At 40.3% G+C, this 122,386-nt stretch overlaps 6 protein-coding genes across 20 annotated transcripts; 1 reads left to right on the forward strand and 5 right to left on the reverse strand.

The window, feature by feature from the left end:
* Positions 1-586: 586 nt before the first annotated feature.
* On the reverse strand, positions 587-26,119 carry CASP2 (caspase 2). Its single transcript, XM_090149428.1, has 11 exons — positions 26,042-26,119; positions 25,681-25,831; positions 15,993-16,160; positions 13,699-13,774; positions 12,161-12,249; positions 10,694-10,870; positions 7,879-8,007; positions 7,344-7,434; positions 3,812-3,961; positions 3,609-3,718; positions 587-2,555 (listed from the first exon to the last, which is right to left on the reverse strand). Exons 1-11 carry the CDS (start codon positions 26,089-26,091, stop codon positions 2,421-2,423), a joined length of 1,326 nt encoding a protein of 441 aa, XP_090005554.1. The 5' UTR covers positions 26,092-26,119; the 3' UTR covers positions 587-2,420.
* Positions 26,100-82,290, forward strand: LOC116239947 (rap1 GTPase-activating protein 1-like). Of its 15 annotated transcripts, XR_016470626.1 has the most exons (23): positions 26,128-26,205; positions 33,537-33,622; positions 34,036-34,155; positions 46,312-46,405; positions 46,881-46,916; positions 49,889-49,936; positions 50,590-50,628; positions 50,733-50,918; positions 60,699-60,802; positions 62,411-62,489; positions 62,798-62,851; positions 62,936-63,019; positions 63,272-63,372; positions 64,615-64,744; positions 64,976-65,131; positions 69,147-69,218; positions 69,402-69,488; positions 70,112-70,246; positions 71,839-71,985; positions 73,204-73,307; positions 75,715-75,831; positions 79,316-79,382; positions 79,507-80,535. XR_016470626.1 is itself a non-coding variant. In XM_090149373.1 (22 exons), the coding sequence occupies exons 3-22, from the start codon at positions 34,076-34,078 to the stop codon at positions 81,846-81,848; spliced, it is 1,866 nt and encodes a 621-aa protein (XP_090005499.1). In that variant the 5' UTR covers positions 26,128-26,205; positions 33,537-33,622; positions 34,036-34,075; the 3' UTR covers positions 81,849-82,290. The 15 variants fall into 15 exon arrangements, 12 of the variants coding, with proteins under 12 accessions (XP_090005542.1, XP_090005538.1, XP_090005506.1 ...); XM_090149373.1 differs by lacking the exons at positions 79,316-79,382; positions 79,507-80,535 and adding an exon at positions 81,836-82,290; XM_090149382.1 differs by lacking the exons at positions 79,316-79,382; positions 79,507-80,535 and adding an exon at positions 81,836-82,290 and having other exon boundaries at positions 75,718-75,831.
* Positions 27,279-32,157, reverse strand: TMEM139 (transmembrane protein 139). The gene is made up of 3 exons (XM_031610264.2): positions 31,483-32,157; positions 30,294-30,602; positions 27,279-28,956 (listed from the first exon to the last, which is right to left on the reverse strand). The coding sequence occupies exons 2-3, from the start codon at positions 30,539-30,541 to the stop codon at positions 28,548-28,550; spliced, it is 657 nt and encodes a 218-aa protein (XP_031466124.1). The 5' UTR covers positions 30,542-30,602; positions 31,483-32,157; the 3' UTR covers positions 27,279-28,547.
* Positions 82,291-85,591: 3,301 nt separating the features above from the next.
* Positions 85,592-96,039, reverse strand: GSTK1 (glutathione S-transferase kappa 1). Its single transcript, XM_031610309.2, has 8 exons — positions 95,853-96,039; positions 95,350-95,431; positions 94,490-94,618; positions 92,715-92,815; positions 91,723-91,758; positions 89,772-89,888; positions 89,181-89,274; positions 85,592-87,979 (listed from the first exon to the last, which is right to left on the reverse strand). Exons 1-8 carry the CDS (start codon positions 95,916-95,918, stop codon positions 87,930-87,932), a joined length of 675 nt encoding a protein of 224 aa, XP_031466169.1. The 5' UTR covers positions 95,919-96,039; the 3' UTR covers positions 85,592-87,929.
* A 12,205-nt stretch (positions 96,040-108,244) lies between these two features.
* LOC116240012 (antigen WC1.1-like) lies at positions 108,245-113,119 on the reverse strand (the record flags this gene model as incomplete). The annotated part of the gene is made up of 4 exons (XM_090149438.1): positions 108,245-108,280; positions 108,475-108,937; positions 109,669-109,983; positions 112,729-113,119. Coding segments are annotated over 3 exons (945 nt in total), but the record flags the coding sequence as incomplete, so codon positions are not given.
* Positions 113,120-113,219: 100 nt separating this feature from the next.
* LOC149919771 (scavenger receptor cysteine-rich domain-containing protein SCART1-like) lies at positions 113,220-115,618 on the reverse strand. Its single transcript, XM_090139837.1, has 4 exons — positions 115,542-115,618; positions 114,513-114,824; positions 113,881-114,069; positions 113,220-113,260 (listed from the first exon to the last, which is right to left on the reverse strand). The coding sequence occupies exons 1-4, from the start codon at positions 115,549-115,551 to the stop codon at positions 113,220-113,222; spliced, it is 552 nt and encodes a 183-aa protein (XP_089995963.1). The 5' UTR covers positions 115,552-115,618.
* Between the last annotated feature and the right edge of the window lie 6,768 nt (positions 115,619-122,386).

Raw genomic sequence — 122,386 nt, forward strand, 5'->3', positions numbered from 1 at the left:
GAACACTACTACTAGAATTCTTGTACCAGCACTAGGTGCTATTGAAAAATCAGTATACTGTTTCCATGAAAAGAGATATCACAGCTGAGAGTAAAAGAACAGCTTCTAATGGATCTGAATACTGGGGTTTATTCTGGAAGTAATGAGAACAGAACTTTTATTTTCTTATTTCACACACGCATTGGCTTCTACCCTGCATTACATAGGTACATTACCTAGACCTTAACTCCCAGAAGTGATCTCACTGCTGATGTCTAAAGGTGGGCCAGCTGCACAGCTGCTTGTAGTAACCTGTCTTGGACACAACAGGTCAAGGTCTCTTGTAATATTTTCCATGTACCAATCTGATTCCCCTGATCTTCCCCCACTTTTATCATCTTTCTTCGTTGTATCTTCATCTCCTTTCTGAGTCCTTCCCCCCACAGGCAGCCCATACTAGTTCCAGCTAGCAAGCAGCAGGATTTTGCCTAAGAGTTCAAAAGTGCTTCAGGGAGGTATTACCTAAAGAAATTATGCAAAATTGTCCACATAGAAGTTCTATTTCTACACAGATGTATAATCCTCCAAATGGATGATACTGCACAGATTAATCAAACAAGAATTCTTTATTTTGACACCTCCAGGCAGTAAAATACAAGTATATAAAAAGTAAATACCAGAGTGGCAGTGATAATGCAAGTTGATGTAATCCTACTGAAATCTAATCTTTCAGAGCAGACTACTTCATCAATCTACACATCTGTAAAATATTGCACCATTTCAAAGAGGGAGCACTGGGGTAGGAAGTGTTTGTACTCCAGGGAGGTACAAAAACCCCTACAGTGGTTTCTTCAGAGTAAGGCAACAATTGGCAGGAATGTTTTTTGTTTTATTTATCACATGCTGTGTGTTAGATAAGTGCAAGATGTATTTTAATGCTGCACCTTTGTCAGCTGGAGAAAACACAGCCTTAATTTTCCTGTGCACAACAATAGAAAAGCACATACCTAATTTTCCAGCCTCCCTCCACATCCCTTTGTGCTTCCTATTCATAATTCTATCCTGGAAGAAAGATAAAAAAAACAAACGCACTTACACATTAAGAGTACTATGCCACCTTATTGCTGTAGAGTGAAGAAGACAGGAACTCCAGCACACAGACTGTAGCCCATACACAACCTAGTATACCAGAATTTAGGCTACCACAGAAGAGAACAATGCCCATCTCCCTGCACCACATCACAGGGAGTAACTGCAACTTGGAAGAGGCAAGTATGAAGAGAATACACATGAAATTTCCAAACAATGTGATGGATTATGCTACAACATTACTGATCGATCAGTCAAAATGACATTTGGCAAACAATATTAGATGAACAGACAGCTTTAAGTGATCATGGCTGAAGAAAGAAAACTCACCACATATCAGAGTAATAATGTGAAACTCTTCTCTTTTAAATGAAAGAGAAACAGACTGCCAGTGAAAAATAATCCAAGTGGCATGCTTGGACTATAAAGAACTGCTTTGAATATTTTCATTAAACAGAAGATATAGGAGTCCTTTCTACAAGCTTGCAGGATTTCAGGGATCCAGTTATACAGTGCAACTTCTTGAGAAGTTGGTGAAGTGTCTGAATACTGTGCCTGTCTGTTGTGACACACAGATACTAGAGCAAACAGAATATCAAAAGTAATGTTCTATACAGTTGTTCACTTCTAGACTAAGGGGAGCTAATCCAGAATTTCCTGATTCAAAACTGTTTCAGGTGCATTTAAACGACAATCACTGATCTGTGTGAGAAACACTGAATTTCCATTTGTTTTTCTAATAACCTGGGATGTCTTGCAGCTCTCTTCAAAACTTGGCTACAGAAAAAAATGCGCAAAAATGGACTTCAAGTGATCAAGATTGACTGCAAATGTCAACCACTTAAAATAATATCCTGTTTTAGAGAGCAGGATTCTCCTTCCCTGTGCACAGGATCGGACATGCATGAAGAACTGGGCAAGAAGAACTTTAAAAAAAATAAAAGCATAAAATAAGTAGCATTTTATGGATCATCTTCCTCTCAGAAAGGCATATCTCTTCCAAAATTTGTATGGATAGCTATTTCTCTTTTCACATTCACATTTCTAAGAAATGTCCTTATGCCTCCTTCCAAAGGATATTCCCACTTTTTTCCAGTTATAGTGCTGATCTCTTTTCACCAACATCCATACATACAAAATAAATCAGATATTAGTATTTTAACCCCTGAATTGAATCAGATTATGATGAGCTGCCACCTTATTTTAGTAAAAGATATCAAGAACTGGACCGGCTAAACATGAAAGAGCATTCCTTGCTTTGCATCTGATGTCACGCCTGTGAGAATAGAAAAGTACACATCCATACTCAGTTCAGCTTTGGCAGTATCCCTCTTCCAGTGGAGCTGGTAGGGTTATTTTCCTGGCACATAACCAGGAAACAGGTACAGGTCCCGACACAGTGTACTACAGTATTCTGACATTTCCTTGCAGCGGTGGAATTCTGTGCCTGGGGCATAACCTTCTCGTTGCTTGATTTGTCTATTCACCTAAATGTAAGATTAAAAAAGTAAAATGATTGAAAGGGTTAAGAAGACAAAGTGTCATTGCTTTTCTTACTTAAAAATTATTGTTTATCTTATTAATTAATCACCAGTATACTGCCTTTCTAAACTACAGGAGGGATAAAGAACTAAGGTGCAGCTCTAGTTACTGTGAGCACACTGCAGTCTTCACTCTCATTTCCTTAATTTTCCCCCTATATGAGTACAAATGCTTGTGCTGTTCCGTACTGAGCCAGTTCAGGCCAAATCCACCTGAAAAAATAAACTATTTCTATACTAGAAAAGTGATGCTTGGCAAATTAGATTAATCTCCTAAATTCACAACGTGGCCAACACAAGCGCAATGGAAGGAGCCAAAGAAACCTAGCATTTTGTCATGGTTTTATGGCTTTTGGTTATTGGTATTCCACATCATAACATCATGTAGTCCACTTCAAGTTAAAGTGTTAATGCTCCAGTTCCAGATACTTGCCCCAGAAGAGAAGAACTACATTCCCCAGAAGACTGTTCGCTGTGCTCTCCTCCCTGCTGCTCAACCAGACTGTGCATCTCAGCTCAGTGTTACAGTGAGGCCTATCCACCTTTTGGACACTCTCATTATATTTGATTTATTAGCTTCAATTCTAATTATATTATATTATAGTGCGTTATCTTGCATTCTGATACCATATTTAGTAAATAAGTTTGCTTCTCCTCAGATCATTGCCACTGTTTTTAATTATTTTAGGGTCCCCTATTTCCCTTTTCCAGAGGCATGGATTTGGTAAAATCCCTCCACCCTGCTAGTCATGGAACTGGGGTGAACCAGCCCGTAAACCTTTGACACTTTCTTACTTCTATTAATTTACTGTGGAACTGTACACAATTATCCATCTCTAAGTATATCTATTTATCTATCTAAATGAGGAAAGAAGTAATAATCTTGCTAAAAATAGGGCAACAACATTTGCTTAAAGAGTATATTAATCCTAGCAACTTGAAATTGAAGGCTCTTCAGAAACCAGGCAAGTGTGTGAAAGGAAAGACATTACAGCTGACCTTCACCAACATGTCGGCCACATGAGTGTCTTGGGAGTCCTCTGCAAACACAGTGGTGAGTGCCTCAATATACCAGGATCCACGCTTGGTGTTGCGCATGGCTGCAGTGCCTGAGAAGAAAGAGTATGCATAATAAAGTTCCAGAGGAAGATGGACATACAGAAACTCTTAAGACCCTAAGAATTAGTGCTTCCTTCCAGTACCTTTCAAACATGCATATCCACAGATCATATCGGAGCACGTAGGCAGACGCAGCTTGAGATTTTCTTCCTTGTTTGCATCACTCTCCTCACAGCCTGGGGAATCTGACCGCTCTTTGCCATCTCTTTGATCCACCCCTCGGTCTGTCTCATCTGGTGATTAGTGCAGCAATAAGTAAGAGAGGGAGAAAAAAAAATATTATCCTGAATTACTGTTTTCCTTACTTTCGAGCTCCAGTCAGCAATGCCACAACTGTTGTCAAGATGACAGCTTCTGCATAAGCTGTTAGCTTTTGTAGCTTTTTAAAAAACTCATCTGAAAGCTCTTTTGTACAAACTAATACAAATACCAGCGATTGCTGAACATGCTCAACATAATATGATGGCTAGTTACCTGCTGATTGAGAACTATAATTTTAGTTGCTATGGTCTAATTCCAAGAAAATATTGACCAAATACTTCACCTTCAAAATTCTGACTATAATACCACTTACTTCAATCAAAATCATTGTACATGCAATGGAAAAATAATTTCATCCCAAACACTAGAGAGAGAGATCTATAGTAGATGGAGATTTAGTTTAATACCTGGAGAATATTTAACATCCTTTCCAGAATTCAATAGTATGTACTGTGATGATTCTAGATAGCCTCAATTTGTTGTTTAAATGATAAAGGTTTTCCATTGTAATCTACACTAATAACAGTGGCAGTAACACTGACAGTCCAGTTATGCTGCAATAAAAATAAACCTTTTTTACAGGCTTTCTACATAATTTTGCCCTTTTGTTCTTCTACTATATGATAAAAATCTACTATTCTACTTCCTAACAGCATGGATCAGATTCTGGTTTTAGGAAGCCCAAGTATTCACTTCAGTGGCCTTCCTTTTATGATGGCAGTAGGTCTCTGTTGCTATGTTGTGCCTAAGAAATGTACTTGGATTTCTAATCTTTTAACAGGCAGCAGAATCGGTTGCATATTGTACAGGAGATGGACAGTTCATAAGGCAACAAGATGGGTTCTTCTCCTCAGAAATGAAAGCAACAGCAGGAGGAATGTGATTGTCTAACAGGTTATGTATCCTATGATTCCATACTATAGTTCAAAATTTAATGAGTACTCCCATTATGTTCCTTCTTCCTCTCTTAAAGGTAGGAATTTTTAACCACTCTTTTTCCCCTCTTGCCTTTTATCACACTTCTCCAAACCCTTTTAGTTCTCTGTCATGTTAAAACTTTAGACTACTGCTCACAGTGTATGTTACTTCAGAGAAGATGCGTGTAATTTTATAGTCAAGGTATATTATTCACACTATCACAGCGTATCAAGTCAAAGTTTTTTTGATTAAAGATTCAGAATTAGATGTCTTCCTCATGCATTTGTCTTCAAACACCATCCCTGTCAACAATGTAACTAAAAATGTAAAGCATTAACCCTGTCAAGGTATTACTTTGCATATCCAAGCTCTAATTTGTGTCATCAATAACTGCCATCCAAATCCTTAGAATTTCCCTGAAGCTCCTAGACCTTTTCTCAATCAATTTTAATAACTGTTAACTGCACATTTGTCAGTGTTTACAGCAGTTCTTCTCTTTGCTGAATCAACTCCTGTATTAAACACAGATACTAAATTTCTTTAAAGCCCCATTTTATGACATGGTGAAATCTGACAAGCTGTCTTTTCCCACTGCTTTCTGTCACTATTGCCTTTTGATCTTTAAGTGGACTACTTCAATTCTTAAGCAGACACATGCCAAAGATCCTTTGGAAATGAAGTAGACCACATACATTCTTCATATCTAAAGATTTAAAAAATTTAAAACGTGTCAATTATAGAGAAAAGACTTATTACATAAACTTAATGAAAAAGAGTAACCTATGCACTTCTCACTTAACTTTGGCTGGTTCAGCTAACTTGCATGGTTACATAGAGACACTGACTACTAATCTAAAGTTGTCTACACCACTTATACAGCCTTTTAAATATATATATTTAAAAAGCAGTATTGGCTAACCTTTGAACACCAGTATGAAAAGGTACACATTTTTATTGACTGCTCAGTTGATTCATAACTTGCATTCCCTTCTAACTAGTAATTAAGCTTTACAAGCCAGATTAAAAAGGCATATTTAGTTAAAGGAAGATTTTTTTTTCCCTTTAAGTTGTTCAAGTCTCAATCCTTTGCCTATTGTAATATCCCACTTCTACAGCATCCCCATAGCAACTCTTCCTCACTCTTTCCCTCCTGAAACCCTCCTGGAATGAAGGACAAACACAGATGTTAACTTGAACAGACACATTATGGTAATATTACAGTCAGATAAACCTTATTACTTAATTAGGTCAACAGTCAATTCTGGCTTATTAAACTCATTTTCATGCTGTTACTAGTCTGCATGTTTGTATTTGTTGAAGAATATTTAAAGGTTCAATAACATAAAGAATATAATCACATTAAATTCATACTGGTAAAGATGCATATTACAGTATTCCCAAATGCTTAAAGGATCAAATATTTGTGACACCCACAATGCTTTATGTAGACTTTACACTTTTTGCTGTTAGGATTAAACATGAGTAGGTAACAGGTGAATGAAACATGTTCTTGGTTATAGGACAAACTATAAACCAGCTAAAATTGGGAAAAATAGACGAAACAAAGGCAAGGAGCAAAAGAAAAGTAGGGGAAAAAGGATACATGCTAGAAAACAGAACTTCTCTATCAGAAAAGAAAAAAAACAAAAGCTATCCAAGACAAAACTTCTCTTTGGAGTACTCCTAACTTCACAGTTATCTGTGAAAGTCCATATGAAAGAAGACATTTGGTCAATTGCATATCTTAAGGGTAGGTTGTTATAGATATGGTTAGTTACGATAGGAGGAAAAATGAATAGCAGAACTAAGAAGAAAATGATAAGAACACATAGATTGAAAAAATAACAAGTTTATAAGAATTAAATGAGTTTGATAGTTGCATGTGAAAAAGGTTGAAAATAGGAGACTGATTAAAGAAAAAGAAAACAAAGAACAAATAGCAGCTCACTCTGATAGCTCATGAGACACCAGAAAAAACAACATATCCAGGATCAAGGGAGAGACATGGACTCAGGCAAGACTTGAATGCTAGTGTACCGCTTCATGCTGTGCTGTAATTTGATGCACCATAAGCCCCTTTCCCCCCATTGCAGGTATAACAAGAGGAAGTCTTAATATATGAGTTATATAACTCATATATTAAATAACTCATATATAATAATATATATTATATATGAATATATAGAGCTTTACGTCTCTGAGGTGCTCTGTGGTCTGCAAGTCAATGCACACACCTCATGCAGAACAGAAGACACTTACAGAGCAACAGATGCAGTGGCAGCAGCAGGGCAGAGGGAGGTGAATATGGATCCCACTTACACCTGAGAGAAGCAAAGAGGAGAGTTGACAGCAAGTTGAATGTGAGGGTGTGTACGTGTGTAAAATGAGCCTTAATGGGATGACAAATCACGGTGTATTTAGTATTTAGGCACTCACCTCCCCGGCAGGCCTGAATAAAGAACATTTTGGGCTTATTCTGGAGATTGGGGCAGTTTGCATTATCAAAGAGCCTGAAAGCCTCCTGCAACTGAGAGAAGAAAAAAAATAATCCAAATATTCTTTACTGCAGACCACTGTTAGCCAGTCCCACACTCACTTTGCTTCCTCATATTTTGGTTATTACCTCACTACTCTTTCTCCTTTATTTTCCGAATTCACCATGTTACAAACATCCTCCCACCTCCCCACTCTGGGCTCCTGTTAGTTTGAGGTCACGTGCTCTACCTGGTATGTGTATATGAAGAGAGAATGGAGTAACAACTTCTCATCTAACAAATATTTATGTCATTCCTTATCTTATAGACTTCTCATAGCTATCGCTGCCATTTTCTTTACACAAGCTCTTATTTTTGCTTTTTGTTTAAAAAGAGTAAATCCTCAGTCTCCCCATCCCCTTCTGTTTTTTTTTCCCTCTTTCCATTTTCACTTTCCAAGATGTAACCTACAACACATCAGGACACAGTAAATATACCTGTAGGAGTTTGCCATCAGTTCCATAAACCCCACCCTCTACACCGTGGGAAAGTAAAGCTACAATACAGGAATCCACATCCTGATGGTCTGGCAGCTTAGAAAATCTCTCCAATGCACGCTCCATTTCCTGTAAGAGAGAAAAATTATTTCATGCTTCTCAGAATTACATGGGGAAAATGGGTTAATGTCCAGGGAAAAATACTGATCACAGAATGGCTTAGGTTTTCCTAAGCTATGGCTCTCCTATTACAGAATAAACCCTACATACATATGCAGGACAAAAGATTTCTGTTCCATAATATAGGGAAAAATATACTTACTCTTCTATGTATCATTCAGTCTTAAGTATAAGATTGTTTAGCAGGGATCACTTGGACTTTGCTGCACTGATACCTACTGTTCGCAGAAAAAGAAGGACTGATGAGAGATGTGGAGGTCAGGAGCTGTCTTGGGCAGAACAACCATGAAATGGTAAAGTTCTCTATTCTCGGTGAAGTCATGAGGAGGGACAGCAAACTGCTACCTTAGAATTCTAGAAGGCAGACTTTGAACTACTCAGGACACTTTTAGGGAGCGTCCTTTGGGATTCAGTCCTGAAGAATAAAAGGGCCCAGGAAGGCTGGACACCCCTGAAGAAAGAAGTCTTAAAGGTGCAGGAGCAGGCTGTCCCCCATGCCCTAAGATGAGCTGGTGGGGAAGAAGACCAGTGTGGATGAACAGGGAACTTTTTTTGAGGCTCCAGGAGAAAAAAAGTCTACCTCTTTTGGAAGAAGGGACAGACAGCTTAGGGAAGAGTACAAAGAAACTGTTATGATATGTAGGGAGAAAATCAGAAATGCAAAACCTCAGCTTGAATTCAACCTGGGCGCCATAGTAAAAGAGAACAAAAAACTCTTTTTTACAAGTAGAAGAGGAGGGCTAAGGACAATCTCCATCCTTTACATTTGTCTTTAAAAGTCAGACTGATTAGTTTTGGGGAACTTTACCCCCTGACCAGGAAGTCTGGGATAGGGAGCAGTATTGAACACCTCACTTCAGGTGGAAACATTTAAAGATCTGCTACTCCACCTGGACTGTCACAAGTCCATGGGGTAGATGGGATTCACCCAAAGGTGCTGAAGGAGCTGGTGGTTGAGATTGCCATGCTGCTTTCCATCATCCATCAGCATTCCTGGTCAACTAGAAAGGTCCCAGAGGATTGGAGGCTTGCGAATGTGACTCCTCTCTACAAGAAAGGTCATAAGGAGGATGCAGGAAACTACAGATCTGTCAACCTGACGTTGATGCCAGGGAAGGTTACAGAAGAGATCATCTTGAGAGATCACATGGCATGTGTAGGACTGTTTGAGAAGCAGGTCTAGCCAGCATGGGTTCACAAAAGGCAGGACCTGCTCGACAAACCTGATCTCCTTCTACAATCTCGTGACCTGCCTGGTGGGGGAGGGAATAGCTATTGACATCATCTCCTTAGACTTCAGCAAAGCTTTTGATGCTGTCTCCCACAGTTTTGTCCTGGAGAAGCTGGCAATCTATGGCTTGGACAGGAACACTCTTTGCTGGGTGAAGAACTGGCTGGATGGCCAGGCCAGGTGGGTGGTGAATGTAGTTAAATCTAGCTGGTGACTGGTTGGTCATGAGTGGTGCTCCTCAGAGGTTAGTACTGGAGTCTGTCCTGCTAATGTCTTTATTGATGACCTAGATGAGGAGACTGAGTGCTCGCTCAGAAAGGCTGCAGATGACACTAATTGAGAGGAAGTGTTGTTCTGACTGGGGATAGGAAGGCCCTACAGAGTGATCTGGACAGGCTGGATAGCTGGGCTGAGGCCATTGGGATGCACTTCAACAAGACCAATGCCAGATCCTGCACTTTGGCCATAACAACCCCAAGTAATGCTACAGGCAGAATGGCTGGAAGACTATGTGGAAGAAATGGGCCTGGGGGTGTTGGCCAGTGCTCAGCTAATCACAAGCCAGCAGTGTAGCACGAGCCAGATAGCTAAGAAGGCCAATGGCATCCTAGTTTTTATCAGAAATAGTGCTGCCAGCAGGAGCAGGGAAGTGATTGTTCCCTGGTACGCAGCTCTGGTGTGGTTGCACCTTGAGTACTGTGTTCAGTTTTGAGCCCCTCACTACAAGAAAGACACTGAGGCCCAGGTGCATGTCCTGAAAAGGGCAGTGAAGCTGGTGAGGGGTCTGGAGCACAAGTCTTCTGAGAGTGGCTTAGGGAACTGGGACTGTTTACTCTGAAGGACACTTGGGAAAGACCTTACAGCTCTCTACCTGAAAGGAGGTTATGGTAAAGTGAGGATAGGCATATTCTCCCCTGAAATTAGCAATAGGACGAGAAGCAATGGACTCAAGTTGTTCCAGGGAGGTTCAGGTTGGATATTAGGAAAAAGTTCTTCTTGAAAGAGCAGTCAGGCACTGGAATTGGCTGGCCAGGGAGCTGGTGGAGTCACCACACCTGGAGATGTTTAGATATTGTACTAAGGAACATGGTTTAGTGGAGAAATATTGGTGGTAGGTGGACAGTTGGACTTGATGATCCTGGAGGTCTCTTCCAACCTTGGTGATTATACGATTCTGTGACTTCTTCCATATTGGTCAATGGTGGGGGACACAGCAAATATTGGAGTTGGTATATATGGATTTAACAAAGCAGACAGCAACTGCTGCTTTACAGAGGTTTTATACTAACACTGGAGTCCGGCTGGGATACTGAAGCACTTCAACAGATGCTTACACTAGTAAGCATCACAGCTATGAACTCAGCCATACTGGTTCTAAAGTAGTAGTAGTAGGATCTCCCTTACCTCTGCACTTTGATCATGAAAGACAGTCACTTGATATCCAAGATGCTTGAAAAGCAGCTCTAGGGAAGCACAGTCCACATCTCCACCTGAACGATATTCCAAGTCCTTTTCACTGCTGAAATGGATATTGCTGAGAATAAGTGCTAAGCCTCGGGGCTCTGATATCAGTTTGTATGCCTGAGAAGAAGATTTAAAATTGGTATATTTAGACTATGTAAGGAAATAATAGTCTATGTATAACACCAATTCCCATATACCAACTTAATTACTAATGATATGTAGGATTTCTAGTTTGAGAAGGCACAAAAACAATAGAGGTAAAAGAAGTATTGGTTTGTTGTTTTTTTTTTTTTAATATAGCAAATATTTATATTCCAAAAGGTCTCAAAGGCAACTGTTTCTGCAAGATCCCACAACTAATGATCCTACAACAATATTAATAAGATGTTGTAATAGCTTGCCTTATTTCCTGTTTTATAAGGAAAACAGATTAAGCATTTCAAATTGTGAGTTAGCTCTTGCTAATGCTTTTCGCCTTCCACACATACCCCCACAGGGCCAAACAAGTTTCACCAAAGGCCCTAGGAAAACATTAAGCAAAATTTAGCTTACATTTCCTATTTGTGGTTGGGAACAAGAAGAGATGTAAAACAGCCTGTGAGTGAGTGCAACTGTAGCAGCAGGCAGCAATAAATCACCGATCTTCAAAGTAGCGTGGATGACAAGAGAAGTTAATAGGGAAAAAAACTAATTTAAGAAGGGTGTCTTCAAAACCACCTTGCCCCTTCCACTCTACAAACTAATAATAAATTGGTAATAACATCCCTGTGAATTAGAAGTGAAATTTAATACTGAAGAAGCATATCAAATATGGTGTAACCAGACACAGATATAAAAAGAAATTAAGCCAGACTCATGCTGATGTTGGCAAATTAGGTCTCCCCAACAGTTACAAAAAAACAAACAAACAAACCATGAAAAATATGTTTTACTGAACAGAGCGCCTGTTACAGAAGAGTTAAGTGTTAAGAGTTAAGCTGTAGTGTAATCCTACTAACATGTCTGCACTATCACAAAAAATTATTTGTTTTCCTTAAGCCTACATCACCACACCCTATGCTTTACAAATGGAACAAACAGAAAAATAATTATGACTATCTATATAACCTCCGAAGATAAATAAAAGGATTAGAAATTCAGGTTCTTCTGCCCACTACTGCACAGAATCCTGATCTTATTTCTGCACCTAAGGAGACTTTTCTTGATACAGCAGAAAATTAAAAGAGCCAGGACTGTGACTGTGTGCTGAAAAATAGTTCTAATATTGTACAGTTATTTAGAGTCACACATAAACACACCATAACACTAACATGTACCCATAACGAAGTATGTGTTTTTACTCAGCTGTAGTGTGCATCAGCTGATATATCTAAATATTTCACCTTTGAAGGAGATTTCACAACTTACTAAGTGCTGGTGATCATGATAGAACTCTGGAGTGCAGTGCTTCACTGGAGGAATCGAAGGACCATCTCCACTGTCCAAAGAATGTTCCACTGAATTTGTGCAAAAGAAAAATATAAATAATAACAAAAATTCTAGCTACAAGCCCTCTGTATTAAGGTAGTAATTTGCAAATTCAGAAGTATGTGGTCTAAGGCATATTCACGTCTTATACAACTCGTATGTCTGAACATTTTGCTTGATCAATGACATCACACATACAGTGAAAAAACAAATACAAAAAATACACTTTTCCAATATATTTCTAATTGGCAACAGATTTTATATTCTGTCTTTTTTGTAGATTAACCTAAGGCCTAGCAAATTTAGTTTTACTGAGTATAAGAACAGAATTTATATTGAAAATTAGAGCAGTGCTTTTCTGTCTTTTTGCACAGTATCTCAACCATTCTCCAGTTAAGCTGATGAACTATTACTAGAAACATTCAAATAAAGTAGTGCTTTTCCTTTCATAAAAGATTTCCATTCTCACTGGATACAGCTGGAGATCTCATTTTATGCTCAACTGGTGCATTAGTGATGAAACTAGATAGTTTTAACTTCCGTAAAGTGCAATGCTCTTATTGTGTTGTTGATCTGTCTCTGAACAACTCTTATTTCTTGTCAGCAGCAGACAAGGGGAATGAGAATCAATTAATTAACATTAAGAGATGCTCAATCCCTTGTCCTGAAGAAACTGAGTTAATAGATCAATTAAAAAGCTCATTGTCTCTTTTCAAATACTTTTTAGCATTCTGAGCATTTCTCCCAGCTGGAGAAACACATGCTCTCTAAAAAAACCTATAACCTTCATACCTAAAACAACATCCAACAAACCAACAACTAAAAAGGTTTTCAAACCTATACATTTGATCTTTAACACCAGACAGAGCTCTTAGTAGTAAGGAGCACAACACTAAAGTTGTGGTTAAGGTTAAGTGAGTACTGTCCAGGTGTTACCAGAGGTAACATGAAATCTAACAAGGAGATTCATTCCAACAACCAGCTCCCTAACCTAAATCACGAATGCCTGCTGAAGTAAAGTTGATTTGCTGAATTCAATGGAAGATACAGCTATCCATTTCAGTTGACATTACATAGATAATGCCTCGTACTTGAAATCATTTGTTAAGAAAAAAGTTTAAGTTGGAATACTGCCAATTATTAGTATCCTTCCACAGTTCTAGTTCACTTGCACTCTATTGTACACCTTAAACAAAGAAGAAATTCTTTTTAAGCAATGAAATCTCCTACATGAATATATGAAGCTAGCTAATTAGGTTTTTCTCTTCCACTATGCTACTTAAATGTCATTTTCTAGACTAATTCTGCCTCTTTTGTCTGATCATAATACAGTCAGTTCATTCTCATGTTTGTATTCTTAGGATGAGCTAAGTGGTGTCAGCTTATTTCTAAAATTGAGATAACAGAGCATTAGGAAATTAGAGGAAACCAACCAGACAGTTGATAATCAAGTTTTCATGATGTATTGTGTGACTCACCAATCAAACGTGGTCTCTTTGAATTACATGATTCACTCAGAGGAAGTGGAAGATCTGATCCATGACGCTGTTCAAGCTACAAGACATTCAATAAATCCATAAAAAATTGGCAAAAGATACCTCTTTTTTTTCTTTACAGAACAAGGCTGTAGGTATCATGGACAATGACACAGATATTTACATGCAATACATGACATACTGTAATATGTAGGTCACTCCAAAGTAATGCCTCCTATTTGTTTCCATGGAAACTACAAAAGATACAAAGAGCACAAAAACACTTCTTGATAAATTCTCAGCTACAAAATACTACTTTTCAACATAGCCACCACCACTAGCTATGCACTTTCACCAGTGATGAACAAGAGTCTGCATGCTGTGATTCTAAAATTCTGCACCAGTGGAGCTGACCCACTGTTTTACAGTGCTACGATTGTGTTGTTGCTGAAACGCACCACCCATCGTCTCACTGTGCTCACATCTACTGTTTTGTCTCCATAAACATTCAGCAAGTGTTGATGAATGTCAGTGGGTGTCATTTTTTCCACACTGAGGAATTCAATTCTTCAATGCTTCATACACACTTTCATGTCAACATGCCATTTTGTCAGACTGCCACTCTGCTTCCATCTGTTGCATGGCAAAAAAAATGTAATGGAATATTTGTGGACTGCCATCAGCCTCTGTCGTTGTGGGACATCATAATAAAATAGGAGGCATTATTTTTGCAGCAACCCTGCACTGAGAATACAGAATTTTTATTAAATTCTTCCTTCTATCTAATGTTAACAATTGCAGATACTGAGTAGCTTTCTACTCAGAGAACACTAAGTTACAAGATTTTAGAAAAAATACATATTTTTGCAGCTTTTACATTCTTGATGATACATCAGAGAGTGTTAGAGGTAGGAAAAGCCCATGAACATCACGGAATTCAACAAGAAGTGCAAAATACTGCATGTGGGGAGGAATAATAATCTCATTTGCCAGGAGCTGACTGTATGGAAAGCAGCTTTGAAGAAAATGTCTTAGGGACCCTGGTAGATACCAAACTGAACATGTGCCTGCAGTGTGCCTTTATGGAAAAGAAAGATAATGGTATCTTGGGCTGCGTTATGTGCCTTGCCAGCAGATTAGATTAAATGAGGTGAACCTTCCCTTCTACTTAGGTCCAGTGAGGCCACACCTGGAGTACAGTATCCAGTTCAGGGCATTCCAGTAAAAGAGAGTGGCATACTAGAAAGAGCCTAAATAAGGGCTTCAAATATGACTAAGGTAGTTGAGCACCTCTTGTATGAGGAAATGCTGAGAAAACTGGGACTGCTTAGCCTGGAATACAGAGGTCTGGGGGACTTTCCCAATGAGCACAAACACTGAAGGGAGACGCTCCTTTCAGTGATGCTCAGTGTCATAGTTTTAAGATTTTTGTCAGTGGTATTCCACATCACAACATCATGCAAAGCACTGGGAGTTGAAGAGTTAATGCTCCAGTTCCTTTCTGGGTACCTGGTTCTCAGAAAAGAACTACATACCCCAGAGGACTTTGCGATTCTGTTTTCCAGAGGGAAAAACTGCTTGCAAGTCACGAGACTACTCTCCCTTTTACTGCTTGTCTCAGCAATGCATGCTTCCTAGCCACCTCACCCTCAGCTTTACAGTAGGGGCTTTGGTTTTGGACATCCTCTCTCTCATTTATTTGGTTTATTAGCTTCAATCCCAATTAACTTGTATTTCCACTATTATAATTAGTAAATCAACTTCCCTCCTAAGATCGTTGTCCTCCCCCACCCCTTTTTGGGTCCTCCTGTTTTGGCCACAGACAGATCTAGAGATTACTCAGTAACACTCAGGCAAGAGAAGAGGTAATGCACACAAACTAGAACACAAGAGATTTTGTCTGAACACCTAGACATAATTGTGTGGGTAACTGAGTGCTGGCAGAGGTTGCCAACAGAGGCTGTAGAGTCCCCATACTTAGAAATAATTTAAAAAAGAGCCTAGACATGGTCCTGGGAAACCTGTTCAAAATGGCCCTGCTTGAGAAAGGGGTTGGACCAGATGACTTCCAGAGGTCCCCTGCCACCCTTAACCATTCTCCACTTTTCTGTAAAAATTCTCTTCATCCCAAATTCATTTTGTTCTTTTACCCTAAGACTACTGAAGGTTTCAACTTGCAACTAAATACCATCCTTTCCTTTCTAATAATTTTTTTTCTAAGCATATGAAAAACATGTATCTGTGCCCAAAGCCAATCCCTAATGCAGTCCATGTTTTATTTTTAAAAAATGTTGTACCCTTGCAATTCCATGTCTCAAGCTGGATTCTGTCTTCAAGATTGTTTCCGCCAGGTGCTGCTGTTTGGTTTCTTGTAGAGCTTCACAGAAGGCTGAAAAGGCATTAGGGCCTCTCTTGGGCAACAAATTAAGGAATTCCACATTTTGGCTGAAGCTTCCAGACTTGGCCTAGACACAAAGAAGAAACAAAATTCACACTCTAGGTATTACCCCAACACAATTTATTTTCAGTTAAGTTTCAGAACAACTCAATCTTTTTCCTTCATGTAAATGTTCCATTACCATATTTAGCTGTGTTAGATCACATTTAAATGGCTTTCTCTAGTTGATTTCACTGCCACCCTTCTGTTCCTACCAGCTCAAGGGAGAGAGTATATGACAACACAGCAAGCCAACAATTCACACATTATCATAGACAGTAATACACCCTCTTCTCTCTAATCTCCTACTTCCAGTTACTATCTGAATAGTACCTACTTACCCTCACCAAACACACAAAGGCCAGAATCCATTTTCACTACTGCTCGATGTATTAAGTGTCTCATGTACTAACACACAAAGTCCTTGGAAAGTATCATGGAAAACACTTATTTCCTGTAGTGAATTCCAAAAAGATACCATGTGTGTATAATGTGTTTCATTTGTGCCAATGAAGCCTAGCAATAAATTAGAAAAGGAAACAACTAAAAATCAAATTTTTGTTTCCGTAAAACAGTCATAGGACATTTGCAAACAAACTGCCTAATTTGCAAAAGCCTCACATACTAAGATATTAGGTACTGAAAATAAGTCTTACAAGTCCCATGGAATTCATTTTACTTTTTTTTTGAATTGCCACTTCAATCCAAGATTTCTTCTATGAAATGGTTGGTGAGTTACATAGAACAAAGTACTAACACTACTTTAGCAATCACAGGGGAAAAAGAAGCCTCAAGTCACATGTGTATATAGTCTGATACAGAAGATTTTCACACCATCATCTCTCCATTAACAAAATAAATCCTGTTTGTTCTTAAAAGTACTTTGGCTTTTGTCTCATTACACTGTTTGAAATGAGAATGCAAATCTTTTTGATCCAATGCTTATGAACCTATTCTGAAATTTCAAGCTATGTTCATTCATGATTGGCTAACAGCATTTAGTTTTCTATCAACAATGTCCCTTGGCTTCAGATTCCTGTCATTTTTCTTATTTAATAAAATCCTTACTAAAATCTAGATTTGCTGAAGTAAAAATGTCATTCTCTTTTAGCCTCCTGTTATAAATGTCTTACTCCTTTTGAGGATGCAAGCGTTCTTTCCTGATCCCACAGAAACTACTCCTTTCTGAACACCATTTTAATAGAAATGCATACAATACTTCCTCCTGTGCCTTTCAGGTATGAAAATACTTGTCCCTCTACCCTAGTAACAGTTCTCTGTCAATCTACAGAAGATAACCAGTTGCATTCATGTATATTTTGAAAGCCCAATCAATTTTATTTTACCTAATAAGGTAAATTGACTACTGATATTCTGAAGTGCCTATTGTTTTTTTCCTTTCTAGCAGACCTGCAGCAGTTTAGGCCTACCTCAAGATGATTAATTTTCTTCATCTTACGTCTTCATAGTTTATGATTTTGAGGCATATATCCTAAATAAGAACACAAGCTAACCTCAAGAATTGGATATTAAGTTAAATTGAAAAGTTAGGAACATTTCATAACATTTGTGTTCTGCAGTTTGTACGTACAATAGTCAGCTTTCAGTTGACTTCTTCCTGAGCACCTTAAACACCCAAAGTGCTGTAATCCCACAGGTAACTTCCACAACAGCACTGCTGTTATTTACGTTATGCTAAATAATGTTCAGCACACATTCAGAAATAAAGCTTTCATATAATAGACATCTTCCATTTTATTTTCTAATACATCCTAAATTCATTTTTGCATCTTCAGTCGAACTTGATAATCTATGTAACACGAAGATTTGCATGATAAACTCTGATTTCAATTCTTCTGTCAAAATCCCAGTGCATAGGTCATATTAGTGAATCAAAATATATATGCAGAATCTGATCTGCAGAATATCTTACACCTTTGACAAACATCCTAATCAAAGTGATATCTTCACTACTGTGTAGTAATCAACCCAAAGCCTTTAAGTATCTCTAACTGCAGTGTTCAAACTGCTGCAGTGGGCTGCGTGCAGGCTGCACCAGCCAATTCTGCAGCAGCCACCTGCCCCGTGCCATTACGGCAGTGGCTCTTCCCTATCAGTGGCTCTTCCCTGTCAAGCAGCCCAGCCCCAGGTGCACATCCATTGCTCAGCAACAGCCAAATATCTGTGTGCAACTGGCACTGTCTGGGTTGAAACCAGGGCATGGGAACCAGGGCACACTGCAGTGCTAACTCAAGTTATGGCAAATAATTATATGTAGTTTGGAACATGAGTCAAACAGTATTGTGACCAGAGAAAAATATGCAGCCCTGCTTTCAATGTTGATAAAGGAACAGGTTCCAAGATTACAGAAAAAAATCACCATTTTAAAAATATACTTGCAACTCTATTTTCAGTTGGCACAAATACATTACCTGTGAATTTACAAATGGAATATACAGAGTTGCAATCAGACATTCAACTCAAAAATTTGATCATATCTATTCACTAGATTTTTATTAGCCCTGTCTTACCAGAGAAAAAATCTCTCTCACTTCACAATCGTATGTTATTCATGCCATTGTTTTTTGGGGATATACATTTGTGAACAAGTATTTTCAAGGATGAAGAGTAAAATTTCAAGAAAAATCTTGGACAAACATCTTGCGAACTCACTAGGAATTACAGCCACTACCATCAAATCAGACACTGATGCAGAAGTTACACAAAAACAAGGTAAAATACCCTACTAGTTTTGCTTTGTTTCTTTGTTAATGTTTTAGTAAATAAATAAATAAATAAAATTTTGTTACTTACATAAACTAAAACTATCTTTTATATATGGTGCAAGACAGTTCCTCTTCACTCAATACAGCCAAGGCAAGACAAAATATTGGCCACCCATGATCTCCATGATCTTCCAGTTTGCAGTTACAGTACAGAGTGTTCAACTTGTTTTAAAAGCAAAACAAAGCCCTAGCTATCGTATCTGCAATTTTGAAGGTCTACACTGGAGCTCTGGAGGAACATCTGATGCTCTATCAAGAAGGAATTAATGAAGGACATCAGATTTAATCTTAAAAATAGCACCTCATATCGTTTAGTATCTTTCAGAATGAACCAATTTAATTACTGTCAGTTTTTTACTGTCTCTTCTTCACAGAATCACAGAATCACTAAGGTTGGAAAAGACCTATAAGATCATCCAGTCCAACCATCCACCTATCACCAATGGTTCTCGCTAAACCATATCCCTCAACACAACATCCAAACGTTCCTTGAACACCTCCAGGGAAGGGGACTCCACCACCTCCCTGGGCAGCCCATTCCAGTGTCTTTGGACATCAAAGACAGTTGTTCATATTAATTCTTCTCCAGTGTTCAGCTATGGACTCTCTGCTTACTCTTCACATTCCATGTGAGCTCTTCATCTGTCTCAAACTCCTCTGTCTTCAGTTGCTCTTCCTAAAACATCCTACAATCCCATCTTTCTCTTAATTATTACAAATAAGTTTCAGGACTTGTCTAGCACCTCACACTCCTATGGCTGGAGTACCAGAACGGAAGGACATCTTCTTTAGGAAGTACAGGCAGGGAAGATGAGAGGAAGTGTTGCCCTCTATCAGGGTCCAGATGCTGTGCATGACACTGGGCCTTGGGATGGATGAGAAGCCAATTGAGAGTTTATGGCTCAGGATTAAAAGGAAAGCAGGGATAGGTGATATTATAACTGGGGGATGCTACAGGTGAAGAACAAGATGAACAAGTAGATGATACCCTCTATAGACAGACAGGAGCAGTCTGACATTCACAAGCCCTAGTCCTCACAGGGAACTTCCACCACCCCGATATCTTTCGAAAGGACAACATAGCATAATCGATATAGACAACAAGGCATAAGCAATCCTCCTGGGATACACTGATGACAACTTCCTTCTCCAAGTGATAGAGGAACAATGAGGGCAGGTGCACACTGGACCTTGTTCTCACCAACAAGGAGGAGGTGTGGAACACAAAGTTCAAGGGCAGCCTTGGCTGCAGTCACCATGAAATGCTGAAGTTCAAGATCCTTAGAGAACTGAGGAGGCTACACAGCAAACTTGAAACTCTAGACTTCAGGAGAGAAGATTTTTGTCTCTAAGGGACTTCCTTTGTAGAAAATCATGGGATAAGGCCCTTCAGGGAATAGAGGTTCAAGAAAGCTGGCTAATATTTAAGGATTACCTCCTCCAAACTCAAGAGTGACGCACCCCAACAAAGAGGAAGGCAGGTAAAAATAACAGGAGGCCTGTATGGAGGAACCAGAAGTTCCCAATCAAACTCAAAAAGGAAGCCTAGAGAAGGCAGAAACAATAACAGGTAGCCTTGGCTGAAAACACAAAGGTCCATGGGACATAACAAGACACATCTGATGGTTCTGAGCAAACTGGCAGATGAAGTTGCTAAGCCACTATCCATCATATCTGAGAAACTGTAGCTGTGTGTTGAAGTTTGCAGTGACTGGAAAAGGGGAAACATAATCCCCCATTATAAAAGGGAAAGAAGGAAGACCCAGTGACAGGCCAATCAGTCCCACCTCTGTGTCCAGCAAGATCATGGAGCAGATCCTCCTAGAAACTATGCTAAGTCACATAGAAAACAAAGGGGTGACTGGTGACACCCAACATAGCTTCACTAAGGGCAAACCAAGCCTGACATATCTGGTAGCTTTCTACAGTGGGATTACAGCGTTGATAAATGAACGAAGAGGAACTGAGGTCATATACCTGGATTTCTGCAAGGCATCTGACCTTGCTCAGCACAACATCTTGTCTCTAAATTGGAGAGATGTGGATTAAACTGATAGGTCACTTAGTAGTTAAGAAATTAGTTGGAAAGTCACACTCAAGTGCCCATGGGGAGACCAGTGACAAATGGTATTCACCAGGGAATGGTACTGAGACTGGCACTATTTAACATCCTTGTTGGTGACAAAAACAGTGGGATTAAGTGCACCCTCAGAAAGCCTGTGGATGATGCCAAGCTGAGTTGTACAGCTGGTTCTCTAGAGAGAGGGGATGCCATTTAGAGAGACCTTGACAGACTTGAGTGGTGAGCCCACACAAACCTTGTGAAGTTCAACAAGACCAAATGCAGGGTTCTGCATCTGGGCCAAGACAATCCTGAACATGAATACAGGCTGAAAAATGTCTGGATTGAGAGCTGCCCTGCAAAGAAGGACTTAAGTATACCGCTGGATGAAAAACTGAATACAAGCTTGCAACATGTGTTTGCAACCCAGAAAGTTAATCATACCCTGGGCTTTATTGAAAGAAGTGTAGCTAGAAGGCTGAGGGAGGTGATTCTCCTCCTTTACTCCACTCTCATGAGATCACACCTGCAATACTGTGTTCAGCTCTGGGGAGCCCAGCATGAGAAAGACATGGACCTGTTAGTGTGGGCCTGGAGGAGAGCCATAAAGAAGATCAGAGGACTAGTGCACCCCCAGTATGACGACAAGCCGAGAGTTGAGTTGTTCAGCTTGAAGAAGGCCCCAGGGAAACTCTACAGAGGCCTTCCACTACCTAAAGGGAACCTACAGGAATAATGGGGAGGGATTCTTTATCAGGGGGAGTAGTGTTTGGACAAGGGGCAATGGTTTTAAACTAGAAGTAGGAAGATTTAAATTATAACTTAGGAGGAAATTTTTTGCTCTGAGGGTAGTGAGGCACTGGAACTGGCTGCCCAAAGAAACTATGGCAACCCCTTTCCTGGATGTGTCCAAGGCCTGGCTGGGTAGGGCTTCAAATAACCTGGTCTAGTGGAAGATGTCCCTACAGAGGGTTAGAACTAGATAGTCTTTAAAGGTCGCTTCCAATGTCTGATTCTAAATCTCATGCCTCCTCCATCTCCTCAGACCCCTGGTTTTATTTCACTTCATTTAGATTACAAAAGTCAGCTCAAGTGATGTACTCTACTACAGAACCAATTTGTTTACTCTCTCATTTAATTTAAATAAAAACCCACACACGACTAGAGCAATTGTTATTTGATTTTAAACATAATTATTTATGCAGATCTTTTTCATTCTTTGAGTGGCAGGAAAGGGATACACAGAAACCAGACAGTTACAAACCCAGGAAAACCTATGCTCTATCATCAGACACAAGGGCATTCCTCTCCTGGTATTTCCAGTAAGTTACAAAATTGTCAGTATTATAATACGTTTTCAAGAATTATAGAATGGCTTGGGTTGGAGGGGACTTTAAAGATTATCTAGTTTGAATCACTTGCCATGGACAGGATTGGCACCCACTAAATCAGGCTAAACCAGGGTCCCATCCAACCTGGTCTTGAACACCCCCAGGAAAGACGGACCCACAGCTTCTCTGGGCATTCTGTTCCAATACCTCACAACCCTCTGAGTGAAAAATGTCCTCTCAATATTTAATCCAAACCTCCTTTATTTTAGTTTAAAACCATTCCCCTTCGTTCTACCACTATCAGACAGTGTGAAAAGTCAGTCTCCTTCCTGCTTATAAGCTAGCTCCCTTTAAGTACTGGAAAACCACAATGAGGTCTCCACAGAGCCTCCTCTTCTCTGAGCTGAAGAAGTCCAGCTCCTTCAGCCTTTCTTCATAGGAAAGGTTCTCCACCTGTCTTGATCATTTCTTTAGCTCTCCTCTGGACCCACTCCAACAGCTCCACATCTTTCTTGTGTTGAAGTCTCCTAACCTGGATGTGGTAATGGAATGTGGGTAGAGCAGAAGGGGATAATCACCTCCCTCCCACTGCTGACCACCTCTCTTTTGATGCAGCCCAGGGCTGCAAATGCATGCTGTTGACTGTTATCAAACTTTCTGCCCACTAAATCCTTTTAAGTCCTTTGCTGCAGGGCTGCTCTCAATAAGTTCTTCCCCAACTTCTGTATACACATCTGAGATCTCCCTGACTTAAGTGCAACACGTTGCACTTGGCCTTGTTGAATCTCATTAGTTCACACTGCCTCACTCTTCAAGCTTGTCCAGGCACCTCTGGATGGCATCCCATCCTTCTGTTGTGGCAACTGCACCACTCAGCATAGTGTCATCAACAAAGTTGCTGAGGGTACACTCAATCTCACTGTCTATGTGACTGATAAAGATACTTTACAGCACTAGAGAAGTCTACTTAACAGTGTACTTAAGTCCTTTACTTACATTTGAGTCAGAGAGAGGAAGACTATTGCAAATTCACAGAAGCAGATGTGCTTATTGACTTAAAAGATCTTTTATTTTAATGAACATTATTTTTTATCTATTGTATTAGGAGTATTATTCTGCAAGCACTCCCCTCATTTCTACACTTCTAGTGCAGTACATATTTCACAGTACTACTGGTTTCACTTGTGAATACATTCCTCATGTCCCTGTCACATTTCTGTTTTCACTGTGATTACCAACCCAATATCCTGTAACAGTAGTTCAAGACACTTTGTTCTTTTGCTCAGGTTGCTGCTTCTATTCACAGCTAAACTCTCACATTTGCTTAGAAAGTGTACTATTTACCTAACTTTTTCATTCTAATTTCCTTCTTGTTGATTATCCATTACTAAGTATTGATGCAGCTTCTTTTACTCAGATATATCTGTAAGGGAAGATTCCCCTCCTCTCAGTCTCAATTTAAGATTTATTCGATACAGTGGTATTTTCTAAAAGATTACTGTATTTGGTATTAACCTACCTTTGAGAAAATTTATTATTTTCTTCCTCTCCTCTGCTTCTACCTCAAGGTCAGCAACTGACTATTTCTACTCACCACTCATACTTCTTTAGTTCTTGCATCACTCTCCACTTTCAACTTACTATCTTTGTTTTCTTTCACTAGGGATTGGAGATACTTAGGACAAGAATGCCTGCACCTGTCATGACTTGCCATGTTATCTTATGTTATCTTTTGACACACACTCAGTCAAAAATCATCAAAAAGTTATTTTTTCATTCCTTTCAAAAACTTGTTAGTGTCAGATTCATGCCATCTGCTCTTGAATCAACCAAAAGAATTCTCATTCTGCTTTTCAGAATCTGTTCTTCAGGCACGACCCTCAATCTTACATCACAAATAGTGTATCAAGTACTTACATTAGCATTAAGATGCATGCCTTCAGTCATTTCTTATACAGTTTGCTCTCTCTTTGAAGACCTATTGCTCCAGCCTGCACTGTTTTCAGTGTGCTACAGTATGTCTATGGCCAATCCAAAACTTCTTCCAATTACCTTTCCCTTACAGAGAAATCTTGACAAACTCAAGAGCTGGACAATCACCAATCACATGAAGTTTAAGAAGAGCAAGTGCTGGATTCAGTACTGGAACAAGGCAATCGCAGATTTATATACAAACCAGAGGATGAAAGGCTGAGCACAGTCCTCCAGAGAAGCATCTGGAAGTTCTGCCTGATGGCAAGTTGAGTCTGTGTCAGCATTATACCCTGACAGCCTGAAGGCCAAACATATCCTGGGGTGCATCAGGCCCAGCACTGCCAGCTGGGCAAGGTAAGAGATTGTCCCACTCTGTTCTGCATGGCCTCACCTCCAGCACTGTGTGCCATAATGTAAGAAGGAGATAGTATTAAAGAATCCAAAGGAGGGCTGAAAGATGGTGAAGGGTCTGGAGGGCAAGATGTATGAGGAACAGCTGAGTCCCCTTGATTTGTTTAGCCTTCAGAGAAGAGGAGGCTGAGGAGAGGCCTCATGACAGCCTACAGCTCCACACAAGGGGAGATGAGGGGCAGGCCTGATCTTTGTTCTTTGGTGACAGTGACAGGAACCAAGAGAACAGCATTGAGCTGCATCAAGGATAAGCAGTTTGGAGATTAGGATAAGGTTCTTCACCAGAGGGTAGCCGGGCCCTGGAACAGGCTCCCCAGGGCTGTGGGTATGGTCCCAAGCTGCTGGAGTTCAAGAAGTGTTTGGACACTCAAACACAGGGTTCAAATTTTGGGTTTTCCTGTGTGGAGACAGAAGTTGAATTTCATGATCCTTGAGGGGCCCTTTCAACTATGATTATAGTACGTGCTGCTCAGCATAAGTAAGAAAAACTTGTGAGAAGTATTTGTCATTCGATAGTCTTAGATCATACAACATACAAAAACACATGAAATACAAATTCTTTAAGCGAAAGATGCACAGGTGCCAAAGCAAGCTAGTTTATAACACATTTATTTATACACTCCCACAGAATTCTTTGGGAAATTGTTTTTTTTTCCTGTTTTTACAAATGGAAAAAAGAGAGACAAATTATCTCCTAGGGAGAAAAACTCACCTGGCTCACGAAAAGCAGCCTGTCATAGCTACAGGCCAGCATACAAGGCAGTGATTTACTAAATCAGATAAAACCCATACGGCCAAAAGCAGCTTCCAGTTCACCTGCAAGCTGCAAAAAAGACCCATGCCACTGCACGTGCTGTCCAAACACAATGACAGCAGGCACGCAGGTAAGAAATACATGAATTTAACTATACTGCCGGTGCCAAGAATGACACTGAGCTTAGGCAGAAATAAAGCTAACAGTGCAGCCGAATTTAATTTGCATACCTGTATCATTTCCACCATCTCAATGGTGATGATGTCCTTCTCTATCATGTGCTCCATCAACTCTTTTAAAACCAGCTCTCTCGCCAGCATCACCCGGTTCTTCTTTAGAGCTTCCTGGTGGTATCGCTGCATACCGCACGCTCCCAGCATCCTGGTAAAAGAGCGGGGACCAAAACCCAACTCCGTGACAAGAGCCGAGCTTAACCGGCCCAGCTTTCCGCTCGGGGGGGAAAGGCACCGTCGGATAACAGGCGGAAAAGGCCCTCCACCGTCGATTCCCAAGGCCGCATAGGACACGGCACCAAGCACCGCGTTCTTCCGCTACCACCGCCGGACGGAACGCCGCCGCTCTCTCGCTCACCTCCCGAACCGTCTTCCCCGCGGCCCTGCGGCTTCCGCCTTTACGCGCATGCTCAGCGCGGAACTCCAGGACTGATAGGCGCGCGGAGCGACATGACTTCCCGCCCTTTCCTGCCTCGGCGTGGCGGCGGGGAAAGAGGGCGGTTCGACCTTTAGAGGTGGAAGGTGCGTTTTTCCGTTTCGCGCGCGGAAGCTTTACAGAAGCTGGAAAGCTTTAATCGCCGTTATGGATTAAGAAAGCAAAATCTTAGTGATACCGTAACTAATGACATTTTTTGTCTTCCTTTTGGCTAGTTTTTGTGTGTGCTGGTCAGCTGAAATTCTGAGTCCTAGCAGTTTGAGTCCTGGGCTGCTCTGTTTAGGCCGTGAAAGTTTCCATTCCCGTGTAGTATAACTGCTCTTTATTGTGGTTTGTACCTTTATACACACAGCAAACAAAGGAACTGCTCAGAAAGGACCTGGGGGAACTGGTGGATGAAAAACTGAACGTGAGCCAACTGTGATCTTGCAGCTCAGAAAGCAAATGGTGTCCTGGGCTCCATCAGAAGAGGGGGGGGCCAGCAGGGAGTGGGAGGTGTCTGTCCCTCTCTACTCTGCCCTTTGTGAGGCCCCACCTGAATGGAGTGCTGTGTAAAGGGTAGATAACAGCAGGAAATGGTTTTAAGTTGAAGGAGGGAAGATTTAGGTTGGATGTCAGGGAGAAGTTCTTTACAGAGAGAGTGGTGAGGTACTGGAACAGCTGCCCAGAGAGGTTGTGGATGCCCCATCCATGGAGGTGTTCAAGGCCAGGTTGGATGGGGCCCTGGGCAGCCTGGTCTAGCATTAAATGGGGAGGTTGGTGGCCCTGCATGTGGCAGCAGGTTGGAGATTCATGGTCCTTGAGATCCCTTCCAATCCAGGCCACTTGGTGATTATGTAATGACCCATCATAAACATGCAAGAAATGGTAGGCTTTAAAAAAATGTCACCACATCTCTACCAGCAAACTTGCCTCTCGTATTACTGTTACAATATAGGTATCATAGCTGCTTCATCTCTACAGGTAATGAAGTGACTTAGCTTCCTCATTACAAAGACTCTCCTTGGTTCAGAGATACAGTTCTGTTCTCTAAACAAATTGCAGGGCAGGGGTAAACACCAACAAACACGAGCAAGCTTAATAATATTGTTACAATTAGTATCAATGCCAGTAGATATTTCTGATGTATTCCTGTTTATTTATAAACAAACATACAACTTTTTTTTTTTTTCCTTTCAACTATAAAGAATCAAGCAATAAGAAATAATTTATTTGCTTTTAGCTTATGATATGAGTGAAAAATGATGTAGTTGTAGGAAACAATGCTATGATGATGGTTATTCTCAATCATAAGGAGATTTGGATGACCATTTTTCTCTGTTTTTGAAAAACTTCGACATTCATCAGATCTCAATGTCTCTTTGCATACTGCAAACCACTTTAGTGCTGCAGATCCTAATAGTTTAACTGGCCCATTTAAAAACACTTTTTAGCACCGCTAATTGAGAGAGCTCAAACCTGACTCAAAAGGAGAGCTGTCTTGGTGAAGGCCATCTGTGCTTTGTGGTTCCTATTTGTAAGTGCTCTCTGCTGCAGTCACAGCCTTGACGGAGAGGCTGGTCCTTTCCAGGTTCTGGAAAGAACCTCAATGCATGAGGTTGTTACAATGAACTTGAGTTGTTGACCTTTTTACATTGATGTGTGCCATGAAGACAATGAAGTATCTTGAGCAGTCTGTTTGAGCCTGCACTGTAACATAAATAAACTCTCCTGTAGAACTGTAAAAATTGGTGCTCCAGACAGAGGGTATCTATATGTTCTCCCTCTCTCAGAGGGAGAAAAAAATGCTATTGTCTTCCTCCAGTCAAATCTGGAGGCTGTGTAGGATAAGAACTTTCTGAACATCATGTGTAAAATTGTAATGCCATTCCTGCTGTGAGCTTTTCAACCTCAAGCTGGTTAGCAGAGAAGTGGTAGGTGCTAGGTTTCAAATGAGCACAGCCACCCTCTTCTTAGTCACAGTACAACTAAAGCAGAGGTGGGAGTGCAGCAGAGGGGTGGCAGCAAACAGCACGGAAAATAAATGTGTGTTGTACCAACACTCTTATAATCATGGAACTGCAGTCTCAGTCTCTTAGTAAGAAATGCAAGTTGGCTGATGATCGCAATGCTCTGTGATACTGCTGTTTGAAATGCTTCTGATCCTCTCCTTTCCAATACAGGTTGTCTTTCTTTACGATTCACTTTCTTTCCCACAAAAGGTGCATCTCCAGTTTGAGTTGCTGCTGTCTATCACACAACGTTCTTCTCAGTGGCTTTGTTTATCTTGTGCCAAGATGAGGCACCGTGGTATTGCAGTGAGTTATATTCTGTGCAAAAGGGCTCTAGTGAAATAGATGCTAGTTCAGCTTTGCTTCAAAGAATGGAAAGACAAACTTAATATATCAAGGTGAATGTCTGGTCCTGCATTCATAGAAAGTGGAATTAATCATAATATGGAGGGCTGGAAAGCGTCTTCAAAGACCTCATCATTGATGGCACTCTCATAAGCAGGTGGTGGAGTGAGTGGTTCCAGTGGCTCATACCTATCTGCATTACCTTTCATTGCATTGGTGTCTGAAACAAAGCACTGCTGGCTTGGAGGCAGAACCAGTTGCAAGTGCATCCTGGGGTCTCTGTCTGTCTCGGAGATGCTCCTTGTGTTTGATGCCACTGAGACCCCAGGAATTACCACCGCAGTCTCTCCTTGGGCAGTTGATTCAATAACGACATTATAAGGAGGCGGTTCGCTCAGTGGTGAGGGCACTGAGCCTGGATTGGATGCTATTGTCCATATTGCTGGCACTGACATAGTCATCACCTCCTCATATGTAGGTGCTTCATAGGCAGCATTTATCCTATGCACAGAAGCAGAATGTCAGTTACTGTGGTCATTCATTTTAATTTTAATGCAGAGACATGTAGGTGGATAACACAGAATAGGGACCATGCTTCAATCAGTAGGTAGGACTGGGGCAGGATATCTCCTGTGGTATTACTGTATGTGATATTCTGCTATTGCACTTACTCACTATCCTGCCAGCTTAATGTCTTGCCTCCTGGTCTATTTGGCTCATTTGACCATTTTCCCACTGTCACCAGAAAAATTAAAAAAAAAAAACCCAACACCATTCAGTTCAGTATATTAGGCTTATCTTGATATCCACTTATTTAAAATGTATTACTAAGAATTGCTAATTACTAATTATTTATCTGAATAAAACAGAACCATGCTTTGTTTTTTTTTAATCTCTGTTGTAATACATTACCTCAATGTTCATAAATATTTAAGAAGATAGGTTCTTAAATAAGTTAAGACAAACATAAGTATTTTCACTCAATTTAAGAGAGGTCTGAAGAAAAAATGTCTGCAGAGAAAAGTGCTACTTTAGAAACTTTTTATCTTTTAGGTTGTATTTTTAAATAAGTAGGTAGGAGTTTTCTTCTAGTATGTTTTAAAGCTAGCAAAGCCAAAGATTCTTTCTCATATACTTTCTAAAAATAAACATGTAAGGACATTCCTGCACTCCTACAATACCCTGTATCTGATAACTGTAAGCAACTTATGGAGCTGGGTAATGATTGTCTGGATTATATGGCCAAGGAAGCAAATATACAGATAAACTGTTCAGCCACAGTAGGTGAATTGGGATAAAATTAATCATACTGAGTAACCTGCAAAAGAAGCCAAAAAGATGTGGAAGTATTCCGAGCCTCTCAAAGTCTGGGCCTACTAATGTCAAATGTTTTTTTTAAGACTGGAAACACACCCAGTTACAGGTTCTTTTTTAAAAGTTTACCAAGAATAGTTGCTCTAGAGATAAGGTTTAGAGAACTAAATCCACCTGAGATTCAGTATTACCTTGGCATTTTTTTCTTTTTCCTTGTCTGACTCATTGTTTGGCAGGACTCAGTTACTCAATGGAAGTTAAAACTGAGCCTGTTTTTTTAACCTTCATAATCTTGGAAATTGTTCGTAGATCATTATGAAGGGGGAAGAAAATAATATTGGACAAGATAAAAGAGATCTGTGGCACAGGTACTTGCAACCTGTGCTATATTAATACAGGAAAACCCTTTTGTCTTTTGGAATGTTTTTTTTTGTGTTTAATTTCCTAGGGGAAGGCTGGCAAAACAATACGTAAAATGGCCATCTTGAGGAGAGATAGTTAAAGTAAGAAGAAATAGTGCTTACCCCTCTTGGCTTTGACTGTTTGGAGGTAATTCATTTGTGTCATGTCGATGCTGATTCTTCAGGTAACACTCAACAAACACACACAGCAAATATCCAGTCAGGCACACTCCACCTACCCCTAGGAAGAAGTAGCCTACTGGATTAATGTTGGATGAAATGGCAAGCATGGTGACACCAATGAGAAGAGCAGCAGTGAAAAGAAGCAGCAGGGCTTGACGGATGTTCTTCCAGTGTGCTTCTAACCACATGGTATAGTGGATGGTGGTAGTAGGTGTTTGATAACAGATTAGGAGTTAAGGGGATAGACATCTGTGGAAGATTTTAAAAAGATAAGAATAAGCCACGAGTCTTTTTCAGCTTGAAACATGAGCGTGCAAACATGTTATCAGTATCATGACCAAAACACCATATATACACAAGTTCAGTCCATCAGGAGAACATGCAGCTATAGATATGCATAGTAAGCCTGGGAGATCTAAGCATAAATACATACTAGTGTAAATGTACTAGAGTATTTTATGAGAATGCTTCTTGAATTAATAGGAATGCTTGGACTTGCAGTTGCAAGACATAAAAGGCATAAATAGACCATCAGCACTTACTGGCAGGCTTATCTAAAATGTTATAGTTACCTATTCCAGAAGTCTAGGATGAAAACTTGAGGCTGTGCACTTTGCATAAAAGTGATAGACAAGTTTTATTCTAGCACATTAGTGAACATTCAGATACTAGTTCAGATCATGATAAAAAATGTATCCATATTAACGGAGCTCTCTACCCCAGTAAATTGTGTTCTATGTAGCATTATAAACTTCTGTGTAGCATTTTAGAATAATATCACATTAGGTTCTAGATGAAGCTGCTGTTTTTGCAAAATGCAGACATTTTAGTATAAGCCTGACTCTTCAATTCTTTTCTTTGATGTGCTTTTTGCACCACTCTATTCCTAAACACCAGTGCCCTTCCTGTCCTTAGTTCCAAACCCCGTTTCTCTGAAAAATAAAGCAGTTGCTCTGTACAATCAATGCGGAGCAAATACCAGGAATGTATGGTGTTCAAAAAATATTATGATTAATAAGTCATCTTGCATGTGTTTACACTAACATATATCCTACATATAAGCACATTCTTTCCAAACAGATTACTTTCTTGCTACCTTTTCTACTGTCATCTTTAAGAACACACTTACCTGAGGGAGGATTTGGTAGGCTGTAGCAGTCATGTTTTAACTTCTCTCTTCATCACAAGGGAATGTATGCAAGCTCTTCTGTCCCTGTTCCTTCCCCTTCTGTCCTTAGGACAGAACAGCAATAAAAACTCTCCCTTCCTCCTTCTGAGTTTTTCTTTAGGGAGATGAGGAAGATTTATGTTGAAAGTAAAAGCTGGAAGCTGGTGGACATTGGAAGGTACATATCATAGGAAGATTGTACGAGTTTTGTATAGGAACATAGAACCTCACTTTTCCAGATTCTGACTCAAAAACAATTTCTAGCTGATCACATACCTTCTACTCTTTTCCAGCCCTTCCAGATCTGTCCCACAAAAGCAGGAAATTCATTAGAAAAGAGGGCGGAGTGAACAGTGGGGGAGTGCTTACCTGTGTTTGGTCTGCTGTACTTTCATGAGAGAAACTCTGCCCTGAAATCTACATTCTCTACATGCAGCAGCAGGATCTTGGATCTCTGCCTCACAAAGCAGGAAGGACAGCAGGCCCAACCCACGTCACATGTCCCATATATAAATCTATTTACAAGTCCTGTAAAATGTAAATCTGTACATTTTTATATCCTAATTGAGCGCTGCATGTGAGATATTGTTTTATGACCTCTTTGATTTTACAAATGAAAGGAAAAAAAGGGTATAGGTTATTATGGTTATTACTTCACAGAAGGCTAGGTTAAAATCCTTTTTACTCCCAGGATATATCTGGGAATGGGGAATACTCATACTTACCAGAGCAGGTTCTGAATTACTTCTTGAAGTCTGTTATCATGTATACCTTAATTGTATGTCTGAAAAGCATTGGTAGTTTTCAAATACTAAATATAAATTACCTGTATGAGCTGACTGGTTTATCTGTAATATGAGTATGCTCTACTACTGATTGCTTATTAATTAATATTCATTGTTGGTCCTCCCAGTTCAAGAGGCAAATTGAACAGTTGGGTGTGAACTGTCAGGAAGATGATTTGAGTGTTGGAGAGCTCATCAGCTTAAGAAAGGTTAAGGAACTGAGTTTTATAGCCTAGAAAATAGGAAGCTTGGACGGGTTGGGAGTGTCTATTCAATGTTTACCAATACTTTGTAGGTAGTTGCAGAGAGGATGATGGTACTTGTCACAAGGATGAATGTTACAGGCAAGAGGCAATAGGGAAGAGGAGGAGTGTCTTCTGGATGTGAGAAAGAAAGTTTTCAATCTGAGAACAATTAAATGTTGCTGTTACTTGCCCAGGGAAGTGGTTGAATCATCTTGGCTGGAAGACTCACCTAAGTTCAAGGCCTTGCTTTCCGAGGGAGCTTGAGCCAGTGATCTTCCCTTCCAGCCTGGACTTGTTTATGTTTCTAAGTTTCTGATATTCTTTTCTCTTATAATTTGCATTTTGGTCGCTGACAGATAAAGGATTTTCAGCTCTCTCTGTTACCCATTCTTAACTTTTGAGAAAATTTCAGTGAAGATGCAAGGCTTAACAACCACACGAAGAGTAAGAAGTCAGGCTTCTGGTGTATGCGTGTCATTTTGCAAGATTATCATCTACATGGGAAAAACAGTTTCTTATAACTTTTTCTGTTTGCCTAATGGTGAGAACACCTTAACTGCTTATAAGGATTGGACATAATTGTTTTCGCAGTTTCTCTGTACAGAAAGCATGAATGAGTGGAATCTGATACCTGATCACTGACAACAACCTCTTTCTAACCAGGCAGCTTATAGGCTGGTAGTTGTAAAATTGTTCCTTGGAGAAAAATGATTTAAATTCTACCAGGTTGAGGACGAAATTAAAACACACTTCAAGAATGGCTAAACATTCTACTTGCTGAGCTATTAATAAAAAAGCCAGAAGAATTATTTTTAAAGAAAACATTTCCACTTTTTAAAGCAATGAGTTAAAGTGTGATTTGATGAGGCAGCTGAATAAAACTAGGTTACTAGGTTTTTTTTCCTCATTATTTATTTATTTATTTATATTATTTATTAGGTCATTTCTGTGGAAGATTGTAGCCCTTTCTCCTTTTGCCTTCCAGCTGTCAAAGCATGTCCTCCTTGCAGATATTCTAGCACCCAGCTGACCCTTTGCTGAGCCAGTTCTGCTGTCTAAGCTTTCCAAAAGGTATTTATGTTTTTCCAGAGTGTATTGTTTGCCTGTTTAGTGGACTGAATCTGATAAGCAAAGGATCATCTATCTAACTGGTAGATGCCCGTTCAAGGGAAGAAGTGCAAATGCATACGTGGAGTGGTGAAAGGGAAGGATAGGAGAGCAGAAATCTGTTCTAGGTCTGCAGTGTGTGCCATTTGGTCAGTCCAGCCCAAAACACTGAAGTAGAAGGAAGTTCTTTATTTGACTGAGTTAACACCAAAGCCCTGCAGAAAGCTGTAGAATCTAAGACTCACCTTGTCCTCAGCAAAACCTATTAATTATTTCAGGGGTTGGTAGCTCAGATCGAAGCCTTTAGGTAACTTCCAGCTCCAGTGTGGGCACTGAATATTGTTGAATCCTAATTTGAATTACTTATCCTTCTACAGTCTTCCTTCTGCAGAGAGCTCAGACACTGCAACCTTCAGCATGATCTGCTGCTGGGAGGAAGCATGTAGAAGCAGCTTTGGGGCAGGACCTTTTTGCGAAGTTATGAGAAAGTTACAAAGGTGAAAAAATCTTCATTATTCGATAGACAGCTACTTGTGATTGGAAATGTTCGATTTGTGGATAGGTAAAAAATAGTTTTTGCTGAAAATATTTGGAGTAATTTTGATTGGTGCGCCATCTTTTGAAGTATTTATAGACATAGTTATGAAATACCGTTGTGAAAAATGCTAAAAATGCTAAAATACCTGCTAAATGTAGGTATTTCTGTTACATTAGTTGTTACTTTTATTATTTCAGTTTATTTTGAGAGGTAACTTCTGTATCTGTACCTGTGGAATTTTATGGATAGTAGGCTGAATATCTAGGAATGATTTTATGCATTTGTAAAAAAAAATATCTGTGTAATGCATCTGTGAGTTAGTTAGTTCAACATTTCTATCAGTGTGATACAGACTGCTTTGTGAATCTAACACTACAAAGCCATGTGATCTTCTATGAACTAACAATATAATTTCTGGCAACACAGTGCTTCTTTTTGATGCCCTTTTGCATTTCACATTAACTTTTGAAATTTCTGTTTATCTGCCTTTTTGATTCTCTCATCAGTCTAGCTCAGACTGCCATACCTTACAGTATTTCAGTGTCTGTAATGAAGAAAAATCAATCATGTAGCCCATGAAGAAGTTCATGGCGATGCCAAGATTTAGAGAAGCCAAATTGGCTTGGAAAAGTCTTGAGAACTATTGCTATACAGTGTTTATGAAACAAGGCATAGAAGTCAAGTAGGGTGAACAAGGACATTTATACTGCCACCATAAACAATCTCCCTTTCATGTGCATTAGAGATACTTGTTAAAGAAAACTTTATATTCTCTATTGTTCAAGCGTGCTTTGGGAGATCAGATGGCATATTTCTTTAGTTAAGACCACAGAGTTTGTTCTTCAGTCATTCTACCAGTATCTCATTGTTGATCTTTGCTCATCATTCATTCTCTAAGAAGCACTTCACCTTTCACCTTTCCCCTGTTTCATCTCACTATCTATTCTACCTCCTGCTCAGACTGCTACTAATTAACTTAGTACCTGCAGTAACCTCTCTTATCAGGCAGGTATGCAGAGAAGCTTGTTTTATTCCCAAGGGCTTGTGACGTAGATACCATGGCACCATTAATCTCTCTGTAATCACCAAGTCTGTATCTTTTTCCTGAAGCAATATCTGAGATTCTGCGCAAGTACTGGGAACAAAGTGGTACTGAACCACCTTTGCCTACCTTGTCTACTTTTTCCTTTGACCTTCAGGTTCTGCTTAGTCACCTTTGTGAATCATGACTTCAGTTTTTCTGTTGAGACTTCTCCATGTCAGGAGAATGTATCTGTGGGACAGCCCTGACCTATGATGGGTGTGTTTCTGGTCACTCTCATATCTTGAGTACTAGGAAACAAAACCCTGACAAAGTCACACACTTGTGTTTGGATGTTCAAAAATGTGTATGATTTTGACAATTGCAGTTATACTTGAATGTTCCTGGCAGAATGAGCATTTGTTTCTTGAGAATTGGCAGATTATTTCTGTCTTCCTGCTTATTACAGTTCTTATCAAACAAAGGGTGAAATTCATTGTCACCATGGTCACTGTACGGTTTTAGTGGGCATGGCTGTCTTCTACCTGCAATGACTTCTTTCTATCAGTCAGGATAGAGATGTAAAGAAGAGCTGATATTGTGAGGGGAGCTTCTGCTGCTGCTGCTACTAGTTCCTCATCTGTCTCAGGGGTACCTGAAAATCTTAAATTTGCAGAGAATAAGTCAGAGAACTTAGTGTGCTGTGCAGGACTAGAAGATTTCTCTTTTCTGAAAGAGAGGAGTTGCATAAGAATTTTCAGGGCTGCCTACACCTTTAAAATTTCTATGTGTTTGAAATTAATGAAGAAGTCCCTCGTTTTCTGCTGTGAGAATGGTGGAAAAGTAACAAACATTTATCAAGGTTGTGATATTTCATTTTATCTCCTAAGACATCTGAAATTCATTTATGTCACATTTTTTATCTTTTTCCCTGAAAAAAAAAAAACCCAACCAAATAAACCCCAAAGAATATGAACTTCCTCTTTTTTTAAAAAAAAAAAAAAAGTTTATTTTATTTTATTTTTTTAATCTTTATTCTGCAGCCTCCATATGCCAGCAGCTTTAAACCTGAGATTTCATTAGCACTGGTAAAAATTTCTGCATCTGCTTTTGTTTAATGACAGAACCCAACCTGGTCTTCACTGTTTACTTTGTGGTGGAGGACTTTGTAGGATCTTTGTGCATGCAGTAGTTCTATTGCTGAAAGATGTTACTACATGTAAGATGTGAGTTGTCAGTATGCACTACTAGCTAGAATCTAAGAGTGTCTTCACCTTTTGTGCTATCTGAGAGCTCCAAACTTGGATCACAAAGAGGAGGAAAGAACATTACTGTGACTAAAGGCAAGGAGGAAAGATGTCAGTTAAAATCTGTCTTCTGGAATACTGAGAAAGACTGAAGTGGAATACCCAGTGTGAAAAGTAGTGAGAAAAAAGAAATAGTTTAAATGAAATTAGGAAATCAATTGAGAATAGTTAAAAGAACACAAGAAGATCACAGAATTACAGAATTGTAGGTGTTGGAAGGGGCCTCTGCAGATCATCAAGTCCAAGCTGCCTGCCAAAGCAGGGTCCCTACAGCAGGCTGCACAGGTGGGTGTCCAGACAGGTCTTGAATATCTCCAGAGAAGGAGACTCCACAACCTCCCTGGGCAGCCTGTTCCAGTGCTCTGTCACCCTCACTATGAAGAAGTTTCTTTGCATATTGGTGCAGAACTTCCTATGCTCTGGTTAATGGCTATTTCCCCACAGACCACTGAAAAGAGGTTGGCCATGTCCCTTTCTCTCCCGCACTCGAGATATTTATAAACATTAATAAGATCCTCTCTCGGTCTTCTTTTCTGAAAGCTGAACAAACCCAGGTCACCCAGTCTTTCCTCATAGGGGAGATGCTCCAGGCCCTTTATCATCTTTGTGGCCTTCTGCTGGACTTTCTCCAGGAGATCCCTGACTTTTTTTGTACCAGGGAGCCCAGAATCAGACACAGTATTCCAGGTGAGGCTTGATCAGGCCAGAGTAGAGGAGAAGGATCACCTCCCTTGGCCTGCTGGCCATGATCCTTTTAATGCACCCCAGGATCTCATTGGCCTTCTTGGCCACCAGAACACGCTGCCAGGTCCTTCTCATGTACTGACTTACTACAATTTATTAAGTGATGCGGGAAATAAGAGAGAATAAAGCTTCTACAGGCTGAGCAGCTTTATTATAGAACAGTGTTTGCCTTCCTTTTCTGCAAACATAAAGCCAAAGCAGATTATATGCAGTGAGAAAACTTAACGTAGTTGCTGCATGGTTCTTATGCCTTTGTCTGCTTCCTTGCTCCTAGTCTTATATTCTTGCTGCTTATGTTGCCAGTACGTAAGGTTGCCTTTCCAACATGCTCTGAATTGCTAAAAGGCAAAAAGCTAATCAAGTAAAAATAAAAAAGTGTGTGTTTTTTTTTTCCCATTGGATTAGGAGAACATGCAGAATACACTAATACAGCCAAAAGAGAGGACAAAGGCTAACAAATCAAGCGAGGAAGGCCAGAGAGAAGTAAGTTGTTGAGAAAAGAAATAAGAAAGAAAACAAATTCATAAAATATGTTTCAGTAAAGGCTGCTTTTGCTTCATTAGATATTCTTTATTCATAGCAACACTGGTTGTTTCATCACTTGCTTTAGCACTAATTTTCACCATGTTTTTCTCCAGCCGTGCTATAGAGGCAGCAGACCTGAGAGAGAGGAAGCTGGAAGCTTTGTTTTTTCTGCCTCTGGAAAAAATGGTTGTTACATTTCAGATTCACTTGTGCATTCACATGTCAGTGTAAGGGCATTTTCTTTATTACATCATTAAAGTAAGTAGACACCTGAGCTGAAAAGAATTTGGCTTTTATTTTGACATGGTTCAGCAAGATGTGAATTGTCAGTTTACTTGGTGGTAAGTGCAGGTTTTATCCAGCTCTGACATAAATTTTCTTTCCTAATGGATGTTGCAAAATTAGCAAGAGTACATCATAATTTCTGGTTTGTGCCATGACCATACTCTACAGTACTGTAGTTTGTATGGCATCTGAATTGTTATCCTGTGAAAACATTTTCACGTTTTCTTCTGGTAGGTCAAACAAGAGATGTAGGATCTAACTGAAAGTATGTTTCTAAGTGAAACAAAAGCAAAATGGATTTAATTGGAATCAAATTTCTAGTTCTGACAAACATCTTGGATGTGACTAAGCACATATGTTCCTTGCAGTCTCTTGGATAACAAATATTCTTAGGATGGGGACTGATTCTTATTTTATGCCTTGAGAATAGTGTCAAGACCAAGCTGTCATATGGCCTCTCAATGAAAAAGGAAGAATAAAAATATATGACTAAGCCACATAATTTCATAAAGCATCGAGTGCTGATGATGTAAGAAACCAGCACCATGTAAATCCCCCCTGCTGAATACATTTAAAAGTGAACTTCTGTACCTCAAGGTGTATTCCATGTTGGATTTCCCTGATATTTTTAAGGCACAGTAATTTGCAGCTGTTTCCAGCCAGCTCACGCACTGCAGTGGGTTGTACTGGTCACACAAATAAGCAGTTGCTCACACTTTTAAAGGGCCAGTTGCATCTTCCTCTTGTCCCAGAAACCTGCCAAAAGGTGGGGTTTCCTGCTTGGGAAGGGGGTTCTGGTCTGGCAGTGTCATGCCTTTAGGGATTCTGCAGCTTGAGGGGCCTGGCAGAGGTTGCTCCCTTCTACCCGTGGTTCTTCTGACTTCTTTAACCACTTTCACCCCTGTCAGAAAATAAAAAGTTCCCTCAAAGCTTCAGAGTTTCAGGCTTTTAGGAGATGTTTGCCAGCTGGTTCAGATTACCTGTGTAGATGAAAACTGGGAGCTGCATTATCCATAATTCTGAAAGGAAAAAAAAAGACCCTTAATTGTCAGATGACCTTTCTGTCTAGAAGAGAAAGTTCTAGCTCATACTGCATCCCTCCAGGCCTGACCTCTCTTCCTCCCCATCCAGTGTATCTTTCTAGCAGTCCTTCTGACAATTTGGAAGCTTGAAGGTACATGCATAGCACAAGAAGTTCAGATATGCACCCTGTCATTCTGTTTGGATTAGGCTGCTTATTCCCCAAACGTGAATACCATTTCATAGAATCATAGAATAGCTTGGGCTGGAAAGGACCTTTAAAGGTCATTTAGTTCTAATGCTCCTGCCATGGACAGGATTGTCACTCACTGGATCAGGCTGTCCAGGGCTCCATGCAACCTGACCTTGAATGCCTCTGGGGATGGGGCATCCATAGCTTCTCTGGGCAGCCTGTTCCACTGTTCCACCACCCTCTGAGAGAAAAGTTTCCTCCTAACATCTAATCAAAATCTCCACTCTTAGTTTAAACCATTCCCCTCTGTCCTATTACTATCTTCTTGTGTAAAAAGTCAGTCTTCTGTTTATAAGCTCACTTCAGATAGAGGAATGCCACAATGAGGTCTCCCTGGAGCCTTCTCCAAACTAAACAACAAGCCCAACTGCCCCAACTTTTCTTCATGGAAGAGGTTCTATGGCCCTCTGATCATCTTTGTGGCCTTCCCCTCTACCTGCTCCAACATGTTTCTGGTGTTGTAGACCGCATACCTGGATGCAGTAGTCTACCTAGGGGCCTCACAAGGGCAAAGCAAAAGGGGACAATCACCTCCCTCTCTCTGCTGGCCATGCCTCTTTTGATGCATCCCAGGATACAATTGGTCTTCTGGGCTGCAAGTCCATACCATTGGCTCATGTCCAGCTAAATTTCATTGCTGCAAACTGTTTAACTTGTTGACCTGACCAAGACAAGGATCATTCAGTCTATCCTCACTCTATAGACTTGCCTCTGCTGTAAAAAAAAAAAACTGTCAGTCCTGTTTTAACGTGATCCTGGCAATCCTTTCTCATTTCAGCCTTAATTCCACGTGCAATTTGCTGATACTGTCTTTTTATATCCACATGGTACTGCTTTTGAGGAACTTGTCTGATAGTCTAAAGAAAATTATTATTTATTAAGATAATTAAACTGAGTTATGAAGTTAGTTGTGTAATAAAGCATGGGAGCTAAGTCCTTTCTTTTAGATATGATTATTAAAAATATAATGCACTACTCTTGGCAAAATATGGACTTATGATTCATATCTTTTGTTTTCAATCTCCTTATCCTGTAGTTGAGCAGCAGATATATCTTCAGGACAAGGAATTCCTGGATGCCACTAACTTTCTCTGATTTTGAGAGATCTCTCATATGTGCCAAGAAAAATTACCTGCTGAATTATTAATAAATTTGATAACTTCTGGTAGAAACTGATGATGAAGAACTTCAACTTGATTCTAACTTGATACACCCAATAACTGCTGTTATTCTTAAGAAAATGAGCACAAAATTAGCTTCCTATGCGAAAAAAAACTCACTGATTTTTACAGGGCATTACTGTGGGTCTGGTGTTAGAAGTGCAGGGTGCAGTATGTGGGTTCACAGAGCTGTCCATGCTCCACCTAGGCAGTTTGGTCCCTTCGTCTAGGACCAATCCTCTCAGCTTCAGTGAGCAGCTGTACTTAGGTCTGCCTGTTCTGTCTTCAGTGATCTCTCATTTCAACTATGACAGCAGCAACCTGCTCAGTCTCCATTCATTTGCAGGTGGGGGCGGTGTAAGAGAAAGCAAGGGAGGGAGGGAGGGAGGGAGGAAGAGAGAGGGAGGATGCTGCAACCTATGTGAATAATTTATAGTGCAAGGAAAGGAGAGTTTACGTGGGAGCAGCTGGGTTCCCTGTCTCCATCCGCTTGCCAGCTGGGGATGAGAGAACCTTGCTCAGGTAGGGGATGAACAGCTTAGCTGCTTTTATTCTCTTCTTGCATATGATACCAATTAAATATATTTTGCATCTAGAAGGAATGGGTGTAAAAACAGCTGGAGGGGGGTAGTTTCAGATCTCTGTTGCTTGCTGTGCATTGTGTAATGGATGGATCTTGAGGCAGTTTAAGCCCCAGGAGGGAGAGCGTCTGCTTTTTAAACATTTAGGCATTGTGCTGTACCGCATTGTGCAGCGGGAGAGAGGCAAAGGGGAGGGAGGAGATAGGGAGAGCAGTTGTGCATGTAGGAAATTATATAAACTGAAGAAATGGAGGGGCATGAAAGAGGGTCTGTCAAGACTCAAAGAGATTCCGCTCTCGTTTTGTCAGCCTTTGGCATAGAATGATGAATCCAATCCTGGGTTGTGGGAGGTGCTGTCTGTTTATATCGAGTATGCTATTTAGAAGCTGTGCACATACATCTGTGAAAACATCTGGTGTGAAAACATATGTGTTTCTGTCTATGAACTTGAGATGACTGAATGTAATATTGTAGTAATAAATACAGGAAGAAAAAAAACAGAGTTTCTGCTCTGTATAGTTTACTATTGAAGAATATGCTGGTACTGCGTAGCTTCTGTGGAGCTTTTAATGTTCCTAGAATGACTCACATAATTGATAAAACTGCAGAGATCAGGTTCGATGTTACAGCTAATCCAGACTTTTCCTATGTGAGCAGGATGAAATGCTAGTGCAGTTATAAAAAAAGTCTGTTAATAAAAATGAGGAAAATATGTAGCAAAAGCTGTAGACGCTGGTTATTGAAATACGTATATTAACATACAAACAAAAAAACCCACATCAAAATTATAGAACGCAGAATGACTCATGCAAATTAGATAAATATATGTATTATGAGACTATAAATATGCAGAATTCGTGTAAGAATGCAACTATCAGTATGAACTGAGTCTACTTAATACAACTAAAAGCTTCTATTAGGTGATGCAGTTGTATCAGCTGCATAAACAGCAACAATTGTTAGCTTGATTGTAAGTTGAGGAATAGAAAGGGGTAAGAGGGCTTGTGATTTGCTTACACGTGAAAATGATTTATTCATGTGATTATTATTAAAGGATGCTCCTTAGAACAGCAATTAAAGCATATAATAACTGCTGATTTGCTCCCGGATTTTGAGGGCTCTGTACACAACTGCAGTTGTACAGGATATCAGGTAAACCTGTGAGGTAGTTAAGTGAAAACTGAGCCTAGAGTATTCAGCGTGTGAACAAAGTTAGTTTTAAGCTTCTGAAGGATGTCAGAAAGACCTGGGCCTCTCTGTGTACTTTGCTTTCACCATATCTAGTCTTGCTGTTGCTGCTGCTAGTGGCTATCAGGGAGGGCAGTAGTTAGTACTGGCAGCCTACACATGGAACTTATGTTTTCATCCTCAGTTTTTATTAGGAGCAGCAATCTAACCATGCCACAAGTAAATGTAGATTCTGTAAATACAGAATCTGTAAATACAGATTCTTGTATTTCTGGGGTTTCTGACTCTCAGATTTGAGCTCCGCCAGAGTGAATTGCTTACACATTACAGCATCCAGTTATTTCATATGAAGAATAATGTCAAATCTCTGTATTACTTGATACACATCAGCTCCTAAGACCAAAGGCTGGTGAGGTTGATATCCTGTTAGTGTTCCCTTGAAGCAAATAGGAAGTTGTGGAGGATTTTCATGTTGCTCACTTTTTCCACTGTATACAAAAAGGAACTTTGTGAATAGAACTTACCCTGCGGAAGAGTTGAATAAGGGATTCTTCAGGTGTCCCTGTTTAATACTGCTTGTTTTACAGTCTCTAACAACCTGGAGTCAGCCTCTTGGATTCAGCTGCCCTACAAGGGAGATATGGATCCCCTAGAAAGGTGGAATCTAGGTAGAATGATTTTCCACAGCAAAGGAAAGGCAGGAACCATCACTCCATCCTCTGTTTTCTTCTCTTTCTCCTTGCCTCCTCCTTCTTTTCTGTCTCTCTATGCCATGTCCATCTTCCCAGGAGCTTCCTGCCCCACGGCTGGGGCCTCGTCCCAGCTGTGAGGCGCTCTTTGCTGTCTCTCCTTTGAAGCCTGGCTTGGGAAGTCAAGGCAGGGAGGGAGCCCGTGCCCTTTTCCGTGCTGAGGTGGGAGGAGAGGAAGCTCCCGAGGAGGACGGAGGGGAGCTGCCTTAACCGTTGCGGCATGTTTTCCCGAAAGCACGCTTCTCCCGTCGGAGCCGACGGAGGGTACGTAGGACGGGCACTGAGGGCTCTGCCTCGGGCGGTTTGCACGGCGCCTTGCAGCCTGGGGACGGGGCGGGGGAACAGCTGAGAGGAGCTCGGGGTGTGAGGCTGGAATGGGCCCCTGCCCCGCCGTGGCTGTTTTGCAGTGGGAGCGGGTAGAAGAGCTCTTCTGAGGCGACCGAAAAGGAAGGGAGCTGATGAGGCGAGAAGTGCGTGTCGTGATCTGAGCTGGGAAGTGCAGGTTCGAAGCGAGCCCTTCTGTGAGCCGGGTGTGCGACTGCTATGGTGCCCTCGTGCCTGATGTCCTGTTGTGGCCCAGGGAAGGTGAGAGGGGGTTGGCCAAGGTGCTCCTGTTCATGAAAGGAAGCAGGGTGAGACTTTACTGCATAGATGAAAGGCTTTATTAAACACACTGAAGCCAATTTTTGTTTCTTTCAGAACAAATAATAGCATAGAATTTGTTGTTGATCTGGCTTAGCTATAATAGGTAGAAATTATTTTTGTAGATCTGTATGGGGATCCCAGGACTGAAATAGCAGGGGATGCTGCAAGACAGGAGCAAAGGGCATTAGCAGAGCTGTGTGTGTGGAGGTAGTAGCTTAGAAGTCTGCAGAGGTTCTGCTTGCACCATTTCAGAATTGAGAGTCCTTAGCAGTGGAATAGAATCAACGAGTCATTTGAGTTAGAAGAGACCTTTAAAAGTCATCTACTGTAACTCCCTTGCAATGAACACGGATGTCTACAGATCAGGTTACTCAGAGCCCTGTCCAACCTGACTTTGAATGTCTCCAGGGATGGGACATCCATCCACTGCTTCTCTGGGCAGTCAGTTCCAGTGCTTTACTACCCCTGTTGTAAAAAACTTTTTTCCTTATGTCCAGTTTGTATCTCCCCTTTTTGAGTTTGAAGCCCCAGCCCTCTCAGCATGTCCTTGTAGGGTAGGTGTTCCATCCTTTCATTTTGTGGCCCTCCTCTGGACATGCTCCAACAGGCCCGTGTTTGTCCTATACTGAGGGCTCCACATCTAGATACAGCACTCCAGGTGAGGTCTCATCAGCATAATACAGAGGGGCCAGATCACCTCCCTTGACCTGCTGACCACGGTTTTTTTGATGCAGCCCATGATATGGTTGGCTTTTGGAATACAAGGGCACATTACTGGCTCATGTCCAGTTTGCCATCCATCAGTACCCCAAAAACCTTTTTCAGCAGAGCTGTGCTGTCCCTTTCATGCCCCTAGTTGTATTGATACTTGGGATTACCGTGACCCAAGTGGAAGGCCTACTCTGAGTTTAGATACTTCCTTGAAATGTATGCATTGGTTGTTGTCACTAATAAAATCCTGTTCTAGTCTTCAGTCTATTCCATAGCCTCTGCTTCCCCTTCCTGCCTTTTCATAAAATTGAAGTTTCAGCAAAAATGCATTTCAATGTATATATTGTGTACTTATTTGCTCTCCCAACCTGCAGAATTTTCTTCTTTTTCAGAAACAGTGTTCTGCTGTCTGATAGTGGTATTTGTGCTTTATAATTACATATTCTGGAGACTACAGTGCAAGTAATTTATTCTCAATGTCCAAAATGTACTTGAACATTCAGGCGATAGTAACAATAGCCCTGAAGTTTTGAGATATTCTTTGAAAGGTAACATCAATTCTAAATCATTCTTGTGGATTTTTAAAGTTCCTCCATAAATTCCTGGGATATTTGGAGAATTGATAGCATCTCTAAGTGTATGGTAAGGCCTGTGATCGTGGCATCCACTTCATTTTGTCATTAGAACTGTGCAAGGATTGAATGGTAAGGAAGAGTTGCTCTGAGTAATGCTTCAGTCAGCCCAAAATATGGAGGTGAATTTGTGGCAGGAGAACAGAAGCAGGACTAACCTCACTGACCTCATACAAAATCTGCCAAATTTCTATGTTACAGATACATAATTTACTCATTACTGAATGATTCAGGAATCAAAACAGTGCCATGCAAAAGAAAAACACTATAGCATCTAGCAAGGCTCCTTGGCATCCATTTGTGTATAAGATCTACTGTTAGATTTCTCTGGACATGACTGGTTTCTGAAAATGAGAAATTTTCAGATTTAGCTCTTATTTTTTAGGTATTACAGAACAGAGCCTTCAGTTTTCCAAAACAAGTAATGAAAATGTTACATATACTGCCTTGGACATGTATTTTGTTAGTCCCAGGTACACTCTAACTGTATGAGTAGAAGTGATAAATAAAGCACATGCATATGTAATATTAATATTTAATACATTTGTCATCTAACTAACACCTTACAGTATTTATTTGAGTACATTGAGGCTAACTTCTCAGTCTTTCCTCCCATATGAATTTAATCTTTAGATGTATAACATAGCTCTCTCATTTTGGTGTTAGGAAAAAAATGCGGGATGGAAGGTTTGCATTACTCTGTATAGATCAAGACTATATATGAGTACATGACACAAGTAGCCTTCCAAAATATATTGTCAGAGAATTGTCAGAGAATTGATGAGCATAAAGATACTTGGAGCTTGTAATGAGAGCATAACTTCGTAATTACATAAAGAAGTAGTTCTTACATACAGTAGGGAGTACAGACGCTTGGTTCAAGGCAAGAGTCTTTGCCACTTCCAGATACTGATCTCTTAACAGTAGTAAGGATCATGCATCTAAGACTTGGGGAATAACAATTCATGATCATGATGCAATTCATGATGTGATTACATAACAAACATTTCTGTGATTGAGTTACAAAGTGCTTTGGTCTTGTATTGCATTAGAAACCTAGGGTTTGTTTCCAGCCACATCTGTGCTAACTTCAGTTTGCCTTTTTTTGCTGATTTATTCAGGAACTTTGCAGATTATAAGTAAACTGACAGGGAATGATAGCATCTCCTAGACAAGAAATGGTCTGGAAAGAAGCTAAAAACAGCAGAAGGCAAGGAAAGCGTCACTGGCAAGTGCTTGTGTCTTGTGTTTGACAAGACTTAGAAGTTTTTATTTTTCCTTTTGTCTCTCGCAGGAGGTCTGAGGAGGGAGTATGCTGTGTCAGTAATGTTATAGACTCTCCTATCCAAAGCATTCCATCTACTCTTGCTTTTGCTGCTCCCAACAAGGTAAAGGCAGTTTACATTCCTTTGTCTCAGGGTTGGAATGTGCATTGGACTGCTGAGCAGAAGAAATGACAGAAGGCAAGCTTGTGTGCATGCTTGTGTTACACCTATAATTGTCCACTTCTGTATAAAAATCCTAAACTTGTTTGTTTAATCACTTTTTATTGTATATTGCATATTGTATCAGGCTTGTAGCTTAACCCATTCACAAATATGAATTCCTGACTCCTGTACTATCAGGTTGCAGGTCAAACTTTTGCAACGTAAGCTGAAAACTATTTAGAGTTGTATTGTCCTTGCTATCAGTAAAGGAAGAAAGATTCCTTCTTGTCTTCAGTAAGAAAATAAATAGTTTTTGTATGTAAACATGGAAAGAGATGCTGGGTTAGTATCTGTTTTACCACAGAAGATAACCTTAACTTTTGCAAGTGTTAAATTATTTTCTCTGTTGTCCTTTTTTTTTTTTCTTTCCCTACAGACTGTGGACTTGTTTGAGATGATTGAAAAAATGCAGGTAATGAGAAATTATTCTGTCAGACTTCGAACACTTTTTTTTTTAGCCAAAGAAATCATCTGCTGCTCTTTGTCTTGTCATTTCAATCCCAACAACCTTCAATTTAGACTTGAAGAATATCTGGTTTTCTAGGTCCAAGCTTCTATATGAAGTCTCAAAACTGTTTTCCTGTGTTCCATTTCTAGAACTTGCATGAGCTATACACAAATTGTTCTATTCTTTTCAGAATTATGATTTTGAGAGAAAATTGAAGTTGCATAAAGGGATTTCTGGCACAGTCTTCAAAATCTTCAAGAAACTTTCTGCTGGGTAGCAGATGCTAATGATAGGTGATTAATAGGACATCTACATGTATTAACGTAACTGCAGTTAGCAAGGTCAGCTTTAACTTGCAGAAGCAAGGAAGACTCAGGCTTAATTCTTTTATTAAAAAATGTGCGTCCAGATGTATACACTACAATGTTAAATGAAAAAATAAAAGGGAAAAACATCTTTCCTCTGCCAAATGAAGAGATAGTATAATAATAATAGCTTATATATCTAGCAACTGAATTTTTAAAGCTTTTTTTTTTTTTTCAGATTGTATGTTCTCAGAGCATCCTTACAGACTGACAATATTCTATTTGATTGATACCATTTCTTTATAATACTATGGTTAACTTTGATCTAATGTAACACATAGGATGATACTTAAATCCTGTCTTTTATTTTGTACTAAAATAAGGTTTTGTGCTATACAACCTGAGCTACATTGGATCTTTGCTTTGCTCTAGAGGAGTAATTGTTCAGAGGAGCTCCTTTAACTATAGGCAGTCTAGCATGGAACGTGCTGGCATGTTCTTTCTCTTCTCTCTGCAGAAACTTTAATACTTATAGCATCTCAAGATGTTTTCCCTCAGGCTGAGATAGTGGTCATCCACTAGGACCTCCTTTGAAACTGGAAACCTTTTGCAGTTATCAGATCTGCCAAAAATGCCAGAGAAGAGAGACCTTGCAACACTGCAGTTTCCCAGACTCCATTTCCACATGCAAAAATCCCCCAGAGCATAGAGAGCTTGTCCCCATACTTTCCACAGTTTGTTCCAGAAAACTGGGGCTGCCTTGCATTTCTGTGTCTCTCATGTCTCAACCTTATTTTGACAGAACATAGTCTTTTCTTGCCCCAAAATTCTGTTCCAGAGACACCTACTTCAGAACCTAGCCTTCCTCCTGAGTCTCAGCCCAGTACGCTGACAAATAAAACTCCAAATCACATTAACTGAACACCCGTTTGCACTTCATGTACTCCATGTACACTTTCACAACCTGCCCAAATACAAAATGGCTATTACTACCTCCATAAAAGGTAAAGTTTACATCAGCCCTATTCCATTTTGATTTCACAACTCACCAGGTCATCTTTCTTTCTTTCTTTCTTTCTTTCTTTCTTTCTTTCTTTCTTTCTTTCTTTCTTTCTTTCTTTCTTTCTTTCTTTCTTTCTTTCTTTCTTTTTTAAACCTAGGTCTTTGTTTGTTTGTTTGTTTGTTTTTGTTTGTTTGTTTTAATGTATAATGGATATCTTCTTCTTTCAGAAATAGCAAAGGAAAAGAAAAAGAAGCATCCTGATCATTATTAATACTCAGTATTGCTGTTGCTCAGTGTTAACGCTGTTGCTCTACTGGCAGGTCTTTTCACTTTGTAGGACTGGAACGCTGTCCTCAAACTTTTGCCCTTAAGTATCTTACATTTTCACTGTATGTAAAGTAGAAAAGTTATTTCAGATTTATATATTTCTATCAGATACATTTACAAGATTGTTTCACTGTTAAATGCTCACATAGATGTAGCTGTTATGAATGAGATCCTTCTTATTGTCAGAATGAAGTCAGGAGCTGCTTATCTTGTCCATTGACCATTACATTAAGCTGCCATTGAAGGTGTATAAAAACAAAGTCACAGCATCATGTATGGGAGTTAGAGGATACTGATGTCAGTATTAATTATTAATTCTCACATACATTGTATCAGCTACAATCCTGATCTTTGGCTTCCTATCTCTCTGTGCAAATTATGCACCTTGTCTCTCTGTACTGATGCCTATTTGGACTATTATCAGCATAGGTTCCCATGTCTTTTTGACTTCTTTTGTTCTCAACCTCTGCTTAGTCAGCACTGAGGGTTCTCATGACTAACGTTTCTGTTACTGTGTGTTTCTGCTGCAGAAGTGTGTTGGAAGTGAGCAAACTCTTGCCATAGTGAGAAGGCAGAGAATGAAATAGCCTTCAGTAAGAAAGGCATCTACTGACAGAGGAAGAAACAAGGCATCCAGTTGTATATGCCCAGTTAATGTTGCACAAGTAGAGGAGATAAGCAGGACTGTGCCATAAAGCTCTTTGCACTAATCAGATGTAAGCATGGAAAGTGACTCTTATTTTCTCTTTTGCCTCCAAGAGATAGATTTATTCCATTATGTGAATGGAAGAAAGGCATATAAACTTTCCAAAGTCTTGCTTAATCCTAAAAAAATTTGTTACTTCTCTTAAACTTTCTCTGAACTTTTTTGCTCTGCCTGACAATATGGTATCTTCACGGGAAAGGGAAGTCTAAAACTGCGAGAAAAAGTCTGAAATACTATTCTTTCATTTTCTATCAATAAATCTTTGTTTGTTTATTGTTTGAATAAGAAGTAGAGTAGCTTAAAGAGACTAGAAAAATCTATAACAGAATCCCTTTGGGATAATTATTTTGATTTCTGCCAGCTTTCTGCTTTTAAAGAACTGTAAGGCTTTTCAGTTTTAATGCCAAATTAGGAATAGCCTGGCCAAGTTCCATCTTCATTCTTCCTGCTTATTCCAAACTTCTGAATTTGCTTAAAACAGAAGATTATAAAGAACAAAAATATACAAGTTGAGAATACAGAGAAGAATGCAGAGGGTAAATGAAACAAACATGTTAAAACACAGGATTCACTGTCCATGTCTTTCTGTTTCCAGGGGAGTCGTCTGGATGAACAAAGATGTTCCCTTCCAGCTCCTCTCAAGGTCAGGCTCAATCATTGTTGCCTCCTAAGTTACTGGTAATGACAGATGATTGTTGACCAGTCTTGTACTGCGTTTTTAGTCTGGAGTGAATAGGGAGCTTAAAAACACTCATTTTAATTAACTGTGGGAGGTGTTACTGTGTATATGAAAGACAGTATTTTCCTTTTTCTGATTTAAGTTATTCAATAAGTGTTTAATATTATTAAAAATCCTAGTTTTAACAAAATAATTGATTAAATTTTTTCAATTTAAGAACTGTAATAATATTTATGAAAACACAATGCATTTATTTCAATTGTCTGCTTGAAGACTGATGCTACAAGAAAGCTGATGTGCTTTACTCAATTTTGGGCCAATGAAAATAGATTTTTATCCTTAAATTCTCAACTTTTCTTCTCAATTTTTCCTCTGTTCTAGCTCAAGCATGTTAACTTTAAAATTAGCTTTTATGGCTTTTTGTTCTCAAAGTTCTATATTGCAATGCTGAAACCTGGGAAAGAAAGTCCAACTTAGAATTCTAAAATAAAACTCTAACAGTGGACTAGAGCAGAGCAGAAGCTAAAGACACAGCTTGTGCTATCATGAGAGGAAAAGAATTTAAAAGATCTCCCACACTTTTACTAATTTTTGCTAACATTCTCTTCTGATTTCAGACAGAAGAAGAGTATATTCCTTACCCCAGCATCCATGAGGTGAGTCTGTACTACTCTTCTCTGATTTTCCCTTGAACTTGCAGCCTACTGGCCTTTTCAGCTATTGACCTTTCAGCTTTCATGTTCTCTGTCCTTCCAAATAGGTATTACAGAAAGGGTGGCCATATCCTCTCATTATCTTACCCCAGTTTGGGGGCTACTGGATTGAAGGGACAAGCCACAACCTCTCCAGTCCAACTCTGTCTGATGTACCCTTTCCCTGGAGTGTTAAAGTGAAACTGGAGAGTGACCCCACAGCCAAGCTGTACCGCAAGCATTTCCTAGGGAAGGTAAGGGTAGTCTTCAGATCCCTCTTTGACCTGCTAGACATAAGACTGAACTGTATGTCAGGCTTTTCCTGGTGGACTTAGAAATAACTGCACAGACACTCGGTATCCCTTGAACTAAGTAAATGAAATTCATACAACTGCATGGCCAGCAGTGTGTTAAGTTGATCCTGCCCCTTGTGACCTATGCATCTTCCTTGTGTTAACAGAAGTGAAAGATTTGTACCAAAAAATACTTACATTTGGTTAAGAAGCTTCATTGAGGCTCAGGGACAGAAGAGACAGTGAGAGAAAAAATGTGAAATAGTATTGGAAATGTATGTGGCATGAGTTTTAGAGGTGACTTCTGCACTAAGAGCACAAGTCCATTGACAGTGAGCAAAGTGGTCCATTTTTCTCAAAATAGATAAGTAAATGAGTATGATGACCAGACATTTCTTGTTGGTACTGGCAGTTTTAGGGAACTAATTGATTCCCAGAGTGGATTGCAGGGTGATTTTAACTACCAAGACAAGGGAACAAAACCATGGTCTTTTCTGAGAGACAGTTCATAAGGGAATAAGAAAGCCAACCATGTACACTCACACTGTATCTTATTCAGTGATCTGTCTGTGTGACTGCTTAGTAAGTTTAAAATGGAGAAAAGGAGCTTTGCACAGTGCTGGGGACTTGTTCTGCAGTAGTCTGACTTGCCTGAATGATCTTGTGTAGTATGCAACTAGAAGCTGTTGTTAATATTATTTATTAGTAAAGCACCCTTTTTGGAGACTTTCTGTCCAGATCTGCTGTACAACATAATGGACATGTCCCATGACATTCTGGAATCCTTCAGTTTGCCAACTGTAATTATTTTTCTGTCATGATAAATTTAAGGTTCTCCTTGAAGGTTTCTGATTTCAGCTGTAATGAAAGATAAAGTGGTTTTCAGTACAATTGTAGAATTCACTGCTGACCTGATATCATAGAATCATAGAAAGCTGAGGTTGAAAGGGGCCTCTGCAGGTCATCTGGTCCATCCCTCTGCTCAAGCAGCACAGTATCATCATTGTTTCTTCTAAGTAGGAATGGGGCAGAGTGTATCCTCAGCAAGTATGCAGATGACACAAAATGAGGGAGTGATGAATTCACCAGTGGGGTATGTTGCCATCCAGAGGGACCTCAACAGGAGAGGTGAGCTGACAAGAATCTCATGAAGGCCAGCGAAGAGATATGCGGAGTCCTGCACCTGGAAAGGTACAACCCCTGGCATCAGGACATACTATAAGTTACCTAGATAGAAAGCAGCTCTGCAGAAAAGGACCAGTGGGTCCTGGTGGTCATCAAGTGTAAATGCTTGCTGTTAAGAAGGTTAACAGTATCCAGAGCTACATTAAAAAAAGTGTTGCCAGCGGGTGACGAGAAGATTCCCTTCCTCTCCAGTCATCACTGTTGAGGCCATGTATGAAGTACTGTTGTCTAGTGCTGGGTCTCCCAGTATAAGAGAGGAATGGACATACTGGAAGGAGTCCTATGTCAGGCCATAAAAATGGTTAAGGAACTGGAGTCTCCCTCCTGTGAGGAAAATCTCAGAAAGCTAAGACTGTTCAGCCTGGAGAAGGCTTGGGGGTATCTTAACAATCAATCTTTATAGTATAATGGACTATAAAGGGAGGGTGCAAAGAAGACAGCGCCTGTTTTTTTTTCAGTGGTGCCCAATGCCAGGACAAGAGGCAGTGGGCTCTAACTGCAACACAAGAAATTCTGTCTAAACATCTGGAAGCACTTTTTTTTATATGTGGGTGACAGAGCACTGACCCAAGTTGTTCAGAGATGTTGTGGAATCTTCTCTTCGGAGAATTTCAAAAGCCACTTGAACATGATCCTGAAGAACCTGCTCTGGGTGAATCAGCTTGAGTAGGAGTTGGACCAGGTAGACTCAGAAGTCCTTGCCAACCTCAGCTATACTGTGAAGTGAATATGAAGGAGTTCCCTTTCCGTCAAACTCCGTATGTTTGCAAAGTGCCCGACCATCAGTGATTAAGTACTAAATAAAGACTCCTCTCTCCATTCTTCTGAAGTGCCCAGGTTTTGTTCTTTGATTTAATTGACATGAGTATGCGTCTATATCCCATTAGGCTTGTAAGCTGGTGAGCAAGTATGTATCAGAGAAGAAGGTGAAAAAGACTCTTGTCACAGAATACTCTATCCATGGGTAGAAAACTTCACCCATATCATAGGCATGCTGGGTTTATTTAAGTTATGCATAAAAACATGACAGTTCCCATGATTTAAAAGGCTTTGGTAAGGAGAAACAGAGTTTTTCCACAAGGGATGTATTTTGTCAGTTCAAAGTTGCTTGCTTTTCTTACTGATGACGTGGAAAGGTTATTTCTGAAAGGTAAACAAATGTCTCTTGCAAGCTTGAATAACCTTGAGCAATTCTTAGCTCAGGAGTTTATAAGCATGATGGGAAAGGCAAAGACAGTGGTTTAGGGAATATTTAGGCAACACTGGAGATTGGAGTATATACAGTAGAGTCATAGAATGGCTTGGGAAGGAACCCTAAATATCATCTAACTCCCCTGTTATGGGTGGGGTTGCTGCCCACCAGATCAAGATGCGCCATCCAACCTGTCTTGAACACCTCCAGAGATGGGCAGTCCACAAGTTCTCTGAGCAACCTGCTCCAGCGTCTCACCACTCTCTGAGTAAAAAATTTCATCTGAATCATTAATTTAAATATCCCTCTTTTAGTTTAAAGCCATTCCCCTTTGTTCTGTCATTATCAGACCATGTAAAAAGTTGGTCTCTGGCCTGTGTATATGCTCCCATCAGGTACTGGAATGTGAGATCTTCCTGGGGCCTTCTTTTTCTCAGGATGACCAAGCACAGTTTTCTCAACCTTTCCTGATAGGACAGGTGCTGCAGTCCTCAGATCATCCTTGTGGCCTTCCTCTGGACCTGCTCCAACAGCTCCTGAATGCAGTAGAGCAGAGGGGGATAATCACCTCCTCACCCTGCTGGGATACAGTTGACCTTCTGTGCTCTGAGTGCACACTGCTGGCTCATGTACAACTTTTTGTCCACAAGGACACCCAAGCCCTTCTTCACAGGTCTGCTCCCAGTGAGTTCTTTTGCCGGTCTGAGATTGCCCTTACCCAAGTCAAACCCAACACCTTACACTTGGCCTTGTTCAGTCTCAATAGGTTCTCATAGGCCCACTTTCCAGGTCCCTCTGGATGGTGTCACCTCCTTCTATTGTATCCACTGTACCACTCAGCTAGGTGTCATCAGCAGACTCACTGAGGGTATACTCAATATCACTATCCAGGTGATAAAGAAGTTGAAGAGCACCTGTCCCTAGATGGACCTCTGGGGGACATAACTTGTCACTGGTCTCCACTTGGACATAGGTTTAATGATCACAACCATCTGGCTGTGACCTTCAACCAATTCTTTATCCATCAAATAGTCCACCTTTCAAATTCATCTCTTTCCAATTTATAGATAAGGATATGGTGTAGAACCATATCAAAGGCAGAAGTCCAAGTAGATTATATCATTTGCCCTTCCTTTGTCCATCAATACTGTCACTCCATCATAGAAGGCCACCAGGCTGATCATGCATGATAACATGCCCTTATGCTGTCCTGAATGCATGTGCCTTAATGTAGCTTCCAGGAGGATCTATTCCGTGATCTTCACAGGTGCAGATGTGAGACTGACAGGCCTATAGTTCCCCAGGTCTTTCTTTCTCCCTTTCTTTAGAATGAGAGTGATATTTCTCTTTCTTCTGCCACCAGGACTTTACCAACAGCCATGACTTTTCAAATATGACGGAGAATGGCTCGGCAACTACATCGGTCAGTTTCTTTACAACCCTGGGATGCATGTTGTCAGGCCTCATAGAATTGCACACATCGATCAGTCTCACAGTGGTCTTGAGCTTGCTGTATGCTTATAGCGATAGGGATTTTAGTCCTTCGCCTGAAGACTGAGGAACTCAAGAGACATGGGAAGTCAAACTAGCAGTGAAGACTGAGGCAAAGAACTTGTTGAGTACCTCAGCCTTCTCCATGTCTGTTGCAGGCAGTTCTACCTTCTCATTTAATAGAGGAAGTACACTCTTCTTTGCCTTTCTCTTTGACCAATATATATGTAGAATCTCCTGTTATTTTTCACATCTCTCGATAAGTTCAGTTGATCTGCACCTTGGCTTTCGTGATTCCATCTCTGCATGTCTGGATAGAATCCCTATATTTTTCCCAGGCCATTCATCCCCGTTTCTACTGCCTGTACATTTCCATCTTTTCCCTTAATTTGACCAGCAGGTTCTTACTCAGCCATGTCAGTTTCCCATATCTTCTGCTATATTTCTTATGCTGCGAGATGGAGAGCTCTTGTTCTTGGTGTTCTTAGTGCTCTTCAAGCTGTCCTTAGAGAAGTACCACCCTTGTTCTGTTCTTATGTCCCTAAGGACAGTTTTCCAGAGGATCTCATCCAATAATTCCTTAAACAGACGGAATTTTTATCTTCTGAAGCTCAAGATTCTGACCCTGCTCCTGACCAGGCCCATATTCCTTGAGATCACTAACTCAACCACAGCATGGTTGCTGTAGTCCAGATTGTCTCCTATCAAAACCTCTTTAATGATCTCCTCTGTATTGGTGAGAACCAGGTCCAATAATGCTTCACCTCTTGTTGGTCTGTCCAGGTATTGGACAGACTATGAAGCTATCCTCAGCAGACTCCAAGAGCCTCCTGGATTGTTTGCAGCCTGCCGTGTTGCTTTTCCAGCAGACAGCTGGATGACTGAAATCCCCCATCAGGCTGAGAGGTTGTGAGCACAAAATCCCTTGTAAATGGTGCAAGAAAGCCCCATCAACAGGCTCCTCTTGATCAGGCAGCATGTAGTACACCCTGAGCACCAGATGTCCTTTATTGGTCTAGTCCCTAATTTTAACCTATGTGTTCTCAACCTGAATGTGGCTGTTTCTCAGAGACAGCTCTTCATGGTCTATCCACTTCTTAACATACAGGGCAACTCCTTTGCCCCTCCTGCCCTTTCTATCTCTTCCAAAAAGCTTGTAGGCCTCAATCATACTATTCCAGTTGTGTAATTCACCCCATCTTGTTTCTGTGGTAGCAATCAGGTCAGAGTTTTGTAATTGCATCATAGTATTCTGGCTTTATCAGAACTGGTAGCCTCTTACTGATGTCCCACGTTCAGACCCCCAGTAGACAGCAGAGCTATCTCAAGAGATTATCTGGACAGCAATTGGGATCCTCAGTACATCTCAGTGAGAAAACCCTATGACAAGCATAAAACAACAGTCTGTATGCACGTTTATGTTATGGGTACACATACGGTAAGTCACTGAAACAGACTTTTTTTTTTTAATTAAAATTTTTAATTAAAAACACAAAGCAAACAAACAAACAAACAAAAACCCAACATACTACAGATGCTGTGAAACAACCACACAAAAAAGTGCTAAGACATTTCAGCCATTACTGAGCTCTAATTCTGTGCTTCTTGGTCTGCTCTTTATATGATGAGAAGTTCGGTAAGGTTCATTTTACAGATAGGAGGAAAGGTATAAAACCTCGTGCACAGTACTGTGGGAATTACTAAATGTCTACCTTGTTTTTAAAGATTATCATGAAGAGAATTATCTGGAAGCCAGGAAGGGTTTAATAAGGGCGTATGTTGAAAATGCCCATCAGGATCTTAGAGTGCAGTTTCACAAGCACTTCAAACTGGCAGTACTGGTGAAAAATCATTCTTGCCTTGTGTTCATATCTGGTCAGATATTTCTCTATTATACTGTACTTTGTACTGATTTAAAGTATTGTTACTGCTGTACTATGTTCAACATAGTTCCTATGTTGAGGAACTTACTCAAAATTAGCTTCCCAACTAGTGAAAAGAAGTTAGTGAAATTTTAGCTGAGCAGAGAGGAAAGATGTGGAAACTGTTTGATACACTTAAGCAGTCAAAGGCCATTTTTATAACTAGGTGTAACTGTAACAATCTTTTGTTATTTTAAGGCTTCTGTAATATTGTTTCATTACTGCAAGTCTATCTTTTTAGTAAGCACTCTCTGACTTCTTAAGACTGCAAGCCTTCTCCTATTCAGGACCATTTCCTTCTGGCATGCAAATGCATGTATTTAGCAGCCTTCTACTGTTTTCTTAACATGAAAAGATGACATCAACCCAAGATATAGATATCTTTTTCTTTCCAGATTTCTCCAAGTAGAGATGGAGGGAAGGCCTAAACAGAGACAACCTGATAAGGTATTATTTTTGTACCTGTCCAGCTGTAGTGATTCTATATTCTGCAGTTGACAGTAGCAATATCTTCTAGGTTCTTGTTATCATTTGACTGGCAAACACCTTGCACTCTTCCAGCCAGAGAGCTCACAGGAATAATGATCTTGTTTACCCTGTGATATAAGTTTATTAGTTATCTTTTGTTGTTGACATGTTTGGAGGTTGAGGTAGTTTTGTCTTTTTGTCACATCACATAATCATTGTGCCACCAAAGCTGCTTTTCCTCCTTCTTCAGGGATGAAATCATCCCAGTATTTTACCAGATGACCAGAAGTTGCAAAGTTTTTTGAAGTAAGCTTTTTAAAATTCTCATTTCTCTTAGGGAAAAATTAATGGACCCATTTTGAATCCTGTAATGGTTTTTTAGTATTCTCTGGATTCATATACTCCTACAGTTAGAAGAACTGATGAAGCAGACCATGTCTTGGGGAAGTCTTCTTTTCCTTTCCTCTTGTTTGTTCACCTGTGGTACAATTCTTGTTAATGACAAAATAATTCTGTTTCATCAAAAAGAATCCCAAATGGCTAAGAACATGGCAGATATCTTAATAACTGAATAACTTCTCAGGCAAACTGCCAACATTCTTTGTGTCTTCTATTTTCCCTTGGCCTTATGGAAGACATTAACTGCTTTTGCAGAGTCCAGACTTAAATGTTATAGAAACTACTTCAGTGACTGACCAGATTTGTACCTACCTATACAAATATACATAGGTCATCTCAGCTTTGGGTTATTTTGTCACCATTGAGTTGCAACCTTCAATATTATGCATAAAGCATTTTGATAGTTCATCTCTAACTTTGTGACAGCTAAAAATAAATGTTGTTGTGTGTTGAAGGACTTTGATTTTGCTGTCTGCTGCCTAAGTGTTTTTACAGAGAAAAAAAATTGCAGAAGGATAAAAGTCACAAGGAGGAAGCTAGAGTTTTTGTTCATACTTTTGACTTAGGCATACACTCAAAATCAGGGTAGGCATCCACAATGGCTTTGGTAACAATTCAATTATTTTGAGACCTTCATTAATGCTAGTGCTTGTTACTGTGGAAAAGATTGCACCCCATTGTGCAGCTCTGTCTGGTTATGGTCAGCTGAATAGCTAATAGCCTGGTTCCCATAGCAACTGAGATCCTAATATGTCAGGCCTGCTGAGGTCTGGCCCTGAATTCTCATAAAAAAAAATTTGGTTTTCTAGTCTTTGCAGCTCATTCTGATTTCTGGCTGCAGCTAACTTCAGACTTCTGTTTATATTCTTTTTTTTATGTCTTCTGGTCCTGAATTTTGTCAGTATTGTGCCATCTTTTCCTTAATGGCTTGTCTTGGGCATACACTCTAGCATCTGATTTCTTTGATTTATGGACTTCCCTGATGTTAGTCTTCATCTTAATCATTTGAACATGCTCTTGTTTTGTTCCTTGAATCTTTGTTTTGTGTGTGTGTGTGTCAAGGAGGAAGTGAGGGCAATGATATCACTGATACTTTCAAAAAGTTCAGTAGTTTCATTTTCACATCCAGGATCAGGGGAGTAACTGTAGTCTTAATTAGTCCTTTTTTTTCAAAGATGGAACCGATTGATGCCTGTTTACTACCAGATGCATACATTCATGTAGATATCAGAGTATATAACTAATATATCACTGTCGTTTATTTCACAGCTAGTCAGTACTATTACTAATATAAAAATTTGTTTTGATTTTTTCCACAGCAAAAGAAGATCTCACAGCTGTATTTGGAGAGGTTGCAATCCAACAGATACAGAACAGACTTTCTGTATTTTCTAGGCAGAAGGCTAAAGAAGGAGCTATCAGACTAGCCAGGTGTACAGCAACTCATTTTGATCAAATTTGCTCCCATTGAGTTCTTATTAATTAGTTGTGTCCAGAGTAGTCCTTTCATAGAACACCTTCCTGATCATGGAAGTTCTGACTGTACAACTGACACTTAACTGACTGTCTCAGTGCATAAAATTTCTGTGTTGTGTGCAAGTTTGTATTTACACAGTACTTCCTGTGATGCAACCCCTGAATCTTTCAATCCTGATTACTGACTGCACAATACCTAGCTGTCTTCTCAGGTTGCCAGTGACTCCTTTACTTAATTTGAGATTTCTCCTGATTTCCATGGCCCAAGGCATAAGGAAGCACTGATAATTCTGCCCATTGTAGTGTATCTGAGATGATTTTTGTTTGGGATTTCTTTATTTAGTTTTATTATGTTTTATTTATTATTACTTTGAGGAGGACTCTCACCTTACCTTCTAGCCTAGAAATACCACTTTAATCTCACCATATCCTTCTGGGTTGGAGACTTAATTTTGGAATGTAGTACTACTACCACTTTCAACAGAAGTTCTCATTAGCAGGGAAAGATTATGATACTGTTCTGATTAAATGCAAAGATAATTGGATCTCCTGCATAACATTCTCATTGATCTCTCTGTCCTACTTGCACCTCAGACACAATAACTTATGACCATTTGTTGAAATGTTAATTCAGTCTCTTTACTTGATCAGAATTTTTCAGAGTCATAGAACCATAGAATCCTTAGAGTTGGAAGGGATCTTTAAAGACCATTTAGTCCAACTCCTCTGCAATGAACAGGGACATGCAGAGCTTAATCAGGTTGCCCAGGGACCAATCCATATGTAGTAGCCAACTCCAGAACTGTCTACTGAATGGTTTTCCTGATGATTAACCTCTGCTAGGAAGATGAGAAAGATCTAAGTATTTCTGGATGATTCCACCTATACAGAATTCTATTTCTACTAGAGATTTCCATTCATTTCACTTGTCTGTAGATTTTAACCTCTTTTGATACAACCAGGCCTATGGCCATATACCTGGAAGAAATATATGGCTGCAGTCACTTCTATATAGACCTTGTAAAAATGTTTGCATTACTGTCCAATGCTAGATGGAAGAAGCTGAATTACATTCTGTTTGAGGTATACTCCACTGAAGTTGAAGCAATGCTAGTGTTAGTTAGTTTTAGAACATCCTCCACCTGCAAAGTAGTTTCGTGGAATTCTGGCTGCATCCTCACTGAGCTGTACATGCTTGTAGAGAACAATGATAGGGTATGTTGTATTTGGTGTGTTGATCCTGCCATTACTGCTTGTATGGAAAATTTCCATAACTACATCCAGGTATGCTTACTGTTATGCAGAGTGTGAGTGGGTATGGGGAAAAATCTATTAAATATAGGAACTTATTTACAAGAAACTGGAGTCCTTCAAAATCTGATGTTGAATGTTCTCATTCTACTTCTGAGAAGTATTGTTCTGGTAGTGGATGAACTTTTATACTCATGCACTGATTACCAAGGAGGCTGCAAGGCGAGCATTAGCATGTCTTCGAGCATGCCACTTAAAGAAAAAACAAGCCAGTCCTGAGTTTACAGGTCGTAAAAACTTTGGTATACTTTCTGGGAAGCATGTTGGGAATAATGCGTTTTGAATTCCTGTTTTCAGGAGCACCAGAACTTTTATTCCAGTGATGTGTCCTTGGGCTACTTGATACTTTCTGTGAAGTATGAACAGTCTGAGAAACAGGAAAATCTACGCTTGTTGCTGAGGTAACAGTGTCTTCTGTAGTAGTATGTGTTACTGTGATGTGTCTCTCATCTTATGTTGAACTTTCTCTGCATAGATATGGGTGTGAATCTCATGTCTTTCTCTTAGAGAAGCTTGTAAAGAGACCTTTGAGCCTTCATTTCTTGCCTTCCTCTGACTTTCTCCTAGCAATTTTCTTCAGAAAGCTGAAGCATTTGCGGGCACATCCTTACAATTCTTCTGAGAAAAATATTTGTTCCTCCTTCAAAAAGAAACTTCTGTTAATTCTGTTTACTCAGAGATGTGAGCACTATCGAGGGGGGGGAATGTGCCTTTCCCCGTTGAAGGCAGACTAGCTCAGGCCTATCTTTGGGCTTTGTACTTGAGACTAAATCCCACTTGAAGGTGAGCTAGGACATCCCTTAACTTCCCAGGACAGCCTCTGATGTGCCAGTGTGCCCCCCTTTAAGCCCAGAGAACTGCTGAATAAACTAGAGGAAGAATAGAGATGGATCTTGTGTAGGTGAGAAATATGCAGCAGAAAAGCTATTTCCTACTCTGTTGACTGAGGCTACTTCTGGTAGGCAATATGCTACTTAAACTGACATACCATTGCTGCTTGACATCTCTCATTCAGTACCGAGGGAAAACGTGGGTAGGAATCAGCTACAAGACTGCCACTGTCACCATTATGTGTGGAGAACACTTCGGAGTACTAGGCAAAGCAAGAATCTTCCAGGGGAAAAATTAAGAGCATTCTTACAAGCTGAACCAAGGAATGTTTATCTGAGCCTAGAAACCTTCCTACACTGAAAAAACTGGTGAAGGATATTTACTTCTCTGTTAAGATATCCTACTATATGCAGCACCTTTGCCCAATAACTTGCCTGTATTGGTGGAAGAGGTCTCTGACAGCCAAATCTTACTTCTTCTCTAGAAAGACACCTCTTTTTTAATATATATATGGAAAAAGGAAGCTTTTGTATGTTAAATAGCATCTAATTCCAACCCCCTGCTGTTGACAAGGACACCTCTCACAAGATCAGATTGCTCAGGACCCCATCCAATCTGGCCTTGAACACCTCCAGAGATCAGACATCCACAATTTCTCTGGCAAGTCTATGCCAGTGTCACAAGAATTTCCTCCATATGTATGATCTAAATCTTGATTCTTTCAGTCTGAAGCCGTTACTTCTTGTAACACTACAGGTCTTGGAGAAGAGTCTTTAAATGTTCTTCATATATGCCCCCTTTAAGTACTGGAAGGTCACAATGTGATTTTTCTGGAGCCTTTGTTTCTCTAAGCTGAACAACTCCAAGCCTCTCATCCTGTCTTCATAGGACAGGTGCTCCAGCCTTCTGATCATTTTCATGGCTCACCTCTGGACTTGCTCTGACAGGCCCATGTCTTTCTTATGCCTGCCTGTTTTGTCTTTCCCTGCTTCTCACAAGTGATGAGTAGTAAGTACCCCTCTTTTTTCAGCAATTTTATGCATTAAGCTTAAAATGATTCCTCTGCAATTAACTGTTTTAAGAAGAATCAGAAGTAATGGCTACTGTTTGTTTAAAGAGCTAGTGTTGCATGTGCCTCTTTCAACATTCACTTTAATGTGGTTTTTATTTTATTTCAGGACACGAACTGGTACCAAACATGATCTGATCCCTATTTCCTGTCTGAATGAGTTTCCCAATGCTGTCCAGATGGCAAAGGTGAGATTCTTGCTTGCCTTCTCACTCTTACACCATGAGTCTGTCTCTTTTTAATTCTCATCCTTCTAGTTGCTTTCACATTACTGTCCTCCCACTTATCTCTTTTCTACTTTTTCACACCAGTACTTTCATACACTTCCCCTTTCACTCTTCCATTTAGCTCCTCTTCTCCCTTTTCTAATGTTACCTTGGATTTTTCTCTTGAAAGGACTCTTGTCAGATAACTATGAGTGTTCATGTTGTCGTGCTTGCAGCAAGCTAGAGCACATGATAATCACACTTTTGTTTCCCTCTCTGTCTCTCAACAGCTACTGTGTGAAGATGTGAATGTTGAACGCTTCTTTCCTGTCCTCTATCCCAAGGTATAAATTTCTGATTCTATGTACCTTTTAATCAAGAGCTGGCTAATTAAGTGCAATTTATAATTTATATTTTCATTTTCACAGGCTTCACAGCTTATTGTAGCATTTGATGAACATGTTATAAGCAATAACTTCAAATTTGGGGTAATCTACCAGAAACCTGGACAGGTAAGGTCATTCAGATCCTACCATCCTTAAGACAAAACAGAAAGAGTCAGTTCTCTTCGCTTAAATGTAATAACAAGGTCTGCAGTGTGGATAGTATGGTATACTGGAAAATAGAGACTTCTTAAACAGAAAGGACACAATCTTGCCTTATAATGACTGATTTGTTTCCTTTGTGCAGGTCCTCAAAGCTGATTGAACTGTTTTTTTGCCTAATCTTTGTACTGTTTTTGCTTTTCTCTTTTCCTTTTGAAGACAACTGAAGAAGAAGTCTTCAGTAACACGGAAGAGAGTCTGGGTTTCCTGGAGTTCTTAGATTTCCTTGGTGACAAGATTCAGCTGCAGGATTTCCGTGGGTGTGTAACAAGCATGTTTTGAAAGTCAGGATGGGTTAGGGAACACAGAAGGTTCAGTGATTTGATCTCTGATGGGAGAAATATCTCTTAACCTGCAACTTGGCCAGACTGAAGGCTTTAAACAAGGATTGATGGGAGAGGGAGATTCCATCAGGAAAACTGGGGTCAAGCTAAAGGAATGGTAAGTCATCATCAGAGACTGGCAAGGCTGATAGCAGCATCTGCCACTCCAAAGGGCACTTCAGGTTCAGGAGCTCATTGGAAATGCTTGTATCCTAATGCATGCAGTTTGAGGAAATGGGAGCTTTGATCCATTCCCTGAGTAATGTTATTATTGGTATTAGTGAGACGCGGTGGGAAGAGTCCTAAGTATGGAGTGCTGGGATGGAGGGTGGAGAAGCCCAACATGCTTTTGTCAACTATCCTGCCTGGTAATTTGTTGGAGTTTAGGCCTCAGCTAAAAATTTTCATTTAGGGATCTTGGAGTATTTCAACACGTCACCCACGATCATCAAAGAAAATATTTATTTTGACTGTATAAATGCAAGCTTGTTTTGCAATCACAGGGAGAAAAGAAGGTTGCGGGGTGACCTAATTGCAGTCTTTCAGTGCATCAGGGGTGCCTGTAAACAGGAGGGTAGTCAACTCTTGGAAAGGGTAGATAACAGCAGGACAAGGGGAATGGTTTTAAGTTGAAGGAGGGAGGTTGGGGAAGTTCTTTACTATGAGATGCCGGAACAGGCTGCTCAGAGAGGTTGTGTATGCCCTATCCCTGGAGGTGTTCAAGGCCAGGTTGGATGGGGCCCTGGGCAGCCTAATCTAGTATTAAATGGGGAGGTTGATGGCCCTGCCTGTGGCAGGGGGGATTGGAAATTCATGATCCTTGAGATTCCTTCTAACCCAGGCCATTCTGTGATTCTGTGGCTCTGCCAGAGCTACTTTCTCTAGTTCTAAAATATGGATTGTGTTTCTCAGAAGAATGCTAAACAATGTAGATCCTTTGAGGATCCCTGGTTTAGCTTCACAGCTTTTAGCAAGAAAGGTTGCTCATTGGTAGAAACATTTTGCAGCTTTGATTACTATGTTTGTTTTTGGAAGATGAGGTACTACACTTTGATGATTTCTTTAAAGTTACCTTTGATATTATTGATGCATAAGCTAGTGTTACTGATATCTTCTTTATTCTCTCCACTTTTTTATCTGTGTCCTGCCCAACCTACTATGTGGTGTGGATTTATTCAGGTTCCGGGGAGGTTTGGATGTCATTAGAGGTCAAACAGGCACCGAATCAGTTTATACAAATTTCCGGGGCAAAGAGATCATGTTTCATGTATCTACAAAACTGCCCTTCGCAGAAGGAGATTCCCAACAGGTATTTGTGAAGAGAACTAAGGAATTCAAGAGTGTGGGTAAGGGGGGAGGGGTATTTATTGAGGAGCTAATTAAGGAGAACACCTAACTGCATGATATTGGGAAGTATGACAGGAGAAATGGTAAAAGTGGTGATGGGGTTTCTACTAGAGAAGATGGACTGGTGTTTTAGGCCCTGTTGTACTATTCTACTCTTTTTCACCTTCATGTTTTTTTACTTTTTACTCTCCAGCTTCAGCGGAAGCGTCACATTGGGAATGACATTGTAGCCATCATCTTCCAGGATGAAAGCACACCTTTTGTGCCTGATATGATTGCTTCTAATTTCCTACATGCATACGTGGTAGTTCAGCTCACTCACAGCAGTTGTGGAGAGACCCTCTACAAGGTAAATGGAGCCAGCAGATTCTTCTGTGGTGATGTACTGACTTCGATCCTTGAAGCAAAAACCTGTTCTTGGGCTTTTGGGAGAGGTACAGGTTTGGTCAGCTGTCCTCCAAACAGCTTTGCTTGCTTTGTCAGTAAATGGTAACTACATTCTCAGTGAATAGCTTTCTTTCCCCTTTACCTACACTTTGATCTCTGACTAGGAGTCTCCTTCCTGCTATACTATTCTCTGTTCTGTAGATTTGTGGAGGTCCTCTCTTTTTAATATGATTTCTACTATAAGTAATCTGTGCTCCTGTTTATTGAGTATTCAGATTTAATAAAAATATCGATAAGCTGGAGAAGGCTAAGAGCTAAGACTGAGAATCAAGATTCTGGAACACAAATATTTTACTGAACAGAGTCCAGGAATACTTATTATTTCTACCCAGTGAATAGAATGTAAAAAAAAAAAAAAAAGATTTGATTGATTTTTAAGTATGTATACATGAAACTATGTACTTGCATGTTTTCCAGTGTAGCTGGCATATTTATAAAGCTTAACACTTGGGATTTAATGCAAGACAAATCCAGATAAGTTTTATATTCAGATAAAATTTCAGATAAAATATCAAAGAGCACAAGGAGCAAGTGATCACATTTTGGGTGATCTCTTTCTTGCATTCAAAGAAAGAGATTTTCTTGCATTATCAAGAAAAGCTCATTCACCTAACTTTGTGTGATGCTTAGTAACAGGTCATATAGCACAGAGCTTGCTTGTCCTGAAACTGTATGTCACGTAGAGCCGGCTGGCCTATTCTGTGGACTTCTAACCAGCTGCATCTGCTTTTGTGGATCCTGGAACCAATGCCCATCTGAAAGTGAAGTGCTATATCTTAAGGTCTTGCATTTGACAGGAGCCCTACTAGAAAAAAATTCTGTATCCACAGCCTCTTGCCAGAACAATTTATTGCATGTCTATCTCTATCTATTGCATGGATATCTTTGTGACTTTAAATTCAACTTTCAATCATGATGAGAGTTCAGAGTACATATTATTTTGCATTCTGTGATGGATTTGCCTTTATAGAAACATTTTAATCAAAGTGCTGTGTCTCATTTTACGTAAAAATTCTAATTTGGTGATAATGATTTCTTAAACCTTTTAGGTCTACAAAAGCAGCGAGAATGTCAAAATTGTAACAGGATTTCCATCTCATTTTCCACAAAAAGAATGGTAGTGGTGAAATAACAGCCAAATTTTTTTGTTTTGGACATCTAAGTCTGTCATGACAAAATAGCTGCCTGATGATCAGAGGCTCAAGGTTCTAATTCTCTTGCTGTCCATCTTACAGGGCACATAAATTCATTGGATTTTTTTAATGAAAAAAGCTGGGGAAGCTTGTCGTTCATCTTTCTCTTCCCAGTATTGTTTTTGCCTACATGCAATGGCATTATTTTTGTCAGAGTAGTAAGGTTGCCTATATTACTTCATTTAAAAAAAACTAAATCACCCCAGCCATGACTCTGGGGCCAGTGCAATTTTATATAAGGGCTTTTCCAAAGGAATTTTAAATAATTCTTTCTTGAGAGGCTCTACTGTCTAATGCTTAAATTTGAATTTTGATGATATTTGTTTGAATCAGTTTTTACAAACAGAAAATTAAGAATGCAAAGCAGGATTTTAGTCTGTTGGAAGGGAGAGGGAGGCCTTGTAACTAGGACAGCTGGCCTATAGTGTGAGAAATCTGAGCTAAATTTAGGGCCTCTTTCCTTAGTCTCATTAAATTCACACAACTTTGTGATGTGCACTGTGACATTTACAATGGTGTGTTATTTTGAGGCAGTTGCTGTTAAGATGCACTGCTGTTGTTCCCTGTCTTATGAAATGGAAAAGAATAATATTGTTCCTTGTTCCATCTCAAAATGAAGAAAAAAGTAACTGAAATATCTGGTAAGATAGCTATATATACTTGGTAAGTATTGTGAAGAGCAAAGTGGCAGTATTTGAAAAATGGACTCACATTACTATTTTTTGGCATTGGTGTGTGAGGTAGGAGCATGCTTAAAAAAAAAAGCACTTATCTCTTGCTGGGAAATTACTTTTGTGTGCTTATTATGTGTCTAAGAGAAGTATCCCCATATTCTGGGATATTCCCTTATATTCCCCTTAGTGTACAGTGTATCTCTACTGAGAAGTCTGGTTAAAAAAATGATAATATGTTAGGATTAACATTTGTTTTGTCTGGTGAAGGTAAATCTCGCAGGCTAAATAGAAGCATCTTTTTTCTGCTCTAAATACATCGGTTATTGTTAATATATATTTATTATTAAGAACAGTTTGAAATGTAAGGTTTGGCAAGGTTTTTTGCTTTTACTTTATGATTGAGTTTCTGGGAGGTAAAACAGCATTGGAGGATAAAATTGCCAAGCTGTTCATTGTATTTGAAAGGTCATAGCAGTCTGGTGAATTTCCCACTGATTGGAGAAGGGAAAAGGGGAAAAGGAGAAACATTTTCAAGAAGGGAAAAAAAGAAGATCCGGGGAAGTAAAGGGCAGTCATTCTCATCTCTGTGCTGGCAGGATCATGGAGCAGATCCTCCTGAAGCCTCTACTAAGGCAGATGGAAAATAAAGATGAATTGATTGGTGGCAGCCAACATGGCTTTACCAAGGGCAAATTGTGCCTGACATACTTGGAGGCCTTTTATAATGGAGTTACAGTGTCAGTGAAAAAAGGAAGAGCCACATGACATTCTGGTTGCCAAATTTGGGAAGAAATGATTTGATGGATGGGCGACTTGCTAGATAAGGAGCTGGCTGGATGGTTGCACCTGCTATTAATGGCTTGGTGTCTAAATGGAGACTGGTGATGAGTGGTTTTTTTTTCAGGGATCAATGCTGGGACGGGTGCTGTTTAACATCTTTGAAGGCAACATGGACTGTGGGCTTGAGTGTAGTTCCCACAGTGCAGATAACACTAAGCTGATTGGTGCAGTTGACACACTAGAGGGAAGGGATGCTATCCAGAGGGGCCTGGACAGGCTGGAGAGGTGGGCCCATGCCAATCTCGTGAAGTTCAACAAGGCCAAGTGCAAGATACTGCATCTGAGTTGGAGCAATCCCAAGCACAAATATAGGCTGGGCAGAGAATGGCTTGAGAGAAGCCCTGAGGAGAAGCATCTGGGGATGTAGGCTGATAAAAGACTCAACATTAGCTGGCGATGTACACTTGCAGCCCTGAAGGCCAACCATATACTGGGTTGCATCAAGAGAAATATGACCATCCGATTGAGCAAGGTGATTATCTCTCTCTACTCAGCTCCTCTGAGACCCCACCTTGCCCTGTTGCCCCCAACATAGGAAGAACATTGAGCTTTTGGAGAGGGTCCAGAGGAGGGCCACGAAGATAAGGGATGGAGAGCTGAAGCACCTCTACTACGAGGACAAGCTGAGAGAGTTGGGGCTCTTCAGCCTGGAGAAGGGAAGGCTTAGGGGAGACCCAGTAGCAGCCTTCCAGTACCTGAAGGGGGCTTGCAAGGAAAACTGGAGAGGGACACTTTATAAGGGTAGGTAGTGACAAGATGAGAGGAAGTGGCTTTAAATTGGAAGAGGGTAGATTTAAACTAGCTATTAGGATGACATTCTTTACTGTGAGGGTGGTGAGACACTGGAACATGTTGCTCAGTGCGGTTGTGGGTGCCTCCTCCTTGGAGGCATACAAGGCCAGGCTGGCTGGTGCTCTGACCAACCTAGTCTAGAAGGAGGTGTCCCTGCCTATAGCAGGGGGGGTTGGAACTAGATGATCTTAAGGGTCCCTTCCAACTTGAGTAATTCTATAATTCTATGATCCATTCACTGAGGTCCGGAACTGACAGGTACCTTTGGAAAATGTAAATGATTCAGAAGGAATTGGAGATACAACAGTATCTCTGATATATATATTGCAACATACATCATGCAAACACAGAAGTTTGAAATCTCTAATCGTCTCAGTTGTATTTATGATACTGATTTCATTCCCTTGTATTATTTCAGGTTTCAGTCACAGCACGAGACGATGTGCCCTTCTTTGGACCTTCTTTACCAAATCCAGCCATATTTAGAAAGGTTTGTTTCTCTGATGCAGTGTTAGATGGTTATACTACACACCCTTTTATTCACAGTCACTGTTGTATTGTCAGTCTGGCTAGATGGCTTTGGAGGTCTAAAGAGTAGTAAGGTAGAGCTTTTATCACCTAATGTTTCTATTGCTGTCTTCATCTCCAGTCAGGTTTTCATCTTGTCTTATAGAGTACAGAGTTTCGTGAATTCCTTCTGGTCAAGCTCATCAATGCTGAATACAGCTGCTATCGAGCTGAAAAATTTGCTAAATTAAAGGTGGGACGATTACCTGTTTGTTTCTGTTAAAAAATATAATACTATATTGCTGCCAGATTAAGAAAATACAAGATAAATTTTTACCATCTGTACTTCTAATTTTCTGATGTTTAAATGTGATTATTCTTAGCCATGTGAATCCTTCCTTTGTATTTCACAGCTGGCGTGGTAGGGTATGAAGAGATACATTCTAACGTCATTGTGTAATCTTCAAGTAAGAGTTTGAATATGATGCATAGATACTGCTGGAGGAAATTCTGTGTTAGTTGAGACTCAGTATTTCATTTCAGGGTACATACTGTTAAGAGTTTTGTTCAAAGTCCCAAAATTCTGTTCCAGGCTCTGCTGCTTGCCTGATCTAAGAAAAAACTGCCTTCAACCCATGCCTCATTTTCACCACTTGTAAAACCTGATGTCCGTTATGACTTGATTTAAAAGGAGTTTAAAGGGGCTATCTACAACTCTAAATTCCATATCTACACAGCTAAAAACAGTTCGTGTTGTTTAAATTAATTTCCATGATATTTTTTATTTTTTAAATGAAGACAAGAGATACTGCAGTAACAGCACCCTTCTACGCTCTCCTCATAATAGCTGTATTTTCATTCCCAATGTTGATGTAGGAGAGAACCCGAAGTGCCCTCTTAGAGAGCCTTTTTGAGGAGCTGCAGCTTCGCAGCCGCTGTATGATGGGATTGCCCATAGAAGAAGATGACAAGACAGAGAATGGCAGTGGGGGCTTCTTTGAGAATTTCAAGGTGGGTCAAGGTTGATTGAAGAAGTTCCTTATCAGTTGTCCACTTTTTTTTTTTTTTTTTTTTTTTGAGGATCACTATGTCCCATCAGAAATATCAACCCTAATGATAAGCTGTGCAGTGGATGAAAAGGAAAGGAAGACTTCTCTTGTAGCAGTCTTTCTTTAGAGCATCTTCCGCTGTGCTTTACTGTATCGCTCAAAAATACACATTTTTCCAGTCTGTGTATATCTTTGTGTAGAGCTAAAGCTTGGTCTTTGATGGAATCCTATACTGTCCCTAGGACATCAGATTCTTTCTTTATGCATCATGCTGGTGTCTAGTGTCAGGTGGGGTTTCATTCGTTGACTTGTTGGGAAGGGTCTAGGTGCTTACAAGAGGAATTGCAATAACTAGTAGGAAGCAGCTTTAATTTCTCACAGTAGACTTCTTCCAGTTCGTTTTCATTACGACTGAAGGAGTAGGAGGACCCACTGCAAGAGTTTCCAACACAACTTAGCATATATTGCTTAAAAAATACTGATACTTTACTTTCCCTCTAAAAGCCAGAGTTAATTTCCTGTTGTTCAGCTTAGATTTCTCTCACTTTTAAAAGTCAGGATCAGGTGACAACTTACTTGAAAAGTGCAAGGATCAGGACAATAAATGAAAGCAAAGTTTTCAAACAAACAGGAGAAATTAATTTTGAGCTGCTTATATAGGAAAAATCTTGCATCACTTTCCTTTCTTTCACTTTCCCATTTCTGTGTCACCAATTTCTTTGTCTGTCTTAACAGAGAGACTTACTAAAAAAGCTTTTCTTTAGATGAACTCCCCTTGTTTTGTCTGGTGGGCTGATTGGTGTTATTAAGGATGGTGGAACTAAGCCAGTCACGTGTAACTACTAAGTGTGTAGCTTTGTACACACTTTTTGTACACACTTTTTGTTTTGTAACTACTATGTGTAGCTTTGGTCAGATCTAGGACGGTTTGGTGAGTTTTATTAGTATGTACAGTCAATCTACCCTCCTCTTGCTACTAACCAGAAGTTTCATAACCACCTACATCTTAAAGTAATTATTCCAAAAATGTCCTTTTCTGACTTATACCAGAAACTATAATTTACAGGTCATTGTACACAACCAACCTTTGCAAAGGGTTGAAAAAGACTGACAATTATCAGAAAATGGCTTTTTCAAATGCTGCGTATTTTCATATGGCTGCTCTCGCCTTCATGCATGATCTTATAGTCTTCAGTTCAGTTTTGTGTTTTGTAGCTTATACTGGGCAAGGCTGAATCAGATGATGTTGTCTTACTTAGAAGCTGGGATACTGTGAGGGAATCTCTACTGCAATAGAATAAATGAGATAAAAGCAGAGAATATATTTGAGGAAGAGTTCTTTACTAGCAGTGAATTCCATAAATCAGCCAGAACAACAACAACAAAAGAGTTATATGTAAGATGCTGCCTTTGAGGAGTTAGGATTTCTGTGTTTCTGGTGTTGGTCTGTCCCAGCTTTCTAGCCTTGCTGTGGTGACTTTCATAGTGCCCTACTGTGTGCATGTCTGTATGTGTATCTGTGTTTGTCTGTTTCCCTGCCTCCCTTCTGTTTAGCGGGTGATCAGAGGCCGCAGCCAGAGCCTGGATACCATGGGGATATCTATGAGAAAGCAGCAGCCAGCCACCATGCCCAGCCGCCCGACGACAGCTGGCCTTGCTCTGAGCCAGAGTGTTGCCGAGGGCCCTAAGGCCATTGCTGCGGTAAGGTATTAGGGTGGACTGTAAAAAGAAATCTGGCATACCTTTGTGACCCACCTGTACATACTGTTTCTCTTTCACTAATAGTTTGTCCTGCTGTCCATCTGTTAATCTCTTTCTGTTGTATCTTTCCATTTCACAAGTAGTGAAAACATGTGTTGCAGTCTTTTTTGTCCGTGCCTATCTCTAGCGCCAGTTCATCTGTAAACTAGGACTAAGATTGATGCAGACTGGAAGAAGAAAACAAAACAAGACTCTGCATCAAACATTTATCTCTGTTGTCCTGTATTAGATCCTGTGGGTTGTCATAACTTAAAAAAAAACGCTTGCACTGTGTTTTCACCAAAATGGTACTGTACTACTGTATGACTAGATCTGAAAACAATAGGACACTAATTTTTCCATTATTTTCTCAATTTCACCAGCCTTTTTTTTTTTTTTTTCTCTAAAACAAACAGATGGACAATGTTTGTTCAAAATACTCCTTTGCTGTAGATAGAATTTTCAGATTTGGAACAAACAGCAGAGTTAATAGTGTTTGGGATGAGAAAAAGAGTGAATATTTCTATACACCATCAAAGTCTTTCTTATTTCATAGTGATACTAAAGATAAGAGCATTATAAATCTATGACGAATATGTTTCCAGAAAAGTATGCAGGTTTCTAATATTGGAAATGTTGTCACATTAGCCAAAGCATGTGCAGCTTATTGTAGTCTCTCCATTAGTAATGTCAGTAGAGGCAAACTGAAGAAAAAACAACTCTGAGTTAGCTAAGAAAGTAATTTTCAGAGTGGGAATTTCAAGGTTACCATTTACTCAATTATATGCATTCTTTATGTTGCAAAGTCACAGAATGGTATTAACTTGGGCTTGCTTCCTCCATCTCCCCTTTAACTTCTAGTTTTCACTGCCTTTTAATGATTTTGCCTCCTTTCCTGATCTTCTTTCTCTGTATTTTAGCTGTATATCTTGCTGTTTATGTTGTATCTCTCTGTCTCTCTCTTACCACTTGTTTGAATGTTTGCTTCAGAAACTTTCAGGGACAGAAAGTATTCTTTCTTGCCTTGTTGGAGCTGGGTTGTGCTACTACATAGCATAGCAAAGTGAAAGAGAGAATCTAGATTAGTGTTGCAAGCTTCCTTTCCACCTCTTCTGGTTCTCCACAGTTTTCCTGTCTCGTTTCCCTTCTTCCTTCCTGTGACACTTTCCTTTTTTCTAGTCTTTTGCCTTGCCTGGTAGGAGCCCATCACGTACTCGAACCAGCCGTTTCCATGGGCGACGGAGTAGTGCCATTGGCATTGAGAACATACAGGAGGAAAAGAGGTATGAGCTGTGGGAAGATAAGACAAGCAGAGAAAAAACAGGAGGGGATGAGAAAAGGAATATAGAAGGACATGGATATGCACAGAAAGGGAGTAGTCAGGAATGAGGACTGAACTGGAAGTGGTTGGAATGGGAACAAAGTCCTGATTAGCATCTGATATAGAGGTGGATGAATGACAGAAAGCAACAATAAAAAAAGGACATTTGGAAACAGGGAGAATCAGTATTTAATCAGTATTTAATCAGTATTATGTGAGGGAAAATCTGTTCTTGTTTGGTTTTGTTTGTTCTCATGTTGAGAAGTTAAAATAGACAAAATATATTACAGAGATCACTTTGAAAGTAATGACTGCGATTTCCATGGAAACTACAACAGATACAAAGATACAGTAACACTATTTGGTAGAGCAAAGTCTTAGGATCCAAGAGCAGTTTGGTGTATTTGATAAAATCATAACCATTCTACCATTCGGTTTTCTACTGGTCACCAGAGATGACATTTAAATCATAAAGGTTGTCTCAGTTCTAGTTACAAAGCACTTCTAAAGAGTGCACAGGTTCTCAGAAGCTACGTGAGTGCCCTGCACCTGATACTCAGTTTTCCCAATTGCAAGAAATTCTGGAAACAGCTTAAAGATTGTAAGTGGCAAAAGCCATCTATAATATGGAATCCAGTGATTTTACAACAGGAATAATTATTAAATCTTTCTTTCTTTCAATTTATTATCTTGGAACTTAATGAGATACCTATGGCATTATTTTAATAGAAATAGTATAGAACTTTCTTTGAGGAAAATAAAAATCTTTTGAGACATATTCTCTATAACAATCTAAGCCAACAGAGTAGTCACAGCTCCTCAGCATTTTAGAACATTCTGCAATTGTGTCTCTCAATCTGTTACTTTATGTACCATATCATTCCCTATCCCCTTTGAAGATTTGCAAAAGTTTCCTACAACAAGGAATAAAAACTGGATTTAAATTCCTTTTTCTTTTCTTTGCTAGACAGGAATTAGAAAACCTTTGGGCTTACTTAGCTTTTTTTTTTTTTTTGCTTATTTTTAAACTTAGATATAAGGAATGCCAAGCCTTATTTTGTGAGTTTATTTTTGGATTTTTCTGGAAGTATTTTTAGGTGGTTCCTGATGTGCAGTTACACTTGCAATTGGTCTGATCTAACAGTTCATGCTACTGAAAAGCAGACATCATGCATTCCCTCTTCCACTATCTCTTTTAGCTACTAAGTCCCATCTAATTCCTTGTGATAACTTGAATGCTTATTGGACCCTTCATGGAATTGATTTAGCCCATTAATCAACTGGGATAAGTGTCTGCCAGGTTCTGCTGTGAGCTAGCTCATGGAAATGTCTGATATGTACCAGAACTGATAGAAGCTATACTCAGCAAAAGTGGCTGGAATGCAGGCTATTTCTCTGGCCCTGGGATATAGTCTGCAACGAAATAAAGAGGTCACTCTTGTGTTATGTCTCTCCCATTGATTTGTTAAACTTACTTGCAGGCTCTTTCTTTGGCAGTAGTGAACTCAGCAAGTCATGTGTGACTTCATCCTGAAGTTACAGCTTAATAAAATGCAGCCTTGGATGTCTGAGCTAAGCCAGTCCATCCTGCTTGTTCATGTGTCATAGAAGTTTCAGGGTTGTTTAATTTTCAAGATTGTTTTATTGGAATCATTTTCAGTTTCACAAACAGTTATGTTAGCACAAAAGAAGACATGATGAACAGTGAGGTGAAGAGTGCAGGTAAGATAGCTGACCAAGAGAGTACATGAGGAACTGTAAACTGCATTGCTGAAAACACCAACAAATATAACAGAAACCTGAGGTGGGAAATGAGTGTTTTCCATTCCTGTTTAAGTAACATTCCTCAATTTTAAGCTTCTTACGTAGACAGTTTTCTTCAGAAGTATCTTGACAGGTACCAGAAAAAAGAAAATACTGGAACTATCCTGAAATGGGGACATTAACTAAGTTCAGTTAATCAGACAATCCTTTATGCAATTAGTATAAAAGCTCTCTAATGAAACCTAAATCTCTTCAAGACCTATGAAATGTGTGTGTGTTGGGGAAGGTGGGGGTGGGGAGGGAGTGGGCAGCGAAAGAAAAAGCTGAAAAATTAAAGTAAAATACTGAAATTAATTTAGTCTTTTATATAAATTATATAAATTTAAAATGAGCAAAAAACTTGACCATTTCTAATACACTGCCCTTAACAGCTTGTAAGACGTCTGTTCTTTTCAGTACAGATATGTTTGCTTTCCCTCCTGCGTATGTGAGAGATCCAGCTTTGTAATGTGGCCCGGAAGGAAGTATTAGAATAGTGTGAATGGTGAACTCTGAAAGTGGTGAACTCTGGCCCTATGATATAGCTGATTTCTCTTTCTTCCAAGCAGAGACATTGCAGAGAGGATACAGAAGATGGTAGACAGTCCAGAAACTTTGCTTGACCTGAAATCTGATGGATCATCCAGTCCCAGCTCCCCAGAGTTCCCCAGCAGGAAGAGCAAGTGAGTTGAAAATGATTTTAATGTTTGAAAGATGTTCATTGTGTTTGGTGATGGCTTAAGAAAGACTAGTGCATGTCTTGCTCTCTTGAATGCTATACCAAGATTGTCCACATAAGGCATTGCAACATCTTAAAAATTTGATGTCTGGCCCTGGCACATACACAAGGAACTCACTTTCTTAAAAATAAAGACTGGGCTGCTTAAAGGTGATTTTGGCTATATCTTGAGCATAATATTAATTTCTATCTAACAGCATATACAAAGCACTAGCTATCCAGTTACAAATACCCACATATATGTTTCCTTTGTAGTTTGCTCTGAAGTGATTATGGAGCTTTATAGAGAAACTTGGACAAGGGTATGTTGGGAAGCTGGTTTTATTCAAATTCTGCCTTTTTAAGCAGGACTCATATTGCTGCTCCTAACTGGCTTGAGCTAGCCTGTCTTCAGTCCTCACAAGGTGTGATAGCAGGTTTTATGTTCTCATGTATTTTATCTGTGTTTTGTTGCAAAAGCACTCCATACTACACCCAGTGTTCTCCTGCAAAATATTGCATGGAATAGACTACAGCATAGTTCTTCACATTTCTGAAGTGTACTACAGAAACACTGTGCCCAAGTGGTCATCAGGGCCAATGCCATCCTAGCTTGCATTAGAAATAGTGTGGCCAGCAGGAGCAGGGAGGTAATCATCCCCCTGTATTCAGCACTGGTGAGGCCATACTGTGTTCAGTTTTGGGCTCCTCACTACAAGAAAGACATTGAGGCCCTGGAGCATGTCCAGAGAAGGGCAATGAAACTGGTGAGGGGTCTGGAGCACAAGTGCGATGAGCAGCGGCTGAGGGAGCTGGGATTGCTTAGTCTGGAGAAGAGGAGGCTCAGGGGAGACCGCATTGCACTCTACAACTTCCTGAAGGGAGATTGTGATGAGGAGAGGTTTGGCCTCTACTCCCTGGCAACAAACAGGACCCTAGGAGATGGCCACAAGTTGTACCAGAGGAGATCTAGGTTGGACGTGAGGAAAAACTTTTTCTCTCAGAGAGTGGTTAGACACTGGAATGGCCTGCTCAGGGAGGTGGTGGAGTCGCTGTCCCTGGGAATATTCAAGAAGTGTCTGGATGAGGGGCTACAAGATATGGTTTAATAGCTTGTGGTAGCAATGGTAATGGGAGGATGGTTGGAGTAGATGATTTTGTCTTTTCCAACCTTGTGATTCTATGATTCTATGAAAATAACATTTTCCTAGCAGTGCAGCAATGCTGTTGATAAGCTGTATTATGCTAAGATGGAATCCTATCTAGGATACTTAAGTACTTTGCAGAAAATTTCCCTCCATTACTTAAGGGGAACCTACAAGAAAGATGAAGATGGAGTCTTTATCAGGGAGTGTAGCATTACAGCAAGAGGTAACGGTTTTAAACTAAAAGAGGATAGATTTAGATTAGAAGAAATTCTTTATTATGAGAGTGATGAGGCACTGGAACATGCTGCCCAGAGAAACTGTGGCTGCTCCATCTCTAGAACTGTCCAAGGCCAGATTGGAAGGGGGATTTGGACAACCAGATTTAGTGGGTGACAACCCTATCTAGAGCAAGGTAGTCAGAACTAGATGGTCTTTAAGGTCCCTTCCAAGCCAAACCGTTCCATGATTCTATGAAACCACACATTTGCATTTCTAAGACACCAGAGGATGCTCTGGGTTCTGTGAAATCCAGGCTGGATATGGCTCTGGGCAGCCTGTTCTGGTTGTTGGTGACCCTGCAAATAGCAGGTGGGGTTGAAACTAGATGATCACTGTGGTCCTTTACAATCCATTCTATGATTCTATGATTCTAAATCAAAGACTGTAGCTAACTTTCTGGAACAGCTTGGCACACTCCTGAGAATTTGTACAAAATCTGTGGCAGAAAGGGACAGTGAGTACATTGTAGTAAGATGTATCCCTTTTTCAGTATTGGAGTTCCTTTAAAAAAGTGTCAGGAAGTATACCCTAAAACCAGGCCCCTGTGGTTGCTGCTCTAGGTGCCAAGTCAGACAAGTAAGGGCCTTCATTCTAACTAGCCCTAATTCACCCTAAGAATTACAGGCTGATGACTATCTGCAGAAGTTCATCTACCCAATTATGTGGTGTAGGGCTGTCTAGAATTTTGTCACAGTGAAGGTGCACTTCTGGTGAGTATGTTTCTATGACAGTCATTTTTGGGTTAGGTGGGTGTCATAAATTTTTCCAGGGAGGAGGATGAAAGCATAATTAGAAGATACAGAACATTTAAGATGCTAGCAGAGACGCTGCTAGTGAGAATGCAGGACGTGCAACTGCTTATTGGTCAACAGCATCCTTCTTCCAACATTGCTGTATAATTCCACCTCCTCCTCTCCGTCCTTTCTGGGAGCTTGTTAGCAAACTTCAAGTTCCTGGCTAAACAGATATGAGGGACTCTTAATCTGATTAGGCAGCTGAAGTAAACTTGTGTAACCAGCAAGAATTTTTCCTAGTACGAAAATACTTTGTGGCTGGTCTGACCTATAGATATGTACATGACCTGGGAAAAAAATCCACTTGGTTCCTCACTTCGGCCTTTGATTGTAGGCTCCTCCCACTTCCCAACTTCCATTCTCTGTTCATGAGTTGAGGAGGTGAGCTAGTTGTTTCAAATCAATCAGAGATAAAACATTGCACAGGTCTTCACTAATAACATTTGCATGAATATTGTTTGTCGACATGAAAAATCACATGCACAGTTTGCATATGAGGTATGATGCAGCATGGAGTTTTGCACTATTTGTGATTAGCCAGTTTTTCAGAGCTAGGGACCAGCCCACATGCAGTTATACCTTCAGCAACATGCCTGAGATAGGGAATTAAGGATATGTAATTTCACTAGGTAAAGCAAACAGTTTTCACCAAGACAGTGTTAGCACAAGATTGTAGGGATGGGTTAGGGCTGTGATTCTAGCAATCTGTCTTGGAAATCCCTAAAGTTCTAAAAAATTATCTGCTTACTGTTTACTCATTATGGAACCACAAATCACCATCACTTTATAGGCATATTTCTAATACAAAATGAATTCCAGCTGGGTCTAGAATATTTCAGGAAGACTACATTAATAATGTCGTCCCTGGTAGTATGTCATAAACCCATTTCTGATTCTTTTTAGAGAATAGCATTATCTATGGCAAAAAGTATAGCATGTTGTTGCTGTTGTTAAGCATTGCAAATTCCAGACTTCAGTGATCAGGACTCTTCATCTATGTCCTACTAAAATCAACCTAAACATAAATATAAAGGAAACATAAAATAACAGATAAATTCTTGTACAGTAGAGACAAACCAATAATTACTTTCACTTACTAATTTCTAAAACACTCTTCTGCAGTAGTCAGATGCAATATTTGAAACTGCATTGTTCACTTGGACTACTCCTGTCTACTCTCCTACATACAGGGACAGTTATCCTTAGTTTTTTCTGCTCTGTTGTCCAGGTAGCCTTCTGAATAATCCTTTCTCCCGAGGACATGGTGAAAGAATGAACCCAGCCTAAGTAACAAGGTAGCAAACTCCCCAGGATCGGGATTCTTTCCAAGTTTCATCTGAAAATCAAGCACTGTTCTGTGTATGTCCAAATCCTAGGAAAAGTACACAGGTTTTGTGTGCATATGTTTTCCCTCATCAGACACATCTGAGTGGGGACATCAAGCCAATTAGGAGTGGACCGGGTGCTACTAATTGTTTACCTCACTGAAGATACTGGCAAGACTTTTGGGGTGAAATGAGAGTACTGGCTAAGACGAGCATGAACTTAAAGGACCTCAAGGACTGTGGAAAGACCAAGTGACATCACATAATGCCCAACTGGCAGTCCCTGGAGCAGGAATTATGAAGAGGAAGAAGGACAGAGAGATTATTTTGGAGCATTTTGATTCTAGGCTCTTCCCACTGTCCAATCAGCAGTGACTGAACCAGACTCTATAAATGCTGGGGGAAAGGAGGCTACCTTGAGCACCTCCTCTTCCCTTAGACTTATTCAGAAAGAGAATTAATTCAAAAGCAAAAGAACACATTTCCACCTGTCTTTAGTAAGCACTGGTGAGGCCATACTGTATAAGCAAAGAAAGAGGATGAAGACGTTTGCTGAGGAGGGGTGCTAAGAAGGTGATACTTAGTGGAAATTTAGGTCCCAGCTCATTTTATTGATTGGCTCTGCCAAGGGAGAAATATGTTAGCTTTCATTTCCTCCAAAATATATTTTGTAACCTCTTGAGGAAATATCTTTGGCCTATATTGGCCTTGCCTTTACTGTTCTCCTTATTGCATGCTGGCATGTAATATGCCTGGGGCTTTAGGTTTCAATACTGCTTGTAGGTCGAGACCGGCCATGTTTTGCAGTGTTTCTGAATGAATAAATATATTTAATATATTGAAGTTGTCTTCTCTTTATTGCCTCTTTTAGCTTTTTGAGTTACTCATCATATTTCAGCACTTCCTCTCTATGGTGAGTATTTCACCATAAGTGTTACACACATAATACATTTCACAGCATATAAGCATGTGAGATTCATGAGCTACTCTCTACTAGAAAGTGACAAGTAGTGGTTCCCAAATTGTAAGCTAGGAGAAGCTGACGTTAAAGGTCTTGCATTGACAGATATGAAACATGCTCCAGGCTACCTTAATACGCAAAATATTTAAGAGAGCTGCGATCATTAGATCCAATTTGTCATATATAATGCCTTGAATATTCCCTTCATAACAACCATACAGAAGCTAAAAATCTAGTGGAGTGGATCTACAGGAGCCACTAAAGCCCTCTTGTCTATTGGCAACCATACACACAAAGTGTACAAGATGGGCATCTTGACTTGAGTATGTTCCTGTCTGCAAGCAGGACTTGTCTGTGCAAGAGCTTGACACTCAATCCTAATAGCTTGTTAATAAGACATGAAAAAAATAATGAAGATCTTGGCAATTCGTTTCTGCTTCTTCTCTGCTTCCTTAAACTTTCTTAGTTAACCATTTAATAACACTAGTTAATGTGCTCTCTATAACTACCTGAAGGGTGGTTGTAGTGATCTGGGGATCAGCCTCTTCTCTTGTGTAACTGGTGATAGGACTAGAGGGAATGGCTTCAAGCTGCGCCAGGGGAGATTTAGGCTGGACGTTAGGAAATATTACTTCTCTGAAAGAGTGGTCAGGCACTGGAATGGGCTGTCCAGGGAGGTGGCGGAGTCACTGACCCTGGAGGTGTTTAAGGAACATTTGGATTTTGTGTTGAGGGATATGGTTTAGTGGGAACTGTTCATGATAGGTTGATGGTTGGACTAGATGATTTTGTAGGTCTTTTCCAACCTTGGTGTTTCTGTGATTTTGTGCACATGCTTTCCTGATTCCTGGTGTTAAAACTATCCAGAAACTCAGCAGTAACATTTTGTAAATTCAGTGACATGAAAAAGTGCTTTCAGTGTTCTCTTGTACTGACTGGAAATTCACGTAAAACCAAACATGACAGGCTGATAGCAGCTAGGGTGTCCCTTCACTTTTGTATGGCAAAAGAAGGCAATGACAGTGCCTTCACACAGTGGAATAGTAATAGAAGGAAATTAGCTCATCCTTTCCAATGACCTGTGATAGCTGGAGAGAAGTGCAATCTCTATCCAGAGAGATATTGCTCCCTCGGCTGCTAATCCTTAAATGAGGGTGAAGAGAGGTGGATCCAGTCTCCACCCCTTCCAGTCATTCAGGTGCATTGCTTGCACCTGAGATCCCTGGGTTAGCCACACCTTCTCACCTGGTGCTCAACTGTTGGTTCAGGCAGTGACCTGGCAATTTCACTGCACTCCACCCCTTCACAGCATGAACCAGCGATTGAGAAGTTGGGGGTAAGCTCCTGCTGTTTTGGTGATCCAAAGTACAACGTACATAGTGACACACATAAAATACCTGTTGCAATACTGGATATCAAGGCGTTGAAGATGATTGTTGACGGTCTTTTCATGGTTCTGTAGGGTCAATACTTGATGTTCCTTCAGGAGGCATATCTTCTTCAAGGACTGGTAGTGCTTCAGGTCTGTGCTCACCTGTTCCTGAAAGGTCAACAGTCCACCACTGGGTGTCGCGATGTTTCCTCATGGACGCTGAAGCATGGAGTGCTGTTGCTCCCAGCAGTGGTCCTGTGAACTTAACAACCTCAAAGGGATTAGTACAGATGTTTAACAGGTATGAGGAGGGGTAGGCCTGCCCTCCATGGTAGGATACAAGCTGTGTTAGTGTCTTGTGTCAACACCTCCGCTTGCACTGGGGCATGTCCTGGCCTTCGGTACTATACCCTTTGGCCTGATATCTGTCACTGGATCACTATACCAGGTACTAATGGGGGGGAGGGTTCTAATTTGCCACATGGATCTAATCTGGCCACACACTCCCTCACAAATACGTGAACTTTATTTGCTCCTTTTGCCTCTGTGACACCACATGTAGACCAAGCAGGTACACGAGTTGGTTCCCTGTGAAAGGTGAGTAGCTCATGTTTACTTGTTGCATGAAATACCAATGGAAGCAGAAAATAAGTGCAAATGAAAATCGGCTATCATCACATAGAAGCATTCACCTTCCTTTTGGCCTGGTAGTAACTGTGGTTCTCTTGCTCTCTGTGTCTCCCAGAGGTCTCTGTGCAAACATCCTGAAGCCTCATATCACAGACATGATGCAGTGCTGTTTTTAATAATTGATATGCCTATCCAGCCACAAGCCATAAAAAATCCTAGTGTAATCATTCTACAAATCAAGTTACCTCTGCTATCTGTGTGCCTTACATAAAGCACAGTGGAACTGATCCCAGTGATCCACTCTAAACTTTTTATTACATTGGCTCAAGTTCTCTCTCCTTCTCCCTTCTGCTCACTCATGCAACATTTTCATTCCTGCAACTTTTCTTGCCAGAAAACCTTGCTGGATCTTTAAGCCACGTTGATAGTACAAGGTCTAGGAGTGGTAATTTTTTGTTGTATCATATCTACTTCTTCCATGCAGAAATTTTATTTTTTCAATATGTTGTGTAAAGGTACACAAACAACCATGTAGGTTTGTGTATGGACTTCTGACTTAGCCGAGAGACACAGTTAAAGTGGATGGACATTGTGACATTTTTCAGACTGTGTGAAATCAATTCACCCAACCAAGAGACTATAGACATGTAGTCTTGAGTGCAATTGCTGATAGCTCTCAGAAGTTGTGGTGATGTCACCATTTGCAGCATTTAGAATGTGTATATAATACATGAAGGGGAAGAAGGTAATAAAAGATTACATGTCTGAGTAAGGCACATGAGATAGCAGAGTTGAGCCTACACTTTTGTAGGATAAAGTGAAATTAAAGTTCTTGAAATTCTATTTTCTAGAAATTCTGTCAGTTTTTGAGGTAGAAGACAAGATGGGATTAAGAGCAATTCTTTGTGCTAGAAATTTTAGGAAGCAAAATGGGGGTGATAAATTTATTCTCATTTTTGCAAATACTAAGGTTTCCCATCTCTGTGCTACCAGTCTTGATAGGAGAGCGATTGCCAAAAGACTAAGTATGGCAATACAAGCAAGTGTTCCTAGACAAAATTACACTTAAATGAATGCAGATAATTTGCATTCATCTATGCAATATGGAGGAACTTTAGTTATCCTTAACCAAAGAATGAACTGAACTAAGCAGAACTAAAAACAAAGAAAACATCTTGGAGCAGGGAGAAGCATCCAAGTGTTTTAGTTTTTCCCTTTAGTAAGTTGTCCAATAATGATTCAGCCACAATTAACATACTGTGTAAAAATCAGACTAAACTCTTCTTTTTTCTTTTTTTTTTTCTTTCTGAAGAAACTTAAGACATTTTGGATGCCCACTGTAAGCTGTGTTCTTACTCAGTGATAATGGAATTCATGAATTTGACCCATATGCACTTTCTTCTGTAGTTTAATTTGCCATTTGGATCATGGGATACAAGTTAAAGAAAAGAAAAAGAAAGGCAGGAGACTATGATTATGTTGCCAAAACTAGATGAAGACACAGACAACAGTTACTGCCAAAACTGCTGTTTTCTGAGTTGTCTTTAAAGCACCAGTGTCTCATAAGCTAGTGCATACCACCTAAGGCAGGAGTGACTGTCTTAGCCTCAAAGTCAGGATATAAATTAAGTTATAGACCTTAACACTTTGAGTAAGACATCCCTAGGTTTGTTAATATACATACAGTTGTTCTAGATTTATATATTTTTAAAATCAGCTGATCTATTAGTTGTTACCTAGAACACAGATAGAAATTCAATATCTAAGTACTAGGATATATCCAAAGTGGAACAGAACCCTGATTACTGCAGATTCACACTGCTTAAAGCAGCAGTTTCACAACAAATGGCAGTGATTTACAAGTTTTGACTTCTAATTCGTCACCATTTTGAATTACATCATGAAGCTGGGAAAGGGGATACTCCATCTTTAAAAAACTGCTGAAACACAGTTGCATCTCATCTGTCCCGTAACAAATATTGATATGATCATGTAAAGTTCAAAAAGAAAAGAATTATACCTTTGAACAATATCTTGCCTTACCATGCTACAGCAGGAATCTCTCATTACCAGAGTTATAAAGCTTCCTTAAATTTCATGATCAAATGATCACAGCCATTCTTGTCTGCTGCTTTTGACCCCCTAGGACATCCTGCACTAACACCAATTCTTAATTCAAACTCTCTACCTTTTCCCCTGATTCAAATAAAAGAGTAATAATTAAAATTTAATGTTCTAATACAGCTATGCATGAAATGCTAGAAACTATACTGCTTATGAAATTGCAATATTTAAAACTCAAAGCTATCCTTATTGCGTAGGATGAAGGTCACTTGGAAATGAAATTGAACAGCGTAAATAAGAAGTCTGTTATCTGAAAGGCATCACACTCATACTTTGTGAAACGTGTAAGGTGAATATAAGCAAATGATGACAGAAAGCAAAAGAATGCCTTAAATCTTTGAATTTTGCAAAGTATTTAAATCCTGGCTCAAATATGGTATTGATATGTGACGATAGGCAGATTCCTTAAACCCTGAAGCTAGATGTTGGAGGCCTGCGAGAGGGAGCAAAGGGAGGAGAAGACAAATACAATGAGCGCATATATTCATAAAGATCAGGCATTCAGATTGCACAGATGTATTCAGTAATAGCATTTTTTAGCTTGACTGCATGATGCTGTCACCTACTAAAACCTGCTTTATTTTTTAAACTAGTTTTTGTGTAGGATAGTAGACTGATTCACAAACTGAAAAAAGGACCAAGGGAAACTTATGGGAAAGTTGGAGAAGGACTTCAGTACTTGTTGGACAATTTGTAGTCAGAACTTCTCTAGACAAGAAATTAAAGACAGAACAGGTGTTACAATGAAACAGTCTGGAACCAGTGGCCGAATTCAGTGATTTTTAGTATGAAATGAAAGCCACGTTCCAAGTGTTTCAATCTAGAGAGTAAATGATGGTAATATTAATCAAGTCAGGTTTGGATAAATTCCTTTCACTGTCACTGGACAGTCCACAAATCCATGAAAAATTTTGGTAACTGTTTATTTATTGTTCTGTGCTTGGTTCCCTTCTAGGCAGCAAGTTATTTCCTTCTAGCAGTGTTGCTGGTTTCACTGGAAAAGGCAGCAAATCAGATGGTCAGCACCATTGTCCACTATGTGCTTTAGTAAAATGTTTCCTTTTCATTTGCACAGCGGTAAGGATGGGAGAAAGAGAGAAACTTAATTTAGGAGTCTTTGCTGAGGGTTAAAGGGACAAGAAAGGACAAGAAGGTACTTGGAGGGGATAGTTAAAGAACTACCTTGTTCTGCAGGTCTCCATTTAATGCTGTGTGTGAAGTCAATGCTGCAGAATTGTTTCAGTACACACCGGGTAAGAAGCACAGGTAACTGCCATGGAAAGGTATCATAAAGCAGTGAGTCAAGGCAGAGGCAGGCTTCTGGGCTATCTCTTGCCATATTGAAAGAGTGCAACAAATATTGTACAGCTTCACAGTGAAGACAATTAATCTTATTCCTTCTTCTCCAAATGGTTTTCTATGGCCAACTTTCTATGGCCTGTTTAATATATATAAGCACTGCCTTTTTTGGTTGCCTGCAGTGAACAACACAGTGAACTGCCACAGTGAACAACATTTTCTTGTTGAGACACCTCTATCTGCAATAATCTACATTTGGTTTTATTTTGTTCTTGCCTTGCTGTTTCTTTTGCTCAGATGCCACCCAATCTTCTCTGCACATATTCTCTGCTTTCTGTGGTTTCATTATTTTAGTGAGCCACTTTCTTTTGCTTATTTTCTGACTTGGTGCCTATCTCTATCTTTGTTTGCTGGCTTTTAGCCTAGCCTTAGTGGTACCTACTCCTTCATGGCAGTTTCACAGGTTTGCCTTAGATGTCAAAGTTCAACTGAATTTCCTGGTGAGGTGTTTAATAGAGCAAACAGAACACAGCTCTGGGCTTGTTCCCTAGAATTCAAAGTCCACTTTTGCCTGCATCTTTCAAAGTCTCTCTGTAGTCTCACAATCTGTCTCATTTTCTGGTACCCTTTCTATTTTGACAAGTTAAACATCACACTACCTTGAAAGTGATGAAGATGTGAAGCTCTGAGGAACTCAGTTTAGCATATAGCTGGATAGAAGAGACATTATCTTTAAGAGAAGAAAATTCTTCCAGCTATTCACAAATAGTTGATAGCTCACAAACAGGCAAATTTTGTTCAAAGTATGTACGCAGAGTTACAACAATATGCATCCTCACTGAAATAACTGCAAAGCATGTGATCACTTACTAGTGGTTATCATAGGCAATAAGAGTTATAAGGAAAAACTTGAGTTTGGATTTCCTGAAGATGCATACGAGATGTAAGAAGGAAAAATTGTGGATGATGGGGAAACAAACACTTAGAGCTATAAGAACATGGATACTGGTCTTTTTCTGCTGCTTTGTTCCACTGAACTCGCTGTTCCGTGACTGAGCATGTGTTTTACCTTAACGTTAAGAGACAAAAACAGATTCCAGCTGCTGCTAGACCTTCTGCTTCCTTCACTGATGCATCAGAGGCAGTGAGGAAACATTCAAATACGCCATTCCAGTTCAGCCAATGTAAGGCCAAGTTTTCGAACAATTTTAGTGTGCAAATTGTAAGGACTGTAGTCAGAAGAGGGAGTGGCAAATTAAATGTTTTGATTTTTATCTTATTGTTTGCATATCTTCACCTCTGCAGACTGTATAATGCCAAGTCCCTCATAGTCACATCCTAGATCTCTGTTGAACAGTCAGCAACAAGGCCATTCTTGAGGAAGCAAAACATAGTCGAGTTTGGTTGCCAACTGAGATTACATCATGTTTACCACTGTCTTCCAAGGATGCTACTGCAAAATTGGCATTAATTAAAAACTTTTGCAAGGGCTGGAGCTGGTGACTATGAATGTGCATGTGTGGTGATCTCCAGTGTCAGTCACATGAGTGCAGGTATAAATACCGTCCAGTTGAGGGAGCAGTTATTTCTGAAGTACTTGACTTGTTTCCCAGATTTTGCTTTGGACTTGAATTCTCTCTCTGTCTTCCACTAGTCTAACCAATTGCTGTGCTGCAAGGTGAATGGAAGCATGAATGCCTTGTCCTGTGCCTCTTCCGTCTTTGTTGTATCTTGGACTTAAAAGGCAAATGTGGCCAACATCTCTTAGGCTGTATGTGTGTTTGACAGGTGGGAAGATATGAGAACTCTCTGCATCATCAAGATATCAGTCTCATGATAATTTAATCCTCATACTTTTAGTTGGAAAAAAGATGATGTTTAACCTGAAAGAAGCTAAATCTTTAATGTTAAACATTAATCTTTGAAAGCAATACATTTGTATTTGTAAAGAACAGATCAGATTGTTCATATTGGTAAATCTCAAACTTCTTAACTAGAAATGAAACTGATCTGTAGAGTTAGCAGTTAAGGAAGAGAAAGCCATCTCTATAAAATTGGATACATAATTACCAAAGATCAACCGTATATGTAAGTGTTATCTTTTCATTCTTAGGTATTTCCCCAAGACTTTTCACATTTTTGGGCTTGGAGCTGAGGGAACTGGTCCCAGCCATTTTTCACCTGCAAGACAAATCAGTACATAAGAGAAAGTTAAAATTTAATATAGATAAATAATAGTCTAGTCACATTTCTGCAGCTGAATGTCTATTCCTACTCTTCCTTTGAAGGGCAAATACTGATGATGGAATACAAATATTTATCTTGTATGGCATGCTTCAGGCAGCTTCCAGCATCCTTTACTGCATAGTTACAAATGAAGTGGTATGGAAGAATTATTTCCTCTGTTACAGATAAGAAATTCTGCAAGTCCTGAATGCTATGCTGAAGCCAAATGTTTTAAAGACTACTTCTTTTCAGGGGCTGGAGGTAAGGAAGAGAAAAAGGGTAAGAGGCTGGGGATTCAGAGAAACAATCTGAAGTGAAAACTAGTGAAAGCAGGAAGAACATTCCAGTTAGGATTTAGAATTGTCAAAATGGCTGTTTAAAACTTCATATTCCTCACTCTCATTTTCACAAAGAATATTTTTAAATACTCCAAACCCATTCAAAAAAAGAAAACAAGCATCCAAAAGTTTCCTTCAGTTTAATCTACGACCAAATTTAATTTACATTAATGATGATCTGCTGCTGACATTTTTCCACAAATGCATTGGACCAAATTACATACAACTCTTCCTAGTTACTGCTCTACTATTCTTCAAGTGCAGCTAAATGTAAGATCAGAAGTCAGTTCCCTCTAACTCAGGTGACCAAGTTAAGATGCATTTTATTAATAGGGAAATGAAAATAAGTACATTGCCATCAAAGAGGATGGTCAGTCAATGGATTTCTGTTTAAAATTTTGTGTAGTTATGTAACAATGAGCTATGGATTTAAGAGCTGTGATAGCACGTTCTTTATTAAGGAGGAACAGATTTAAGGTAAAATGCCAGAACAGCAGAAAGTCAGTGTCACCCATAGTCTTCATCTTATCCAAGATGTAATGCCCAGTATTAAATAGTTAAATATGAACACTGTGAAAACTAAACAAATTTAATAGTAATTTAAAATGGCACATGGTGCACAAAACCTTGAAACATACACCAGTGAGAAAGGACTGAGAACTCAAATTATTTCTTGCTTGGGAAAAGGACTACATATTTGGTCACTCTAAATGTACTGAAATATATTCCAGACAATAGTTTCATCCCTTGAGAAGTATACTCAACATTATTTAATATTTGAAAAACATGAACACTATTTCATTTAGCTACACACTCACCTATAATGCTGGCTAGCAGCTCCAAACGATCAGAGCCAAAAAAGAGATGAGGTTTTCCATTAACATGTGCCACAACAGCAGGCATCCCAAAAGCCTATTGACAGCATGGAGATTAAATTGTGAATGTTATAACGAGAGAATCTTTTGTAGGCGCATGATCAGTGTTCAGAAATAAAATCCAAAATGTTGACTTTTTTTCCCTTCTCTTCATCTCAACTTCATTCTGAAAGATGAGTCTAATGGAGCTATCAGAAAGTAAAGGACTCTCCAAAGACTGTATGCCCCTCCTGAATGAGCAAAAAAAGCAATGTGGTAAACCCACAGTTTTATCTTAAGTAGCGATAGATGGTATTTCTTGATTCTGGCCCTTCAGCTGCCCATCCTTGTCAACCAAGTAGAATGGGCTGAATGGGCTTCCCAGATGACAACGCAATAAATTACCAGTGAGTTAGCTTTTACATGCTCAAAAAGCAAAAGAGAGATGATCTGTATAGTGCTTTCTAACTATCACCTTCATTGTTCCTTGCTTCCCAGTGTTCTTAATGGGGAAGGAATGCACAGCTGTGACAAAAGGCACTGGAAGCACCTCACCCCGTATTTTATCGCTTCCTCAGTTGTCTCCCTCAGACGATTCTTCACTGCAGGGGATGAAGTCATTTCAAGTAGCTTCTGGGTGAGCTCAGAGGATAGCCCAGCCTTTTCTGCTACCTGACAAGTGACAATAAAATTAGGCGTGCTCTAATACAAAGTATTCTAATTCCTACTATGTACTAATTAATTTTTTTCTTCAATGTTATTAGTTTATTACAAAAGTTTATTACCAAAAAAAAAAAAATCACAATCTTGAAGTCCTTCTCGCTCATTATCTTGCTTTATTCCCAATCCACTCTCATTTGTTAACTTCTAGTCCGTGAAGCTCTAAGCATGCTGGGTTTTTTTCAGGCATTCCAGAGAAAATTTTGAGTGTAATGTTTGCTGAGACAGAAACAGTTTGTAGGACAAGTGTGGCCACATAGGAGCTCTGATACTTGTAACTCGTATGGTGTTTTTAAGAAGTATCTCACTAAGAATGCTAACTTCCTAACATATACCTGCTTTCCCCCCCCCCCCCCCTTCTTCAAGAAAAATAAAAGTAATCCTGACAGAAAATGCTCACAATCTTTTTCTTTCACTTAGCAACCGCATTTTCTTGTACTTTCTCCTCCTCCCATACCAGGAGGATCAGTAACTCTTTTTAACTCTACTTCAATGGGAGATAAGCAAGTGTAATCTGATAGTAATACAAACTGCTGTGCAAGCATGGTACACAAAGCATTTAGACTGCAATCTTTGCACACAGACACAATATCTGATTGTCACCATTTCAGAGGAGGAGTATTTAGGAAGACTGGGGCAGGATTCTGAGGCTACACTGCTTCCATAGGAAGTTACAAGAAGTCACTGCTAACTAAGAATTGAGTTAAAAATAAATAAATAACATGTGGAACTGTATCAAGCAAACAACATATCATTTCTTAACCACTGTGTAAAATAAATTCGCCTCTAAATACTCAGATGAAAAGACTGTGACCTGTTGCGGTTTTGGATGGTCTATTTCTACAAGAAAGGAAGGTCTAATATTTGCTGTAGGAGCAGGAAAAAAAAAAAAATACAGACACAAGCAAATGAGGAGATGCTTACATCCCTGCCTTGCTGAACATGGATACACTCAAAGACTGCCAACGAGTGGCTAACTTACTTGGAGTTCAAGTTTTGTAAATAAAATGCCACCATTTTCTGAAATTCCAGTGAAAAGATGTGTTAAGATGAAATAAAAAAGCAATGAGTAGACTCTGGGGAAACAGCTGGACTGCAAGTTTCAGATAGAGATGTCAGATAGCAGAGACTGTATCTTTTAGGCACAGGCAATTCTTTTTTTGTTCATGTTCCAGTAACTTAATAATAAAATCATAGAATCATAGAAGAATGTAGAAAGGAGATTCCTTAAATAGGGACACATAAACCTAGATTCCATTACAGCCTTAACTCACTTGCAAAAGACTACATAAGACAATTGCAATTTCTAAACACATAAGATGGCAATACAGCACTAAATTAAACAGCAAAGCCTTGCTCCATCATTTCAAGGAGCATCAACTTTCCTGGCAAAGTGAACCATTTCACAAGAAAATTTCATCCATGCATAATATCAAAACCTCAAGGCATTCTGGAGACTACTTATTTCTTTAAATAAGAAATTTCTACTGTTAAGAAAACTGAATTAACAGATAATTCATTTTCCATTCTGAGTATCTTGCTACATGAACTAGAAAAAAAAGGAGATTTTTATTCGGAGTATAAGTATTATAAATAAATAAATAAAATTTGAAACAGACCAGCTAGAAAAGTTAAATCCCCACTTTTTTCAAGCCATAATCTCTAACATTTGACAAATTTATAATAATAAAGGCACGCTAAGCTGTCTCTATGGTTATTACTGATCCAAGCAATCAATAAGAATAAACCAAAAATGCAGAAGCACTAACAAAAAGAAGAGACTTACAGCCAAAATACTCTCCACCTGACTGATATCTTCATGCTGTTAAAAGAAGAAAATAAGTAGCTTGCTTAACATGAACAAGAACTCAGTTCTGAACTTGAAAGCAAGTTTTCTAAGAAAACAGAAATAAAAACAGTGTTAGTTATCCCCACTGGAGTAGTTTTTTCAGAAAATTTTTGAGTTACCTAATCAAAGATTGTTCTGACACGAACTGCTGATTCACTCAGCCTGTAATGCTCACAATACATACTGAAAATAAGGAACAGCAAATTAAGACAACTAGAAGTGAATTCTTTTCTTGCAGTGACTCCTGAATTACTGCTGCTGTTTACTCTGGCAAGCGTCTCAGCTCCACACAGTCACTGGCTCACCTCTACCCCCTATAGTGGGATAGGGGAGAGAACTGGAAAAAGGTAAAATTTGTGGGTTGAGACAAAGACACTTTAATAGGGCTAAAAAGGAAGGGGAAAATTACGAATATATACATATGTGTGTATATACACATACACACACATGCATAAAAGTGATGTGCAGCTCAATTGCTCACCATATGCCAAATACTGCCCACCCAGTTCCTGAGCAGCAGCTTTCCTCCAGCCAAAAACCCCATTTTTATCATTACACACAGAATCACAGAATCCTAGTTCTGTCCCCTCCCAGCAATTTGAGCAATCCCAGCTCCTCACAGGCAGAGCTGTACAAGAAGCTGAAATGTCCTTGACTCTGTGCAGCACTGCTCAGCAACAGCTAAAACATCAGTTTTTTAACCACATAGTTTTTCTCCTAAATCTGAAACATGGCATTGTATCAACCACCATAATGAACACTAACTCTAGCCCAGCTGAAACCAAGATGAACACTGATGACCTCATGTTTCCTTCCATGACTTCTAATGGAAAGACTTTTCCTTTCTTTTGCTCACATTTCACATTTAATGAAGCGACTCAGGAACGTTGACAGAAAGGATCAAGGCAATGGCTTCATAAAATACTGACCTGTGACCAAAAACGTAACCAGAACTCTCTAGATAAGGGTTCCAAGTACTTTGGTTGTGTCATATCAATGGCTGTGATAAAACGCATGGCTCCAAGACTGTCTGGAATTAGTGGAGAGAAAGAAACATGCTGAAAGATGGCACAGAGTCATGTAAGAGGTAAGAGTCTTAAGAAGTATTACCTGAATATGGTATAATCTTATTTGTAACTATTTCCAAATAGTAAAACTTCTGTTGAATCAACAGTATCTTCAGTGTTAATTTGGAGGTTTATTTCCTCAGAACTTCCTTTCATGGTTAAAAAACACACAGATTTCATACTGCTAACAGATACATGGAGAGGTTATGGACAGATAATCCATCTTAACAGAATCAGAGAATCGCAGGGGTTGGAAGGGACCTCGAGATCATCGAGTCCTCCCTGCTAAAGCAGGTACCCTACAAGAGGTCGCACAGGTAGACATCCAGATGGGTCTTGAATATCTCCACAGAAGGAGATGTCACAACTTTTCTGGGCAACCTGATCCGTTGCTGCCATCACCCCTACTGTAAAGAATTTCTTCTGCATGTTAGTACAGCAATGGCTTAGTTAGTACTTGAACATACTATTCCTTTTCCTATCACTACACACCACTGAGAAGAGCCTGGTCTCAACCATTTGCCTTCCAACTCCCTTTAGATATTTATAAACATTCATCAGATTTCCTCTCAGTCTTTTCTCCAGACTGAACAGACTCAGGTTATTTTCTTCACATGGGAGATGCTCCAGGCCTTTAATTATCTTTGTGGTCCTCTGCTGGACTCCTAGGAGATCCCTGTCTTTTTTGAACTGGGGAGCCCAGAACTGGACACAGTAGTCTAAATGTGGCCTCACCAGGCCAGAGTAGAGGGGGAGAATAATCTCTCTTGACCTGCTGGCCACACTCTTTCTAATGCACTCCAGGATACCATTGGCCTTCTTGGCCACAAGGCTGGCTCCTGGCCAACCTTTTGTCCACCAGGACCACCAGGTCCTTCTCTGCAGAGTTACTCTCTAGCAGGTCATCACCTAACCTGAACTGATGCATGATGCAGTTATTCCTCTCCAGATGCAAGACTCTACACTTGTTAAACCTCATCAGGTTGTGATGCATCAGGTATGCCTGGCCATGTTGCTTATCCAACAAACATCAGGATGTTTGAATTCCCCCATGATAACCATTGCTGGGGATCACCAGGCTATTTCTATCTATTTGTAGAAGGCCTCTTCCACTCCCACCTCCTGATCAGGCAGCTTGTAGTACACATCCACGACACTGTCACCAATGTTAGCCCACCCCTTGATTCTTACCCATAAGCTCTCCACTTGTTCATCATTCCCCCTCAACTGGAGGTCAATACATTCTAGTTGCTCTCTCACACAAAGGTCAACTCCACCACCTCGCCTCACCAGTCTGCCTTTCCTTAAAAGGACAGACCATCCATGTCTGCATTCCAGTCACAGGAGCTGTCCCACTCTGTCTGTATGACTGCACACAGACCTCTAGTTCGTCCTGATTAGTTTCCATGCTATGTGTGTTGCTATATAGGCACTTTTGAGAAGCAGAGGGTGCAGGTATTTCTAGGGGGATGCAAGAAGTTTTAAGCCAGGCTATGGACAGTGTTATCTTCTCTGAAGAGTAATCACAAGATCCAATCGGACAAATGAGAGGCTTTTCTTTTTTTCTTAACCTTTACTGTAATGGAGGATTTAAACAATGATTGACAAATATTGTCTAAGCTAAATCTCTTACTTACTTTTACCAAGGATACGTTGGAAGACATCTTCTGAAACTGTTAAAGGCACCTGATAATATTTTGCCATCCTTATTATATCCTTCTGCAGGTATTCTGCACGCTTTGGCAACATTGCTGGAGGCTTGTTACCTTTCAGAAAAAAGTTCTATTTTAAGCAGAAGATTTCAAGTATACTATAAAAACACTGGACAAAACAAAACATGACAAATTAGATCTCACCTACACACATACCCAAGGAAAAGCAATTTTATACAGTATTAATAAAACATATACAGATTTTCCAAATGTAACACTATGATTTAAAACACAATTTATTTTTGTTTTACAAAGACTGGTAGTTTAAATTAGCAGAACCAGCTTTAAACTAAGGTAAAAACTTCCTGACAGGGATCTGAATTGATGACTTTTAAGGTAAACAACCATGTACCAGTAAACAAAGATGGAGAATTGTTAATTGCATGATTTATAAATCTCAGGGAATCCTAATAAGGCCCCAAGCGCTATTTTATAATGTGCTTTGATCCTTCATGTATGTTACAAACTATAAGAGTTCCACAGATTTATTCTAGTTTTAATTCAACCCAAAACTTTCAGGAAATCATTCCATGTAGAATTATTGTTATTCTATTTTAGGACTGAGGAACTTTGGCATTTACACGTTCTGCATACAGCACAAGCACTGGGGGGCTATGCAGCAGTAACAGCACGAAATTCCTTGCAGCAGATTTCTAGGTCACTGCTGAGCTCCACGACCATATATTTACTTTGCTATTGGTGCCAAAAATGAGTTTAAGGGTTAGCTCTGTGATCACCCACAGAAGTATCCTACTAAAGAATGCCAACCTCCCCACATTAGCTACCAGTTGACTGCATTATGCCTCCAAGGAAAGCCGGACGAAAGCGCAAATCAATATTCCATATGTGCTGGTATCGGCAGAGAACCTGCAACACAGAAAGGCAAGCCAGATTGATAGAGATGTCTGCAGATCTGCAAGCAAGTAGAAAATAAGCGTTCAGGCTCGGAGGTGCCTCCTAAGCGCCCCTGGTTTTCAACACGTCGCGAAGAAACTTAAAGGTCCCCGACAAACGGGATTAAAAACAAAAAGCCAAACACATCGTGGGCAAAGCAAAGCGAGCCAAACCAGAAACAAACACAAAACGGAAATGAAGCAGGGATCTTGCGCTAAGCGCACTGGCTCCGCGCCGCTCCGGCCGCGGCGAGGGAAGCCCTAAAGGGCAGGGAAACGAGACGCCCTTCAGCTGACTCCGGCCCTCGGTCGCGCCTACTCGGCCCCCTTGCCAGCGGCCGTGGTGAACCGCGGGGTTCCCGGGAGCGGTGTTCCTCCACGCTTCCTCCCCTCACCTCGAACCCCAGCCAGGAGTAAGGCGACACCACGTCGTAAAAGAGTTCCACGAGTGTGCGACCCATGTCAGCCCGCTCTCGTCCCCCGCAGCGCCGTGTCGACACGCCCCCACTACCCAGCGCGCCCCACCTCGGGCAGGCGGGCGCTGACGGGGGCCGGGCGCTCTTCCGCTTACGTGAGTCCGCCCTGGCGGCGAAGGAGCCCGTGTGCGGTCCGTTAGGTGCAGTCTGTGCGTCGTGTCCGCCTTCCCAGGAGCTTCCTGCCCCACGGCCGGGGCCTCGTCCCAGCTGTGAGGCGCTCTTTGCTGTCTCTCCTTTGAAGCCTGGCTTGGAAAGTCAAGGCAGGGAGGGAGCCCGTGCCCTTTTCCGTGCTGAGGTGGGAGGAGGGGAAGCTCCCGAGGAGGACGGAGGGGAGCTGCCTTAACCGTTGCGGCATGTTTTCCCGAAAGCACGCTTCTCCCGTCGGAGCCGACGGAGGGTACGTAGGACGGGCACTGAGGGCTCTGCCTCGGGCGGTTTGCACGGCGCCTTGCAGCCTGGGGACGGGGCGGGGGAACAGCTGAGAGGAGCTCGGGGTGTGAGGCTGGAATGGGCCCCTGCCCCGCCGTGGCTGTTTTGCAGTGGGAGCGGGTAGAAGAGCTCTTCTGAGGCGACCGAAAAGGAAGGGAGCTGATGAGGCGAGAAGTGCGTGTCGTGATCTGAGCTGGGAAGTGCAGGTTCGAAGCGAGCCCTTCTGTGAGCCGGGTGTGCGACTGCTATGGTGCCCTCGTGCCTGATGTCCTGTTGTGGCCCAGGGAAGGTGAGAGGGGGTTGGCCAAGGTGCTCCTGTTCATGAAAGGAAGCAGGGTGAGACTTTATTCCTCCTCCTTGCCTCCTTCCAGTACTGAAGGGAGCCTACAGAAAAGCTGGAGAGCGACTTCTTGTAAGGGTGTGTAGCAACAGGATGAGGGAAATGGCTTTAAAATGGCAGAGGGCAGATTTAGACTAGAAATTAGGAAGAAATTCTTTACTGTGAGGGTGGTATAAACACTGGAACAGGCTGTCCAAAGAGGCTGTGGATACCCCCTCCCTGGAAGTATTCAAGGCCAGGCTAGGTGGGGCTTTGAGCAAACTGGTCTACTAATAGCAGAGGGTTGGAACTAAATGATCTTAAAGGTCCCTTTCAATCCAAACCATTCTATGATTCCATGATCTCTGTCCTTTGCATTGTACTTTTCAACCTCACATCTTCATTCTGAGTAGTTGCATTGTTGAATATTTTGTCATTTTGAACTAACTGTAGAACAAGCACTTTGTGTGGTGGTGATGGGAATCTTTTGGGGATTAATCATACACCAAATTAGCCTGCTGAGTTGACATCTTTGGTTGTACGATCATTCATTTCAGTAAGGGGCAGTGAAATAGAGCATTCCTTTTGGTAGCAGCTGAACTAATTGATCCAAATACATCCAGAACCACTTAACTGTTGCAGATTTTCTTGAAGAATTTTCCTGCTGTGAGAGGTCATTTCTTTGTTGGCAGGACACAAGCACAAGAGAGTTTAGGATGGTAGAAAAAATTGAAATAATGACTGTGGAGGGAAGCATGAAACTAAAGATTATGTGCTGATGGGTATGGAAGTAACTTGCTGTTTCCTTGTCTTGTGTTCTCAAAAATAATTATGTCTCTAAGAATAAATCTTATCAAAATATACTAGTCGTGCTTCTGTTTCTATTAATGTGCAAATTATTTTGCAAACCAACAAATACTCTCCACAGAGGTTGAAAGGGGCAACTTGATTTTAATTTCATGAAAAACCTAAAGTAGGAACTTTCTCTCAAGAGTGTCTTTGTATCACTAATAATTTAGATTTTTTTTTTTTAAGTAAATGATTTTTTTTTAAGTGACAGAAAGAGGTTATTATTCCCTTCTTAACTGTTTGTAACAACTGTCTCCTTATACAGGAGCTTACAGAAATGTAAAGGAATAAATACATTGGAAACCATGTTCATTCTAGCATGTCACCATTCCCTCTTTGAGAAGCATCAACTTCTGAAACCACTTTGGAGCACTAGAGATGTCTGTTTCTCTGTAGTCAAGTGTATTTTTAGTAACAATAATTAAATAAAGTCCTAGAACAGAGGGCCCCCAAGACAATGGGAGAGTCCACTGCAGTCTCTTATATCATTTGTATCTCATGTTTCTTTCATATCATGCCTATATCTGGACTATCTGGTTCTGTCATTCTGATCGGGACTCTGCTTTCCCTTATATGATAGCCTGGCTATCTGTGTAAAGCTGGATAAGTGGCAGAGCAAGTCAAGTGACTAACTTATGTACCATGAAGGAAGCAGCCTTCACTTTGTCTGCTAAAGAAGTTGATGCCCAGTCGTTACGTTGAAGCAATTTCTATATCATAGGTCTTATTTTAAGTAGTTCCTTTAGTAGTACCACACAGCTTCTGAACAAACCTTGGAGTACACTTAAAAATGTAGGAAGAACTAGAGGTGTCCTAGTGATTCTTTAAAGTCCTGTCCACAGATGAAGCAAAATTAAGACTCAGTTAATGAATCGTATATCACAAGCTACACAGTTATTTAATAATAAAGTTAGTGCTGTTACTGGCAGTTTTTACATTGACATTGACTATGTTCCAGCTGATAGTTTTCTTAAGCTACAGTCTAAAGCACAGGAACAATTGCTGTCTTTCATTTTTTGTATTATCTGTAGCGTTACACATGGAACCATCCATGCAGACAGTCCAACCAACCAACCATCAGACAGTCCATTGTTCAAATCCATCTCTCTTCAATTTAGAGACAGGAAGCTCCACGTCCTTCTCCTTGGATCCAACCAATGGTGAGGCTGAAGTTGTATTTCCAGTAGGCACAGGCACACAGAGTACACATCCTGTTACTCCTCTTGTTTTCTCACATTTGTTCCTCCTCTACTCGTCTAAACTCCTTTTCCCATCTTTTGTCCCTGCTCCTAATCATCCTACAAGAAATCCTGTGCGATTCCAAAATGCACTTCACCTGCATCCTGTAGTTGTGTCATAGATCCCCCTTAGCCTGAATAATGACCTATAGACCTATTCCCCTGCCTTTATCTCAACCCATGAATTCTCACACTTCTACCTTTTTGATTCTCTTACCCTGTGCCACCTGGGAGAGTGAGTGAGCAGCTGTGTTTTACTTAGCTGCCTGCCAGGGTGAAACTACACGATTATGGCATAGAAGGAGAAAAAGAGAATCAATGTTTCTCTCTCCGGTCACATTTGCTATTCACTTGTACATAGTTCTGCATCTTAAGGACATGAACAGCCTATCATTCATTGAGTTTCTTGTCTTATAAAGTACTATATAAAAAATTAATTCAGGACTCCACACTGTATGTGACAAAATATACAAAAGGTGAAAAACAGCATCAATAATTCTCTTGCAGTTCATTCCCCATTCCTAGTAATCTCCAGAAAGAAGTTCTGTGAATTTGGGGGAGAAATTGTAAAAGGTTTAGGGCTGGTTCAGTCCAGTTCTTTGACTAATGGGGTGGAGGGACCCCACTGACCAGTGGTCTAGGAGAGGGGGAAGGGGAAAGTGGAAAGGGTAGGGAGATAGACCTAAGAACAAAACAGCGGCAACGAGCTAAGGGAGAAAAATAATTCACTAAATGTCATAGTGGAATGCAAGACAATATAATACAATATAATTGGAACTGAAGCTAATAAATCAAATTCAATGAGAGAGTATCCAAATCCAAAGGCCTTACTCTAATGCTGAAAGTGAGACAGGTAGGGAGGACACACCACAGAGATGAGGAGTAAAAGAAAGGGAGCATCTTGTGACTCACGAGAAGTTTTATCTTTCCCTCTAAATGGAAAATGGAAACAGAACAGTGAAAATCTTCTGGGATTTATAGTTCTTCTCTTCTGAGAACCAGGTACCTGGAACTATCGACGCTGCATGGAACTGGAGCATTAACTCTTTAGCTCCTCATGTGCTACATGATGTTGTGGTGCGGAATACTGATAACAAAAATCATAAAATTGTGACAGAAACATACTTTTGAGAAAAGATCGTTAAACAGTTTTTAATAAGAAAATACCATATATTGAAAAACTACCTCAATAGAAAAGAAAAAAAGCAATGAAAATATTTAGAAATAAAAAGCAAAATTGTCCATGCAGTCAGAGGAATTTTGAAAAACTGTCTTAACAATCATGTTTGTATTTCTTCTACATATGTTAACACTTCTCTGCAAATAAACCAAACTTATAAAAACTAATCCTAAATGCAAGCTTTTCTGGTTGCAATTAGCATTTTTTGAACAGTGATGTATTACACAACTGTTCAGTACTGCTCAGTAGTCTTGATCACTGTCCCAACTCTTCGATGTCGTCATACCCCGTGTCTTCAAGAGCAGGGGATAAATCTCTCTGAGCTTCAGATGTTCTGTTTCTTGACACATTAGGACTCCAGTCTGAAAACATGAAGGGAAGAACATTGAGATAAATGCACATTCAGCATGTGTTACATTCGCATGGTTGTGCAGCTGACAGTATGGGCTGTCTGCTGCCTCCTCCAGAAAGACTTGAGAAAAGCTTATTTTATTCTACTTCCTGCCACATATAAAAATATCCAAGGATCGAGCATACTTTTCCCAATAAACATTTTTAATGAACTTAACGATAATCATTTTTAATGAAAGAAATTATTCAATGTGCCGAAAGAACCCAATTCCATGTTTTACCAGCTCAAGTTTTAAAAAGCATTTTTTGCTCTCTTTATCTCATGTATTACAAATTTAGTAGATTTAACCTTGTCCTTCCCAAGACTGTGCCCTAATTTGGATCCTCCCAACCTACCACAGGAGAATGATTGACCAACTGTTGGTGTTTGAAATCTACTAAGAGGATATAACTCATCTTATTGTCTGAGGGTGGCTATTGCACAGAAAAGTATGAGACATGATGAGATACAGAAAAGAGCATCTTGGGTTATGGTAGAATTACTGTGGGATGTTTTAAGGTAGGAATCAAAAGCAGGAAAAGAGAATTCAGGGTGATTTAGGGAGGAACAAGAGTGAGAAAATGTAGTGATAAGGAGTAAAAAGAACTGATGGCATGTAAACAAGCTGCTGTTCACTGTGCTTGTTTGGCCATGCCCTGTCAGCACTGCCTGTCCTGTCATTCTATTAAACAATTCTTAATGGTTTTATTGAGTGAAGAGATTCTCCATTCCATGTGCACGTGAGTTGGACCACAGGTCAGAAAGATGTGCGTATGTCATTATGCAATTGGAGAGACTGGAATGAGTGGAGATCTAGGGACCACCAAGTGGACTGGGGCTCTGGGTCTTGAATGCGTACATGTCCAAGTGTTGGTATTTGGGGGAGATGAGGGAATTCAGTTATGTAGTGGACTGCATGTCTGAGCACAGTTATAGGGGAGTCACTGCGCACATAACGGTGTTAGTGTGCATGTGGATGTGTGGGATAACTAGAAGGCCAGGAGTTTCCAGACTGAGTGTATAAGGGCAAGTGGTCTGTGAGCCTCTCTGGGGTCCGTACTTGCAGGTGCCACAATTAGAAACCAAGATCCAAGGGGAGCATCTCATAAGATTGTCTAAGATCAACAACTTGAGGGATCCGTAGTATGTATATATATAAAAGTTACCCACCAATTCATGGATAATTTCATGCTGATCAGCCAGAGAAGGGAACGAGATGAAGCCATTGGTGCTGCTTCTGTTTCAGCACTGTGCTTTCTGTCTGTGCTGCTCTCAATATCTAGCTTTTTGTATCTGCATATACTGTATCTGTATGTTCCTATTATATGTGTATGCCTACTCAGCCTTGCTACTGGCTGGAGCTAGGGACATGCAGCCTTTATTGTACTACCAAATTTAGCAACCCCTGGTATCTTCTGATTTTTAGAAGATTGGAAAAAAAAAAAAAAAAAAAAAAAAGAATGTACCTAAATTTATGCATGGTTTCTGTGAACATCAAAGGTTATCAGTACAGCTTAGCAGCTCTGTATGAAGTCAACAGCAGCAGAGGTTCACATAGACACTGAGAATTAAAGTAATGTATAGATCTACACAACTTTATAAATAAGATTTAAATGAAAACAATAAGGATTTGATTTAAAAAATGTTTTTCAAAATGTTTTGAGTCCTAAAATGTTTTGATTGTTTTTTCATATCTTCGGTCTGTCAAATGTATGTTTCACTACCCCAAAAGTCGAGTTCAGCCACTTATCATGTGTTCCACAGTTACAGTAAGTGCATAGATAAGGAAAAGTCTATCTTAAATATTTTTATTAATTTTTCTTTTTTTGATTGTATGGGTTTGATGAAGTTCAGTTCTAGGATAAAATCCTAGCTGAATCCATCCTCCGGCAACTATCTGGATCTATTTCAGCCACTATCTGGATCTGACTATTTGTCTGGATGAGGAGCTAGGAGATAAGGTTTAGTAGCTTGTGGTAGCAATGGTAATGGGTGGGCAGTTGGACTAGATGATCTTGTAGGTCCTTTCCAACCTTGTGATTCTATGATTCTATCTACTGTATTTAAGAATTTACAGAGAACAAGAAACACAAGGCAAGTGTGTGTGGCAGAAGAAAAAAAAAGACAAGGAATTACAGAAAGTTAAAATTCGGAATCAGAAAAAGCTGAGAACACTTCAACTATTTATAAGGAGAGAGAAGAAAAAAGTAGGTAGATATTTGCTAACATGGATTTATAAAAAATAAATCATACCAGATAAATCTGTTTTTTTTTTTGGTTATCTAAAAGTGCTTTGATAAGGGAGTAGAGAAAATTGCCAACAATCTCAATATATTTTGATAAGTAAACTAGAGAAATACATTCTAATTCAAGCCTCAGTAAATAGGATATAAATTCAGTAGGAAAATAATATTCTTTGCATATCTTACTGTACCAAATAAGGTTCTCTGAGAGCCCTAAATACAACCAAATATTTTCATATAGTCCTGAGACAAAATACATGTTCTTATTACATTTTTCAGATGATACTGCTTGGTATCATCTGGATATAATCTTGGCAAATTTCTGGTGAAAATAGAATAAAATGACACTGAAGACAGAAGAAGGAGGGAGAAATAAACAACTGCACAAGTCAAAATATCAGATTCTAGTGGTATGTGTTACTTTGCAAATGGGATTTAGAGTTGCAGCAGGCCAGATGTCAGAAATATCATCTTGCGAGAAAGGGAAATACCACACTGATGTGTAAACAGAAGGATATTTTGTAAGACACGTGAACTCAAGTTTAACTGACAGTAGTTAGGTCTTTCTACCATACTTCATACATAAAAGTACTGCATACATAGAAATACTGTAAAATTTTGGTTATGAAACAGTTTTAGAAAGATATGGACCCTCTGAAATCGTCTGGGTAGAGATGCAGAATGGTCAAAAGTCAAGCCAACAAGATCTAAGTAGAAAATTCACTAATTTAGATTGCTTCATTGTACAGAGATAAAATACAAAACAAAACTGACAGGAGATATGTTAACAACCTTTGAGTACTCAAAAGTTTCATTTATCTTTGTAACAGCTATCTATTTTCGTGGAAGTCATAGTTAGAGGCAGCAATTTTAATTTCTAACAGGCAAGACAAATGAGGCAACATGCAAGAATTTTATAGCTATAAGGAGAAAAACAACATAGGTATCGATGACCTGCAGAAGTTGTGAGAGCACATACTGAATTAGCTGAAAGACCAGTCTAACAAGCATCTACCTGGAAGAATGTAGGTAGATGTGAATCTAATGAGGTTCTTCAAGGCCAAGTGCAAAGTGTTGCATGTGGGCCAGGGCAATCCCAGCTGTTTATACAGACTGGGAGAAGAACCCCTTGAGATCAGCCCTGTAGAGAAGGACTTGGGGATCCTAGTGGACAAGAGGCTGGACATGAGCCAGCGGTGTGCGATTGCAGCCCAGAAGGCCAACTATATCCTGGGCTGCATTAAAAGAGGAATGGCCAGCAGATTGAGAGGTGATTGTCCCCCTCTACTTGGCTCTTGTGAGGCCCCATCTGCAGTACTGCGTCCAGGCCTGGGGCCCCCAGTCCAGGAAGGACGTGGAGCTCTTGGAGCGGGTCCAGAGGAGGAGAACTGAGATGATCAGAGGGCTGGAGCACCTCTCCTATGAGGAAAGGTTGAGGGAGCTGGGCTTGTTTAGCTTGGAGAAGAGAAGGCTCCGGGGAGTCCTCATTGTGGCTTCCAACATTTGAAAAGAGAGTATAAACAGGAGGGGGAATGACTGTTTATGAGGGTGGATAGTGATAGGACAAGGGGGAATAGTTTTAAACTAAGACAGGGGAGGTTAGGTTAGATATTAGGAGGAAGTTTTTCACACACAGGGTGGTGACACACTGGAACAGGTTGCCCAAGGAGGTTGTGGATGCCCCATCCCTGGAGGCATTCAAGGCCAGGCTGGATGTGGCTCTGGGCAGCCTGGCCTGGTGGTTGGTGACCCTGCACATAGCAGGGCGGTTGAAGCTAGATGATCACTATGGTCCTTTTCAACCCAGGTCATTCTATGACTCTGTGATTCTATGAGATAGCATTTCTTCCTTACAGTGATTAGATAAAGTCTAGGTGATCTTTTGAGGTATGCTCCACCTTGATTTTCCCTGAGTTTGGTACAATAACTATAGGATATGAAAATTAGCAGCAGTGCTCTTCTGGCCTCACCTTTCCATGAATCCTTGTTTCTGTCACATTCTTCTGAGACCCCAGTTATTTCTTGCTTATTCTGCTCAGAAGGAGAAGCATCTTTAGGTCCAGGAGCATCTGTTACATCATCATAACCACCTTCCAGGTTATTTCCAGGCAATAGTGGGACTTCTGAAACAGTATAGTTATTAACAGTAATAGGGGTAGGTCTTCCACTAAAAAGAGCACTAGCTAATGATCCAAAAATAAGTCCTGCAATAACGACAGTACTATGATAATGAATGGTAAGAAACTAAGGTTCCTCCTGAGGATTCTACAGTATATCACAGTGATATAGCTCCAATAATTGTCATACGTTGTTGCAACAAGTAGAAAGCAGGAAACAACATAGAGGATGAGCGGGAATAGGACAAACATCTGGAAGAAAGCAGTTAGTGGAAAAATTTATGTCAAAGTATTCTTCCCCACTTTGTTTCATAATTGCACATTAACAAATTGCTCTGTGTCTATCTCTGTAAAGCACCTATTTCCTTGTATTTTCATTACTTTAACCTCTCTCTGTTAAACTTCAGTGAAATAGTCTAGCTAAGTAGCTGCCCTGTGCTGTCACCTCTGGATGTTTGAATACAAACTTGGGCCAAACCTTTGGAGAAAAATATTTGCAGTTCTTTTTCCCTGTCTCTCATTTTCCACTGTCTTTAGCAGGGGAATCAGTGAAACCAACCACAGATGCTAACGAGGGAAAGCTGCCCTAAACAGAGTTCTGTTCTAAGAGAGCTTTCTGGAGCAGGTTTGAGTGTGCAAATGAAGACCAAAAAGTGCTGAATAAAGCCAGATGCATGATTACTTCAGAGCCCCTTGTGTGGGCTTGGCAGATTTGGGAATCTGAGGGTAGGAGAGAAGAATTACGGGAGAAACCAGAAGCATCTCTTGGCAGAATTCAAACTCGTTAATTCTGAAAATTGTTCAGGGGGATAAACAAACTCCAGGATGTCAAGTTCAGATTTCTCAGGAGAATCTAGCTCAGCAATCTGTATTTATCTGGAAATCATCCCCCAGTGAACCTTATTTTTCAGTGTTTTATGGTATATATATATGCTCGCACAATACATATATAGTCAATACAGATGTAAAATTAAAATTTATTCAAAGTGCTCCTATTTCATTTTTTCACCCAGTATTCAATAGTCAATCTGGATTAGAAAAAGAGATCTTATTTGGAATGATTTTCTTAGTGAAAACTTCAAAACAAGTAAGGAAAGTAAAGGCTTAAAAATTTAAATAAAAGTTTAAATAATTAAAAACCTAAATATAATAAAACCAATAGAAAATAAAAGACATTACAGCAGAGAATTAGAAATATGGGCTGCTGAAGACCAAAACTGGTTGTGCTTTTGGCAATAGATTTATCTGAGAGAAGGCAATATTTATGTGAGTGTCTTGATTATCACTAAGAAAATACAGTGCTTCTCTGCATATCTGGCAGATTGCATTTTTTCATCACTGGGGTAAAAATTTCCTATTCAACTCCAATAATATGTTTGGTTTTTTTTGGTTTTTTTTTTCTGTCTTAATCCCTCCCATCATGAAAGAAGTTAAGCAACAGTTTGCTTGGTATTACAGTTATAGTTTCTAGTGGCTCAATCCTGTGAAGAGTGAAATACCACCAACAAAGATTTCTTTTATTTTCAGCTTCTCATGTAAAGATTATGACGCACTTCCACAAAAGAAATTAAACAAAAATTTTTGGCTTTCTTCTAACATCACTATTCAACATGAAGCGCAGCAAGAAAAAGGTGTTTTCAACAATGCTTTGGAAATTAGAAGTCTCTTTCTTTGTAGGATCCCTATCTTGCATTGCCTTGAATTGCTTCAGGACTACTTTCTTTGTCACAGTCTCCACCATAGAATCGTTCATTTGTGGAACCCTCTGAATAAGAAAGTAGGCAAATGAGAAAGTGTGATGTCAGAGCAAACTCTCCTAAGCTGCTCAACTGCATCATGTGAAAAACAGGTTGAAGATCACACCTGTAGCAAAAGCTTTTTTTTTTGTGAGGGAGTGGGTGGGGTGAGGAGTAAGGGTTTGGGAGGCTGGCATGCTGAACCATGTTCTCTGGCTGCAGTGGGAACAGCACAAAATGAATTATCCCTTAGAGAAGAATTAGTAGAATACACAGGACAGGAAACTCAAGTGTAGGAACTGTTTCGTTTCCTGGTAAATGTGTGAGCTGCACAGTTTCATACTGAGGCCACCAGAAGAAATGAGCTTTAGTTTGTTTCTCTTGATGAGAACAAGACACACATACCTGAGAGGCCAGACATCCCTTGCTGTTCCTTCAGCAGTTTGTAGTCAATCTCCTCATAGACAACCTCATTGAAGGAGTCATAGGATCGCCTGGAGCCTGAATGTAAAATGCATGATCATTCACAGACTCTGTCCATACTCAGGCTATGGTCATGAAAAGAAGGAGGGATCTAACAGGGTCTACACAATCTGGTCACTACCCAGAAAGTCACTAACAGGTGCTGGCTAAGAGTAAGTGTGGAGAAGAAGTTTATTTTGACAAAGAGACTTTAGATATTGGGTGAGGAAGCAAGTTTGGATTTGGAAACAAATCCATTCAATTTTTTTCTGTCTCTGTGCACATCTAAGTTTCTTTGCTTAAAGTTATGTTTTGGGTTATCTTCTAATAGTCCCTTCCTTACTCAGGAGACTGAAAGCTTTCTGGATGTTTATGGCACTTTGGGGAAAGATCTCATGCAGATCCAGTCTGAACTGGAGATATTACTACTCATTTGTCTGAGATCTAATGTGCTACTAGCTATGAGGTTTCCAGTTGCTGTACTGATTTGATACTCTAAATTAGGGTTGCATTTTTGCTGTTTCTCACTGCAAAACTGTTTCTCCAGACTGACCTCGCTTTCCACTCTCAAGCTAATTCCCCTGTCCCCTAATCTCTGTTTCTCTCCACATAGGCAGGTCACTTCAAGTATCCTACAGAGGAAGACCAGGCCCAAGACTCCCAGTAGTTGTCCTGACTGCTGTCAGTTTCCAGTTGGTTGAGAATGAGTGAAAATCTCAGTGCAGCAGCAGGTGTCATTTACCTCAGCCACTCATCTCCCCTTCTCCCTCAGGCAGCTAAAAACTTGCCAGTCATTTCAAGGAAGCATTTTATACCAACACACCTCTGTGCTGTGCCCTGGCTCTTTGGATCTGTCCAGCGAGAATGGCGAGAACCAGGCAGAGGAGGGCCCCCAGGATGATGCAGAGGATGACAGGTGCTGAAGCTCTTGTGTTGTTTGTCACTGAGCGGCGGGGTGAAGCTAAGTGGAAACAAAGAGGCAACACATAAGGAAGAACCCTGTAGCCCAAAGGCTGCTCCTCTGAAGCCTCCTCGTGTGCTCAGGTAGCAGAGTGAGGCAGGTCACCTGCTGCATAATTTCTGCTCAAGGAGAAAGAATTCAGCAGCTAGAAATAGTGCCACTCATTTCTCCTTTACAAAAAGCTGTGGGAGATGCTTTCTGATGAGCTGGAATATTGCAGAATCACAGAACAGCAGGGGTTGGAAAGGACCTCAAGATATCACTGAGTCCAACTCTCCTGCTAAAGCAGGTTGATATATTTCTGATTTACCTGTTGTGCAGTATCAGTGACAATGAAAGTCCCTAATTTGATGGGAAGAAGAAAGGGTGAAGAAGGAATGTTTTACCTGCTCTAGTGGAAGCTGCTGTTGTTTCTGTCACACCTACAAAAGGAATGTGAGTCCAGATTAAGGAAGAGGTAACTGAAAAGTAGGAAGAATATATTCATATCATTTGTGAGATTCCTTCAGTCAGAATTATAAAGAGGCTAGTCACTGGGATGGACAGATGGCGTAATATCCCTCTATCCACCTCCCTCCCCAGTTTGTGTGATGAACCAAAGGAGCGTTTTACTAACCTGAGCAATCCACGGCAGCATCTTCCTTGTGATCACAGTTTTTGCCAAGCAAGGGCTTGGAAGGACAGTCCCAAAGTGACAGTTCTGTTCCTTTACAGTGGACCTTCTCCAGCCATATGGGACCTGTCCCTTCCCCAAAGGCAGCTTCACTCAGAGCAGACACAGCGGAACCACAACCCAGTTGCCTGCATACAACATTAGCATCTGCCACATCCCAGGAATCATCACAGATTGTTCCCCAGGAACCCTGATGCCAAATCTCCACTCTTCCTGAGCACGCATCCTCTCCTCCTACAACACGTAACTTCTCCTTGTCTGCATAATAAAAAAACATCTGTATTGCCTGAATAGCAATAAGGTCCATAGAGACTAATTAGGAAAAACAAAGGGGTAGAAGTACCTGAGCAACTTGTAGAGTTTGGACACTCAGTAAATGTAGCTGGAGTCATTGTTCCTTTTCTTCCTGCAGAAATTAAATACTGAATTAAATAATTAGATTATTCTCTGGAAAGAGTAAAGGAGTATAAACTTCCTGAGTATTAATCATCAAGCGCATTTTTCCTATAATAAATGTGTAAGCTATTTAGTAGTTGGTGTAGTAGATGGCATTTATTAGTGTTCGGCTATTATTGTATATTAAAAAATCTTTAAATTCTCTGATAACTTTGCTTTCTTTTCTCTTGAAGTGCCTTTCAAGAGATCTGAGTTATCTAAAAATAATTTATACTTCATTGGGAACCCACAGATATGAAATACTGTCCTAAAAGCAGACATCAGAAACAAAAATTTAGAACTGAACTAGCATACACTTGCACTTGGTTATGTGCATATGTATTTGTGTGTATTATAAGCACCGCTTTGCATCCATACATATAGAAATACATATATGTCTCTAGTCTTCTTGAATAGTCTCAACTGAAATCTCACAGACTAATTGCATTTCACAGATTTTTAATGTATAGATAAGCAATGGCAGCATCCTGTTGGGGGTTTCCTTTGTATTTTAACACTGATATCATTTTAATTTACTCATTTTCAGCAGAGATGTAGACAAAATGTTTGTGCCAATTTCATGAAGCTGAAAATAATATAAACTGGAACAAATATACATGAGGTAAGCATCATATTGTCCATGTATACATGTGCAGATGTATGTCTATTTGGGAGGTACTGCATGGGTGCATTTATATTTACCAATACAAGAAATATGGGTTTCTTCTGCTCGGTTATCACATGACTGAGGATTCCAAGGGTCTGACTGACATTGCCAGAGAGAGCTGTGTTGCTCAGTGCACTCAATGTGATCCAGCCATGTGGGCCCAGAACCTCTGCCATATTTGAAATCTCTTTCAATTTCCCCAACATCTCCACAGTTCAGGTGTTTGCATACAGTTACTGCTGTGAGTTGAGACATACGATTGGAGCAAATGCTCCCCCATGTCCCATTGTAGAAAACTTCTAGCCTTCCAGCACAGCCATTGCCATTCACCAGCCTTAGAGCCAGGAACTCTGAAAGTGAAGATATAAAAATGAAATCAGAGGACATGATTCAACACACATTTCATTTTCTTGTTTCCAAAGACCAACCATTCAGTAAGCATTACTCTTCAAACAATAGGAGCCACTTCCTCAGTGATTTTGACTATTGTCCCAGTCCAAGAATCCACAGGAGTGGCCGGTACTTTATCATTCAACTGATCTCAGGGCATACAGTTTTCTTTGGGGCTTCTATGACAGCTGGTCATACACTTTTCTGGAGGTGAGGAAAGTGCAGATATCATACAATGGGAGGGATATTGCTCCCTCAGCCCCCACCTAGAGTGTCAGGGACATGAGAGTCCCGACTGGCAATGAAGACTGAGGTTTGTTGAGTACCTCAGTTCCCTCCATGTCTGTTGAAACCAGTTCTATCTTCCCATTTATCAGAGGGGCACACCCTCCTTTTCCTGTCTTCTGACTGATGTACTGTAGAATCTCTTCTTGTTATTTTTCATATCCCTCACCTGATCCCATCTCTGTGCTTCGTCTTTCCTGATCACACCTCTGCATGCCTAGATGGCACCCCTGCATTCTTCCCACGCCATATGTACTTGCCTAAACATGACCTGCTTTTTCCTCAGTTTGACCAGCAGGTCCTTGCTCAGCAAGGTTGGTTTCCTGCATCTTCTGTTTGATTTCTTAACTAGGGAAATGAAGAGCTCTTTTGCTCTCAGAAATGTTTCCTTAAAGAGCTACCACCACTCTTCAATTCCTGTGTCCCTAAGGACAGCTTCCCAGGGAATTCCATTCAATAATTTCTTAAACAGACACAACTTTGCTCTCCTGAAGTTCAGAGTCTTTTGTTTGCGAGGCCCATACTCCTCATAGTATGGTTGCTACAGCCCAGATCACCTCCAATCTTAACTTCTTTAATGATCTCTGCACTGGTGAACACTGGGTCCAGTAACACATCACCTATGGTGAAACAGGAAGTTATATTTCAAAGACTATAGGATTTTCCTGGATTGCTTGCAGCCTGCTGTGTTCCTTTCCCAGCAGACGCCTAGATGGTTGAAATCCCCCATCAGGATGAAAGCCTGTGAGGTGAAGCAAGAAGACCTTGTCCATGGCTCCCCTTTATCAGACAGCCTGCGGTAGACCCTGATGATCAAATGTGCTTTATTGGTCTGGTCCCTAGTTTTAAGACACATGCTCTCAATCTGAGTGTGGCTGTTTCACAGTGGCAGTTCTTCACAATCTATCCACTTCTTAATATAGAGAACTCCCCTGCCACTCCTGCCTTGCCTATTCCTTCTAAAAATCTTGCAGCCCTCTATTCCTGTATTCCCATCATGTGATTAATCCCACCATGTTTCTGTGATAGCATTTTGGCCTTTTTTTGCACTGCACTTACTCATTTTTCTCTGCTCCAGTATGACTCCTTCTCAAGCTGCAGTTCCTTTAGGGGTTGTACTTGGTCCTCTGTATGCCCTCCACAGATTTCAACCCTTTCAAAAGTTTATCTGTTTCTGTGGTTTACTCACAGGCCGCAGCCCTCTCAAGAAGAATATCTCCTCGAGCAAGGACTGTCACCTTCTAAATCATGTCTCCAGCAATGTCCCCCAGATGTTTACTCTATTTCTCCTCTCTCTTGCTGCTGACATTCTTTTTCAAATATGCATGAGCAGAAGCACCATATGTTCCTCTGATTGGTTAAGGTTTGGTGTGCAGTGGACTGTTTCCATAAGTTTCAGAGCCAGCTGTTGCTGACTATCTGTGAAGTACTGAGACCTGAACAATAGGCTTTGAACCAAAGTTGACCTCTAGATAAATCTCACAACTCAGAGTTATATATTGTCAGTATCCAATCATTTGCAAAATGTATCATTAGCAAAAAGTATAATTATTGGCAAAATATGCATCTTGGGCAAAACCTCATTATCAGGAGATGTAGCTTAGAGGAACTATTATGGGAGTGTATTAACCTCTCCTTGTTTAGAAGCATATTGTTAAGGCCTATTAGCACATAAGCCTCCTTGGTTCTTTCTTGAGCCCTCTCCAGGCCTGTGGTGGAATCCAAAGAGAGAATGAAACCAGATGTTTCCTCTTAATTGTCACGTAAATGTGTTTATTCAACAATATAAAAGCTGGATTCTCTTATGGTGAAGTTGGAGGCCTCGACTACGAGTGGATGCACTGTGTAGGACTTCCCAGTTGCTAGGAAGGCTCTCCAAATCCTCTCTGCAACTGGAGCTCCCCGGCAACTACGAATCTGGATGATGGTAAAGTATGAGGGCAATTGGTGATGTATCTTTCTTAATGACTATTGCTATTACTCATGCAGTAATAGTTAGGCGTATTGCCTTGTTCTATTTTATTCTTACTATATCATTGAGCTTATTATCTCACTGCCTTAACCTTAAGTAAAGATAAACACACTTCTTTAATGTGGTGTCTGTGACCTTTGTGCTGACCCTATCCACTGGTAAACAGTCTGGGACTTGACAGTTGATGACCTCCTTCTGCACAACATGCAACCACAGCCTCTTGGTATAGCAACCCTCCAATTTATCCCCCAAATCCCTCAGCATACACTTTTGCATTTACATGTGTGAATGCAAAATAAGGACTTCAGTACACCCTTTGTGATGATGGGCCATGCTTGCAGACAGGAGAGAATAACAAGCTGTTCAAGGAAGACTCCACCATTTCTCAGCTTTCCCATTCGTGTTCTCTTTCAACTCACAGGCTATGAAATGTATTCTTTGAACATACCTGAGCATAGGACTCCAGCATCCTCTTTGTGTTGGCAGTTGTGATGACCCCATGCCCTAGAGGGACATTGCCAGATATTGGATTCAGACCCAGTGCAGTTCACATCATCCAGCCAGATTTGTCCTGAGCCTTTTCCATAGTGAGCAGAGCCTAATGCCTTGATGGCATATCCACATCCCAGCTGTCTGCAAATAACATTTGCATCTGATAGATCCCAGTTATCATCACAGACAGTGCCCCAGATGCCATCATGATAAAGCTCCACTCTCCCAGCACAGCGTTTTGTTCCATTCACCAGCCTGATCTGCCGGCTCTCTGCAGGAAGAAAATGCAACTGACAATATTGAATGTATTGATAATGCACTGATCCATTTAATGAGTGTATATTTAAAGCACATTTGAGGCATCATGTTCTTGTTAGATTCCAGTTCATTTATTATGATTTCTTAGGCAGAACTCCTGTGGTGCTAAAACCACATGGAGGCAAAGGACTACTGCAACGGGTAAATGTTTAAGTAATTCCTGTTGGTAACTGCAAATGGGTAGCGGTAGTTTAGTCATGATAAGTACGTGCAGACATCACCTTATTTTAGAAAGTCTGAGAAGCTGTTTTCTAATTAGATGCATTTAGATCAGAAACAGGTTGTGCAACAGATGCGTTACAAAATAAGAGACACGTAGCAATAGTTCTTGTTTATGTGTATATTTAGAAAGGCTGTATGTGCCCATACATATATAGAAGAGTCACAAAACCAAATCTGTTCAGTTCTTTTATGTCAGTTAAAATGTGGATAGTCGCTGACAAATTAGTGCTTTTATGACTTCTGTATTCTGTTATTTCTTTTTGATTCAGATGAAGAGAGAAATGTGTGAATTTCACTTGCTTCTTTGACTATCATTTATCTCTTATTGTATACAAGTAGGTGAGTTTCACAAACTCTGATCCATACCTATTTAAGATCTGATGAGACCACAGCACAAGGTTGGCTAGAGACATTCTGTTCTTTTCACACAGTAACTCACCAGAGCAAATCACACCAACATCTTCAGCAATTCCTGCTGACAGCGCCTGAGAATGGGAGGTCTTGCAGAGCACTAGCTGAGTCTCATTTCCATCACATTGGACGCTTCTTAAGCCCACAGGACCGATACCTCGTTCAGATCTTGGAAGGTAATAGGCTCTCTTTGCTATTCCACATTGGAGCTGTCTGCATACCACATGAGCATCTTTGATGTTCCAGTCGTCATCTAGGACTCTGCCCCACGTGCCATCGAGGGAGATTTCAACACGCCCATCACAGCGGCTCTGGCCATCTGAGAGTCTGAGTGATTCAGCAAGACCTGCGCTCAAAAGGTTTGGAAAATGCATTGAATAAAATTTTCTGCTGTTATCACAGTAGAAATAACATGCAGGGGAGAGATGGAAGTCAAAATTATATGATGGGAAAGAGTATTTCACACCACTGATTAAGGAGATAGCCTGTGGTAAGGCTTTGCTTGCTTCTATGCCCAGAAGATTTTGCAATAGGAAGCAAGAAAGACATACTCAGCTGAAAGGCTAGATCTTCCTAGAATCAGGCACATCTAAATAATGTGATTTCCTCTAGAGTGAAATCCTACTAAATGAGGTTTTTATGCTGAAACTGGGGACAGAAGAGTGATGGGTGGGCAGTGAAGGAAGGATAAGGACGTTAAATATAAGCTGATATATACAACTTGGCAAAGAGACCAAGATTGCTTTGGTCTGAAGTTTCAGAACCTGAAGAAAACAATTCCTGACTTACCTGAGCAAACAACAGTGGCTACTTCTTTGGCTGAACAAGTTGGATTGCCCAAAGTCACTTGAGCACAATCCCACAGGCAGGACTCTGTCCCTTCACAGTGAAAAGCATCTCTCCATACAGGTTCATTCCCATCCACAAAACTGTCTCCTGTCTGGATTGACTTTGCATAGCCACAGTTGAGCTGATAGCAAAGAACGTTAGCAGCCTGCAAATTCCAGTGGGAGCGGCAGAGTCTTCCCCATGTATCTCCATGGCGGATTTCCACTCTGCCAGAGCATGCGGTGCCATTCACTAGTCTGCCCCCTGGGCACCCTGAATGTAAGAGAAAATGAATACCAAGATGTCATACTGGTAACTGCTCATGAGCATGAACTAAAAAGTGGCTTGGAAATGGAAATGAATTTTCCTTAGCAATGAGAAGGAGCAAAAATGACTCCACTGGCCACAAGAATTTCCATACATATAACTAGATTTTTGTCCCCCTGTTTTACTGAGAAGAATGATTAGAAATCAGAATCTGATCTCCTGCAATTTTTAAAATTGAGGCACTAGATTTCAAGGCTCTTAGTGAACCTTAAGTACTCTGACCAGATGTATTTGGGTCTTTCAAGTCAGGCCATTGGTCCAGGGACTTAATTAAGCCTGAACCAGGCCTTCAGTCCTTGCTTCAACTATGTGGTTGGTGTAACTGTCCTGTCTTCTGCTGTTCCTGACTTTTCTCTCCAGTTCAGCCCTCTGTGTTTGGATGCTTCAGACTATACCCTGGTGGATGCACTCATATTTTCTCACCATCTGGACCCAGCTCATTCTCTCCTGAGAAGCAGCCCTTCCCTTGCTCTTGCCTGGCACAAAGAGCATTTCACAGACAGTGAGCAGCCTTGTGGTAAGTGCCTCTCAGCTCCTGGAAATACCTGTAGCAGCAGGCTAAATACAGAGATTGGCTGTACAGATACCTTCTGGTTTTTGGATCCATATCTGTCTCAAAGAAGCCATTTTTCATTTCTCCTCTTAGCCTTTTCCATTGCTCACCTGAGCACATCACACGAGCAACATTTCCAGCAGGGCATTCATTCTGATCTAGTATGCTCACAGAACAGTCTCTTGAGTATGAGCCGTTCTTCTTACAGCTGAATGTACCATTCCAGAAAGACCCATTTCCTCTTCCATAGGACTGTCCATCTGGTATTGATAGTGCAACTCCACAGTCCAGATGCTGGCAGAGATCATTGGCAGCTGGAAAATTCCACAAGTAGTCACAGAGTGTTCCCCATGAGCCTCCATGAAGAAGCTCAACTCTCCCTGAACATGTGGAACTGCCATTTGACAACCTGTATCCGCCATAGCCTGTAGGAATAATGAAGGACTTAAACATTTGTATTATGATTTAATGCTATCACATTGAAAATTGTAAGAGAGATCTAGTTTATTAACACTTTCTTTGTCTCAGGTTACTGGGTAGAGTGGTAAAACAGGAAGCACATAAACCAACTCATCTATGCTGTAGCCTGTACTACGTGGCTGAAAATCTTTTAACTCCTGAATTTCCCTCTCTCGTCCTCCACTTTGTTCTCTTATCCCCTCAAAATGCTGCTGCTACTTTGTAGAATGTTGTTGTTGTTGTTGTTGTTGTTGTTTTGGAGGGACAATCTTTAAATTCCTGTCTTGCTTTTGATATGTTTGGGAAACAGAGTAAGAGCTACTAGATGCACTTTCTCTCCAAGTTTCAAGTCCTCTCACATTAATTAGTAACCAGTTCAGTGCAATTCTCAGCTTTCATGCGTGTCACAGCACAAGGTACAAAACACAAAAGGTCATGTCCATCAGGTCGTGATTCACAATTATTTAGGTATGGTATGAAGTGTCCTACTGCAATCCCCATGCAGTTCTTCTGCCTTTTCATACTGTTACTGCCTACCCTTGCCTCACCCTTGCACAGTACTCCTTCTAACGAAACCTCTGAGCTATGAATCTTGCAGGACAGGAACAGGAGCCAAGACCTGTCAGTCACAGGCATCTTAACTATACTGTCTGGCTCCTCAGAGGGCTGCAGAGCACAACAGCTACTGTGACATTTCCAAGGCAGATTTGAAACTGACTGCAGCCCTTTGACTGGAAAAGTCTCAAGGGAGACCATAACACTGTACAAATGCCTCAAAGTTGGTTATAATCAGGTGGGGGTTGGCTGCTTCTCCCAGGTAACTGGTGATAGCACAAGAGGTAATGGCCTTGAGCTTTGCCAGGGGAAGTTCAGATTGGACATCAAGAAAATTTCATCTCAGGAAGAGTGGTGAGGTATTGGAACTGGCTGCGCAGGGAGGTGTTCAAGAAAAGGGCAGATGTGGCACTGAGTGGCATGATACAGTGCTCATGGTGGGGATGGGTTGATGGTTGAAATAGATGAGCTTAGTGGTCTTTTCCAACCTTGACAATTCTTTGATTCCATTTTACGATTCTGCGGCTGGAAAAAGAGCATGAAGTGAACTCCTTTCCAGGCTTGCTCTGTAAATAAGGTATTGCTAGCACCTCTGTCTCATTTTCAGTTTTGAGCTGAGAAAAAAGTTTTCTATGTCTAATCATCATTTTTTTAGTAGGTGTCAACATCAGCTGTATTTAAGCCCAAACTGTATGAGATTCTTAAATAATGATACCTGACAATTACAGCTATATTCATCCAGGCCTCAGATGACTTTTTTTTTTTAATAAATATTTATAACTTATGCCTCCTATGATTTTTCAGAGGTCTGTAGTTGTATCTCTCCCAGTTTTATAATTAACTGAAGTGCCAGAGTTTAACACAGAGTAACAGAGCAGAAAATGCATTTTGCCATGTTCCTGATTATCTGCTCTGGTCACCTCTCCTTTTATGCGTATGAGAAAGACAAGGAAGGAATTCCAAACGCTACAGAGCTCATACTTCTAATAACATAAGAGAAATTACAGATCTTTTGAGATCTCCATCCACGGTGACAAAGTGAAATTGTCACAAAGAATGCTTTAAATGCAGACTCTCAGTTGAACGAAGGAGATTGTGAGGCTGCTCTCTTTTACTCCTGGCCCTTCCTTGAATCTCTCAGGTATAATAGGGGAAGAAGCCTAGAACCATAGAAATATGCAGAACTAAGAGTGGTGGGCTGCCAGGAAGAAAACTTGGGATACATGTAAACTACATCCATCAGTCCAAAGTCTCACCTGAACATAGAACATAAGCATCATGAGAGCACACATTACTGTGCTGCAACGTCCTGGGACAGTGTGCAAGGTGAGTCTCATTCCCCACACAGTGGAACTTTTCTTGCCAGATCAATTCATGTGTGCCTCTAAAGTGAGCTCCTCTCAAGACATCCACAGCCTGGCCACACCTTAGCTCACTGCATATAACAGAGGCAGCATTGAAATCAATGTATGAGTAACAGACCGTAGTCCAAGTTTCTTCTTGCTTTATTTTCAGGTGTCCTGAGCAGGCGGTGTCCCCTCCAGACAGATGCAGCCCTGAGAAACCTGGGTGGTGGGGAGGAGGGGAAAGGGAGGAGAAAACAAGAAAATAGGTATTGAGTGTTGATTACACTGGTCTAATTTAATTTCTCTCATGCATTCATGGACAAGACACACGGAAAGCACATCTCTGAGGACCAGTGAGTTCTAAATAGCTGTTGTGGAAATATCTGTATGCTACTGGTAAGAGAAAAATGAGAGAAAAAAAAAACAGTTTGTGGGAATGTTTGTGTTTTTAGTACGTGAAAATACAAAATCTTGAACAAGTACTTGGGAAGCCCTAGGGCAAGGGAATTTTGAACATTTACCACTTAGTTGAACAATAGTAACTCACAAATAAATAAATAAATACATAAGCATTTACAAGCGTATATCCTCAAGTCTTCACTATTCAAAGGAATAGAAGACTGAAGTGCCTCAAAAAGAAGAAAACCCTGTATTATACAAATATCAAGGGGTTTCCAGAAGAATATAAAGCAGAGTCAACTACAAAAGGCCTCTATATTGTGGACTGGAAGTCTACAGGTTTATTAGTTCAAGTTCAGCACTGCTGATTCCTATAGACTTTGTTGAATACCTTTGCATATCACTTCACAAGCTCCATATTTCAGGAGATCTTGCTCAGGCAAGGCATACTAGACAAAAGTTAGCTGTGCAGACTCTGAATGAAGCCAATCTCAGTTTTGATGGAATGTGGGAGCTGAGGCACTGCAGCTTGTGAGAGAAACGACCTGTCCTGAAAACAGTAATGCACTGCTTTTCTTCTGTGGCATTGCACTCGTAGTAGACAACTTGCTTCCATTCAGATGGGGCTACACGTAGCCAGCTCAGTGTCTGTATCTCACCTGGTGCTTTTTTTCCTTAACTCCACTCAATAACATTCTTGAAGTTCTATAGTCAGCATAAAATGATATTTTTTCTTGTCGTTTGCATTTTTTTTTTCAGCTCCACAGCTCTATTAGCAGTGAAGTACTTCATATCATAACAGTTCCACCACTGTTCTTGGGTGAGATATTTATTTTGTGTTTTTCTTCTCAGCGGACATAATACAGAAATGGTAATGGATTTGTTTTTGTGCAGTGCAGACAATCACCACAATGAATTTATAGCTGTGCAGTAGCATAGAAAATGTTATTCACATGAGCACCGATGGTACTGTCAAGGGAAATCTCAAGTTTATCAAGAGTGACTCCACAGAGCCTGGAAGAGTTTGTGGCTTTGAGTCAAAGGAGAGGCTAGTAAGGCTGATCTTGCGGTGGGACTTGTAACAAACCACCCATTAAGGTGAGGAATTGGATGACATCTTCTATAAACAAAACAAGAAAATCTCCAAATCACACATCTTCATGCTGTCATTGGCAAAACTACACTCACATACTGTGGTTAGTTTTCAGTCCCTCACTTCAAGAAGGATGTTGGTTTGCACAAGCAAAGTGCAAAGAAGAGCAATGAAGTTGGTGAAGGGAATGGAAGATTTATGAGGAGCAACTAAGGGAACTAGAATTGTTTAGTCTGGAGAAAAAGAGGATGAGGGAAGACCTTGTTGCTCTCTACAACTAAAAGTTGTCTCTTTGATCATATGACTAGTGATATGACACAAAAGAATGAGCTCAAGTTGCACCAGGGGAAGTTTAGGCTGAAGATTAGGAAGAATTTCTTCACAGGGAGTGTGGAGAAGCATTGGAATGGGCTGCCCAGGGAAATGGTGGAATCCTCATCCTTGCATATATTTAAGGAAACACAGACATGACGTCTATTCGGTAGCAAGGAAGAACTTGCTTGGTTGGGGTTATGAAAATCTTTGGTAGCATTTAGTCACCCTGAAATAGTGGATTTCCAAATATTAAATGGGGTGAGAAAGAAGAAAAAGTGCACAGCAAACAGAGTTCAGGAGAAAGAATTTGACCTAAATAAACCCACAGGATGCAATGTGGTATATCTAAACTGGCCAATGTTCTTTCAAGTTCACTCTCTAAAAAGAGGCCATTTTCAAAAGGTTGTAGAGATTATGTCCCTAGCAATAGGAAAAAGGCAGATGTTGCACTCATCTTCAGAAAAGGATGAAAAGACGACCTGGAGAAATAGAGGCTGGTTAGAGAAAATCATGGGGTGAGTATTCCAGGAGCATATTTCTAAGCGGGTGAAGATGAAGGTGAACAAGGAGAGTCAGCGTGGATTTTCCAAGGGTAAACCATGCCTATGTGACCCGATTGTTTTCTCTGAAAAAAGGACTGATTTGTGAACGATGGGATAAGAGCAGTACATAGTATTCACCTCAAATTTAACAAGGTCTTTGAAACTGTCTTGCACAATTTTTGTGTCTTGTAACAGTCTCCATGAGTGAATGACTAGATGGGCAAAAAGCTCATCAGTCAGGCTCAGATTATTCTTAGTGAATTGCACTCAACCTGGAGATTGGCAACAAGTGGATTACCACTGTTGTCTTCCCTGAGATCTGTTCCTTTCTGTATCTTCATCAGCATCCTGGAGAACTTGATGAGTACACTTTTACTGAGCTGAGATAACCTCAGGGGCAGAGCTGCCATTCTGGTGAACACAGGAGGAAGTAATAAGTTGACAGTAACTTTATGAAAATCAAAAAGAATGAATGTGAAGTTCTAAAGAGAGGAAAGAAACTCTAGCAGTGCTCCAAGGAGCAAAACCAAGCACATATTGCAAGTGAAGACATCGAGCATACACTGGATTTCTTTGCCATTCCAAAAGTTCCTGTCTTAGCTTACAGGAAGATCTAAAGGAGGATGCTTGGATAGCATAATACAGAGTTTTCTTGCTTCTCCATCTACAACCTCTCTTTAGCTTCCTGGCCAGAAGCAAGTTGATTATTGCTCTCATGTTGACTGCAAGAGGCGTGGTAGAAAGAAATGGTGTTTATTTCTGTTCTGTGTGATTTACTGTGTCTATTTCTGTTCTGTATCACTTCAAAGGCAAAGCAGACATACATTTGCAGTCAGCAGAAGTTTTACTGGTGGTGTGACTTGTTTGGGTTCAGAGGTCATGGAGAAAGTGTTACCTCTGTGCTGTCCACATTACTAGACTTTATTCATTTAGGACAAAGATTGATCTCAGTTCCTTTGTATAGTGGGAATTCCTCTATTATTAAAGGTTATACAGCTTCTTACCTGAGCAGATCACTCCAACATCAAAATAATGAGGGCAGGTAAAGCCATCCCAGCCTGTATGCGGACAGTTCCAGAGAGCAGTTTCATTACCACGGCACTCTACTCGATACAACCACGTAGGTCCAGATCCTTCTCCAAAAGGAGCTCGGCTAAGGGCCTGAACAGCAGATCCACATCCTACTTGCTTGCAAACAACCTCGGCATCTTCTCTATTCCAGTCACCATCACACACAGTTCCCCACTGATCCTCATGTTTTATTTCCACTCTCCCTGAGCAGGGGCCAGTTCCATTTATCAGCTTCAATTCATCGTCCCCTTTATAGACAGAACAAGGTTATGAATATGACATTATTATCATTTGCAGATGATTAATGAGATTCTTACTACTCTTAAACTTTATTTTTAAGAATCACCTTTCTAGACAGCCCCACATCAAGTTCTCATTTGTTTTGTTTTCAGGGTGTTATGTCTGTATTTACAAGTTTGAGATAGCCAAACTACTAACATGTAAGTTATTTCTAATGACATGCAAGCTGTCTCTGCTCCTGACCTATCAGAGATGGAAAATGCCAAATAGTGTCCCTACCCTGTGTCTCATAAAGGCTTCAGTAGAAGTTTCTCCTTTCTTTTTATTGTTCTTCCTCAATTTGTTCCTCTCAGACAAACTATTATTTGCAACTAAGTGTCCCCCAAACTTTTTTTTTTTTTTTAAATACCCTGCCATGGACACAGTTCTCCTGGTCAGGGGTACATGACAAGAAGAGATGTCTCATGCAGATATTGTCAAGGGCTGGTGACCTGTTCTGGGAGATGCAGCAGGATAAGCAGAAGATGGGCAGGTAGGTATTCATCTTGTTCCTCATGCCCCACCCTCTCTTGATGTGAAAGTGTTCCTCAAAGAATCCTCTCTTCTGCTCTGCTCCCAGTGCCTACTGCTCTGTGATCCTCTTTTTCTGGGCCTATTTCTCTCTACTAATATCAAAATTCCACTAATATTTCAATTCTTTTACAAATTGTTCCACACGATATTACAGTCATTACAGAGCAGATGACAGAGTCTGACTGAAGAAGGAAGGTGCACACGAGGTTTTCTTGCTTTATTATGTTGGACTATACTATAAAAGCTTCAGCTACTATACAGAAGTCCAGAAAAAGGACTTAAGGGCAAGAAAACACAAGAAGAATTTTATTACATTCAAACGCAAGAATGATGATGAGACATAGAAGCAACTCAAGAAAGTG

The sequence above is a fragment of the Phasianus colchicus genome, chromosome 1 (genome assembly GCF_987193195.1).
Source record: "Phasianus colchicus chromosome 1, bPhaCol1.hap1.1, whole genome shotgun sequence".
NCBI lineage: Eukaryota > Metazoa > Chordata > Aves > Galliformes > Phasianidae > Phasianus > Phasianus colchicus.

Bases quoted from the DNA above. Each gene is read 5' to 3' on its own strand.
- CASP2 (XM_090149428.1), bottom strand. From the start codon at position 26,091: ATGCGCGTAAAGGCGGAAGCCGCAGGGCCGCGGGGAAGACGGTTCGGG. The intron at 13,775-15,992 runs GTACAACATTTT...AATGTCTTGTAG, and splicing joins TGAGACATGGAATTGCAAGG to CTTGAACAGCGTCATGGATC. The intron at 2,556-3,608 runs GTCAGCTGTAAT...TCTTACATTTAG, and splicing joins TGGCCGACATGTTGGTGAAG to GTGAATAGACAAATCAAGCA.
- TMEM139 (XM_031610264.2), bottom strand. From the start codon at position 30,541: ATGTGGTTAGAAGCACACTGGAAGAACATCCGTCAAGCCCTGCTGCTT. The intron at 28,957-30,293 runs GTAAGCACTATT...TTCTGTGCATAG, and splicing joins AACAGTCAAAGCCAAGAGGG to GATAAATGCTGCCTATGAAG.
- LOC116239947 (XM_090149380.1), top strand. From the start codon at position 34,076: ATGATCTGCTGCTGGGAGGAAGCATGTAGAAGCAGCTTTGGGGCAGGA. The intron at 64,745-64,975 runs GTATTTGTGAAG...TTTACTCTCCAG, and splicing joins CAGAAGGAGATTCCCAACAG to CTTCAGCGGAAGCGTCACAT. The intron at 73,308-75,714 runs GTATGAGCTGTG...CTTTCTTCCAAG, and splicing joins AACATACAGGAGGAAAAGAG to CAGAGACATTGCAGAGAGGA.
- GSTK1 (XM_031610309.2), bottom strand. From the start codon at position 95,918: ATGGGTCGCACACTCGTGGAACTCTTTTACGACGTGGTGTCGCCTTAC. The intron at 89,275-89,771 runs GTGAGGTGCTTC...TGCTGTCAATAG, and splicing joins AGGAAGCGATAAAATACGGG to GCTTTTGGGATGCCTGCTGT. The intron at 87,980-89,180 runs GTGAGTGTGTAG...TTTGTCTTGCAG, and splicing joins GCTGCTAGCCAGCATTATAG to GTGAAAAATGGCTGGGACCA.
- LOC149919771 (XM_090139837.1), bottom strand. The intron at 114,070-114,512 runs GTAAGTCAGGAA...TTTTGAGCGCAG, and splicing joins AGCCACTGTTGTTTGCTCAG to GTCTTGCTGAATCACTCAGA. The intron at 113,261-113,880 runs GTATCGGTCCTG...ACCCATTTGCAG, and splicing joins CCTTCCAAGATCTGAACGAG to TTACCAACAGGAATTACTTA.